This window comes from Poromitra crassiceps (genome assembly GCF_964638095.1).
Source record: "Poromitra crassiceps genome assembly, chromosome: 8".
Lineage (NCBI taxonomy): Eukaryota > Metazoa > Chordata > Actinopteri > Beryciformes > Melamphaidae > Poromitra > Poromitra crassiceps.
The window spans coordinates 29423052-29567230 of NC_139629.1; the positions used below are offsets into that span (position 1 = coordinate 29423052).

Genomic DNA, 144179 nt, shown 5'->3' on the forward strand with positions numbered 1-144179 from the left:
ACCTGTTCGTCACGTGCATAATGAGTCAGTTTCAGACTGAAAACATAGTTTGTCTAAGATGACAGGTTGAGAGGCGGGTCATAGTATCATGTCGATGATTTTATTTGACAATTGTGGGGACTGGATTGGGCTTTGGCCAATCCTGGCGTGTTCCGCCTCCAAATCGAGTGGGATTCAGTGTGTTGTGGCGCTCCCCTTGGGAAGAGCCTTTTGACGGGAGGAGTGGAGCTCAGCGAGCCGCAGGCAGCCAGCTGCCTTCGTGTTGCCGAGCGGAGAGTGCAGCACGTCGGCCTGGAATCTCCGAAGTGCGACCCCTGACAACCAAGCTCTCGGATGCGCGCGCCATTATCGCTGCTGTAACGATACGATATCCCTGGAATGCGCGTTTTAACGAGCCAGTTACATTTCTTTGCATTCTTAGAGATTATAGTTTTTGTTTTTCGTTCATGTTTCTAACAATTGGCCAAGTTAGTAGTTAGTTTATGGGATAGGAATTCTGCCAGATGACAGGCACTATAGGCGCCATTTTTGACATCATTTGGAAGAGAAAATTATCCTGAAATGAAGATTTGATTGACACTGACAGCTGCATTTCGTGATATGATTGGTTGAAATGGGGTAGAAATTTGATAGTACTAGGTGACGTCAGCAAACTGTAAATTACTGTTATCAATGAAATCTTAAAAAATGAAGTTTTGGTGTGAAAAAGTGTGAAAAACTAAAGAAATTAGATTGTTGTGATTTGTTTTGCATACATTATTAAATAGGTGCACTGCATACCCAGGTATTTGAACTCAAACAAAATAAAAGTAATTATTGGGTTCAGCTCGACTTTAAAGAGAGAGAAATAATAATATAATACTGTAGGGACATATTTAAAATTAGTCTAAGTCTAATTTCCATGTCTGTTATTATGATATGATCATATGAATTATTATTATTAATCTTATTATTATAATAGATAGTGCCTGCCTATTTGTCAGTTGCCTGCTCTCATCACGAAAATACTGGACCACCTGACAGATTAAATTGATCATCATCATGATTCACAGACTGTAACAATTAGGGTTGTGCCGATTAATCGTTTTTTAGATGCATCGCGATGAGTCACGTGACGATTAAAATCGATTCACAATGTTCGATTATCGATTTCCAAAAAATTGCATTTTTTTTTTTTTTTGCAATCATTTTTTTGCTTTATTTGCCAAAAATACGGTATTTCGCCCGGAAAGCAGTTCCTTAACTGTAAAACGAGACCAAAACCGAAGTACTGGAAACTGGAATCATTGAAGAAAGCATGCAGGGTGGCTGTAACATGTGATGCGTGGACTTCAGTCGCAACTGAAGATAATGGAGGTACATTTGTTTGTTTACTTTAATTAATGGATACTGACAAATATACCTTGCTTAAAAAAAATCCTGTTTGGTGAAAAAGATGCATCGAAAATCGTGATTAATCGTAATAATCGTTTAATAATCGAATCGTAGCACCCTTAATCGTAATCGAATCGAATCGTGAGGTGCCTAAGGTGGCACACCCCTAGTAACAATGGTCTGTAACGTTAGTTTTGATCTCATCTTACATGGCCGTGAACGCAAACAGAAGAATGTAAACAGCCGAATAGCACTGTTAAGCTGTGTTCACACCGAGATATTTATTTTTCGCTCTGTCGCTTGATTCAACCCTTTGGAATCGCTCTGTCGCTCTGTTTAAATCGCTCATCAACAGGCACACGAATTGACGGACATGTGGGGGATATAACGTTACGCAATGTCATGCTGTTTGTCCACTACGAGCCCCCGTCGTTGTTTACAAGCTTAAGCCTATCAGCGTGCTCCTAATGCGAGCTCCATACCGGTAGTACAGACTTCACTTCATGTCAGCTGTCAGCCTGTCAATGCGGTTTGTTGCCGCACAATAAACCAGCGGTTTGTTCCAAGCCAGTGTGATCCCTGACTCGCTCTCACACGGCAGCCAATCAGTGTTGAACAGCGTGCGACTGATGCCAGCGTAATTTCGCTCGAGTTGGGATATTTCATCTCGGGTGACGAGCGTATTTTCTCCCTATCGCTCTGTCTCTGCCGCTCGGTCGCCCAGCGATTTTTCTCCCGGGCGAATATACGCTCAATCGCTCGTTTGCATTGACTTTGTATGTAAACTCGATGCCAGCGAAAAACTTTAATAGGTCGGTGTGAACGCAGCTTTAGTGTTAAATGATGCACGCACAGTAAATTAACGTGAGCAGCAACAGACTAACAATTGTCTGTAACGTTAATTTAATCAATTTTCTACATGTTAGCCGTGAAAGCAAACGGAAATATGTACGTTAACGTTAAACGGCCGAATAACACCGTTAAATGGTGTAATGTTATGTTCGCTGCGGTGCAGAAATTACTTTCAACATGACGGTGATGGTTTAGAAACTACGCTAAGTCAATGGTAAGTGACTACCACTATCAGAAACACGTTCCATGTTAATGGTAATATATCATGCTTAGACAAACTTCGCGTATGGTTGCTGCCCTAGTTTGTGGATCAGCCAAGACAGTCATGCGTCCACTACTTTCTCCGGCCATCTTTTTTGTTTTGTGACGATTGTGACGCGTCGAGGCACGTAGCGTGCGTCGACGTAATTACGTAGTCGACGTCATCGATTACGTTGACTCGCTGGGACAGCCCTAGAGGGAACCATCAGGTTTCACTGGAACAGAGTGTTAGCGCCATGGATAACAAAAGGTTATGGGACTGCATGAAAAAAATTACCAATATGAATTTGAACAGAAAGTGGATTGTTACTGCGAATGAACTCGACTGTGCAAATTAATTAAATGATTACTTTCTGAGATTTGACAGGGATTCGTCTCAGAAGGTACCTGCGGATTTCAATATTGATTCTATTTCTACTTGCAACTCCACTGATTGTCCTGTAATTTCATCCCAAGAGGTTCAGTCCATTTTTAGCAAGACTTGTACTAAGAAATCACCGGGGCCTGATGGCTTGTCCACCACCTTGCTTAATAAATGCTCCTCCGAATTAGCGACTGCATGGTGTCCCATTTTCCAAAAGTCACTGGACAGCAGTGTTGGGACTAACGCGTTATTAAGTAACGCGTTACAGTAACTAAGTTACTTTTTGCGGTAACGAGTACTGTAACGAATTACTTCATCAGTAACGTAACGTACTTACAATTATTGCAGTTTAAACAGGCTCGTTACTCGTTACTTCACGATTCTGTGCGGGACCTACAGCAGCGAGGGTAGAGAGGAAAATGCGAGTCTGACGGCGGTCTGATGAGGAAGTAGGCTAATCGTGCGGCAATTCTATACTTTCTAATGTTACTGGACCAAATTCGCATAGTGAAACGGGTCATTTTGCGCGAGCTGTGTTGTGTACGGTAGCGGTGTTCACTTCACACCGCTCGGCGAGTCAGCAGCATGGAGCCCTCTCCTCCTGGCTTCTCTCAGGCTGTCTGTCACCAGTGCCCTGCTGCACCAGGCAAGCACAGCACTCGTCTCTCACTCACAGATTCCCCTCGCGTTGGAGGGTGTCCAGGTGTGTTTCGCGTTGTCATGAAATGGGAAAAAAAATGCCTGCAAGTCTGCTGCCTTTTGGAGATGAACTGCTATTAAAGGCAGCCGTGATGAGCGGCTGCTTTGGGGCTCTGCTCTGTCCCTATCTGCAGGCAGCGCTGGGCTCTGCTGCTCACTGTCACTCCGCTGTTACAAATGGTAACCACAGTGTTTATGTTGTTCAGCCAGGATATTATAGACTATTGATACAGTTGTTAATTATACACTGCCAAAAGTGTACTGGCTACTTTTTGAAGGCAATAATAAATATGCCTCAATGCCTAAATGTTGTGTTTTCTTGTTCCACTACTTTTCGTCGTAGTGATAATGGGTACAATGATCAAATTTGACAGTCTTGTCCGACACTGTGCTACAGAAAGCCCAAAATAATGTGTGTGCCTTAACTCATTGAGTGCCATGGACGAACATGTTCGTCATTTCAAATAGTAACGTAGAGTGCCAAGGACGAACATGTTCGTCAATTGCGTTTTTTGACGGGGGGATGTCGATCTAAGCCTCTTACATCGCCTCTTACAATATGGGAGCTATTGAATGTGTCTAACCTATTTTACAGAACCCTTAGGTGGCGACAGTGCTCTCCAGATTACAGAAATGTCAGGAATACAGCCTGAAAAAGCCGTGATCAAAGCGAAACCGCTCATGCTGCAGCCCAGAGCCATGTAGATTGCTCTGGCTGCTGCTTGACGGTGCCTGCCAACAGCAATCAATCCGCGCACACAACTGCTCCTCTGCCTCTGTCTGTCTGTCTGCATATAGTTTCTCCACACGATTACCCACCAGAAAGGCAGCACCCGACCCCGAAGGGCCAAACCTTTACCTGCAGTCCCGTTTGGCATTTCCTTGTCGCGCTGTGAGCTGTCGCAGCGCTGTCGCGCTGTGAGCCGCACCGCCCGCAAAAACGGAGGCTCCGAAAATAGACTGGGTGGGTGTGGGGAGGAGTTTGCAGCTCAGGGGGGGAGAGGGGGGTGGGGCACGCAGGCTCCACAGAACTACACCAGGTCACTACATCAGAAAATATTAGCTAGAGTCAGTGAATGTGCTTGAAATGCTGCATTTCACAAAAGGCGGAATAACTCAGCTTCTAGATAGAAATGCATGTTTTTGCTGTTTTTGACCTATCTTCTCCGGCTGATAACTAAAGAACGGAAAATGGTATCAATAAACTTTTTTTTGCTGATGATACAATAGAGTCTCCTTGTTCTTTTTGCGTGTTCGGTGTTTACATAGTAATATCACACAATATTCTGTGGGCCTCGAGAAATCACTGAAAACGCTCTGAAACTCTGGCACTGGGAGCGTCCGTTCTCCAAAAGTGGCTGGCACTCAATGAGTTAATAAGAGAATTGAGAGTTTAAAAAAAAGTAACTCAAAAGTTACTTTCCTAGTAACTACTAGTTACCTGGAAAGTAACGAGTAACTTAAAGTAACTGAGTTACTTTTCAGAGCAGTAACTAGTAACTGTAACTAAGTTACTAATTTAAAGTAACTTGCCCAACACTGCTGGACAGTCACACTGTCCCTGCACTTTGGAAAAAGACTATTATAACTCTGATCCCTAAAGTATCCTGTCCTGCTACAGATAAGGACTTTAGACCTATCGCTTCATCTAGTGGAGTTATGAAATGTTTTGAAAGAATTATTGTCAATCTTCTTAAAGGTCCCAATTCGTGCAGCTGTAACCTCTTAAAAACGTGTGTCTCTGGTCCATAAAACATGATTCTGGATTAATTTGTCGAAAATATAGCAACCCCGTTTGTTGTGACGGAGTTCTCACTTCCTCATCTCGTCGCTTCCCAAGAATGGTCAGTTTCTATAATATATTCAGAACTAACAGTTCCCATTGGCCGCTGAGGGAGAGCCCGCCCCAGGCTCCCAGCGGCCAATCAGATTAGCGTCTGTGGACCAGCACGCTAGGTTGCGAGTTATCGTTAACTTAACGGTTACTACGCTAAAGAGGACATCCTAGACTTACCGAATGCACCTCTGCAGTTGCTGGATCACGTACAGTTGGCGTCGCTCCAGCTAGAAGTGTTAATTTTGTGGCTATAGACAAAATGGTGCAGGTAGCTTGTGTGAGAGAGACCCGCGCAGTATGCGTGAGGAAGCTTGTGACGTCCCAATTCCCCTCTGGGCAAACGAAGCGTTTGGGGGTGTGGCTTGGAGGAGACTGCAGGGGGAAGCTGGATAGGGACAAATCCAACTGTGGCAGTTCTGAGCTTGTGACCACTCATTACAGGGAGGGCTGACAGCAGTATATATGCATTTACAAGTAAAAACAGCTTTTGCACGGAATGGGACCTTTAAGTCTGAGGTGACAGTGCAGCAGGACCCTCTCCAATTTGCTTACAGAGAAGGGCGCAGCACGGAGGATGCCGCTGTTAGTTTAACTCACTTAATTAGTAAGCATCTAGATCAGGGGTGTCAGACTCATATTAGGTAGAGGGCCGGATTTGTTCAACTGAGACCTCATGGGGGCCGGATTTTTTTTTTACTAAAATCAATTCGACTCATTTACCCATTTACTTCACAAAAGAAATACTGCTCTTTCCATTTCTCTTGAAACTGCCTGCATTCCGTATCAACCTTTCTCTTTTTCGACAGCATCTTGTTGATTCCTTTGTTTTTTGGTAGGTAGCCGAATGCGCGATTCAATTCCAGCGTGGCATCATGGCGGCTTTGTTTACACCTGATGACCTACTGACATACTTCCTTGTAGTGCAGGTTAATTAACTTATGAATGAACTCTTAGCTTGCTTATTAGCCACACGTAGTTCATGATAATGGGGTGCGAATTTAATAATAATAATATATATATATATATATTTTTTTATATTCCAAGACATCTCGCGGGCCAGATCTCTGACATCCCTGGTGTAAACTGTCAATTATTGTTCTTAGAAAGAAAATGGTAAATGGGCCAAAATCAGTATCGGCAAGTCAGACTATTCAAAAATCGGAAATCGGAACCGGCCAAGAACATTGCAATTGGTGCATCCCTAGCACAAAGTCTACAGTATAAGGCTGTAGTATAGCAAAACAATGGCGTGGTGTTGGACCGAAACACACTCCTTTATAGAACTTATAAATTCAGTAGCAAGTGCCCTCAGATGGGCAACAGTAATGCATGTTGAGATCAGCATGTATAATTAGAGGTTGCCAGTAGGGCTGCAACAACTAATCGATTAAATCGATTAAAATCGATTATTAAATTCGTTGGCAACGAATTTGATTATCGATTCGTTGGCTTTTTGGCAATTTTTTTTTTTTTTTTTTCATATTTCATTTGAGTTAAATTCAGATTATTGAAACTGGATTAGCCTGACCAGTTCTACTTGTTTAACAAGCTGAAGCATATGCTCTGCCTGTAATTCAAGAGAAGTCTGCCTTTTAATTTCATATTTAATTTTAGTTCAATTCAGATGATTGAAACTGGATTAGCATGGCCCCAGTTTAATTAAAAGTTATGACCAGTTTAACTAAAAATCATATAGCCTGCCTGTGATTCCTTTTTATTTAATATTAGTTAAATTCAGACTATTGAAACTGGATTAGCATGACCAGGTTAACTTGTTTTATTATTATTATTATTATTATTATTATTATTATTATTATTAACTTGTTTAAAAACATATAGGCATGTAATTCAAGATAAGTCTGCCTTTTATTTCATATTTCATACAGTTCAAATAAGACTTTCTGAGCATGACCAGTTTGACTTAACAGTGCATGAAGGGATTGTGTATTAAATTAATGCGCTATTTTTTGTGCAATTAATTTGAGTGGTTCAAAAAAAAATCCGAAATTTGGGTCGCGACTTCATGACAAGGAAAAAAGTGGGTCCTGAGGCTACACCAGTTGAGAACCACTGCGTTAAAGCACTTTATTTAAGAAGATATGAAGATATCTGGAGGGAGGAGAGGGGAGGTGAAGTGGTGAAGGGCTAAAGGAAGTAGGCAGTGAAGGAGAGAGGAAGTAAAGTGGTGAAGGGCTAAAGGAAGTAGGCAGTGAAAGAGGAGGTGAAGGGCTGAAGGAAGGAGGCAGTGAAGGAGAGGGGAGGTGAAGGAGTTTATCTGTTATCTTCAATTTAACTTTTGTGTTTTAAATTTAACTGTGATTTTGTGATTCCCATTTTTCTTTGCAAGTTTAAAAGAAACCAGTGTGAATACAGTATACTATAAACAAGAGGGGACAAAGAAAAAATATGTACCACACTGATGGACAGTCAATGACAGAAAAAAGAAAAATAGCACTGGTTCAGTTCATGTTCTTGAGTAAATAAAAACAGTTTTCTACAATTTAACTTGGTTGTGGTTTCCCCCTTTTTGTATGCAAGTTTGAAGTGTTCCAATATAAACCACTAATGAATACAGTATAAACAAGAATGTTTTGATGCAGACTTATGTTGCAGGGACTACTAGAATCATCGTAATGTTGGAATTGTATGCATCAAAGGGTTAAATCGAGCATTTCTGAGCGATTTCAATATATCCGATTAATCGATTAATCGACAACTAACCCTACCGATTAATCGATTATCAAAATAATCGTTAGTTGCAGCCCTAGTTGCCAGCTCACCTCGATGTGAATGCCCTCCTTGGGTTTCTTGCGGTAGAACAGGCCTTTGATGTCAAAGTTGGGGCACCGTGTGTCCTTATAAACGGGCGAACGCACCCTCTCTCCTTCACAGGTGATGATCACGTACGGGTCCGAAGCTGTGGGAACAAGGATTTAAATCACTACATTGTGCTGATAATCAGTGTTGGGCAAGTTACTTTCAAAATGTAATATACTACATATCACTAGTTACTTTCACTTGAAAGTAATACGTTCCTTTACAATATTACTGTCTGTGTAGAGTAACTCGTTACTTATTACACTACTTTTGCATTACTTTCACCAAAACAACAGCAGTAGCAGAATGACTTCGCTGCCCCGGAACCATCTAGAAAAATAATTAAAACCGCCTTGAAGTCAGTGTAAACCGTCCAAAATTCTAAATGTTATCCTTTTCCTTTGTTATTGTCATCTATAATGGTTATTTGCATAAAAACACACAATTTGATTAGGAAATGATTGTATCTTTATTCAACATCACACAGCACGTTCACTTCCCTACACACAATAAAGGCCACACTCTAGACCTTGTTTGCTCTACTCCATCCATCACCCCCCAAAATCTCTCCGGCCTAAACCTCCATGTTGCCGATCACCTCGCTGTCCTCTTCTCTGTTCCTCTCCCCACTACCTCTGTCCGCACTCAACGTCCCATCTCGTACAGAAAGACAAAAAACATCTGCACCATGGACCTCCTTCACTCGCTCAGCCGACACACCACCCCTGACCCCCTTATCCACTCCACCGCTGAAATGGTGTCCTCCTACAATCAAATCCTCTCATCCACCCTCGACCATCTTGCTCCCCTCAAAACCCGTACGGTCTCCTTCACCCACACTGCCCCCTGGTACACACCCCAGCTCCGGTCCATGAAGGCAAAAGGTCGCCAACTCGAGAGACTGTCGAGGAGGACAGGTCTCATGGCACACTTTGAGGCCTACAAGGACCACCTCACCACCTACCGAGCTGCCCTCTGCCAAACAAAAACCGACCACTACTCACACCTCATTGCCAACGGCGAAGGAAACCCCAAAGCTCTCTTTTCCACCATAAACCGACTGCTCCAACCCCCCGTCAGTGCCTCCCATTCCTCATCTTCCTCTGATCTCTGTGACAGATTTGTTGCCTTCTTCCAACGCAAGATCGACACAATCTACAAACAGCTCCTACCGCCAAATTCTTTGTCCTCCCCCAAAACTGACCCTGCTACTACCCCAACCCTTCCTGCCTCCTCCCCCACCCCCCAGCCATCCTCTGTCCCTACCTGTCCCTCCCCCCCACTCCATTGCTCATTCCCCGCCTTTATCCCCCTTGATGCAGCCACCATCACCAAGCTCATCTCCGGCGCCAAAGCGTCCACCTGTGCCCTGGACCCGATGCCCACCTCCCTGGTCAAGTCCTGCCTACCCGCCCTCTGCCCCCTAATCACTGCAATTGTCAACTCCTCCCTCACTACCGGCTCCGTTCCCCCTGCCCTCAAAATTGCTGCAGTCACACCAGTTTTGAAAAAACAGGGCCTGGACCCCGACAACCTCAATAACTACCGGCCCATTTCCAACCTCCCCTTCCTCAGTAAGACTCTAGAACGAGCCGTCGCCTCTCAGCTTCAATCTTACATGTCACTCCACAACCTGTCTGATCCACTACAATCCGGTTTCCGGCCTAAACACAGCACAGAGACAGCTTTAATCCGGGTCATAAACGACCTACTCCTGGCTAACGACGCTGGTAACATCACCATCCTTGTCCTCCTCGACCTCTCAGCAGCCTTTGACACCATTTCCCACTCTATCCTCCTCGACCGCCTCGAACACACTCTGGGCATCACTGGAACCCCTCTGGCCTGGTTTCGGTCATATCTAGCCGACAGGCTCCACTACGTGTCCCTCGGCGGGTGCCGATCTGCTTCAGCCCCAGTCAGACAAGGTGTCCCTCAGGGCTCCGTCCTCGGTCCATTCCTCTTCACCACCTACCTCCTTCCCCTCAGCCACATCATCAGGAAACATGGACTCAGCTACCACTGCTACGCCGATGACACCCAGCTATACATCCACACCAAACCTTCTGCCCCCCAGCCCCCCCACTCCCTCATCACCTGCCTCCGTGAAATTAAAAACTGGATGACCACTAACTTCCTCAAACTAAACAGCAATAAAACGGAACTCATAGTAATTGCACCCAAGTCCACACTGCACAAAGTCAGCAACCTCATCCTCTCCATTGACGGCTGCTCCATCTGCCCCTCCTCAGAAGTCCGCAACCTGGGGGTCCTGCTTGACCCGACCCTCTCCTTCCAATCTCACATAAAATCTGTCACTAAATCTGCATTCTTCCACCTCAAAAACATCTCACGCCTCCGTCCCTCTCTCTCTGACACCTCCGCCGAAACCCTGATTCACGCCTTTGTCACCACACGCCTGGACTACTGCAACGGAGTGTTGTTCGGGGTCCCCGCCAAGACCCTTGCCCGGCTGCAGTATGTGCAGAACTCCGCTGCCAGGATCCTCACACGGACCAAACCCTGGAACCACATCACCCCCACCCTGCAGCAACTCCACTGGCTTCCCATAAAACACCGTATCACATTCAAAATTCTCCTCCTCACTTATAAATCCCTGCATGGTCTGGCCCCCTCATACCTATCTGACCTCCTCCACCCATACACCCCTCTACGTAGTCTCCGTTCCTCCGACACTGGACTTCTCACCATCCCCCGCACAAATAGATCCACCATTGGTGACAGAGCTTTTTCTGCTGCTGCACCTAAACTCTGGAACTCCCTCCCACTTCCCATCCGCGACTCCGGTTCTATAACCATTTTCAAAAGACAACTCAAAACCCATCTTTTTCGTCTCGCTTTCCCTGAGCATAGCCTGGGCTCAGCATAGCTCTACTGCTCCCTTTTAGCCCCTTTTTCTTTCTCCTTTTTCTGCCTATTATGTCTCTTTCAGTGTGTTTTGTTCTTATTGTACAGTGTCCTTGAGTCTGAGAAAGGCGCTTTTAAAATTGAATTTATTATTATTATTATTTATTTAAATATTTGCTTTGATAAAAAAAAATCACTCGATTTGTAACTTGTGTTACTTGACAAAGTAACTGGTATAATATTACTGAAATCCTATTGGTAATAAGTTATATTACTGAGTTACTGCTAAAAGTAATATTTTACATGTAGTATGTTACTTTTGTAATGAGTTACCCCCAACACTGATCATAATTGACATACTGGCCCATATTCATAAGACTCGGGGATAACAGCATTGCATAGTGTGAAATCTGTGCCACAGCAATTTGAGGTGATTCATAGTTGCTGTGGCGGTGGCCAGAGCTGCAGAGACACTATTGTCTGCAGTGGCCCATGTGAATATGAAAATCAATATGTAAATGTCCTGTTGCATCATTTATGAAACACTCCCTTGATAATCCACGCCCATGTGCAAGTACAACTCATCGCAGGTGTTTCACACTGTAAAACAATATTAACCACTGTGTCCAAGAAAGTCGCCTTGACAAAAAATAGGTTTTAGAGATATTTTGCTCCCCCCCCCCCCCCCCCCTATTTTTTTTATCCCATTTTTATCCCCCATTAGTGCTAATTTATATTTATCCTGGTACGTGGGAGGATCACGCTATTCCAACCAGTTCCCTTCCCTCTGAACAGGCGCCCCTAACGACCAGAGGAGGCACCACATCAGCGACCAGGATATTGCATGTTTTCGTGAAGGGGTTCCTATATGAAGGAAGCCCCCGGGAGGCACGGGGAGAACATGCAAACTCCACACAGAAAGGCCCTTTTGGACAGATATTTTGCTTTTTAATGAAACTTTGTAACTTAGTGTAGAGAGGATCCAAAGGCTTATGCTCCAGTTTTATTTGTTGATTTGAGTTCTGCCTTTGACACTGTACAACCTCATCTACTTGTCCATAAGTTAATGCACATGGGTGTCTGTCAACCCCTTTATTATCAGGTTTATTCCAGAGAGTTCCCCAAACTTCTGACCAGCCAGATATCTTACCAGAGCAGCCAGTAGTTGTGGCGGGACAATGCCGGCGCCCAACGGGCGGCGCCAATTTTTGGCCCCTTGAAACCAGATTAGAGGACCATTTACATTAAGATTAGACTGTTTTTCAGTCTTAACCATCAATTTGCTGAGTGAGTGGCACTGCTCTTGCCCAGATGTAGCCATATAGGTAAAACACTAATATTTTCTGACTCCCCTCCACATCACCACCACCTGCTGATGTCTATATCATTATTCACTCATTTGCAGTTGATATTTCATTTTACAAATAAGACACAAAATTGCTTTACTTAAATGAACATTTATTTAACTCCGTTGGCTGGAGGACAACACACAGCTTGACAGCGAGGACTCTGAAATAGAGTGTGACTAACAGAGTTAAATAAATGTTCATTTAACTCATTGAGTGCCATGGACGTCCTTCGACGTCCAATTAAATAGTGACGTAGAGTGCCACGGACGTCCTTCGACGTCCAATGCGTTTTTTGACGGTGGGACGTCGATCAAAGCCTTCCGCAGCTCCTGTACAACTATAGTAGCTATTGGAGGTCTATAACCTATTTTACAGAACCCTTAGGTGGCGACAGTGCTCTCCAGATTACAGAAATGTCAGGAATACACAGCCTGAAATAGCCTTGATGAAAGAGAACCCGCTCATGCTGCAGTCCAGAGCCATGTAGATTGTTCTGGCTGCAACTGACGGTGCGTGCGAACAGTCAATCCGCGCACACAACTGAGTCCTTCTGCCTCTGTCTGTCTGTCAGCATAGTTTCTCCACATGATTAGCCGCTAGAAAAGCAGCAGCGCGACACTGAAAAGCCAAACCTTTCACTGCAGTCCGCGTGTGGCTTCTCCATGTTGCGCTGCCTGGGAGGCGGCGCTTCCCAGGCTTCCTAGACGCTTGGTGCGAGGCTGTGTGTTACTAGTGTGGGGAGGAGTTTTCAGCTGAGGGGGGGGAGGGGGGGTGGGGCACGCAGGGCAGGACACAACTACACCACATCACTACATCAGAAAATATTACCGTATCTAGAGTCAGTGAATGTGCTTGAAATGCTGCATTTCACAAAAGGCTGAATATCTCAGCTTATAATTTGAAATGCCTGAAAACGCTGAAAACAACCTATCTTCTCCGGCTCATAACTAAAGAACGGAAAATGGTATCAATAAACTTTTTTTTGCTGATGATACAATAGTCTCCTTGTTCTTTTTGCGTGTTCGGTGTTTACATAGTAATATCACACAATATTCTGTGGGCCTCGAGAAATCACTGAAAACGCTCTGAAAACTCTGGCACTGGGAGCGTCCGTTCTCCAAAAGTGGCTGGCACTCAATGAGTTAAGTAAAGCAATTTTGTGTCTTATTTGTAAAATAAATTATTAAAATAAAATAAAATTAAATTAAATTGTTGGAAAAAAAACCCCAACGCAGCTAAAAATAATAACTGCGACAGTCTCAGTGCACAGCGCACAACTTGGGCTACACACCTTTCTCTCCCACTCACACCTGGCACCTGCGTTAGCTCTCCTGCACTCGTTCTTGGCAGAGCCAGAATGAAACAGTCTCACAAAGCACTTGTGCCAGCTGAGCACCAAAACACACATAACTATTATCTCCTCACATATACTGTATCATACAAGTGTCGGCAACAAGTGCGAGCGATTGATTGATTCATTTATTGATTCGCCCGACGTTAGGCTGTCAATTTACCTCCGCTAAATTGACGACTGTATTTCATTCCAGAGTCACGTTTGGTAGCCTATGCGGGAGAGCTAGAATGAAACAGCCTTAGGAAGCACTCATGTTACCGCACTGAACTAACAAGTTTCAGACTGCTTCCTTGTATATTGTGCGCTGGGATCAGCGATTCCCAGCGTTTGACAGTCGGAAAAAAAGTCGGGGCACGGTGGCTCAGTGGTAGAGCTGTCGCCTCACAGTCAGAAGGTCCTGAGTTCGATTCTCGCCTGGGACACTGTGGGCGCTGTGGTTGTGTTCCCCCCCATATCTTCAGTGCCTACTGCCCAGGTGGGGTATCTCGTCGTAAGGGCCTTTCTCTCTGTGTGGAATTTGCATGTTCTCCCCGTGCCCCCCCAGGGGGTTCCTTCGTATATAACCCCCCCACTAAAAACATGCAGAAGATCAGATCGTCATTGTCATCCGACCAGTGACGACAACATCCGAAGTTGGTCCCCGGGCGCTGTACGAGAAAGCGACCACTGCTCCTGGCCTGCCCCCCGGAGGAAAGGACATGCCTGGATGGGTTAAATGCAGAGGACACTTTTCACCGGCCACCGTCAGCATGAGTGTGTTGTGGCCGCATGCATGTGTTGTGGTGTTCGTGTGACAATAAAAGACGGGGCTTGTCCCGTTACGAGAGTTACGAGAAATACGCTAGGTGGACACAGGCGGCTACACAGTTTTAATATTACATGACGACTATTTTGCGACCCGCCACGTGGCGGACAGATGCCAAACCTAACTCGCCAAAGCTAAAATATGCCCGGGCGGGTGGCGGGCTCTAATTTCGGGCCCTGGATACATGTCAACTCCTCAAAAATCGAATCAATAAATTCCTAGTCGGATCGAGAGAGGCGCCAGACGGTGAAATGTCCAACGACCGGCTCTTGTGGAACTCTCTCTGTTAATTCTCTTCTAACAAACAGGACCATATCTTCAGTGCCTACTGCCCAGGTGGGTTATCTCGTCGTAAGGATTTTCATCAGGTTCATACAATGTGTTCAAATGGACTCCTTTTTAAAGGAGCTGGTTCTCAGTCTCCACCAGGTGCAACCAGTTGGTTTGATTGAGTTGCCTGGATTGGATGATGAGTTAATGAGTTAGTCAAGAGGAACAATACATTGTTCATATTTACAATCAGAGCATATGAAATACCAGGATACATCTTACACATCCTGTATAAGACGTAAAACAACAAATGAACAAATATACAAGTGAAAAAATAAATCAACAGTAGGAGTCCATTTGAACACATTGTATGAACCTGATGAAAATCACTGGCTGATTGAAACGTTGTTCCTTTTACCAAATAAAGTAAAAAAAAAACGGAGTTCTGGTGTGCGGGCCTACTTCCTTCAAATGCTCTACTTTTAACCCAGCACCCGTCGACGATGTGCATATATATATATATATATAAATCTTTATTCAGGAGTTCACAGAGGATCCATAGAAAAACATTACATACTGACATAAAAAAAGAACATAAAAGAGGCCTACATTTAAAAGGATCAATTCACATACAAAAATAGGCTCCTGCGCCAGTGGCGCCGTAGACTGGAGCTGAATCTATTTGGCCGGGTCTGTTAGTTTCATTATGATGTCATTGACAGAAACATTCAGGCGACACATAAAACTGTACATTAGGTTCCTGAGAAGTGCTTTGAAGGTGGGTAACCCCAGACTAACAAATAGCGTGCTGGCACTGTGCCATCTAGGCACACGCAGGAGCAGACGCAGTGCATCATTGTATGCTACATTTAGTCTCTGCATGGACTTGGCCTTATAGCAGTCCCACAGGTGAGCAGTATAGAGTGGAGAGCAGTACGCTCTAAATAGAGAAGCCTTGACAACATCAGAATACATGTAGAATTTCCTCTTAAGCATGTTTGCTTGTGCATAGAGTTTATTGCGTTGTCGGTATATGTCCCTGTCTGATGATGACAGGTCATCAGATATAAAGTGACCCAGGTATTTAGTCTCCTTGCACACATTAAGAGTTTTACCACTCAAGACAAATGTGGGGAAAGCAGACTTTCTATCCTGTCTTGAGCGTACGATCATGATGTTGCTTTTTTCAGCATTATACTTGATGTCACTTAAGGCACCGTATTCAGAGCATATGGACAGTATCTCTTGTAGCCCAGCACTGCATGGGGAGAACGCCACCAGATCGTCCGCGTACATAAGGTGATTGATAACAGTGTCACCTATAATACAACCAGTTTTGCAGTTGTTTAAGCGGTTGGACAAGTCGTCCATGAAGACGTTAAATAAATAGGGAGAGAGGATTCCTCCCTGTCTGACGCCGTTACTGACTGTAAAGCCTGCAGAGACGGAGCTGCCCCATCTAATTTGTACTAGCTGGTTTGCGTACCAGAAAGCTAGTATGCGTACAATGTATTTGGGTACCCCTCTTTGATACAGTTTCTGGAACAGTTTGCTATGATTGATCCGATCAAAAGCCTTGGAAGAATCAATGAAGCAGAGGAACATAGTTGAGTTTAAACTCAGGTACTTGGATAAAAGTTCCTTTAGAGCAAATATGCACATGTCAGTTCCATGTTTACGTTTGAAACCGAACTGATTGTGGTTAGTGGAGAGATATATTTCAATTCTGTTCAGAATGATTGACTCCAAGACTTTAGACAGCATACTGGCCAGGGCAATTGGTCTGTAATTGTCCTTACTATTGATTTTGCCAGTCTTGTCCTTAATGACAGGCACAAGCTGGACAGCTATCATGGATTGAGGAAGAACGCCATGCTTAAAAAATCCGGTGAAACAAAGTGCGAGGAGAGGGATTGTCCTCCGACTGGCATGTTTCAAATGCTCCGGCGTAATAAAATCAGATCCGCAGGCCTTATTGCATTGCAGCTGTAGGATGGCTTGCTCGACCTCACTGGACAGAACGACAGGGTTCTCAGTAGAGTCAACCCTGTCAGGCACATACAGGTCATTTTTAATGCAATTAAACAATTCAAAGTAATGCTGTCTCCATAATTCTGCAATGTTGTCTGAGCCACATACACCTTCGATGTCAGATGGCAGTGGAGCTTTACAATTATTCATGACTTTAATCTCCTTCCAGAAACCACAATAGTTGTGCTTGCTGAGATTATTAGCCAGGGAGTCAGCCCTCATAGTGGCCTCGTTCCAAATCTATATATATATATATGTATAGCCAAACTCTCTAACAATATTTCTAGAAGACAATAAGAGACACTTTAAAGAGCATGGAGCAGGGTAATTCCTTTGCTAAATGTATACTTAACCTTGTCCCTATGTCCATTTGAAAAGTTAATGCATCATTAAAAAAAAAAAAAAAAAAGTTTGAAAAAAAATATGGAGAAAAACACCTTCCTTTTTCAGAAGGAAATAACAGACTTTTAATCTGACAAGAAAAAGCCTGCTACGTCACAGTGGGGAGTGTCTCCCGCGTGCGTGTCTCCCTCTCCCCTCCCACTGTGCTTGTCTGCGCTGTGACACGCTCTATCTCTCTCTCTCTCTCTCGGTGTGTGTGTGTGTGTGTGTGTGTGTGTGTGTGTGTGTGTGTGTGTGTGTGTGTGTGTGTGTGTGTCTCTACGCTGTGTGATACGCTCTCTTCACTCGAGGGAGGGGGAGGCTGCGGCTCCTTCCTCTCCGCACAGCACCGCTGCTCTGCTCTGCTCTGCTCTGCTCTGCGCCGGGCTGTGTGCAGCCTGGGGTCTGCTCTGCTGTGCGGGAGAAAGAAGGAGGAGGAGAAACCGCCACCTCCACAGCCAGCCACCTCACACACCCCAACTGTGCCCGGCTCGCATGCCTCTCGGTCGGCTGGCCGGACAATATGCACCCCGCTGCAGCAGCAGCTTCGGGAGGTTTTCTCACTGTGTTCGGGACTTCGGCTCTAACTCGGCCAGATGGCTGGACACATACGTCACTTTTGCGCGCGCGTGTGTGTGTGTGTGTGACTGTGTGTGTGTGTGTGTGTGTGTGTGCGTGCGTGCGTGTGTGTGTATCGAATTACAGTCCGCACCTCGGCCCGCCTCCGCTCGCCTCGCTTGCTTTCTCAACTCTCTCCGCGGTCCGTTGTTTCGTAGCTGGGCTGTTCCTGCTCTCTTTCACTGTCAAAATTAGGCTGAGGCCATCGTATTCATGTACATAAACATTTGCTACCTCCTCTTCCTCCTGAAAACCGGCGTTAGCATCCATAGTGTGTGACTGACAGCCCTGACCTAAGTGACGACAGACAGAGGGACAGACAGAGGGACAGACAGAGGGACAGACGGTCATGCCTGGCGACTCCCCACTGTGACGTCGGAGTTTTGGGATCCAAGATGTCAAAATAAAAGTTAAAAAAGTAAAACGACCCCAGAAGTCACTGTAGTGTATATGTAAGTGTCTTAATGTGAAAATCGAGTTCCTCCATAATTCACCTACACATTGACTGATTGGGGTCTCTAACCTACCCCATGCTCTTTAAGTTGTCTTCTGGCCTCTCATTCTGCACATCAGCTTCCTGAACATTCAAGATAATTAACAGAGATTACACTCGTAAAATATCTACTTCGTTGGTCACATGACAAAAGCCAGCCTTCGGTGATGGCAAAATGGCGATTAGAAAGTGCATTGAAAACGTCTAAAACAACTTAAATTAATGGTCAAAGCGGTACAAAAACAGTTGGGTAACATAAAAATACTATCAGTTAACAATATGCACCAAAGACTACGAAGTAAATGGCTCATTTTCAACCGAAAATAGTAATATATCACGGCAGCATTTTCACATCAAACTTACCCTCAAAAATGCAGACGGCACTGTGAGGGGGAAGGGGCGGGGCTACGGAAACTCAGGATGTACAGAACGCGATGTGCAAAAGGCAATTTCCACAGCAAACACTACAGATTCAGTAGACAAAAATAACTCCTAAAGATAAAATTCACACAACACTTGACAGGACCATTAAATGATAAATAAAAGAGACATACATAAATTAGAAATAATAAATAATAAAGTGCATTTTTAACTCCGTTACACTCGAACGAAGCACTAGCCAATGCCATCCAAGCTGCAGCTAACGTCACCTAATCATTAGGTGACGTTATGATCCCTCTCCTCACACTAGTGCTACTGGTAGTGCTTTTTCCATGCAAACGTTGCGTGCGCGATGCGACTGCATCGGTTGATTCAATTGACGCAGAACTCGCGATGCATCTTTCCTTGCGTGTTTGCATCGGTAAAATCCATGGTTAGATCGATTTCTTTGATGTATTATTTCCTCCTGTCCTGTTTCTGAGGCGCCCTGAATGCAACACCATTGATGATGTTGTTTTGTTTTGGGAACGGACGGAAGCCGGGAGGCGTCCAGAAGCAGCAGTCCAGCAAACATGGAGGTCGACGCAAACGTAGATGACGGAGAGGAGATATTCAACGCACCGAGAAAGACTCATAAATCAAACGTTTGGCGATACTTTGGGGTTTACAAGAAAGATGGAAAACTTGACAAGACGCACGCAATTTGCAAACAATGCCGTGGCGCTATAAAGTAGGTTAGTTAACTCGCCCTCGGATTCAGATAAGTGGAATTCCTGGCTGACGACAACGCTAGGGACTTGATATTCCTGGATAACAGCGGAGGTGGAGATTATGGTAAGAATACGCGCAGTATTTTGTAGCCAGTGTTTCTGTCTCACTCTCCCAGGAAGAGGCTTTGTGGCTATAAAGGTTCAGGGCAGCAGGCTGCTGCTGGATGATTATTTAAGATGAGGCTCCCTAACTATCATCAGCACCAAAGAGCCTGACTGCTCAATTACAAGATGTAACTGCCCCACACACACACACACACACACACACACACACACACACACACACACACACACACACACACACACACACACACACACACACACACACACACACACACACACACACACACACACACACACACAGGGTATGATTGAGCCATCTCTTCTCTTGTCATGACAAAGTTGTTACAGTTTCAAGAGGCATTAACAGCATTTCATCAACAGCTTATAACTATGGGGTAACCGTAAATCCCCATGTAAACAAAGCCATGAATTGTGTGGCAGTGTCTCCACAGGAGGCGCTATCCTGCAATTAATCAGTGGGCTTTATATCTATCTGTGTGTGTGTATATATATATATATATATATATATATATATATATATATATATATATATATATATATATATATATATATATATATGACTACCTCATATATATGTTTTAATTTACCCCTCCTATCCAACCCCTCCTCTCCTGCCCTTTCAGTTCATCCCACAAATCTCAAATGTTCATTGTGCTAGCTTCAGGGTTTTGATTAAATCCCCCCCATCCTCTTTGGCAGAGAGCAAGTGATGGAGCCACGGAGCTGTCGGACGAGGAGGGGCTGAGGGAACAGCTGGACATGCACTCCATCATCCTCAGCGAGGAGCCGCTCTTCACAGCAGAGCAGGTAAGTGTTCCGCTTCGAGAGAGTTTGTCTCGACTCGCTACCAGTGGTTCTCAAAGTGGGCTCCGGGTTCCGGGTTCCATGGGCTCCCCAACAAAAAGGAGAATCATTTATTTTCACTATAATTCCATCCATAAGTAACCCAATGTATGACTATTTTAGTCATGTGCAGCGTCGCTGCTGGCCACTTGGGTGCCCTAAGCATAAGTGTTTTCATTGTGCCCCCACCCCTCCCAAGAAAAACTCACAAATTATATATATATATATATATGTATGTATATACAGTATATATGTATATGTATATATGTGTGTGTGTGCGTGTGTGTGTGTGTGTGTGCGCGTGAGTGCGTCCGTGCGTGCGTGTGTGTCAGACTGTAAAAACAGATGGACAGAGTGAGACCAATAGTAATTTTGTTATATTTTACTCGAGATGCCTGAATTATTTTGTATCCGCCCTATGCAGAGAAGTAGCTTAACTACAAAAATAATGTGTTGCAAGATGGACTGAAAAGTCCGCTGTTTATCTCCCTTTTTGCTGCAGCATGTTGAAGAAATAAATGTTCAGTTTGAACAACACCCGTTATGGTCATTATAGAGCAAGATGATGGCTTCCACTACACAACACTGTATTTACGTAGGCTACGTAGGCCCTAGGGCGACACTTGGTGCCCTACGCTCAGTGCGTTGTGCGCGTGTAGGGAGCGGCTGGTACACTTTCAGTAGTAAACATCTCAAAGCAAAAATGGGGGACCCTGGGACAATTATGATCAAATGGGGGTCTGTGGTCTAATTTGTGTCCGTTTAAGGGTCGTTGACATGAAAAAGTTTGAGAACCACTGTGCTAAACATTATAAATCCAACATCATGACTCAAATTAAAGACGGTTAAACAAAATAAATGCATTCAATCATAATTTCTGTATTACGGTTACGTGTCATGCATCAAGTAGTGGGCTCCAGTAGAGGAACCTTTAACATTTTATGATATTCACTATTGAGAATATATAGTATAACACTATTTGTAATCTCAGAATGGAGAAAAAAAACTGAAATTCCAATTACTTTCCAATTCTGTTTCCTGTAATTTTCTTCCAATTCCAGTTCCTCAGTTAAATTGGAATTGCTGAGTTAATTCATGAATTGACCCTCAATGTTATACTGTGTGTTGCTGCAGGTTATCGAGGAGATGATGCAGGACTCTCCTGACATGGAGGCGCAGCAGAACCCGTCTCGGTCGGACCTGTCCATGCTCTCACTGGACATCCGGCACTCCAGCACCAGCAACTGCTACGAGGACAGTGAGTGTCCAATGAACAGGGCCGATGGTCTGTGTGTAAGCAATTAGAATGTTTGGGTGTCTGGGTAATGCAGCGGTACATTCCCTGCCTACCAACACGAGGGTCGTGGGTTCGAGCCCCCGCGTTACCTCCGGCTTGGTCGGGCATCCATACAGTCACAATTGGCCTTGTCTGTTGGTGGGAAGCCGGATTAAAGGTATTTATACCATGGTCTGGGTGAATACTCGATTCTGATTGGCTGCAGGGTGTCCATTAATTTGTGATAATGTACACCTAGCTAAGTAGTTCCAGGCAAATGGTCTGTTCACCATTCATATCAATGCGCCATGGTCTCGACAGAGCCATTTGAGCTCTATACCACCGTTATGGCACTTTTATAAGTTTAGAAAAAAATGTAGTCGGTCAAAGTAACTATTTAGATTAGATTGTGTGCTCAGTTTATTAAAATAACGGCTATTTAGAAATCTGTCATTTTCGGAGATGTTGTAATGTCAGCTGACAGAAGCCGGCTCTCAGCTGTCAACTGTCAAACCAGCTCTGTTTATAACTTTGCAGAAAGCCAGCCAGGCACTTTGCGAGAGCGCGCGCTGCCTCTATCACTGATACAAATCAAGTCAAAGAGGAAAAAGACGAGATCAACAAAAAGAAAACAACGAAATGGGCAGTTAACAGCAACACACTGAGAGACGTCCTTGTACAAAACATACCTGGACTCCAACATAGAAAGCTTCAGATGGTTTTCTACTCCGAGCGCGGCACGCGCCACTTACGTCTTATAAGACCCGCAGACGTTAACGTAATTCCCTGGAATGTGAGTTTAACCAGCCAGTTACATGGCTTTGCATTCTTAGACATTGGCAAAATTATTAGTTAGTTTATGGTCTAGAAATTCTGCCAGGTGCAGGCATTAATCGGCCATTTTCTCCAATGATAATCTTGAGCAATCGAGGGGACTATTTTGTCTCGCCGGTTCTCAACTCATATTCAAGGTTATGAAAACTAGATTTTGATATCTTGTTTTGTTTCTTTGGCAAGTGACCATGGTATAAGCGGGTTAATGTACTTCGAGGTGTCCATTATCAGAAATTATTGGACCTCGCGATTGGACCTCGGCTTCGCCTCGGACGGTTCACGCCTCCACGTCGTCCAATCATTTCTGATAATGGACACCTCGTCGTGCATTAACCCTTACGTGTCCTAGATCTTGCACTAGTGCCTCTTCTGGTCGGTCGGGGTGCCTGGTCGCCGGGGAACTGGGGGGAATAGCGTGATCCTCCCACACGCTGTGTCCTGCCGGGGGAACCTCGTCGCTGTCAGGTGAAAAGAAGCGGCTGGCGACTGCACATGTATCGGAGGAAGCACGTGCTAGTCTACAACTCTCCCCAGATCGGCAGAGGAGATGGAGGAGATATATATATATATATATATATATATATATAGAGCAACAACAAAAAAGTAAAAAAAAAAAAAAAAAAATTGCCAACTGTAGTAGGCTAATTTTCTCCTAAGTGGCACAAACAGTTGCACATACATGCTGGTTTGAATGAGTCAAATACAGTGTGTGTGGGCTTTAAGAGGGAAATTGAGTATTGTCTTTAGGGAAGACACAAAACATTCCTGCCTTTGAGATGAAAACAAATGTAGCATAATATACTGTGTATATACTGTATGTATATATATATATACATACATACAATAAAAGAGATTGTATTAAATATGCGTGTGCCAGGGGTGAGGACCATGACTGTGGCAGAGCTGAATGAGCGGCTGGAGGAGACGGAGACGGCGATCCTGAGGTTCTCGGAGGAGCTGGTCCAGCAGCTGGCTCTCAGGGACGAGCTGGAGTTTGAGAAGGAGGTGAGGAACAGCTTCATCTCAGCGCTCATCACCGTGCAGAACAGACAGAAGGAGCAGCGGGAGAAGCTAAAGAGCGTAGCCGCCGGCAGCTCACAGAGCCGCGTGGACAAGACGCTGGATCGGTCAGTACTCTTTAGAGTTTTAAGGATTCTTTAAAATCCTCCTTCTTGATCTACATGTATTTTCATGTCACTGTTGTTTGTTTACTATAATAGATTATTCTGTCTTTTTTCTTTTTTTTTTGCAATATGTATTTATTCATTCAATGAGTTCATTAAAGTACATTTACAAGGATTTTTCTTTTTTTCCCCTTAACCCCATTCCCTCCCCACCCCTGGTCATATATAGATTGGGGCATAGAAAAAACAGTATTAAAGTCAAACTGAACCCGTTCGTCACGTGCATATGAGTCCATTTCAGACTGAAAACATAGTTTGTCTAAGATGACAGGTTGAGAGGCGGGTCATAGTATCATGTCGATGATTTTATTTGACAATTCTGGGGACTGGATTGGGCTTTGGCCAATCCTGGCGTGTTCCGCCTCCAAATCGAGTGGGATTCAGTGTGTTGTGGCGCTCCCCTCGGGAAGAGCCTGGTGACGTGAAGTTAGTGGCTGAGTGGAGCTCAGCGAGCCGCAGGCAGCCAGCTGCCTTCGTGTTGCCGAGCGGAGAGTGCAGCACGTCAGCCTGGAATCTCCAAAGTGCGACCCCTGACAACCAAGCTCTCGGATGCGCGCGCCATTATCGCTGCTGTAAATACGATATCCCTGGAATGCGCGTTTTAACGAGCCAGTTACATTTCTTTGCATTCTTATAGATTTTAGTTTTAGTTTTTTGTTCATGTTTCTAACAATTGGCCAAGTTAGTAGTTAGTTTATGGGATAGGAATTCTGCCAGATGACAGGCACTAGGTGCCATTTTCTACTTCATTCGGAAGAGAAAATTATCCTGAAATGAAGATTTGATTGGCGAACGTCTTCTGAAGTATAAATGCAACACCATGAGCGACACTTTCTTTTTCGTCTGCACTAACCTATTTTAGAGGACATTATTGTTTTAAACATCTGTTTATTGGTATTTTAGAACAGACAGTAAGCAGTGTTATATAAATATGACAAAAACAGTGGAGAATTTGCATACACACACACATAAAAACAAGGCCAGGTCGAAACCTGGCATACGGCCGGTGCAGATCGTCACCCATGTATACCCATACACATTTTAACAATCAACATAACACATATAAGCCGTCATCTGATTTTCCACCTTTTTTCCCTGTTTGTGTTTAGGGATGCAGGATAAAGATTTTTTTTTTTTTTTAATAAATGCTGCAGCTGCACACTTACTGTTTAAACTTTAATTATAATTGTTGTTTTTATTTGTTCTTTGATGTGAATTTATGGCTTTTTGGCACCTATATGTAACCTTTTAAGGTTGAGATAATTGTATTATCATTATATGGTCCAAATATTTCAGTAAAGCACTTGAAACACTTGAAATATTCTTGCTTGGGTGGTAGCATTCTACTTGAAATGATGGTAAAATGTATTATTTTTAGTAAAATAACATGTCACGTGTGCAATGCAATATTTGTAATGGAATCATTATGGGACACGGCTATAGGGCTGTCCCAAACGATTATTTTCTTATCGATTCGACTAAGGATTATTTTTTCGATTAGTCGATTAATCTAACGATTATTATTATTATTTATTTTTTATTATATAACAATAAATTTACCCAAAACAAATAAATAACCAAAAACTTCTCAATTTCTGTATTTTATTTAACCATCTCATTCTCTTTAACAGTCCAACATAAAATCTCTCAAATAAAATTAAAGCAAGAGCTTGTCCTCAAATAAAATGAATATAGTGCAATTCAAAATAAAATAGAATAAATTAAATTCAAGTCACTTTCAGGAGGAATACCAAAAACCTTGTGCAATGTCAACTGAGTTTAGCAGCAGTCCAACATAAAATCATCATCTTACAGTACAATGGTGTGCAATTTTCAGTAACAGTGCTCTTAATTTAGGAGAAAGACAAATGCTCCATGTAAGATGGTCACACATCATCCAGACACAAGGCTGTTAGAAGAGTGTGCTGACGTCAAATGACGCTGCGCTGATGGGTAAGCGCTATGTTAGCGGCTACTGTTACGCCACTGAATGACCAAATTGATTTAACTTTTAACCATTTCGATTTCCACTTTCCATATGGACCCCAGTATTGGTTAGTTGTTTATAACGTGACTATATTTATAACGTTTATAACGTAGGCTACTCCGGTTTCCAGTTTATAACTCGGGTCTACAGCCAGAGTGCGACTTGTAGCTATTGCGCAACACACAGATTCAGCCCGCAAACCGGAGTACGTTATTAACGTTATAAATATAGTCACGACGTTAACAACTAACCAATGCTGGGGGTCCGTATTGAAAGTGGAAATCGAAATGGTTAAAAGTTAAATCAATTTGGTCATCCAGTGGCATTTTACTGCCATGTAAAGTAACGAAAAGTAACAGTTAGCCGCTAAAATTAGCCACACGTGACGGACAGGAAGTCCGAAACAGGACATTCGTCAAATAAAACAAATTTAAAAGTAAAAGCCCATCTTGATGAAAGGGTGCCAGAAATGGTGACTGCAGCGATTGGGACAGACATGCTCCTATAGGCCAGTGCAAGCACCGGCCTAACAATAGGACACACCAAAGGACTGTGTATTTATACAGCATACAGTCTAAACATCATCCAAGGTGAAGGTGTCTTATCAGATGAGGCGCTTGTCTTGAGTTGAAAGCAGCAGCAACATGGATATGGCTGTGTGACTGACGAGTCACTAATGGTCAAAAGTCCTGGCAGCTGGATAAACATTGCATTTCCTTTCATTTCTTCACAATAAAATGCTTTTCACTAGTTTGTCAGTGGAAAGCTTTTTTTTTTGCTTTTACCCCTCAATTTAAAATTTTTAGAACACAGAAAAACAAACAAACTCAGATACAGGAAGAGAAAAGAAATAAAGAAAAAACATACATACACTCACATCTCCTGTGTGGACTACCATGTGTGTCTTCAAGTATCCTTTATGACTAAAACCTTTACCACATTCTGAGCAATTAAATTGTTTACTCTCTTGTGTGGACTATCATGTGTCTCTTCAAGGCTCCTTTATGACCAAAACCTTTACCACAGACTGAGCAATTAAATTGTTTATCTCCCGTGTGGACTATCATGTGTCTCTTCAAGGCTCCTTTATGACCAAAACCTTTACCACAGACTGAGCAATTAAATTGTTTATCTCCCGTGTGGACTAGCATGTGTGTCTTCAAGTGACCTGTCTGACCAAAACCTTTACCACAGAGTGAGCAATTAAATTGTTTATCTCCTGTGTGGACTATCATGTGTGTCTTCAAGTCTATTTTATGACCAAAACCTTTACCACAGATTGAGCAAATACATTGTTTATCTCCTGTGTGGACCACCATGTGTGTCTTCAAGTCTCCTTTACGACCAAAACCTTTACCACAGACTGAGCAATTAAATTGTTTATCTCCTGTGTGGACTACCATGTGTGTCTTCAAGTTTCCTTTACGACCAAAACCTTTACCACAGACTGAGCAATTAAATTGTTTATCTCCTGTGTGGACTATCATGTGTCTCTTCAAGTCTCCTTTCTGACCAAAACCTTTACCACAGAGTGAGCAATTAAATTGTTTATCTCCTGTGTGGACTACCATGTGTGTCTTCAAGGTTCCTTTATGACTAAAACCTTCACCACAGACTGAGCAATTAAATTGTTTATCTCCTGTGTGGATTACCATGTGTCTCTTCAAGTGTGCTTCATTAGCAAATCTTTTACCACAAACTGAGCAGCTGAAGTGTTTCTTCCTTGGAACTTCACTGTTTTTCTGTGAGCCTAAACCTGACTGAAGTTCACTAGTTTCCACCCATTCATCATCATTGTCTTCAGTCTCAGAAGAGTCTGAAGTCTTGTCATCACTAGTTGGTTGTGAATTACTAGCTAGATGTAAGTATATAAAGTTCCTGGCTGCTTCTGATACTCCACAGTCCTCTTCATCAGCTTCTGTTTTCATCTGTTCAGTTGAGCAGGTGGCTACAGGCTCTGCCTCTCTGTTCTCTTCAGTTTGGCTTTGATGAAGCTGTGAGGACTGAGGTTTCTCTTCCTGCTCTTCACTCTTCACAGGGACAACAGAGAATGGGAACATGGTGATATCAGCCTCCTCCAGCCGTTGAAGCTGCTCTCCCTCCCTCCTGATCCAGAGTTCCTCCTGTTCCTCTTTAATGTCTGGGGGCTCTGGGCCCTCCTGAAGCTGCTCTCCCTCCCTCCTGATCCAGAGTTCCTCCTGTTCCTCAGATGGTCTTCGTCTTTTGGTCACACCGAGGGCCTTCGGGTCAATTTGACCCGGCTCATGTTCAACCATTCTAAAGTCGTTATAAACCCCAAAAATCCTACTAATCATAGTTTGTTCTTCATTTTAATAAAGAGCTACTCAAGTTTATTTATTATCTCCGCGAGGAGATTATGAGATTGTCGCTGTCAGTGCGTCTGTCTGTCTGTGCGTGCGTGTGTTCCTGTGCGTGCGTGTGTTCCTTGTGTGTTCCTCCCGGATCTCGAGAACAGTTGGTCGGATCTACTTCAAACTTTGGGAGTGTACTAAGGAGTACGTGATGGAGTACAGTGACCTGTTTTCGTGCAATTCGGTATAGCGCCACCTACTGGCAACACAGTGCGTGTGTTCCTCCCAGATCTCCAGAACCATTGGTCGGATCTACTTCAAACTTTAGGAGTGTACTAAGGAGTACGTGACGGAGAACAGTGACCTGTTTTCGTGCAATTCGGCATAGCGCCACCTACTGGCAACACAACAAGTGGTTTATCTTGAGAACCCCTCGTCCGATCAACTTCAAACTCGGGGAGTGCGCTTAGGGGGACCCAACGGAGTGCACGGAGCTGAATTCCAGGCAATTCGGCATAGCGCCACCTACTGGCAACAAATAAAACTTCTTGCAATTCGCCTTAGCACCACCTACTTGCAACAAAAAATGCTTATCTCAACAACTCTTTCCCGGGGTTTCCACCCACACAGGGTCTATGTGCCGACAGGCCGCAGTGCCGACAGGCCGCAATGCCGATAGCCCACAAGCAGAACCAGCTCATGAGCGAGGCGGCGTGCAGCGTGTCGGTGGACCGGCTGGAGCTAACCTCTCCCAGCCCCCACGCCAAACCTAACCTCCCCCCATGCCTAAACCTAACCTCCTCCAGACCCTAACCCAAAACCTAACCTCTCCCACCCCCCACGCCTAAACCTAACCTCCCCCAGACCCTAACCCAAAACCTAACCTCTCCCACCCCCCACGCCTAAACCTAAGGTCAGCATTGCGGGTGGTCGGCATAGCGGGTGGACACCCCACACAGGTGCAAGAGAGGTGACCTGTAGCTAAAAATAGCAAAAAAGTATCAAAACATACTGTCAACTCTGAGTGAACTTTCATTGTGTGTGTGTGTGTGTGTGTGTGTGTGTTAGGGATGTCAATTTTCGGTTAATTTCACTTTCGATTAACCGACGCTAATAATCGATTAACCTATCGGTTAATTCATAATTTTTTAATATTAATTTTTTTTTTTTTTTTTTTTTTTTTTTTTTTTTTTTTTTTTTGTCTATTTACTCAATGAACTCATGCCCAAACAAGGCGTGTCTATTTAGATGCTGAAATGTTAATGCTTTTTGTGTTAGAATTTCTAACACAAAAAGCATTAACAAGCATTAACAAAAAGCATCAACATTTCAACACAAATTCTTTTTGTGTTAGAATTTCTAACACAAAAAGCATTAACATTTCAGCATCTAAATAGACACGCCTTGTTTGGGCATGAGCTCATTGAGTAAATAGACAAAAAAAAAAAAAAAAAAAAAATTTTTTTTTTTTTTAATATTAACTGATAGACCGACAGCAATAACCGAACAACGACGTTAGCGACGGTTAATCGATTAACGGTTAACCGTTGACATCCCTAGTGTGTGTGTGTGTGTGTGTGTGTGTGTGTGTCAGAATGCAATGTTTACTAGAAAATACCAATATGTCTAACATTTTCAAAGAAAGAAATTGTCTAAATTTCACTTCTGACCCCTTTTAGCCCCCACTTTCAATGGCCGGGTCAAATTGACCCGAAGACCATGGGTGTTATATGTTGATGCAGGGGGGGGTAGCAAATGCATGAAATGTATCATTTTCATATCACATGTTTAGTACAGTAAATGAGCCAAGCAGAAGAAGTTTCATAGAGAAAAAAATATTTTAACATACTTTTCCTTGATGTTGAAATTCTAAAACGGGTCAGATTGACCCGAAGACCATGCGAGGGTTAATGTCTGGGGGCTCTGGGTCCTCCTGAAGCTGCTCTCCCTCCCTCCTGATCCAGAGTTCCTCCTGTTCCTCTTTAATGTCTGGGGGCTCTGGTCCCTCCTGAAGCTGCTCTCCCTCCCTCCTGATCCAGAGTTCCTCCTGTTCCTCTTTAATGTCTGGGGGCTCTGGGTCCTCCTGAAGCTGCTCTCCCTCCTGACTGGTCCGGGGTTCCTCTTTAATGTGTGGGGGCTCTGGGTCCTCCTGGTCGAGACTGGGGCTCCACTCCTGCTGCTCAGCGGGAACTAATAGCTGCTGGAGGTCTGGAGGCAAGGCTTCTCTGTGTAACCGCACAGTGTCCAGCAGTTTATCTTCATCAGCCGCAGTTAGGTGCTGCTTCACCACAGCTCTCAGCTTCTGGACTTTAGACATTTTAATTTTCACACAGTGACAGGAACTTTTCCTCCTGAACTTTACTGACAAACTTCCTTCAAAGCTCCAATAGCTTCACAGCTAACGTTAGCTTCACAGCTAAACCATTCATCTGAGTCCAGTGAGTCTTCTTCCTCTGATCAACGGAGCCCTGGTTCCACTTCATATATTCGTGATAATATCGTCCGCACATACGAGTCTTCTGTTTGTAAATTAAACTTCTTAAAGTGTTATAAACGGGAAATAGGCTAGTATGCTACTGCTAGTGCTAACGTTACTCTTAGTTGGACATAACATACACACACTTCCTGGTTGCTGCTGGGACGTACCATTACAACATGACTAGAGGGGGGTTTAACCCCATAACAGTTGGTGGGTAATTGTTGTACGCCTTTCGTTCCGCCGTTCACAGCGCCGGATAGGGTTCCATTGCCGTTGCCACCCAGTGGCGTGGTTTGTTTACCAAAATGCTGCTCGGCTGATCCCTCGTATAAGTATTTTACGAAATGTCTACGGGAAAATAAATGGCGGATGAAAATCCCTGGTACAGTGCTGAAGCAGGAAGTAGGCAGTCACTTCTTCCTGAAAAAAGAGTGCAAACAAAACTCTATAAAAGAGAGAAACAGCGACCCCCTGTGGAGGATAGAAGAACTTCCTTGGCATCGTCTCAAGTGTCGCACACTCTCGTTTCCAATGGCAGCAGACTCCAAACAAACACTAGGCATGGAAAAACAGAGAGGACAAGAATCACGATTTTAGACAGACCTGTAACTGAATCTTAATTTGCAGTTTTGAGTTTGGTCTTTTTGGTGTATATTTCTTTGGTAAGGCGGCTCTCTCGTGGTGAAATGAGCTCGCCTTTGTCGATGCTGAGAAAAACTCGACGCGCTCCATTCCCAGATCAGCAAGGGTAGATATTCACTGAGAGTTTAATGACACAATGCGAAATGACAACTGCAATGTGCAAAGGGGTTGGGTAACAGCAACATGTCTTTGACCCACAGGGACAGAGGAAGAGTGCCATACAGAGGAAATCTCTTCACAGGTAACCAGTGTTGGGGGTAACTCATTACAAAAGTAACATATTACATGTAATATATTACTTTTAGCAGTAACTCAGTAATATAACTTATTACCAATAGGATTTCAGTAATATTATACCAGTTACTTTGTCAAGTAACTCAAGTTACACATTTAGTTAATTTTAGTTTTTAATCACAGCACATATTTAAATAAAGATACAATAATTTACTAATTTAACTGTCTGCTTTTATGCAAATAACCAATGACAATAACAAAGGAAAAGTATAACATCTAGAATTTTGGATGGTAAACTTTACACTGACTTCAAGACAGTTTAAATTATTTTTCGGCATGGTTCCGGGGCAGCAGATGTTATTCTGCTACTGCAGTTATTTTGGTGAAAGTAATGCAAAAGTAGTGTAATAAGTAATGAGTTACTCAACACAGATAGTAATATTGTAAAGTAACTTATTACTTTCAAATGAAAGTAACTAGTAATATGTAGTATATTACATTTTGAAAGTAACTTGCCAACACTGCAGTTAACATGTAGCAGCCATAGCCTACTCTTGACCAGCAGCAAAACCTGCCAGTGTCTTTGTGACTGCTACAGTAGGCTATTTTCATATTATGTGTGGTATTTTCAGACTATGAGGCCACACAGCTAGAGGGTGAGCCCGCTGATATAAATCATCCCACGGTGTCTCATGCTGATACTGTCTCCACTCCAAAGTCAACAGCCCCACTAAAGAAAGGTATAGGTCTACTTATTACACAGCTATTTGAAAGTTCAGTTCATATTCTTAAATAGGCCTGGAGGGGAAATTTTACCTGTTTCAGACCTGTAGGTCTGAAACAGTTTGTTTATATCAGAAAAATTGTTTTATTTTCCCTTTTCTTTACGCTACTATAGAAACTACACGCGTGTGTGTGTGTGTGTGCGCGTGTGCGTGAGTGCGTGTGTGTGTGTGTGTGCGTGTGATTCTTAAGGTGCTCCACCAAGCGACTTTGAGCTCATGTCTTCCATGATGCAGAGCCTGATCCAGCTGGAGACAACAGTGAAGAGTCAAGCACAGGAGATTGAACGCAAGGTGAGCAAATCCCTTCCTGCTCTCCAAAACAAAATGGCCCAAACACTACAGAGGTCGGCTACAGTATGCACCTTCTCGAAACATACAGTATGTCCAACTCTCAAGTTAATTTTCTCCAATTGAAGGATGAAAAGATTTCTGTCTTGGAGCAGAGACTGAAGCTTGGTCAAAATGCAGGTAATTTCTTACATCATGCTCACAGCTGAACTACACTTCAAACAGGTATGTCTGATCTCAGAAGTGCTTGATAAAATGATTTGCTTTTGGCTAGGGGTGTCACGATACACTCAGTTCACGATACGATACAGGATATTGGGTTCACGATAACGATACGATACGATATTTTAACAATATTTTTTTGCGATCGATTTGTAAATTGAGGGGGCATCCTCCACGCTAATTTGAGTAATTTCACCATTTTCATCCCAAGCAATGAAAAGGAGAGCGAGCATGCAATCAGATGCAGATCAGTGCCACCATGTTCAGCTTCTTTTTCTCGCGATATGAGATTTCATCTCAACGATACATATTGTCACGTTTTGATATCGCGATATATTGTGGGACGATATATTGTGACATCCCTACTTTTGGCTGAACCCTCCCCATGTGTGAGTTTAGAGAGTGCAGGTCTGAGCGACGGAGCTGATCTTGTTGGCACGTGCCACCAGCTGCAGACCCAAGTGCATGAAATGGAGGTAAGTTATTAATATAGTGACTTGGTACTACTAGAGCAAAGTTGACTTGATCACACCTCATTAGACTATACTATATTATTATTATATATTATATTCACCAGTTTTCTTAAGTTGTGCTGATCTCCCTGAAAGCGCTTTCTGGCTGACTATGGCATGATCTGGGTGGGAGATGGAGAGACAAGGTGCCGACCGGAAGGAGAGGACGTTGAGCACCTGCAGACCCAGAGTTCAGAGAGAGGCATGTGGCAGCCAGGTAGGTAGAGGAACAAGTCATTTCCATCCAATGGTCTTCTTCATAAGCTGTACGTATTCCTCAAAACATTCAACTAGACGAGAGCCATAGCTGCGCCAAGCAATGCTAGGATGGATTCTTCTGTATGTTGATTGAAATGATGTATTTCAAACAATTGTTTGTTAAAACAATACATAAAATGAAAAAACCAGTAAACATAACAGTCCAATAGACTTCAGCAAAAGGAAAATACATAAACTCCAACATAAAGAAAAGGCGAACTGTTTGAAAAGGGGCCGGAAGAACCCTAGGCTTATCGAGTCCTGCCCCCAAATCATTCATAAACAAATTTATACATCCATATATATGCATATACCAACTCCCACGCTCCTCCACACACACTCATGTATACACATACATACATACATACATACATACCGGTATATATGTATATATACACATACGTATACAAACTTACCCATACACACACAATATCATAAATCAACCCACATATCCCTATCAATACTTATTCCTAATAATACATTCCAATATTACCCCAATAACCCAATGCTTTGATATTAACTTGTGTTGTACCAATGCATATAAGAATATATACAATGTACACAACAATTCTGTACATAATGTATATTACAATATACATCATGCACACCATATATTATACATTATATACATAATGTATATTACAACATACACCATATACAACACTATAATTCATTACACATACAATAACTTTTATACATATATGTGTATTAATGTACAGAATACACATCAGACCAGGCACACACCCACCACTAACACAGTAATACTCTGCCAGGAAGAAAAAAGGACATTGCCAAAAAACAACAAAAATCTGAGCTACTCAATGTATTTCTTGATTACATATTTTTTTTAATTTGATTTGAAAATGGAGATATTAGCACTTTGTTTGATCCTGTCATCCAGTCTGTTCCAAAGATGTTTGTATAGGAGAACTGAGTATTTTCTTTTTGTCAGGCTCATCTGTGGACAGGAACCTCCACGTGAACTTTGACCTGGTGCTGCAGAACATCAGAGTGCTGAACATCCTAGCAGGAGAGGGAGAGTCCGTTGTGCAGGCCACGGCCACAGGAGCACAGTTAGCCAGACAGGAGCTCGTCCCACTGAGGCTCTACAGGAACGGCATCGTCATGTTTGAAGGGCCCTTCCGCTCCTATCAGGAGAGCAGCACTCAGGTTCGCTGCTGGAAGCCGGACAGAGAAATGAAACGGAGCTGTTTGAGATCTGTAGTTGAGTTGTTTGTCTTGGTCTTTTCAGCAGTGCGTTCAAGATCTGACTGACGGGTATTTTCCTTCAGAGCTTCAGGGAAGATTTCCAGGTGGTGTGCCTTTCGAGGTGTGTATCTCTCTCCCTCTGTGTGTGTGTGTGTGTGTGTGTGTGTGGTGTGTGTGTGTGGTGTGTGTGTGTGTGTGTGTGTGTGTGTGTGTGGTGTGTGGTGTGTGGTGTGTGTGATGCGTGTGTGTGTGTGTGTGTGTGTGTGTGTGTGTGTGTGTGTGAATGCATAAGTCATAAGTGTATGACTTTGACTAACATGGGATTTTGCAAAGATTTTTGTTTAGAATCGTTTTAAGCAATGGAACCAAATTGAAATGTCATCGTTGTGCAGGTTCAGGACAGGCGAGAGGAGGAGTTTATTGTCCGCCAACCGTGGGTGGAGTTCCCTGGCAAAGGACAGGTGGTTGCTGGACCGTGGGTGGAGTTCCCTGGCAAAGGACAGGTGGTTGCTGGACCGTGGGTGGAGTTCCCTGGCAAAGGACAGGTGGTTGCCGGGCCGACAGAAAAGGGGACATCGTCAAATGCTAGATCCTCTCAAACACCTGGTCTGTTCTGCAAACACCACTCTGTTCAGAAGTTCCCAGAATGGACCATGTGGTAGAAGCTCTAAAAGGAACTCATCGTCAGGCTTCTTCTCTCTAATTGTTCACAGGCAAGAAGTTGAGCATGGAGCAGTTCCTCAACAAGTTGCCAAAGGTGGTAGTGAAGGCGGGACAAGTGATTGACATCAGGGACTCGGTGAGGGCTACCCTGCAGGTGAGCAGGGAACATCTACCCTGCAGGTGAGCAGGGAACATCTACCCTGCTCTAGCTGTTTGGCCTATTCCACCTGTCTGTGCTACTTGTTCATACACACACTCACACTTTAGTATGCTCATCATCAGCTAACCAAATACTTTCATCAGGGTTCTTCATCTGGTGCCCAGAACAGCAATGCAGTGACACTGGTAGAAACACCAGCACTGCAGGCGATGAAAGAGAGGTATGTACTATGCAGCGTTCACAATCCACCATGCAGCAACGGATAATGTGATGAATGTTGGATAATAATGTCATAACTTGTCAAGATGACATCATAAACATTTCTCTCTAAATGGGCTGAACATGTTATACGCCCTGTTAAGGTAAGACTTTTTTGCAAGTCACTTTTGGACAAAAGTGTCTGCTATGTAATATTGTCTAATGTAACGTAACAGATAATGAAACATTCAGATTGAACTTGCAATTTAAATCGTTGTAATTCAATGATTGCTGGTTAATATCAGATTGTATTACATTGTTTAGTTATTACATTATGACAAGTTGTTACATTATTCATCGGTTATTGCCTCAGCTTTTTCTTAACAAAAACAGTGATCGTTTTACCGGCACTGGAATCTCATAGACATCCATAGATGTGACCATGTCAGCCTCCTCCACTCCCTCAGGCTGGAGATGTGCCACTCTGATGGGCCGTCATCCGCCCGTGACGTCACCACACTGAGGGTGAAGTCTGAAGATGGGAGCCACAGTTACATACTGAAAATGCGCTTCTCTGAAACAATAGGTGACCTCCGCCAGCATCTGGACCAACTCAGGTGAGACGGCATGCAGCCTCCTGCAAAGGCATCCTCTTCATCCCGAGTCTCTTTAGTAGCAATCATCCATTTCTTCTAACAGACTGGTGCCATGGTCTCCTGTCTTTCTACAGGGGTGAGGGTGTCTCTGGATATGACATCATCAGTGTGTACCCACAGTGCTGCTACAGTGATGGCTGCCAGACCCTCCTGTCATGTGGACTCACACCCAACGCTACTCTGCTGCTGCGGCCCAAGCAAAGCAATTCACTGCCCCATTCATCCAAGTAACACAATAAAAGTTCAATAAAATAACCCTTCCACCCACTTAGGGCTACTAGTCACAATAAATGATGATATCACTGATCACATCATCAGTGTGTGTGTGTGTGTGTGTGTGTCCCTATCAGTGATGTCATAGGGCCTCTGACATCAGTGATCAGTCTTGTCACAATTTGCCTCCTTGTCTGTGTGTGTGTGTGTGTGTGTGTGCGCGTGTGTGTGTGTGTGTGTGTGTGTGTGTGTGTGAGAGAGAGAGAGAGAGAGAGTGAGAGAGTGACCAAATCATGTGCTGTGCGACCAACTGAAAAAGTTGTTTTTCTTTCTTTTATTGAAGAAAGACTATAAAAATACATTACAACCTATTTGTGAGGCATATTGTCACAAAGCACTTTGCAGAAATGATTGTATAATAAAAATTGAGTTTTCACAAATGACTGTGATGATGCCAAAAGAAAAGAATCAGCTGTTAACTGTTTACTTATTGATGCATATTTAAACATGGCCTCCCCTGAAAAGGATAGGGGGGGGGGGGGGGGGGGGGGGTCAAATGCTCCAGAAAAAGTCAAGAAGCCTGTAGGCCTTTGTTCAATGATACTGGTTATCACATGTGTTGATGATAATTATGGTATGGTATTTATTTAAATTATTATCTGTATGAGAATCAAAGCTTATTTTATCATTTTAATGTGTTGAATCAAGGTTGCAAGAGATGTGAGCCAATAAAGCATGAATACAATGAAATGGTTTGGTGTTGGGTGTTCTTGGTGGTTTTGGTTAGGCTATGTTACTGTGGTAGACTGCTGTAACAAAGGAGGAGGTGGTAGGGAAAAAAGTAATTTAATTTATTTTGTCAAAAAATCTGCCTCCTCAGTGCTCCTGAACCCGACTAGAGGCTGTATGAAGCAAGTACAACACACAATAGTAACTCTTAACTTTTGGCATGTTGATAGTATCCTTTAGTTAGGACCTAAAGGATAACCCCTCCCCCCCTTTCCTCTGCTCCACCTGTCTGCATTAGTGCACTCCCCAGCAGAGCCTGTATCAGGCTAGATGAGATTCTGGAGCGTGGGATGTAGGGCTGTCAAAATAGCCCCAAAATCATATTCGAATATTCCCTCTAAACAAAACATATTCATTTGAATATATTAAAATACTAAAATAAAAATAAAATGTGTGCGTGGCAAATCAATACAACCAGAGAGCTTATATAACTACTTGGTATATTTATTTGAACATAAACTTTTTTTTATTTCAACATAAACATTGTTCCCCCCCCCATATTTATTGAGTAAGTAATACAGTAGTAGCCTACACTTTTGTACTGTTTTTAAATACCAGAAATTATTATTATAGACAAATAGACACAGCTTCTCCTTATATTGGTTTTTAGTGCGTTTACTGCATCATAGAGGCTATTGAACTAAAACAGGAATTTTCCACAAAAATATGAATAGAGCTACGTTACGTCAATAGCTACAGAGAATACATTTGCCGTTACTCCTGTGTGGACTATCATGTGTCTCTTCAAGTGTTCTTTCTGACCAAAACTTTTACCACAGAGTGAGCATTTAAATTGGTTATCTCCTGTGTGGACTACCATGTGTTTCTTCAAGTTTCCTTTATGACTAAAACCTTTACCACAGACTGAGCAATTAAATTGTTTATCTCCTGTGTGGACTATCATGTGTGTCTTCAAGTGTCCTTTCTGACTAAAACTTTTACCACAGAGTGAGCAATTAAAATGTTTATCTCCTGTGTGGATTATCATGTGTGTCTTCAAGTGACCTTTACGACCAAAACCTTTACCACAGACTGAGCAATTTAATTGTTTATCTCCTGTGTGGACTATCATGTGTTTCTTCAAGTCTCCTTTATGACCAAAACCTTTACCACAGAATGAGCAATTTAATTGTTTATCTCCTGTGTGGACTACCATGTGTCTCTTCAAGTCTCCTTTCTGACTAAAACTTTTACCACAGAGTGAGCAATTAAATTGTTTATCTCCTGTGTGAACTATCATGTGTGTCTTCAAGTAACCTTTACGACCAAAACCTTTACCACAGACTGAGCAATTAAATTGTTTATCTCCTGTGTGGATTATCATGTGTTTCTTCAAGTCTCCTCTATGACCAAAACCTTTGCCACAGAATGAGCAATTTAATTGTTTATCTCCTGTGTGGATTATCATGTGTGTCTTCAAGTTTCCTTTCTGACCAAAACTTTTACCACAGAGTGAACAATTAAATTGTTTATCTCCTGTGTGGACTATCATGTGTGTCTTCAAGTCACCTTTCTGACCAAAACCTTTACCACAGACTGAGCAATTAAATTGTTTATCTCCTGTGTGGACTATCATGTGTCTCTTCAAGTCTGCTTTACGACCAAAACCTTTACCACAGACTGAGCAATTAAATTGTTTATCTCCGGAAGTCTTGTCATCACTAGTTGGTTGTGAATTACTAGCTTGATGTAAGTATATAAAGTTCCTGGCTGGTTCTGATACTCCACAGTCCTCTCCATCAGCTTCTATTTTCATCTGTTCAGTTGAGCTGCTGGCTAGAGGCTCTGCCTCTCTGCTCTCCTCAGTTTGGCTTTGATGAAGCTGTGAGGACTGACACTGCTCTTCCTCCTCTTCACTCTTCACAGGGACAACAGAGAATGGGAACATGGTGATATCAGCCTCCTCCAGCCGTTGAAGCTGCTCTCCCTCCCTCCTGATCCAGAGTTCCTCCTGTTCCTCTTTAATGTGTGGGGGCTCTGGGTCCTCCTGCTCCTCTTTGATGTGTGGGGGCTCTGGGTCCTCCTGAAGCTGCTCTCCCTCCTGACTGATCCAGAGCTCCTCCTCGTGTTCCTCTTTAATGTGTGTGGGTTCTGGGTCCTCCTGTGTCCTGAGGTCCTGGTCCTTTTTAATGTGTGGGGGCTCTGGTTCCTCCTGGTCCAGACTGGGGCTCCACTCCTGCCGCTCAGCAGGAACCCCCTCCCCAATGACCAACAGCTGCTGGAGGTCTGGAGGCAAGGCTTCTGCGTGTAACTGCACAGCGTCCAGCAGTTTTCGTTGTCGATCGATCTCCTCTTGTGAACGAGTAACTTCCTCTTCAACAGCAGCAGTTAGGCGCTGCTTCACCACCGCTCGCAGCATCTGGACTTTAGACATTTTCATTTTCACACAGTGGCTTAATACTGACAAACGTTACCCTTCAAAGCTCCAATAGCTCCACAGCTAACGTTAGCTTCACAGCTAAACCATTCATCCGAGTCCACGAGGAGCTTCTTCTTCCTCTAAGTTAACGGAGCCCCGGTTGCACTTTATATTCGTGATAATATCACTCGCACATAGGAGTCTTCTGTTTGTAAATGAAACTTATGAAAGTGTATAACCGGAAAATAATATGCTACTGCTAACGAACGGTGTTTCAACCAACACACGTCCCAGCTCACCGACGCCCTACGTCAGCACGCTTCCGGAATAGCTACCGGAAGCCTGAAAGAGTCAGACCCGAGCTGTATGCTAGCTAACTAGACAAATATATACTATAGATGGGTCACCGCAGCGTCCCCCAATTCTAACAAATGGTAGCAGCAAGTCTCCTAAAACTGGGAGCGAAGGATTTCACGGTTGAGTGACGTCACACCCGAGTTGTCGATGTAACGTTCCAAAAAAGTCGGAAATCCAGAAAGGCAAATATAAGAACTTCCTGTATAGTTTTTCAAAATAAAATAACACAAAAGCCAATAAAATGATTAATTTTACACATTTAAACAATAAATTAAGCATTTAAGAAGATATACAATACACATTATGTTTATGTATAACAATAACTGTTTTATTAACGTTATTCTCAGTATATTAACGGATAAATGCTGTTCACTGGAAGTGGCAGCTTGTTAATCACACACACACTATGGAATTAGCAAATTCACACACTTCCGGTCGGGGTTTTTCAAAATAAAAGAACACACAAGCCATTGAAAATTATTAATTTGCACATTAAAAGTATAAATCAAGCATTTAAACGAAGCTATGCATTACTAATTATGTTTCTGTATAACTGTTATAATAACATTGAGGACATTCTTTTCAGTATCAAATGGAATATGCTGTTGACTGGAGTGCATAGTTTTACAAATTGGACACTGTACAAAGTGGCAGCTTGCCAAATATATAGTGATCTGATCTCCTTTTGATAACTAATGTAATAATAACTAATCTAATGTCATATTTTTCACTTTAATTCAATGAGCCTATAGCTCCCTTGAAACTGTTTGGAGCCCCCGCCCGCATCCCACTTTGAAAACCTCTGGCCTAGGCTATTTTGATGTTTCCTCTTTTACTGAGGTGTGCTGTGTGCATACAATGCATTGCTCAAGACAAGTGTACATGATGGATTATATGAAAATGCAATGTCAGCGTTATGCGCCTTATGACTTGTTTAGGACTTGGAACTCAAAGTTTAGGACCTGGGACTTCTCAGGACTTGTCTGTCTTCACTTGGGATTTGAGTGCAAATACTTGATAGTCCATGGGCCAAACCCCAAAATTTCACATATCGGTACCACTCAAGTGGGCAAATTCTAATCATGATTTTTGAACATGTATATATCCATAGATGATATTTGAGTATGATAGCCTTTGCAGAATGGTAGCTTTGTCACAGTTATCAGCTCATGAAGTTAGCCAGCCCCTACAATAAATTGGATTCTAGGTGCTGATGCATATCCTATTCTAGGCTCGTTTTGAGGACCTTTACTCATGTTTTATGAGAACATCTTTGATAGAATTTTAAAGGGTAGCTTCCTAGCGTTCATTTAAGCTCAGTTGTGTGTCTGTCTGACAAATACAGAGGTCACAGGAGCTCCTCAAACTGTCAGTGACATTCGTTTTTCCACCATTTTCGTCTAAACTATAGTTATTTCAGCACTGTGGCATCTAGGAACATCAGAGATACAAACAACAAACACTGGAATACTCACAGGACTATAAGGATTCAGAAAAGGTATAATGTACCCATACTATCCCATCGTGAGGAGTGAATTTGGCCCTTAAGGTAGAAGAATGACTTCTCGAGGGAATGGGACACAGTTCAAAATTGTACATATCGGTACCAGCCAGGTGGGCAAATTCTATCTGTGATTTGATTTTTTAAATTCATATACATCCCTAGATTATGTTTTTATATGATAGACCATGATGACTGGTAGCTTATTAGTGGTTATCCCCTCTTAAATTATGGGCTGCTGTCATTCAAAACCGGAAAAGTGCCTTCCCTGGAATCGTCTTTCTTTCATTATATCCTCTCCCTGGGGTGTGTATGGACTACTGACTGTTAATATTATATGTCTATGATACTATACATACCATACTATACTATACTAGATAGATATACTATACCTAATTGTCTACTAAATTGGCACATTTCTCAGTCAAAAAGAGAGTAAACTGGCATGCTTCTCAGTCAAAAATAGTTTTATTTGTGTTACGGTATATAAACAGCTACATTCAAAATGTTTACAGTAGTGCTGCACGATTTGGGGGAAAGGTGCGATTTTTGATTATGGTGGACAATATTGCGATTTGCGATTGCGATATAATAAACGGTATCTAGGGATGTGCTGTTTTTTTTTAGAGGCGAGGTAACATGCATCTGCAGACTTTATCAAGGGACCATGAAGGCGTCATGTGACTGTGACAGTCTAAACTTTAGACTGTCACTTTAGACTCTAAAGCAGGGGTGCCCAAATTCTTTCCCATGAAGGGCCAAAACTCAATCTGGGTGGAGGGCCGAGGGCCAAAAATAAACATTGTGGAATTACATTAAAATGTATTGTGTTTTATAGAAAATTAACATTCTAAATCTAAAATAACATTTCAATATAATAATCTACTTTTTATCTGTTTGGTAATTGTAATAATTTGCAATTGGTTATATATATATAAAAAAAAAACATCTGCATTTGTGGGGAGCTTAAACATTTAATCAGTAAACACCCAGTTAAAAACAGTTGTATTTTCCACCTTTGTAATCAAGAGAGAAATTTGACTTAATTCACAACTTGAAAAATCCTCAAGGTACTTTGAAAATCAGCTTTATTGTCCATCTTTTGTAAACAATTTGCCATGACAATTTGCAGGGATGCAATCTCAGGAGTGAACACAGTATATATCCGCAGCCACATTCAGACACTGTTTCACAAAGTCACCACATGAAAAAGCTCGTCCACCCTTTGCAATCAGTGCAGATATCTGATAACTTGCCCGAGTTGCATTCTGGATGGGGGGGGGGGGGCAAGTTTGGCCCGCGGGCCCCAAATTGGTCAGCACTGGTGTAGATGGAACACCAGATTATGATGAAAATCAAACACTTTTCAAGGAGAATATTCAAATTCAAGCATATTCGGTTAAAATCAAGCATTTTCCAAACTTCCAAGACTTTGTACAAACCCTGTACATAAACACAAGAGCACAACAAAGCACAAAAACATCCACATAGATACATAACACTCAAATCCCCCCTCCAACAGATGGCAGTAGAGCTGGGGCAACTAAGTCACGTCTGGGCGAGCAACGCAAGGCATTGTGGGTAAATACGATCCGCTTCTGTACACTCTGTTCCACTCGCCATTAACTTCAATGTCAAATAGTGGTACAAAAAATAAATTGATATATATATATTTTTTCATTGATAAATTCCCCAAATACACCATGACATGACGATATAGCCAATGACAACTTTCCCGGCCATAGACTGCTACTGCAAATACATGGAAAATAGTAATTTGATCCATTTTCAGTAATGTCACTCGTGCCTTCTGTGACCTAGTTAGAGCCTGACTGCTGTCCGCCTGGCATTTGGAATAAGGGCTTGGAATTGGAAACTACGCAATATTAGGTTATACTGATTATGTGAAACATCAGAGAACATTGTGCTGTTTTATTGGGATTGCTAACGTGTAAACTTAGCGTACGTTTAGCGGAGCCTGCAACTCCGTAAAGGGGGGCTCCTTCCAGACTCAGAATGAAGAATGAACCAGTCTCGCGTCGAGGCTTTCGAAGTTGGCGGCTTACTGTTTAAACATACAAGTTGAGACTGTTTATGGAAAGATGAACATTTTATGAATATTTGGAAGCATGTCTCTAATTTGGCATACACAATCATATGCCAATAAGAAGCACACATTCCAAATATATTAAAATGTTTTGCCGGTGATTCCCACAGTGCTCTACCTGCAAAACACACAGTGGAGGGCGGTAGTACAGCAGCAGAGCGAACCAGTAGTATATATAGTAGCATGCATTTGACTGTCGGGGGAGGGGGAAGAAGCAATATGAAGCAAGCTAATATTATGCATTGATTTACAAAACTACTAGCCTAGCCGTCATGTCAATACTGGACCACAATGCATTGCACTGGCAAGCACAGCTCACCCACGGTTACGTCACGTGCCCCAGCCCTATTAACAGACTTCCCACACATTTTCATGGATACAATTTCAAAACTTTTCCATGACTTTCAGGAATCGATAATAGAATTTCCATGTAATGTGAGGCGGTGCCTCTGAATCAATACCACAACTTATTACCTAGGACAATTAGGACACAGCTGCTATGGGGTTTTAGTGTTTTAGTGTCACTGCATCATATAAGCTAATGCTATTGAACTAAAACAGGAAAATCATATACAAAATCATAAAAAATACAATAAGCACTACAGTTGACACATATTAGAGTTACCTTATGTCAACAGCTACAGAGAATACATTTGCTGTTGTTACATTATATGGAAGATTACTCTAACAATTGCATTACACACAACAAAATGTCATGACTTTTCCTAAACCTTCATGGATTTTACTCATTCCATGAGTTTTCCAGGTTTTCCATGGTCGTGGGAACCCTGAATTAAATGTTTACTCGCCTGTGTGGATTTCCATATGTCTCTTCAAGTTTGATTTATGACCAAAACCTTTACCACAGACTGAGCAAATAAATTGTTTATCTCCTGTGTGGACTATCATGTGTTTCTTCATGTCTCCTTTCTGACCAAAACCTTTACCACAGACTGAGCAAATAAATTGTTTATCTCCTGTGTGGCCTATCATGTGTAACTTCAAGGTTCCTTTATGACCAAAACCTTTACCACAGACTGAGCAATTAAATTGTTTATCTCCTGTGTGGACTATCATGTGTTTCTTCAAGTCTCCTTTCTGACCAAAACCTTTACCACAGACTGAGCAAATAAATTGTTTATCTCCTGTGTGGACTATCATGTGTGTTTTCAAGTGTCCTTTATAACCAAAACCTTTACCACAGACTGAGCAAATAAATTGTTTATCTCCTGTGTGGACTATCATGTGTGTTTTCAAGTGTCCTTTATAACCAAAACCTTTACCACAGACTGAGCAAATAAATTGTTTATCTCCTGTGTGGACTATCATGTGTTTCTTCAAGTCTCCTTTCTGACCAAAACCTTTACCACAGACTGAGCAATTAAATTGTTTCTCACCTGTGTGGACTATCATGTGTTTCTTCAAGTCTCCTTTCTGACCAAAACCTTTACCACAGACTGAGCAAATAAATTGTTTATCTCCTGTGTGGACTATCATGTGTGTTTTCAAGTGTCCTTTATAACCAAAACCTTTACCACAGACTGAGCAATTAAATTGTTTATCTCCTGTGTGGACTATCATGTGTCTCTTCAAGTTTCCTGCCTGACAAAAACCTTTACCACAGACTGAGCAATTAAACTGTTTATCTCCTGTGTGGACTATCATGTGTGTCTTCAAGTTTCCTTTATAACCAAAACCTTTACCACAGACTGAGCAATTAAATTGTTTATCTCCTGTGTGGACTCTCATGTGTGTCTTCAAGTTTCCTGCCTGACAAAAACCTTTACCACAGACTGAGCAATTAAACTGTTTATCTCCTGTGTGGACTATCATGTGTGTCTTCAAGTTTACTTTACGACCAAAACCTTTACCACAGACTGAGGAAAGACATTGTTTCTCTCCTGAGTGGACTATCATGTGTTCCTTCAGGTTTTCTTTACGAGTAAAATCTTTACCACAGACTGAGCAAATAAATTGTTTATCTCCTGAGTGGACTATCATGTGTGTCTTCAAGTTTCCTTTTTGACCAAAACCTTTACCACAGACTGAGCAATTAAATTGTTTATCTCCTGTGTGGACTATCATGTGTGTCTTCAAGTGTCCTGCCTGACAAAAACCTTTACCACAGACTGAGCAATTAAATTGTTTATCTCCTGTGTGGACTATCATGTGTGTCTTCAAGTTTCCTTTTTGACCAAAACCTTTACCACAGACTGAGCAATTAAATTGTTTATCTCCTGTGTGGCCTATCATGTGTAACTTCAAGGTTCCTTTACGACCAAAACCTTTACCACAGACTGAGCAATTAAATTGTTTATCTCCTGTGTGCACTATCATGTGTTTCTTCAAGTTTCCTTTGTGAGCAAAATCTTTACCACAGAGAGAGCAATTAAATTGTTGATCTCCTGTGTGGACTATCATATGTGACTTCAAGTGTGCTTTTTGACCAAAACCTTTACCACAGACTGAGCAATTAAATTGTTTATCTCCTGTGTGGACAATCATGTGTCTCTTCAATGTTCTTTTTTGACGAAAACCTTTACCACAGACTGAACAATTAAATTGTTTATCTCCTGTGTGGACTATCATGTGTGTCTTCAAGTGTGCTTCATTACCAAAACCTTTACCACAGACTGAGCAGTTGAAGTGTTTCTTCCCAAGAACTTCATTTTTTTTCTGTGAGTATAAACCTGACTGAGGTTCACTAGTTTCCATCCATTCGTCATCATTGTCTTCAGTCTCACAAGAGTCTGAATTCTTGTCATCACTAGTTGGTTGTGAATTACTAGCTGGATATATAAGATCTAAGTTCCTGGCTGGTTCTGATACTCCACAGGCCTCTCCATCAGCTTCTGTTTTCATCTGTTCAGTTGAGCAGCTGGCTAGAGGCTCTGCCTCTGTGTTCTCCTCAGTTTGGCTTTGATGAAGCTGTGAGGACTGAGGTTTCTCTTCCTCATCTTCACTCTTCACAGGGACAGAAGTAAATGGCAATTTGGTGATATGGGCCTCCTCCAGCCCTTGAAGCTGCTCTGCCTCCTGACTGATCCAGAGTTCCTCCTGTTCCCCTTTTATGTTACTGATCCAGAGTTCATCCTGTTCCTCTTTAATGTGCGGGGGCTCTGGGTCCTCCTGTTCCTCTTTAATATCATGTGGGGGCTCTGGGTCCTCCTGTTCCTCTTTAATATGATGTGGGGGCTCTGGGTCCTCCTGGTGCAGACTGGGGCTCCACTCCTGCTTCTCAGCGGGAACCTCTTCTTTAACCAACAGCTGCTGGAGGTCTGGAGTCAAGGCCTCTCTGTGTAACGGCCACTGCACCCGACACAGCTTCACCACAGCTCTCAGCTTCTGGACTTTAGACATTTTAATGTTCACACAGTGACAGGAACATTTCCTCGTGAACTGTGACAAACTTTATCCTTCAAAGCTCAAATAAATAGCTTCACAGCTAACGTTAGCTTCACAGCTAAACCATTCATCTGAGTCCATTGAGTCTTCTTCTTCCTCCGAGTTAACGGCGCCCCGCTTCCACTTTATATATTCGTAATAATATCATCCGCACATACGAGTCTTCTGTTTGTAAATTAAACTTCTGAAAGTATAACCAGAAAATAATACGCTAACTGCTTGCCCCTTTCGGAACTGCTAACATAGCTTACGCTACTACGCAGTCCCTTATTAGTACACCGCCGATGTAGCCTAAACAGGTCGCTCCGTCTGCAAAATTGTTCTAACTACTCGATAAAGTTTCGCAAATGAAATTTCAAATGTACTTACGGGTACTTAAGGGTTGTGTGAACCTCCGCGGATGATGTAGAAACACTAGCGCCACTAATAAACATGTTTAATCCCTCACTGAACCCCAGGTCTAATTTCTTCAAAATGAATCAGCTAGAAACACTCGTCTTCTTCTGCGCTGCTGTCATGGGTGGTGCGCAAAGCAACCATAGCGCTCGCTATCACTTCCGGCCACTGGCGGCCGGAAGTGGCACTTTTGTAGTCTTTTGTAGTTTTTTGTAAGGTATCGGACTAGTGCCATGGCACCGGAAAATAGGGGAAGCTATTAACAGAATTACTGTAATAATCACATGGCTGGCTGTATGTTACTTTTTTTTTATAGCTAAATTATCGCTGGAAGATAAACAATGGAAAATAGGGGAAGCTATTAACAAAATTACTGTAATAATCACATGGCTGGCTGTATGTTCCTTTTTTTTTAATAGCTGAATTGGAGACATGTACTACCGGCCCCACAATATTTTTAAAATACATTAATAGAAACACATGACATTAAAAACATTGGCAAAGTCATGACAGATTGTAGAGTTTAGTTACTTTACAACAATATTATTCAAGTAGTACTTCAAAGTAATCATCAGTAGGGAAATAGTAGTAAAAATCAGGCTTATTACCTTGTCCATTAAATTTCCAAAAAGACCAAAGCAGGCACTTTTCCCATATCCAGTTGGCAGGACAGCAAATACATTTTTGCGGTATACCAATGCTTTTAAAATTGCCTTTTGTTCCACTTTTAATGGAAAAGGTGACACCTCTTCAATTAACCTGTCGACATCCATTCTCACGTGGTGAGGGCTTCTGACTTCATGTGTAATGTGATTGATATAGCGGTTCCGACCGCCAGGGGCCGGAAGTGATAGCGACCGCTATGTTTTTTTTTTTTTTTTTTTTTTTTTAACCATTGACTTTTAATTTACAACTGTAAGGCAATCATCACAAGTGTATACAACTTCGACAAGCATGAACAGACACAAGGCAGCACATTCACACATAATACAGGACAGACGGGGAGAAACACGAAAAAAAACAAAAAATAAAAACAATTTAAAATAAATAAAACATAAGATGGCTAGAGACTTGTTAAAGATAAATAGAGGTCTTTGGTAAAATTCGATTTAATAAATTTCAGGGACTTCATGTAGAGTTGGGTTTCATTAAAGTAGCAGGTAAAGATGGGTGGAGTTTTGATATATTTGCCCTTATGAATAAAGAATTTAGCTAAGATTAGTAACACATTGATCATTAGGTCCAATTTTTTGTCTTCTAATATTACACCAAAAACAATACTATTATAATCAAGAACAGGCATTACTGTGTTTTTTCCATGTAACCAATCGATGAATTATTTCCAGAACAGTTGGGTGTGAGAACATGAAACAAAAAGATGCTCAGTTGTTTCAATATCACCTTTACAGAATATACACTCATTGCTCTCAAATCCAAATCTTAATCTTCAAAATTCACTGGAAGGGTAGAAGTCATTCATTATTTTGTAGTGAATTTCTTTTGTTTTGGGTGGAACTGGATATTTGAAGAATTTTGTTCTCAATCTACATACTGCTGGTTTGTCAAAAATATTCAAAATATTATTTCTACAAGAACGGGCAGTGTATAAATCATTTGTTAGAATAGACCTTGTGAATTGGTTTGAGCACCTTTTATCAAGAAAATGTATTCCATTGATAAAAAGAGTGCTGAGATGAGAACACAACAGAATCTAGCTGTGGCCGGACTGGATAATGATTTAAGCGATGTTCTGTTGAATCCTTTCGTTTTTATTTTAATTTGTTCTTTGCAATTGCTGCATGTATGCTCCGACATCGCGAACACGAAGCCTGCCTGCGCTTCCAAAACTCTTCTGCGCGCATCTTACAAAAAACTACAAAAGACTACAAAAGTGCCACTTCCGGCCGCCAGGGGCCGGAAGTGATAGCGAGCGCTATGGTTGCTTTGCGCACCACCCATGACAGCAGCGCAGAAGAAGACGAGTGTTTCTAGCTGATTCATTTTGAAGAAATTAGACCTGGGGTTCAGTGAGGGATTAAACATGTTTATTAGTGGCGCTAGTGTTTCTACATCATCCGCGGAGGTTCACACAACCCTTAAGTACCCGTAAGTACATTTGAAATTTCATTTGCGAAACTTTATCGAGTAGTTAGAACAATTTTGCAGACGGAGCGACCTGTTTAGGCTACATCGGCGGTGTACTAATAAGGGACTGCGTAGTAGCGTAAGCTATGTTAGCAGTTCCGAAAGGGGCAAGCTAACTGCTAACGTTACTCTCGTGCATGGGAGCTTCAACACACGTCACCACCACAATATCCAGAATGCATTGCGGCCGAGCGCAGGGTTGAGCGCAGGGCGCGATGGGCGCGATATTTTTTTCCCATGATGGCGAAGGCATGGCCCGCCCCTCTCTGCCTCTGATTGGCTGACTGTAGTCATAGGGAAGTCATCTTGAGCGTTTTCATGGTGTTCTGAATGGGAGCGGGCATGCTCACTTGACACTGTACATACATGTCCAAAACACAAAAATTGACACCCATCCAGCCTCAAGATGACTTCCCTATGATAGATGGACTATGCCTCTACATGGATCAAGTGAGTTTGCCCTGGAACAATTGACTTTAGATTTTTAATCTTTATTTGAAATCGGAGCGTTTTCATGGTGTTCTGAATGGGAGCGGGCAGCTATAAAATTCCTGCTCACTTGACACTGTACATACATGTCCAAAACACAAAAATTGACACCCATCCAGCCTCAAGATGACTTCCCTATGATAGATGGACTATGCCTCTACATGGATCAAGTGAGTTTGACCTGGAACAATTGACTTTAGATTTTTAATCTTTATTTGAAATCGGAGCGTTTTCATGGTGTTCTGACTGATTGGAGCAAGCTTAATATAATAATGTGGCGGAATGAGGCGCACACCGAGGCAGATCCTTTGGCTTATCAAACTCTTTATTAACGAGCGGACAGACACACATAAAGGCAGGCACGCCAACACCTCGCTAGCTTCTCCTACCTAGCATAGCTCTCCCCAGCACGTCTGCTCTCTTCCAGCTCCACACAGCTCTCCCGACCATTCCCACTTCCTCCCCTAGTCTCCACCCACTGGCCCTATGCTCCCTTCACTTGCCACTCCAAAACCCCAAACCCCACATGCACAGAACATCATAACAGACAGATACAGTTAGACATACACCCTACTAGCTATCCCATAATACTCCACCTTTCCCCGCGCTACACTAATATAGAAGTAGTTAGTACTACAATACCAAAGGATATATAGATCTAAATAGAATATAACCTTTTCCATGTTTATTTTTATTCAATTTGTGTGATATAACTTTAATTTGTGTATTTTATCGAGTTTGAATGATCGCTTTTATTCTGAAAAATCCTGACCGGAAGTAAGAAATTCCTGCTCAGAAATTCCTGCTCATTTGACACTGGCGAAGATCCGGATGGACGCACGTCGTTTAACCAGTCAATTTATGTCTGTTTATTTAGACAATTATATGTCAATAGCACAGTAAACATTACAGACTCCACGTTTGTCCCCTGCCACTAGTCATTTTTGTCTGTTTGTGATGTCGCTCGTAACGAAACGAGATAAGCTAGCTAACTGCTACAGCTAGCCAGCAGCTTCTTCTTCCGCGGGAGCTTCCAAAACAGGAAATAACACAAAAAATCACGTGCTTCCTCTGACTAGTCCGGGTGGGGTTCACACCAGAAATGGGCCGCTCCAGAGTTCGCTTGAGAGCGGACCTATGGAGCGGACCGAGAGTGTTTCATTCTGGTCCGTCTTGTATCAATGACCCTACAGAATGGACGGTTAAAGCATTGACTCTTGCTTACTTTAAAACGTTTATTGTAACAGACATATATAACATAAACATAACGTTTGCTCTAGTCTAGCTGGTCAGCCTAGCTGCTGTACTCATCAGTATCCGACTGGTGTCCCACTGTTATTGTTCCCCCGAACAACATGCACTAAGAACTAACAATCCTATTGTTACATCTTTTCTTTTTTAATTTTGAAGTCCCTTATTCTGAACCATGCTCTGAACAATGTCAACATTAAGCAATAAATGAATGGCCTATGACACATGGCGAAAATAGCGATAGGATAGGTCTACTACTGCTAATAATATGGTTATCTTTAATAGTAGCTATATAGGTTTTTGCCATTATGTCCAAAATGAAGCTCATCAACGAAACTACATTGGAATGATCAATTCTCGCGTTATTACATCCAAGTATATAAGGCTTTAATTACAGCAAAGATGCGGGTTGAAGAAGGGGATCACCCACTTAAAAAGAGCAGGTTATAGTTACAGGGCGATGCTTGTGTTTATTACAGGATAGGCTGTGTGGATGTCAGGAGGGCTGGATATAGATGCTGGATGGATATGAGCTGCATCTGGCTGCTGACTGGGAGGAGCGCTCCCTCATAGTCGGGCGCTATACAGTCGCGTTATGTAGCAGTGCAGCCTGAACACGGATCAAACAAGGAGCAACAGCAGGAGCTGCAACTACAGGAGGAGATCGCCTACCAGGAGGCCCGAGGAAGGCAGGTAGGATGCTGTAACCTGTGTATTGATCAAGAGATAAGGAGACAGAGCGAGAGAGAGAGAGGGAGAGAGAGAGAGAGAGCATCCTCACTGACACTATAATGGTTGTATCATTATGTGAACTGTAATAGGCCTATACTGTAGCCCTTTGATTTTGTGATTTTGTGATCAGTCCGAAATAGCCTAGGTTACTCTTTGTATCTGGATTCTAGATAACATGCATCAGGGTTTCTGTTTCCACAGGCAATGCTGTTTTCTGTTAGGCCTATATGATATCAAATGTTTCCCCCAAAAACCATAGGTACAGAAAGTTTTGTAATGTTAAGTCTCATTTCAGACAGGCCAGGACTCAGGAGGAAATGATTAGTATGGGGCACTATATGTTGGTATGATGATCTTTCCAACACAGTGTTTCCAATAAAACGGGTTCTTTATCATCAGCATCATAAAGGTGACAGAGAGATAGACTAAGGCATTTCAACACAGCACAGCTGGTGCATGTAGCCCACTACCGCAAGTAAACTCTAAAAACTTCTAATGCAAAGTGTAGATTATTTCTCAATTATGCACTACAGTAGGCCATAGAGACTGAACATGCTAGTGATGCTGATGGATGCCCCTTAATGGTTCCTTAAATCTTAATTATTCCATTATACAGTAGTAATCCAGTTGTCAGTTTCTTATTGCAATACAGTAGCTTTGACTGCAGAGGGGTTTATTACAGGACTCCCGGGCCATTAACCTGTTGCCCCACCCAGTAGCCTCATATGGAACATGGTGTTTAGCACTGTTAGGGCTTTCACACCGGCAGGGCTCCGTGCCGGTTCCGGTTCCAGAACCCTAATCTGAACTGGCCGGCGCGTTCAGACCGAAAACATAATTGGTTCGGAACCTGAAAAGTTGGTTCTCAGCGGAACCAAAAAATAGTTGGTTTTCCTTGGGAACCGTGACATCATCAGTGGGCGTGTCTCATTCTAGGCTGTGAAAACGAGCAGGAAGGAGAAGAAGGCAGTGACAACATGGAGAAAAATAATTTGCAGTGGTCTCCTGAGGAAACCAAATGTTTAGTGGCGATTTGGGCATCTACTGAATCTCAAGAAAAGCTAGAAAGCAGTACAAGAAAGAGCAAGTCATATGCCGAACTTGCAGAAGAGAGGGCCAAGGCTGGGTTCAATCGAATGCCAGACCAAATAATTAATAAACTTAAAAAAATAAAAAATAAACTGAAGAAGGACTACCGAATAATGTCCTCCCACTTTGGTTCCGCTTAAACTGGTGTGAACGCGGGCTGGTTCGCCAGAAAGCACCAAGGTTCTGAGACTCCAGAACGGAGCCAGAGCCAGAACCAGAACCGTGTCTGTCTGAAAGCGCTATGTGTGGGGCTATGCTGCTCCCCAAACGCCTCAACTTGGAAGCCGGCCACACCACACAGTACACTTCATGTGGTGAGGCTGCCGCTCTCGAATATTGGAGGCTTGGGAGTCTCCCAGTCCTGAACCTGACATTACTGCCAGGATCCACCCCATGTGGTTAAGGCACCCACAAGAGTGTAGCGGGGTGGCTCCATACTGACCAGCATGGCCTACTAGTAGGCTACAGACTGTGTAATCATTACAGTCTTACACTGTAATGCAATGTAACGTGTCTCTTTTCAGGAATGCAACAACATTTGATGTTCAGTCAGCAAAGCTGGTCTTTGTTTATTCTGATGACCAGTACTAGGGTATCGATCGGCCCCGGCTCACCCGCGCTGCTGCGCAGTCTCGCCCGCAGCTCGGCTGCTGCGTGGCCTCGTCTGCCCTATTGGCATGCGGAGTGCACAATCGCCTGCTCACAATGCCTATGACATCACTGATGATGTCACAATGCCTATGATTGTGGCTGCACACTGCTCCTAGGTTCTAGGTACAGGCTGAGGTAGGTACCTTGTATATGATGGGTCAAATGCAGAGGATAAATTTCCCCATGGGGATAATAAAAATATATATACAAAAATACAAAGGGAATACATGAGGATAATGATGATAACTAATATGCTACTGCTGCTTAGGGGTGGGACAAAATATCGATACTCGAATTTAATATATCTTGATACTTCTTCTTGCGATACGTTATCGATACACTGGCGCCAAATATCAATATTTCTTATTAAAATATGCAGGCACTGAAATGTGTCCAGCTTTACATAAAACAAGTTGGTTATGCTTGTTAAGCACTGAAATGTGCATTCTTTGCATTTTTTTTGTTGCCTGTATTCTGTAAACTTGCTGAGGCATAGTTGTATCCTTCCTTTAAGCATTTTAACTCCAAAACTATTCTGCTTCCTGGCAAGTCTGCATTTTGCCAGTTTATGTCTATTTTACAGTGGAATGATGGCACATGTGGACAAGTAGTTGTTGCGGTGTGTGTGTGTGTGTGTGTGTGTGTGTGTGTGTGTGTGTAGGTGTGTGTGTGTGTGTGTGTGTGTGTGTGTGTGTGCGTGCGCACACTCGCGCACGCGTGTGTGTGTGCGTGTAATCTAAGACTATGCACTGTGTTGTACAAGGTATATTGTTTCATCTCAGTTGTCAAATTCTGTGAAACTGACACCACAATACAGTGGATAAATACACAATTCTTGCTTTTTGCCTTTTTAGGGGTATTTTTTTTCTTCAGTTACACACATTTCGTGATGAATCGTAGATGAATTGTCTTGCAATGTACTGTATCGCAGAACTGCTGTATCGTGCTACCATCGTTATCGCAACATATTATGATAAATATTGTATTGTGATTTACTCACATTCCCACCCCTACTGCTGCTACAACAACTACTATATGACGACTACTACTACTACTACTACTACTACTACAATAATATTAATGTTATTAATAATAATAATAATAATAATAATAATAATAATAATAACATTAATAATATTAATAATAATAATAATGATGATGATGATGATGATAATAATAATAATACTAATACATTAATAATAATAATAATAATAATAATATCCGTCCTCATCATGGATCTTTCAAAACTTTAGCAAAGAGTCCTTTGTTAAACATCTCAATCAAATCTTTCTTAGTAAAACTTTTTGACTATATTTTGAGCATCTGTAACCTGTAGAAATGTAAAGGAATCAAACAATCAACAATCAAACATTTTACTCCAAGTGCAATTTTCCCCTTAATTGGCTCTAAATTAAAGGTAGGCTCTTTAGATATGCTTGAGATAACCGACTGTACAAATAAATGAACTTGAAAACTAAAGTCGGAACTAAATCTAGGACACTGTAAAAAAAAAAAGTATAATAATAAAGCAAAAAAACAACAACACACACACACACACACACTGACAAGTTATTCAACCCAAATTGAATTAGAAAGTGGAACTGAAACTTATTCATTGGATGACGATACCACTTCCTGGTTGATATCCCAACAGCCGATGTAGCGCTACACGCATGAAGGAACTGGAACGAAATTAGGAATAGAAACTAAATAAAATAAAAGATATCGTCCCAATCCAGGACTTTTTCTATTGAGCACATCCACAATGCGTATGCACTGAACCATGGAAAACAGCACTGAACCAAATGATATGTTTTTTCACAAGTGCATGTGCAGCTCTATTTTAGTCCAATACAAATGTAGACAAAATGTATTATGGTTTTCAAAGTTTTATTCATCGACCGGTTCATCAGCATGACTTGGATGTTATCATTCCCATTCAGAGACGGATGACAGTACATGTTGTTTGAACACAGCATAACTCTCTGTGATGGCCCCTGTTCCTACAGGGCTGAGCCACTTCTGGTCGGACTTCTTTTTAACCTTTCTTTTACTTCTAAAGTATAAGCTCCTCAGCTTCGACAATTATAGAAAATTTAAAATTGCTTGTATGATTTATAAGGTTCTTCATGGGCTAGCACCACCTCCTTTAGAATGCTTTATCAAACGGAGAGCTACCCAGAACATCACGCGAAGCTCGTCGAGAGGCGACTGTGAACTACCTCTGAGACGGTCCTCTATCGGACAAAATGTTTTGTCCTATGGGGGCAGCAAACTATGGAATAGCCTACCAATGTCAGTCAGAGAGAGTAGCAGCTTTCACACCTTTAAGGGGCTGTTAAAGTCATGGCTCAGATCAAATCAAACCTGCGATCACATTTAAACCTTTTTGTTTTATGTGTTGTTTTTGTATGTCCTTGAAAGTCCTGTGTCCACCTTGGTTAATATCCCTAATGTTCCCTATTTTTGTTTCATTTGTGTTGTGTTGTTTGTGTTTACCCTATGTGTATGTATGTGTCATTTACATTGCTGTATGTGTATGAATGCCCTACGTATGCACTAATTTTCTTATTTCTTCTTTTAAACTTTTCTGTACCTCACCTGTCGAGGGACTGCGGATGGAAATTAGCTAAGGCTATAATCCGGCACATTTACATGAAAATGTTCATTAATGTTGCACTGTCCCTGAAATAAAAATAAATAAAAAATAAATAAATAAACCCTGCCTTTGATGACGGCGATCCACTCAGTGCAAAAAGAAAAAGAAAATGAGTGGACAGCGATGGAAACATGTTATTATCAAGGTCCCAAAAAGGGAGTCAGTGTCCTGGTTCCCCTCGAGTAAAATACAGCCTTCATGGCAACTGGGTGGCTTCTCTGCAAATAGCTTTGGGTGAGCAAAGACGGCCAAGCCATCCATTACTGTCTGTGACCATGTGGAATAGGTTTTACTGCCAGTTTTCCATCACCACCCATCCCTGTAGACTGTAGAGCACTGGTTGCACTGGGTGGCGGGAAAATAGAGTGTACTATACACTAGAGAGAAGACCAGTGGAAAACTAGCCTAATGGAGACACTTTGTTGACCTCCCCTGTGCAGAATACACTTAGCGCAGTCTCACGGTGAACACTGTAAAAGAAACGGCTTGCATCTCCTGTCTACTGTAGATTAATGTCACACTGATTTATCACAGTACAGTGTATGCACAAATATAATCAAGAGGACCTTAATAAAATATGGGCAATACAAAATAAGAAATTCTGGTAACACTTTATAATAACCATCATTAATAAATGGTAAATTGATAGTTAATTAAACTTTACTTAATAGTTATTTTACTGTTAAACAACGGAATTATAATTAATAATGTTTGCACTATACCAGCCCCAATGAATCCTGATGACAACTGTGATTCATATTCGGCTAGATACCAGGGTTTGCACAGTATTTATTAACCATTTACAAAGTATTATAAACATCAGTTGCAATTTTATAATAGCCATACAAATAATGTTTATAGATCTGTCCCCCTCTGTTCCCTTCTGTCCTCCTGTGCCCCCTCTGTCCTCCTGTGTCCCCTCTGTCCCCTCTACCCCCCTGTGTCCCCTCTGTACTCCTCTGTCCATTTATTAATTACTAGGAATCTTGCGCACGATTCCTGCTAGGGTGGAGACTCTGGAAATGATGCGCCATGGCTGCAGTTATGGAAATCGTCCCAAAATCGTGACTGACAGACAGACAGACACCGCCCCACCCATCATCGTGCAACTGTGCGCCATCACAATTGCTCAAGTGACATCAGTGATGACATCACTTCGTCAACAAATCGTAACTGATGCTTTGTTCAATTGGGCTCGTGTTTACCATGAATACGAGACTGGAAGTTGTGTACACGATATGCTTGGCATTCAAGTGCTCACGTCATGAACGCAGGTGACTAGAAGTCACCGAGGCTAACAATGTAGCAACCACTAGCTAGTGAGGTTAATGCAGGAAATGCAAATGCATAATGACAGAGGAAAACAAGATGAGACTGTTGAGAATATCAACATGTTCCTCAGACATATTATAAAATGACTATGAAAAGCTCTATACAGCTAAAATGTCAATATATTTAATTGTCCAATGCTTCCGCCATTTTGTGAAATGTCACAGGCACGTCACAAGTCGTGAGCTCGAAGCTTTCAGAAAGATTCCACATACCAAGTCGTGAATACCACATGAGGGGGCCGTTCATGTGGATTTATGTCGTATTCACGGTAAACACGACCTCAATTGAAGGCAGCATGACACCACCACAGAGCCCACTTAGACTATTTGAACTAAGAGATGGTTATAAAGTGTGTTACCGAAATCCTCTCATAATTAAACTACAGGATTCCAAACCCAAAAAGTACGATTCTATTGATAGAATATGTTCACAAGCTCTCACAGCACTGATGTAATTTCCGTCCCATTCCAGCAATAGAGTGACTTGCCCTTTAGATGTCCGTGAAATGGGTAGAATCACAACATGGGGTATGACTGACCACAGAGTTGGAGAGGGAGAAGTAACATAATCTCACTAACAACATAGAAGACATAATATTGGAATAGACTAATACCATTTGTCTGCTCTCTCAGATCTTATTTGCCATCTTGGTTAGTATTAATATACATAATAGAGCTTTGACCTGCCTAAAGTCTGTCAGACGTTGTGGTCTGTAGCCATCCATCAGTTACATAAACACAATGTGAATCTGCTCTGAGTTAGTCAGAGGGCATTCGACCATGAGCCTGCTGACTCCAATGCAATAATGTTTTCCTCAAAAATTGATTCGGAGGAAATTGATACTTTCAGCGTCCCTTGTATGCACAGAGACTCTATTTCTATCCCCTGCTTTTCTCTTGTGCCGAGTTTGTCTCAAAGTAAACATAGCATTCTGTATGTATCCCACATGGCATTTATTGTGATGCATTGTGGGGCCAATGGGATACCCTCAAATCCACTAATAGACCTGTTATAGGGGCTGGAAGCCTTTCAGACACAATGGAATTGGCCATATTGCTGCAGAGCTCTCTCATGTCAAATGGTAAGAGGCTCAAAAACCCAAAGCTAAACTACATTAGAATTGCCCATTGTCAACTTTGCTCATGTTCTACTAAGCATTACCTCTGGCTTCCAACAATGCTTAGTTTAGTTTAGTTTAGTTTAGTTTAGTTTAGTTTAGTTTAGTTTAGTTTAGTTTAGGCCGCAATGTACCAAACCCACAGAACACATTGTTTGTTCACTCCAACAACCTGAAACCCAAACAGGCATGAAGAACATTCAGAGGTCTGGAAAAGTCCACAACGATTGAGGACAGAATCAGAAAAAGCAGAGAAGGCCTGGTCAAGACCCAAAATAAGAATCTGGTTCAACTTTCAAACAGGAAAACTGTCCCAATGAATCTGGCAAATGTCCAGAGAAAGGAAAATGTAAACACACAAAGCTCAACTCATACAACCACATCTAGAAGATCTCTCTGCTATAAACTCAAAGAGAGCTATCCAAAATAGATGATTCAGCCAATAGAAAAGCTATATATAGCCCCATTTCTCTTTGCTAATCCCCAGGATGAGGTGGAGTGGGAAAAAAGGTAAACATGAGAAGTTCATCTCCTCTCTGTTTCTCATCATTGTGATTTGACGTCCTGGATGCAACCACCAAGCAGCAGAGTCGCTGTTCTCTTATCTACTTTTCTTCAACAACTAACCCTAACCCATCTGTTGATCTAGCCCTAGGGAGGGACTGACGGAGTAGTCCTTCACTTCCCTAACTTCAACCTGTTGTTTCCTCTTGTGGCAGTCTAGACCCAGAGGAGCAGACTTCTGGGTGGACAGAGCAGGCAGCCATGGCATCACCGGAGCTTGTGGATGGGAGAGACTCGGCCGCAGATAATCTCAACCCTGGAATGGAGGGTGGTGCTCTGTCCAGCGCCGGTAAAAGCTGTCCCGTTCACACCCCCGACCCAGAGGACGCCAAGCGGGGCTTCCGGAAAGGCATAGGGAGGCACAACGATTACATCAAGATCTCCGTGCCTGAGCCCAAAAGCAGTCGTCTGCCCATGGAGTGGTGGAAAACGGCCATTGCATTCTTTTACGCCACCTTCAACTTGGTCCTGACGACGGTTGTCATCACAGTGGTCCATGAGAGGGTCCCGCCCAAAGAAAACAGCCCGCCTCTTCCTGACAAGTTTTTTGACTATATTGACAGGGTCAAGTGGGCATTTACAGTGACAGAGATCAATGGCATGGTCCTGCTGGCCATCTGGCTCGTCCAGTTGTTCTTCTTCAGATACAAGTAAGAATCTGTTCGTACTACCAGTTAATGTGATGTCAAAGTCACAAAATATTCAGTGCATTTCCATAAAACAGTCTTCTAAGAATCATCTGAACATTCAAATAACTTTTTTTCAATCAAAGTATTATATACAATACTTCCTTTAACTGCTTTAAAGGCTAAAATCCACTGTGGATTATTATTACCCTCCTATATCATCAGTATGCAACACATTCCAGGAGTTAATTTGTGATTAATTTGTGTTGCAATTTACTTTTTTGGTGTGTGATGACTTTCGTCAACTTCTGCTTCAGTTAATGACTTCTGAAGTTTCCCAGAACTGGCACCAAAATCTGATGTATGCCGTTGATGTTCTAGATAGCTGAAAATGTTTCTCCAAATTATCTGACAGAATAAGAAAAATATACCACCAACAAAACAAACTGTGTCCAGAAATGCAGGCACTAATATTTATATATATATACTAATATTTGAGTAGATGTTGGCCACTCCCTAAGAAGTTCTGCATGAAGCAAGATGTCCATGCACTTACTCCACTGGATGTCCATGCACTTGTCCCTGCAATGTCCATGCACTTAGTCCACTGGATGTCCATGCACTTGTCCCTGCAATGTCCATGCACTTACTCCACTGGATGTCCATGCACTTGTCCCTGCAATGTCCATGCACTTACTCCACTGGATGTCCATGCACTTGTCCCTGCAATGTCCATGCACTTACTCCACTGGATGTCCATGCACTTGTCCCTGCAATGTCCATGCACTTAGTCCACTGGGCTTCTCCCATTGTCCATTTTGCAGGTCAATAGCAAGCAGGCGGTTCTTCTTCCTGATTGGCACCCTGTACTTGTATCGCTGTGTTACTATGTACTATCACCACCCTGCCTGTACTTGTATCGCTGTGTTACTATGTACTATCACCACCCTGCCTGTACTTGTATCGCTGTGTTACTATGTACTATCACCACCCTGCCTGTACTTGTATCGCTGTGTTACTATGTACTATCACCACCCTGCCTGTACTTGTATCGCTGTGTTACTATGTACTATCACCACCCTGCCTGTACTTGTATCGCTGTGTTACTATGTACTATCACCACCCTGCCTGTACTTGTATCGCTGTGTTACTATGTACTATCACCACCCTGCCTGTACTTGTATCGCTGTGTTACTATGTACTATCACCACCCTGCCTGTACCTGGCATGCTGTGTTACTATGTACTATCACCACCCTGCCTGTACTTGTATCGCTGTGTTACTATGTACTATCACCACCCTGCCTGTACTTGTATCGCTGTGTTACTATGTACTATCACCACCCTGCCTGTACCTGGCATGCTGTGTTACTATGTACTATCACCACCCTGCCTGTACTTGTATCGCTGTGTTACTATGTACTATCACCACCCTGCCTGTACTTGTATCGCTGTGTTACTATGTACTATCACCACCCTGCCTGTACCTGGCATGCTGTGTTACTATGTACTATCACCACCCTGCCTGTACCTGGCATGCTGTGTTACTATGTACTATCACCACCCTGCCTGTACTTGTATCGCTGTGTTACTATGTACTATCACCACCCTGCCTGTACTTGTATCGCTGTGTTACTATGTACTATCACCACCCTGCCTGTACCTGGCATGCTGTGTTACTATGTACTATCACCACCCTGCCTGTACTTGTATCGCTGTGTTACTATGTACTATCACCACCCTGCCTGTACCTGGCATGCTGTGTTACTATGTACTATCACCACCCTGCCTGTACCTGGCATGCTGTGTTACTATGTACTATCACCACCCTGCCTGTACCTGGCATGCTGTGTTACTATGTACTATCACCACCCTGCCTGTACCTGGCATGCTGTGTTACTATGTACTATCACCACCCTGCCTGTACCTGGCATGCTGTGTTACTATGTACTATCACCACCCTGCCTGTACCTGGCATGCTGTGTTACTATGTACTATCACCACCCTGCCTGTACCTGGCATGCTGTGTTACTATGTACTATCACCACCCTGCCTGTACCTGGCATGCTGTGTTACTATGTACTATCACCACCCTGCCTGTACCTGGCATGCTGTGTTACTATGTACTATCACCACCCTGCCTGTACCTGGCATGCTGTGTTACTATGTACTATCACCACCCTGCCTGTACCTGGCATGCTGTGTTACTATGTACTATCACCACCCTGCCTGTACCTGGCATGCTGTGTTACTATGTACTATCACCACCCTGCCTGTACCTGGCATGCTGTGTTACTATGTACTATCACCACCCTGCCGGTACCTGGCATGCTGTGTTACTATGTACTATCACCACCCTGCCTGTACCTGGCATGCTGTGTTACTATGTACTATCACCACCCTGCCTGTACCTGGCATGCTGTGTTACTATGTACTATCACCACCCTGCCTGTACCTGGCATGCTGTGTTACTATGTACTATCACCACCCTGCCTGTACCTGGCATGCTGTGTTACTATGTACTATCACCACCCTGCCTGTACTTGTATCGCTGTGTTACTATGTACTATCACCACCCTGCCTGTACTTGTATCGCTGTGTTACTATGTACTATCACCACCCTGCCTGTACCTGGCATGCTGTGTTACTATGTACTATCACCACCCTGCCTGTACCTGGCATGCTGTGTTACTATGTACTATCACCACCCTGCCTGTACCTGGCATGCTGTGTTACTATGTACTATCACCACCCTGCCTGTACCTGGCATGCTGTGTTACTATGTACTATCACCACCCTGCCGGTACCTGGCATGCTGTGTTACTATGTACTATCACCACCCTGCCTGTACCTGGCATGCTGTGTTACTATGTACTATCACCACCCTGCCTGTACCTGGCATGCTGTGTTACTATGTACTATCACCACCCTGCCTGTACCTGGCATGCTGTGTTACTATGTACTATCACCACCCTGCCTGTACCTGGCATGCTGTGTTACTATGTACTATCACCACCCTGCCTGTACCTGGCATGCTGTGTTACTATGTACTATCACCACCCTGCCTGTACCTGGCATGCTGTGTTACTATGTACTATCACCACCCTGCCTGTACCTGGCATGCTGTGTTACTATGTACTATCACCACCCTGCCTGTACCTGGCATGCTGTGTTACTATGTACTATCACCACCCTGCCTGTACCTGGCATGCTGTGTTACTATGTACTATCACCACCCTGCCTGTACCTGGCATGCTGTGTTACTATGTACTATCACCACCCTGCCTGTACCTGGCATGCTGTGTTACTATGTACTATCACCACCCTGCCTGTACCTGGCATGCTGTGTTACTATGTACTATCACCACCCTGCCTGTACCTGGCATGCTGTGTTACTATGTACTATCACCACCCTGCCTGTACCTGGCATGCTGTGTTACTATGTACTATCACCACCCTGCCTGTACCTGGCATGCTGTGTTACTATGTACTATCACCACCCTGCCTGTACCTGGCATGCTGTGTTACTATGTACTATCACCACCCTGCCTGTACCTGGCATGCTGTGTTACTATGTACTATCACCACCCTGCCTGTACCTGGCATGCTGTGTTACTATGTACTATCACCACCCTGCCTGTACCTGGCATGCTGTGTTACTATGTACTATCACCACCCTGCCTGTACCTGGCATGCTGTGTTACTATGTACTATCACCACCCTGCCTGTACCTGGCATGCTGTGTTACTATGTACTATCACCACCCTGCCTGTACCTGGCATGCTGTGTTACTATGTACTATCACCACCCTGCCTGTACCTGGCATGCTGTGTTACTATGTACTATCACCACCCTGCCTGTACCTGGCATGCTGTGTTACTATGTACTATCACCACCCTGCCTGTACCTGGCATGCTGTGTTACTATGTACTATCACCACCCTGCCTGTACCTGGCATGCATATGACTTGTGCACCTAAGGTGCAAACATCACAGTAGGCATCAGCTGTGGTTGCTCAACCGCATGTGCTCTTGTGTAGCCTCTGGGACTCATTTTGCACAGCCACGCAAGAGAGGCAGCTAAAAAGGAAAAAAATAAGCTATTTTGTCCTTTACAGCCTCAGGACACCAACAATATTGAGGCGCATCAGGAGTTTGATCAAAAATATGTGCTCCTGGCATGTTGTTTTCTGGGTTGTGCAGTGCAGACAGATCAGATGCTGGCCGTTTTACAGTAGTTGTTTTGTTCCCAAGAATCTAAAATGCCTCATACAGTGTATGAAATTGTTTATTTACCTGGAAATAATAAGTTATCTTCAGTAAGTTAAGCACCAGGTACAAGAGCAAGATTGGTTCATGTCCAGTTGATGATCCCTGTTGTTATGTTTGTTTTACTTCCTCGCATCACTCCTCTCTCTTTTCAACCACATCTTTCCCTGATTCATGTCCCTATCTCTCACCATTTCATATTGTGTTACCACTGATCCAATCTGTAACCATTTCCCCCTCTTTCCCTCCAATACTACTTTGGTTTCAGTTGCATGGAGACTCGCAGGCAAAAATACAGCGTGTCCTGACATTGATCTCAGGTGGAGGCCTGTCCATAACTGGCTCGCATCTCATGTGTGGAGACTTCCTCTACAGTGGACACACTGTCATGCTCACCCTCACCTAACTATTCATCAAGGAGTGTGAGTAGTAAAATCAATGTTTGTATTACTTGATGTTAATTGATGTGACATTTCCATTAATTATATTAAATTGTAATATTTTGATAGAGTCTAGATTAGTGTGACCCCTCCTATGTGTGATTCATTCCCCACCCCCATGCCCACATGACCATATCATATATATACACATGGACCATTCAGATACTTGCAGGATACAACTGGCAAGCATTGCCATCATTCTCACTTGTATGTCTTTTAGCGTGCTAGTAATATCATAGTGCACAGCAGAGATGACCAAATATGATGACAGAAACAAAATCCTGGCTGGCTAAAAATAATAATAATAAAAAACAGATTTTAAGACTTTTTTTGTTCACTGTAAATTTAACAATATGTAAATTTCGAGGTTGGAGTGTGTCAAGTAACGTTAACACTTTTTTCGCCATATCTGTGGGTTTCAGGGAATTCTCTTATGCTTGCCTCAGTGCCATTTGGCTGACAGTGGAGATATGGACATGAACGTCATGAATAATCACCGCTGTCTTCCTTTTCCTTCCTTGTGCCAAGACTCTCCGCGGTCGTTCTGGTGGCTGCTGAGTGCCACGGGCGTGGTCTGCATCTTGGTGGCTCACGAGCACTACAGTGTGGATGTGGTTGTGGCCTATTTCATCACCTCCCGCCTCTTCTGGTGGTACCACACCATGGCAAACTTACAGGTCTGAACACACAGCCGCACTACTTTTGTGTACTAGTATGTGTTTGTATAGGTGGGTGGGGGGCCCTGTGTGTGTGCATATACATATATATACTGTATATGTAGAAGGCTTTTTGGGTGAGTAATTCATTCATTCAGTCAGTCAGTCAGGAACAGATAGCGGATAGGATTTCATCAGTGATGATGTTGTCAGTGATGTCAGTGATGTCATGCCAAATATTTTGGTGGCTTCATCCTTGTCAGGTATTTTGACTCTTGACTGTAAGAGGGTCGTCTTCATTAAGAAGGTCCTCATGTTTTTCTCTGAAACTGATTCTGTTGAGAAGTTCTGCATATGTTCTGTCGTTGCCTTGGCGATGGTTCTGTTCCAGTTACACAGCTGAACATCTGCCAGAGATTGAAGCTGTCGAAAACATCTTTAAACCTGCCAAACTTGGGCTGTTGAAAGATTTAGTTTCCTCGAATAGGCTTGAGTTGCATGAGGTCACCTGATTGCTACATGACGCACGTGGTCCTGGGCCGAATTTGCCCTTGTTTTTTTCTTTTTCCAGTCATTTTTCTATATATTTTTTTTTTATTGTTTTCTTTCTGATTTTCCCCACGTTTTTCGTTGCTCCACCCCCTCTGCCGATCTGGGGAAAGTTGTAGGCTAGCACATGCCTTCTCCAACACGTGCAGTCACCAGCCGCTTCTTTTCACCTGGGAGGATCACACTATTCCCCCCAGTTTCCCTCCCCCCGAACAGGTGCCCTGACCGACCAGAGGAGGCACTAGTGCAGCGACCAGGACACATACCCTTAATCCGGCTTCCCACCCGCAGACACAGCCAATTGTGCCACAGGTAACACAGGAGCTCGAACCTGCGACCCTCGTGTTGGTAGGCAGAGAATCTACTGCTGCACTACCCAGACGCCCTAGAGCGGGCATAATTGTGTTGTAAACAAAGCTGAAGGCTCCACTCCCTGAACACAGTGTATACTCATGTAACACAGTGTATACTCATGTAACACAGTGTATACTCATGTAACACAGTGTATACTCATGTAACACAGTGTTTACTCATGTAACACAGTGTATACTCATGTAACACAGTGTATACTCATGTAACACAGTGTTTACTCATGTAACACAGTGTATACTCATGTAACACAGTGTATACTCATGTAACACAGTGTATACTCATGTAACACAGTGTATACTCATGTAACACAGTGTATACTCATGTAACACAGTGTATACTCATGTAACACAGTGTATACTCATGTAACACAGTGTTTACTCATGTAACACAGTGTATACTCATGTAACACAGTGTTTACTCATGTAACACAGTGTATACTCATGTAACACAGTGTTTACTCATGTAACACAGTGTATACTCATGTAACACAGTGTATACTCATGTAACACAGTGTATACTCATGTAACACTGTATACTCATGTAACACAGTGTATACTCATGTAACACAGTGTTTACTCATGTAACACAGTGTATACTCATGTAACACAGTGTTTACTCATGTAACACAGTGTATACTCATGTAACACAGTGTATACTCATGTAACACAGTGTATACTCATGTAACACAGTGTTTACTCATGTAACACAGTGTATACTCATGTAACACAGTGTATACTCATGTAACACAGTGTATACTCATGTAACACAGTGTATACTCATGTAACACAGTGTTTACTCATGTAACACAGTGTATACTCATGTAACACAGTGTATACTCATGTAACACAGTGTATACTCATGTAACACAGTGTATACTCATGTAACACAGTGTATACTCATGTAACACAGTGTATACTCATGTAACACAGTGTATACTCATGTAACACAGTGTTTACTCATGTAACACAGTGTTTACTCATGTAACACAGTGTATACTCATGTAACACAGTGTATACTCATGTAACACAGTGTATACTCATGTAACACAGTGTTTACTCATGTAACACAGTGTATACTCATGTAACACAGTGTATACTCATGTAACACAGTGTATACTCATGTAACACAGTGTTTACTCATGTAACACAGTGTATACTCATGTAACACAGTGTTTACTCATGTAACACAGTGTTTACTCATGTAACACAGTGTATACTCATGTAACACAGTGTTTACTCATGTAACACAGTGTATACTCATGTAACACAGTGTATACTCATGTAACACAGTGTTTACTCATGTAACACAGTGTATACTCATGTAACACAGTGTTTACTCATGTAACACAGTGTTTACTCATGTAACACAGTGTATACTCATGTAACACAGTGTATACTCATGTAACACAGTGTATACTCATGTAACACAGTGTTTACTCATGTAACACAGTGTATACTCATGTAACACAGTGTATACTCATGTAACACAGTGTATACTCATGTAACACAGTGTTTACTCATGTAACACAGTGTATACTCATGTAACACAGTGTTTACTCATGTAACACAGTGTATACTCATGTAACACAGTGTATACTCATGTAACACAGTGTATACTCATGTAACACAGTGTATACTCATGTAACACAGTGTATACTCATGTAACACAGTGTATACTCATGTAACACAGTGTTTACTCATGTAACACAGTGTATACTCATGTAACACAGTGTATACTCATGTAACACAGTGTATACTCATGTAACACAGTGTATACTCATGTAACACAGTGTATACTCATGTAACACAGTGTATACTCATGTAACACAGTGTATACTCATGTAACACAGTGTATACTCATGTAACACAGTGTATACTCATGTAACACAGTGTTTACTCATGTAACACAGTGTTTACATGAGTCATAGTATACTAGGGCTCACCCATTCTTTACTGTCTGCCTAGTGATACATGATGGTTGTCTTGTGCTCAGGGGATTTGCCTCAAAGTGCAGCTAAAATAATTACATGTCAACACAAGTATTCATTGCATTTTATGTTTAAAGTAATTGTTTTTTACTGTATACTTTTACAGTAAGTGCAGATATATTTAGACTGTGTGTCAAAATCCTCTGCTTGTTATTTCCAGGAACAGTCAGCATCACTTTTCAGAATGGTTATCCACCCCCTCTATTGGCCAAATGGTTGAAAGACACCTGAATGGCAGCAGTTGAGTCTGGATCTGGAATTATCATTCAAATTATATTGGATCTGTGATCATCAGTCATGTGATGAATATGTTTGGCATATTCCTCACAATTTCACAATTAAGGTGGCCAGCCTTGTACAAAGGTAGTGCTGTGTGTTGTGGGAGAATGAAAATCTAAGTTTGAGACATCAGATTATGCCAGATTATGTTACTGTAGTTAAATATCAGAATGGCTATACACTCTTCAAGATTTAGGCCTATACTGTCCCCACTACCAAGTAGAGCCCCACCTAATTTTCAAAATGGCAGTCGATGATAAATCACACTCTCACACTCACACAATCACACTCTCGGTTTCTCTGGGGAATGTCTTCATTTAAGGAAGCTGATTCGATGTTCTTTTCTAACCCACCCAGCTGCACTCCTACACCAATACTCAGGACGCCCACCCAGCTGCACTCCTACACCAATACTTAGGACGGCCCCAAAAGTCATCAGTCTTAATGATAATTGACAATATCAATCAATCTTATATCAATCAATCTTGAAGCAGTTTCCCCTGGCCAGATGCCAATATTATCAAAGCTGGGCATGACAACTCTGAAATTCACAGTGTTTGCTGGTCTCACCACTGTCTGGCAGATTGATTTTTGCAAAGCAGGCCACTGAACCAGTGATAAGAAACTGGAGGTCCACATACTTCATCCTTAGTTTAGGAATCTTAGAAATCGTCTGGTACCAAATTAGGTTCAGGAATAGTTGCAGGATGAGGTTAAGTGTGATTCCACCCAAGCAGCCCAGTAGACTGGTCCGGTGCTCTCAGGGGAGGGCAATCTTCAGGAGAGACTTCAGATATCTTGTCCAAAGTATGGCACGAGCACACGGATCAAGTGTATAGACTTGTATTAAAGGACTAACGTTTCGACGCCAAGTGCGTCTTCATCAGAGTACTTTAATAAAAGCCTACTATACACTAGGTTCAGGAATCCTTTGATGTGTAGTATATGCATGCTGCATTAGCTACAGAGATGGCAAGTAACTAAGTACAAATACTTTGTTACTGTACTTAAGTAGGATTTATCTGTACTTTACTGAGTATTTATTTTTCAGACTTTTTACTTTTACTCCCACTGTTGTGGCTGGTAATTACATAATTAAACCCTATATTGAACATGTGTACATATATATATATGTATGTGATCGGTGCTCTTAAAGTGACTGTCTTCTATCTGTCTAGTCTTCTCTAGAGACGTACATGATGGCCAAATACCTGCTGGAGGTGACCTTGCTGGACTATGACATGGTGCAGTACTGGCCCTCTGAGCTGGCCGCTGCCTCCCTCTGCCTCTCCCAGCTGCTGGTTGAAGAGTTCTCATGGGTGAGTTTACTCACTGAAGTCTGAAGGTGACTTACAGGACTTAAACAATAGAACCCCTTTCATGGGGACCATTTTGTGTCGATAGAAAGGCAGGGTAAACACAGGTGCAAGAAAAACCGTCATGTTTCCAACCTAAACTCGTGGAAGTTGGAAACCCTCATTAGTGTTTTTGGCTTGCACCTGCGTTTACCGTGCCTTTCCGACGCAAAATGCCCCCCGTAAAAAGGGCCCATCAACCAACACTCGACTGAATGTATCTCTCCTCCCTTGTGTTGCAGTCTCCTAAACAGCAGGCCGACACCACGTATAGACCAGAACAGCACATCCGGGTAATTTGCAAAACTTGAAGGCCGCGCCCCTTTTTAGGGGATAACACAAGCCACTCGCGTTGACTTCAATGTAAAATAGCAGTACCCAAAACATCTATAGAAAAATAACAGAATTAATTTCCTTTATAAATGACCCAAAGACACCATGACATGACAATATATTTCAACTCGGCCGGCCATAGAATGCGCAAGATACATCGACACGAGGTACTTGCCTTATATGAACGCTGTATCCAGTTTCCACCAGGTTACATGCATCGTCCACATTGACGGTGTCACGCCTACCCTATCGCAGACCAGTTTTTTGTTTTTTTTTATTGTTACGGTAGTTAAACTATAACAACACAGCAACTCTTCGGCATATCTCTATCAAATTAAATTAAAAGTTTCACATTTTTATGTTTATATTGATGCCCGAAACACTATATTAAAAATCCCAGAAAATCCCATTAGTGGAAATATGTTAAAATTACATTTTTTCAAAATGGCTGCCATTATTAAAATGTTGGCCATATCTTGACTCCAACTAGACCTAAAATTACAAATTTGGTGTCTATTTCCACATTTTTGGGGGCAAGGAATCCACAGAAATGGTTGTTGAGCCTCTAAGTAGAACAGATTTTTATTTTCTCATGTAAGTATGTAGTCGTAATACAACATGTCATTTCTCACAATGTTAGCTACAACTTCGTATTTGATAATCATACACATTTTGGGTGATACCCACTACCCTTGAGCATATTGAAGTGCTTGCCATTGAAAAAAAAAGTTTGTTGTTTCATATTTCCAATTAAAAATGTGTTACGGTAATGAATTTATTCCCTCACAGTGTCTCTAAAAGTGTCTGGAAATACATCAAAAATGAGCACATCTATCTATCTAAGGGAGCTAGGGCTCTGTTTGTTTGTCTGTTTGTCTGTCCGTCCCACTGATGACATCATCTCGAGCAATTGTGATGCCATCAGTGATGTCACTCGAGCAATTGTGATGTCATCAGTGATGTCATAAATCCTTCCTGGCTCACCCTATATAAGTGGAAGCAGTGTGTCTTTTTACACGCAAGCATCCATTCCCATAAAACACCACCAGCAAGCATCCAGTCTGTCCATAAGAGGAAAAAGCAGCTCCTGCTGGTATATCAGTTGTGTGACCCCACAGACCTGCAGCGTAGGACCGAAGAGATACAAACTCCCCAGGTGGCTATTAATCGCTCAGCCTCCCTCTCCATCTAACATCAACTCCGCCAGTACCTCATCCACACTACAACAGTGAGGCAAGTAACTACTACTTTTGTTTGTGAATTTACTGATTCCTACTTGTATTGTTGTGAGATGCCTCGCAACAAAAAACGGAATCAGATGATGAAAAAGCTACATGCTGCAAAGAAACCTGAACCTGCTTTGAATCACTTAGTTTTAGCTATGCAATGTTCTAAGCAGACTGGATGGCATGCAGCAGAAGCAGATGATAGAACGCTCATCCATAAGAGACTTGAGACTTGACTTGGACTTGTGACCAAAGACGTGAGACTTGACTTGGAGTATAGCTAAAATACTTCAGCCTTGACTTGGGGACTCTAGCTCAAAGCCTTGAGACTTGCCCGGCCACGACCCATTGCTGCGCAGCAGCTATAATTGTTTATTTATGTTTGTTTATTGTTTATTTGCACAAAGAAAATGAATAACAACAGATAGTACCTTAGAAAGTATCTTAATTAGCTATTATTAAGCTATACCTATTAGTAAGCTATTAGCTAACTAGTAAGTGCTTATTAAGCTAGCCTACTTTGAATGGTAACACACAAAGACTGTCATTAACAGACGATAAATGGCGGTCAACTTATCCATAACCTTCGAATATGGAGAGTACTTAGCCTACCTGTCCACTCGTCTGCATGTTTGAGCTACAACTTGCGCTGTGCCTTGCTGAAATCAAATTGCCTCCAATGCGAAGCAGCTGCTTATGCGAGCTGCAGGGCTAGCTCAGCGAGCTGCAAGGCAGGCGAACTCGCGTAGGGTGCAAGATGCCTAGTGGATTATAATTTCAATTTGAATGGTGAAATTAGATCCTACTTGATATCTTTGAGTTTTGCTATGAGTTGTACCATGTTCATGAGAATCACACACCTGTGGCATTCTCAATCCTCCCATAGGACATGGATGAAAGGCCAGGGGGTCTCTGATTTCGGATATTGATGTGTCCAACTGCTGCTATGTCACAGCTATCAGAGGTACTGGTTTGGCTCTCTGGTGTAACTCCAGCTATAATGCCCATAACATGGAATGTGTTGTGGCCATCAATGGTTCTGATGTTATGGTCCAATAAGTGGGCGGGCGGTGTGTGTGCCACGATAGACCCCTTTCACAGCCACCATTTTGTGTCTAAAAGGCAGGAAGTTTCACAGGTGCACCAAAACCTTAATTAGGGTGTCCAACTTCCAGTCCATTTAGGTGTTCCAGTGCTGGGGCGCTAATTAGTGAGTTGGTTGCACCTGCGTTTCCCCTGCCTTTTAGACACAAAATGGCAGCTGTGAAAAGGGCTAATTGTGATGTCACGATTGTCATGTATCAGTGATGTCATCAGTGATGTCACTTGAGCAATTGTGATGTCATCAGTGATGTCACTTGAGCAATTGTGATGTCATCAGTGATGTCACTCGAGCAGTGATGTCACAAGCAATTGTGATGTCATCAGTGATGTCACTTGAGCAATTGTGATGTCATCAGTGATGTCACTCGAGCAATTGTGATGTCATCAGTGATGTAATAAATCCTTCTGTGGTGTTTTATGGCAGTTGGCATCCTTTATGTTGCATTACCGCCTGGCTGAGGCTTTATAAGTGATTGGAGTATAAGTAGGGAGAAGAGCACAAGTGGTAGGCTACATCATCTCCAGAGTAAGTGTTTATTGTTTATTTATGTTTGTTTATTGTTTATTTGCACAAAGAAAATGAATAACAGATAGTACAAGTATCTTAATAAGCTATTATTAAGCTATACCTATTATAGCTAACTAGTAAGTGCTTACATTACATTACATTACGTCATTTGGCAGACGCTTTTATCCAAAGCGACTTACAATAACACATTTTTTGTCAGCAATAGAGCAATCAACTATGGAGCACAGTCTATGACAACTACAACTTCTGAAGGAACAGTGGTACAAGTTTAGGTTAGTGGTACAAGGTTGGTTAGTTTTTTTTTTTTTTTTTTTCTTTTTTTGAAAGAGAGAGAACGAAGTTAGATCAAGAAGGGCCCAGATGGAGCCTGAAAAGGTGTGTCTTTAGTCTTTTCCGAAAGATCGGCAGTGATTCAGCTGTCCTGACCGAAGGTGGAAGCTCGTTCCACCATTGAGGTGCCAGGGACGAGAAGAGTCGAGATCAGGATGAGCGACTTTTGAGCCCCCGTAGCGAAGGAGGGGCGAGGCGACCTGCACTGGTGGAGGAGCGAAGGGAGCGCTGAGAGGTTTGGAACCTGACCATCGATTGCAGGTAGCGGGGAGCTGACTGGTGTACTGCCCTGTAGGCCAGTACCAGTGTCTTGAATTTGATGCGGGCCGGGATGGGAAGCCAGTGGAGCTCCTGGAAGAGGGGAGTGACGTGAGAGAATTTGGGTTTATTAAGCTAGCCTACTTTGAATGGTAACAGACAATGACTGTCATTGGTAACAGACAATAAATGGCGGTCAACTTACCCATAACCTTCGGATATGGAGACTTAGCCTACCTGTCCACTCGTCTGCATGTTTGAGCTACAACTTGCGCTGTGCCTTGCCGAAATCAAATTGCCTCCAATGCGAGACTGGTGAATGACATGACTATGAAGTTATGGTTTGCGATGGCTGTCTGAGGGAACAAGATGTGCATGAAAACTCACCCTTTTCCACTAACTAACATTAGAACATATTAGCCACACTTACATTTTTTATGTTTTGTTTTGTTATGTTACAGTATGTTTGGTAGGGCTTTTCCCTAGCCCCACCCCTTTCCTGACCACACCCCCTCCCACCTCCCACATACACCCCCCCCCGATACACCTGTCCATGCCCCCTACCCACCTCTCGAATCCAGACTCTCTACGACCTTCCTATCCCTATCAACGGACTCTTTTCCCTAGCCCCGCCCCCTCCATTGAGCCGACCGGGATCGAATCCGCCCCAAAATGTAATGGGTTCTTCCTTGGCCCACGCTACACCCTTCCACCAAGTTTCATGAAAATCGGCCCAGTAGTTTTGCCGTAATCCTCCTGCTAACAGACAAATGGTCAGACAAACGGCACCGAAAACACAACCTCCTTTGTGGAGACAATGCCAATTTTGACAATGTTCCACTACTGGGATTTTCTGGGATTTTTAGTATGTTAAATTGGAAGGTTTCAAGAGCTGAATACAACAAAAATCATTTCTGTTGCAATTAGTTTAAGGTTGGGTCATTTTTTCTCACAGATTCCCTAGACTAATGCCCCTCCACTACTACCAGCTGCTAGTGGGCTACACTAGCAGGCTAGCCCGAGAGCTAACTTACTTAGCTTTACTGCTGTACGTTTAAAGGTCGCTTCTTCTCTTAGCTTAGCTCTCCTCACAAGCTGCTGCAGCTGCCAGCATTTGGCAGCGGCTGCTGCTTCATTAACGTTACCGTTAGCTAGCGTTTCTGCATGATCTGAAAAATGGTGCAGGCTAACTTAATGTAATTGCAGCTGTGATAACATTGCATTTGCTGGCTCCATCATCAGTGTCTGCGAAATATGCAAACTATGTATCAGCTTTTTATCAGTTTATCAGCCTTCTGAACAAACAACTTGGTAAATTGATCATGTTTGATGTTTGGTGTGAACCCCTGGCTATTATTTAGATCCCTCTTGTAGGGTGACCAGATGTCATCTGGTCATCTGTGTGGCTCTAGTTTTCAAAAGGCCAAACCACTGAGAGAGAGAGCAAGCGAGAGAATAATTAAACTCTTGTTCTGGCTTTCTGATGTCTAATTTATTATGGATATAAAAGACAGCAAAATCCAAGGGATGTACATGTATAAAAGTGCGGACACTTATTTCCAACATGGTCCCTGAGATGGGCGACAATACATCATAAAGTATTTTGATACAAATTACAAATACTTGCTCAAAAAATGTATCACAATACAAATACAAAATACTGGTCTGAAAAATGTATTTGAAATACAAATACGTATTTTGTATTTTGAAAATACATAAAAATACATTTTATAAAAACTGATAAAGAGCTGCAACAATTAGTCAATTGATCGATTTATTGCCAAATATTACATTAATGTCTTATTTTGATGATCTATTAATCATTTTGAGATTTGAGATGATTTTTTTAAGGAAAAATGTCCTAATTCTCTGATTCCAGCTTCTCAAATGTGAAATTTTCTGGTTTCTTTAGATCGTAAATCGTCTCTTTAGTCCTCTGTGACAGTATTCTCCTTTGTGTACTCTAACACACTACAGTTCTTCAATTTCAGTTTTAGCTGTTTTTCAGCACAGCTAATTTTTCCCTCACTTCAGCTGTTAATCACCTTCTGTGAGGGCTTTTGACTTATAGGCAGCATTTTCTACATGTTAACCTCAAGTTTTGGAACTTTGACCATGTTTAGCAATAGATATCTGACATCATAACAGTATCCCTGGAGATGATGCGCCATGGCTGCAGTTATGGAAATCGCCGGTTTCACCACACACACTGCCACCACACACACCGCCACACACTTAGCCAATTTTAATTAAAGAAGATAATTAGTTGTGTCTCTCTAATATGATACACTGGTTCGAATATGCAGTAAACCATTTCATTTGCAGATAGGCCAGTGCATGCAATATCTAAATTAACAATTTATATTCATAATTTATCTCTGGGGGAATTTCCACCAATACAAGGCGTCATACTAGTTTAGACGAAGAAGTGATGTGAAGTCTGACTCAAGACCCACCGTTCTCTGACTCTGATTTGTGGTTGAGTTTGTTCTGAGGTAAGACAATCAGAAGCAGAGTAGATGTGACATGTCACATTGCGTTTTTTTTCTCCACAGTTTAAACCGGTGTCAATGTAAAAAAATGTGTCAATTTGAGAATAAAATCACATTCACAAAATCACATAAAATACACAAAATACAAGGTCTGAAAGTATTTTGATACAAATTACAACTTATTTTTCTCAGTCCAGCCAAATACAAATGACAAAATACTAGGGGTGTCACGATACACTCAGTTCACGATACGATACGTATCACGATACTGGGTTCACGATAACGATACGATACGATACGATTTTAACAATATTTTTTTTAACTTGAATAATGACAATATATGACTGGAAAAGTAGTATTTTATTTGAAATGCACAAATACAAAACATGCTGTTGTGGGAAATTGTTATTACAATAACAACTAGAAAAAACATGAGATTGGAGATAAGGCTTATCTTGAAATAGAATGAGTTACACCGTCACTTAGATTTACTTTGAACTAAAAGGTTTCTCAGCAGTATAAATTCTCATTATGCATCTTCAGTTTTTCTTCAAACTCAAACAACAAGACTTTTCTTAGTCTATTTTTTATGCATCTTCAGTTTTTCCTGTCAAGTAAACAGTTTTGCCAGAAACTCAATTGAATGGTTTCTCTCCTGTATAACTTCTCATGTGTCTCTTCAGAGACTTGTTCAACTGAACTACTTTCCACACATTGAACTTCAACAAACAAAGACGTTTCTTTGTCTACTTTTGAAAAAAAAAAAAAAAAAATGTTTTTTTTTTTTTTTTTTTTTTTCACGATATGAGATTTCATCTCAACGATACATATCGTGACGTTTTACTATCGCGAAATTTCGTGGGACGATATATTGTGACACCCCTACAAAATACACAAATGTATTTGAAATACGTATTTTAAATACATGTATTTAAAATACTGCCCATCTCTAGTCCCTGGTCGTAAAAACGGGGCATACAGTAAAATAAACAATTACAGATCAATCAAGAATAAAGGAAAACGAACTTGATGTTGACTTGTCTGAAATTATATGGGACAAGAGTGTATCTATAGTCCAGCTCTGCTCAGTTAACAGCAGACACCAACTGATCCAATTGATGAGTGTCCTGAACAAACTGAAAATACTTAGTAAAGTAATGTGGACAAAGGACATGCAATATTTTATAGACCATGATGAGTTTTAACTGTTGATCTCTACTTTCAACGGGGAGCCAATTCAACTCTGAATGAATTGGGCTTATATGCGTTCTTGGATTGAGGTTGAAGACCCTGGAAACCCAAAATAAATATGCATTTTGAGTTCTTCACACCACAGGAACATATGTAACTTAATAAGCCACCAGCCAAATTTGAACTATGATGAATGTTGCAAATTATATAAATTTAGGTTTGAAAGTCATGGAGAACTGAGGCAGAATTATCCCTTCATGCTCCCTGGCGGAATGTCTGGGCGTGTCGCATTGAACCAGCTCTCAAATCGCGGGGGGAGGGGGAGAGGTGGGGTGGAGTGGAGTTGTCCTTGCTGGCATTGGCTACTGGGAATACGCATACGAATGGGCCCCATTCAGACTGAGGGGCACTTTACACGAGTAAAGTTTACATTCTCACCCAACCCGACAAATATTAAAACTTTAAAACAGTTTGGGTTTTTTTTTTAAACAGTTTGGGGGTTTTTTTAGCTTGAAAAAAGCTTTTTGGCAAGTCGAAATGACTGCGGAAAGCATACTCTACTTCCGTGTTTAAAACCGGAAAGACGATTACGAAATTACGTCATGCAGCGAGGACCCGGAGCGCTGAGTTTGCTATCTGTCAAACCCTACTGTAGGCTACTGGCAGTGAGAAAACTCTGTCGACGTGCTTTTGTAACTAATGTTAAATGCCGACCGGGTACAGCTATCGGCTCCTCGCAGCAGTAACGTTCTGAACATGTAACTGAAGTTGGCCGCAGTGTAGCTTAATTCTGAATGTTGCCAAACTTAATTCATACTGACGTTTTATTTGGTTGCCAACTCGCGCACGGCTATGGCGTAATCGCGTGTGTTGCCTGTGCAGGCACGTCAGAGTTTCTGAAATGTGCCGTTCCAAAGCGATTACATCCCTCAGCGGGAAGCGTATCAAACAATTCCACTCTGGAGGGTGGTTTCAAAATGTGTCGTTTCCTAAGCGCGAATTCGACGTCGCCGTCTAAAAGGGAGGCACTAACGATAAAATAATTCCCTGTTTCCATAGGAAACCGTCGTCGTGTAAAGTGCCCCAGAGTCCCAGCGGGCTGTGGGGGCACGAAGGTTTTGTTGAATGGACAACTGCAAGCTACGTCACTGATTGGCTCCTCCTAGTGATGTCACAAAGAGGGGAATTTGAAGCAGTTCAGCACCGCCCAATTCAAAGCTGCCTCACGAAAAAAAATGAATATTGAAATGGCGATATTTAGGATTTGGGTTGAAACTAATGTCTCAAACTTTTTGAGGCTTATAATTACTCACACAAGACCCTAAATTACATAGTTAGAAGGTTTTTGTGGATTTCAGTTTCCAGGGTCTTTAAGAATAACCCTCATTAGTTTGTTTTGAGCTTTTTGAAGCCTGTCTTTTAATCTTTAGTTAAACCACTGTACCAGGATATACAGGTGTAGTGACATTGAATTAAAGAAGTAGCTAAAAGCCTCATGGTAAGTAATCATAATTTATTTCGGTCCATTTGTCAGTTCCACATAGATGCACTGCAGTAATAATGTACGTTATACATAAAGGGACCGAAAAGGTGTAGGCTGAAGCCGTAGCTTATGTATACCTACCCTTTCATGGTCTTCGTGTCCAGGAATTTAGATATTCTTATCAAATACTTTGTCCTTCAGTGGATTTTCCCAATGACAGAGAGGGCCATAGCCTCACTCGACATACACTGGTCCAATAGACTACTTGCACAACTCCACTACTTCCTGAAATGAGTAGGGCATCTTGGTTTCCACACTATTGGATGAACTGATTAATGTCAGGTGTGCCTGATCACTGTTGTTGTGAGTTGTGACTCTAGCAGTCAGGCACACCTGACATTAATCAGTTCATCCAATAGTGTAGGACAGGAAACCAAGATGCCCTACTCATTTCAGGAAGTAGTGGAGTTGTGCAAGTAGTCTATTAACATCCCAGATACGTTACACAACAGCTTTCCTGTAGCTTAGTACTTTCATTCCACTGAAAAACTGGGTTACTATCTTTGGGTTGTGGACTGTAGAGTTTGAGGATGTCATCTTGGGCTTTGAGGGAAAATGACTGCCATTTTTCACCATTTGGTGACATTTTTTAGACCAAACGATTAATCGATTAGTTTAAAAGAATTGACAGATTAATCGATAATGAAAATAATCGTTAGCAGCCCTACTCGGCATTGCTAACGTGTCCCACATTGCCCCAATGCAAGTATACTCTTTGTCCCACATTTGCTTTGCTGGGATGTGGTATCTGGTCACCCTAACTGTACAACAAATAAATGCCATTGCTATGTAAAATTCTATATTCTACAACAGCATGAGTGAATACTGGATTCTGATTGGCTAGCAACAGTGGTAAATAGGCCAACAATCTACAGTTCGGCTCCAACCGCAGTATCACTCCGCTCCCTGATGAATGAAGAACACCTGTGCTGACTCCGCCCACTGTTAGCCTGTCAGTCTACAAATCTCTAACAAGGAAATGTCCGATTTCGTAGTAACGTTTGATTTACTGGGTGGATTGAGTTTTGAGCAGTGGTTAGATGAAGATGAAGGTGAAGTGAACAAAGAACGACATGGTGAAATTGGGGAGAGAGAACTGGCTGAGCTTGAGTTGTCACGGAGTGAACCTGGGACTGTCAAACAAACAAATTGGGCAATGCAATGTTTCCAGACTGTTTAAATAACTGTACTTTTACAGGCAATGTATCAATAACTGTGAATCCCGTTAAGGAATAGGTTAGTTGTTTTTTGGCTCAAAGGCAACTAAATGTTTAGTGCAATCATTGATCTTGTGTATGGAACTATATTCTGTGGCGGAAGGATAAATGTATTCTGAAACCAGTAATGATTGTAAATAAATGAATTGAATGTTACAATTGTGTATTTTTTATATTATGTGGTAGCTATTGTAGAAAAGAAATTTACCACGAGAGGAAGGGGGTTGTGGCCACATTTACCACTGGTACAGGGTTTATGGCACCCGGCTTCGCCTCGTGCCACAACCCTGTACCAGTGGTAAATGTGGCCACAACCCCCTTCCTCTCGTGGTAAATTTCTTACACAAAGTATATGTCTCATTTCAGGGAATGCAACGAGCAACTAATGTGACCTACCAAGCCCACCACGTCAGCCGGAACAAGCGTGGCCAGGTTGTGGGGCCGAGAGGCGGCTTCAGAGGATGCACCGTCTGGCTCAGTGGTACGTTGGTGCACAATGTCAGCTCCCATTAAAAGAACACATTTGAAGGTGTCCTTATCACAGCTTGTGTGATGTCATTTCATGGTCTTGTTATCCCCCCCCCCCCCCCCCTTCCTTCTGACATGAAGGCTTGTCGGGGGCAGGGAAGACCACAGTGAGCATGGCTCTGGAGGAGTACCTGGTGTGTCACGGGATCCCCTGCTACACCCTGGACGGGGACAACATCCGCCAGGGGCTGAACAAGAACCTGGGCTTCAGCCCACAGGACCGTGAAGAGAACATTAGACGCATTGCTGAGGTGGCCCGGCTATTTGCTGATGCTGGACTTGTCTGCATTGCCAGCTTCATCTCTCCCTACAGCAGGGTGAGTGGTCTCTGGGAAGGAGAGGCAGAAATGAATCTGAACAGGCCGACATGGTTCTGCCACTATTGCATCAGGAATAGGGGGTGAGATTTTTTTTTAGCACTATTGCAGCACTATTTTGGCTTCTGTAATGTTGTCTTCATTTGATCACATTCAAATCAATTCTGGCTCTTTGAGGACAGTGTTCTTCTATGCTGGAAATAAATGATAAGCCACAGGCTTGTGCAGGCTATAAGGCTTTTTTTTTTTTTTCCTTTCCATTTTCAAGTGAGGCTATTGATGATGTTAACAATCATTATCATCCTGCTGAAAATTATTATGCCAATGATTTACTTTAATTGTCCCCTTATGGAAATTTCTTTTGGACTCCATGTTGTAGTTCCATAGTACAAATGCAAAATAGCAACACTTACATCATCGTCATACTGACACCACCAAATTCCATACCTCATATTACACAACCCCTATGGCCAACAACCTGTCCTTCCTGTTGGTGTTGGAAGACCTTAAAGACAGAAGTGGTGATGGGAACAGATTAACATGTAAAGACCTTATAGACAGAAGTGGTGATGGGAATTGGGAACAGACTAACTTGTAAAGACCTTATAGACAGAAGTGGTGATGGGAACAGATTAACTTGTAAAGACCTTATAGACAGAAGTGGTGATGGGAATTGGGAACAGACTAACTTGTAAAGACCTTATAGACAGAAGTGGTGATGGGAACAGACTAACTTGTAAAGACGTTATAGACAGAAGTGATGATGGGAGCAGATTAACTTGTAAAGACCTTATAGACAGAAGTGGTGATGGGAACAGACTAACTTGTAAAGACCTTATAGACAAGTGGTGATGGGAATTGGGAACAGACTAACTTGTAAAGACCGTATAGACAGAAGTGGTGATGGGAACAGACTAACTTGTAAAGACCTTATAGACAGAAGTGGTGATGGGAACAGACTAACTTGTAAAGACCTTATAGACAGAAGTGGTGATGGGAATTGGGAACAGACTAACTTGTAAAGACCTTATAGACAGAAGTGGTGATGGGAACAGATTAACTTGTAAAGACCTTATAGACAGAAGTGGTGATGGGAATTGGGAACAGACTAACTTGTAAAGACCTTATAGACAGAAGTGGTGATGGGAACAGACTAACTTGTAAAGACCTTATAGACAGAAGTGGTGATGGGAATTGGGAACAGACTAACTTGTAAAGACCTTATAGACAGAAGTGGTGATGGGAACAGATTAACTTGTAAAGACCTTATAGACAGAAGTGGTGATGGGAACAGATTAACATGTAAAGACCTTATAGACAGAAGTGGTGATGGGAATTGGGAACAGACTAACTTGTAAAGACCTTATAGACAGAAGTGGTGATGGGAACAGATTAACTTGTAAAGACCTTATAGACAGAAGTGGTGATGGGAACAGACTAACTTGTAAAGACCTTATAGACAGAAGTGGTGATGGGAATTGGGAACAGACTAACTTGTAAAGACCTTTATAGACAGAAGTGGTGATGGGAACAGATTAACATGTAAAGACCTTATAGACAGAAGTGGTGATGGGAACAGACTAACTTGTAAAGACCTTATAGACAGAAGTGGTGATGGGAATTGGGAACAGACTAACTTGTAAAGACCGTATAGACAGAAGTGGTGATGGGAACAGACTAACTTGTAAAGACCTTATAGACAGAAGTGGTGATGGGAACAGATTAACTTGTAAAGACCTTATAGACAGAAGTGGTGATGGGAACAGACTAACTTGTAAAGACCTTATAGACAGAAGTGGCGATGGGAACAGATTAACTTGTAAATACCTTATAGACAGAAGTGGTGATGGGAACAGACTAACTTGTAAAGACCTTATAGACAGAAGTGGTGATGGGAACAGATTAACTTGTAAAGACCTTATAGACAGAAGTGGTGATGGGAATTGGGAACAGACTAACTTGTAAAGACCTTATAGACAGAAGTGGTGATGGGAACAGACTAACTTGTAAAGACCTTATAGACAGAAGTGGTGATGGGAACAGATTAACTTGTAAATACCTTATAGACAGAAGTGGTGATGGGAACAGACTAACTTGTAAAGACCTTATAGACAGAAGTGGTGATGGGAACAGACTAACTTGTAAAGACCTTATAGACAGAAGTGGTGATGGGAACAGACTAACTTGTAAAGACCTTATAGACAAGTGGTGATGGGAATTGGGAACAGACTAACTTGTAAATACCGTATAGACAGAAGTGGTGATGGGAACAGACTAACTTGTAAAGACTGTATAGACAGAAGTGGTGATGGGAACAGACTAACTTGTAAAGACCTTATAGACAGAAGTGGTGATGGGAACAGATTAACTTGTAAAGACCTTATAGACAGAAGTGGTGATGGGAACAGACTAACTTGTAAAGACCTTATAGACAGAAGTGGTGATGGGAACAGATTAACTTGTAAAAACCTTATAGACAGAAGTGGTGATGGGAACAGACTAACTTGTAAAGACCTTATAGACAGAAGTGGTGATGGGAACATATTAACTTGTAAATACCTTATAGACAGAAGTGGTGATGGGAACAGACTAACTTGTAAATACCTTATAGACAGAAGTGGTGATGGGAACAGACTAACTTGTAAATACCTTATAGACAGAAGTGGTGATGGGAACAGACTAACCTGTAAAGACCGTATAGACAGAAGTGGTGATGGGAACAGATTAACTTGTAAAGACCTTATAGACAGAAGTGGTGATGGGAACAGACTAACTTGTAAAGACCTTATAGACAGAAGTGGTGATGGGAACAGACTAACTTGTAAAGACCTTATAGACAGAAGTGGTGATGGGAACAGACTAACTTGTAAAGACCTTATAGACAGAAGTGGTGATGGGAACAGACTAACCTGTAAAGACCTTATAGACAGAAGTGGTGATGGGAACAGACTAACCTGTAAAGACCTTATAGACAGAAGTGGTGATGGGAACAGATTAACTTGTAAAGACCTTATAGACAGAAGTGGTGATGGGAACAGATTAACTTGTAAAGACCTTATAGACAGAAGTGGTGATGGGAACAGACTAACCTGTAAAGACCTTATAGACAGAAGTGGTGATGGGAACAGACTAACCTGTAAAGACCTTATAGACAGAAGTGGTGATGGGAACAGACTAACTTGTAAAGACCTTATAGACAGAAGTGGTGATGGGAACAGACTAACTTGTAAAGACCTTATAGACAGAAGTGGTGATGGGAACAGACTAACTTGTAAAGACCTTATAGACAGAAGTGGTGATGGGAACAGACTAACTTGTAAAGACCTTATAGACAGAAGTGGTGATGGGAACAGATTAACTTGTAAAGACCTTATAGACAGAAGTGGTGATGGGAACAGATTAACTTGTAAAGACCTTATAGACAGAAGTGGTGATGGGAACAGACTAACTTGTAAAGACCTTATAGACAGAAGTGGTGATGGGAACAGACTAACCTGTAAAGACCTTATAGACAGAAGTGGTGATGGGAACAGACTAACTTGTAAATACCTTATAGACAGAAGTGGTGATGGGAACAGACTAACTTGTAAAGACCTTATAGACAGAAGTGGTGATGGGAACAGACTAACTTGTAAAGACCTTATAGACAGAAGTGGTGATGGGAACAGATTAACTTGTAAAGACCTTATAGACAGAAGTGGTGATGGGAACAGACTAACTTGTAAAGACCTTATAGACAGAAGTGGTGATGGGAACAGACTAACTTGTAAAGACCTTATAGACAGAAGTGGTGATGGGAACAGATTAACTTGTAAAGACCTTATAGACAGAAGTGGTGATGGGAACAGATTAACTTGTAAAGACCTTATAGACAGAAGTGGTGATGGGAACAGACTAACTTGTAAAGACCTTATAGACAGAAGTGGTGATGGGAATTGGGAACAGACTAACTTGTAAAGACCTTATAGACAGAAGTGGTGATGGGAGCCGATTAACTTGTAAAGACCTTATAGACAGAAGTGGTGATGGGAACAGACTAACTTGTAAAGACCTTATAGACAGAAGTGGTGATGGGAACAGACTAACTTGTAAAGACCTTATAGACAGAAGTGGTGATGGGAGCAGATTAACTTGTAAAGACCTTATAGACAGAAGTGGTGATGGGAACAGACTAACTTGTAAAGACCTTATAGACAGAAGTGGTGATGGGAACAGATTAACTTGTAAAGACCTTATAGACAGAAGTGGTGATGGGAACAGATTAACTTGTAAAGACCTTATAGACAGAAGTGGTGATGGGAACAGACTAACTTGTAAAGACCTTATAGACAGAAGTGGTGATGGGAACAGACTAACTTGTAAAGACCTTATAGACAGAAGTGGTGATGGGAACAGACTAACTTGTAAAGACCTTATAGACAGAAGTGGTGATTGGAACAAACTAACTAAGGCCCAAGGCTCTGCCTGCTGAGACCTTTGGCTCAAGGCACGCTTCGGGAGACGTTTTTGAGGCTAAAACCATGTGTGTAGTCTGTGTACCTCACTATATTTGATTATTGTCATGTGTGTACCTCACTATATTTGATCATTGTCATGTGTGTACCTCACTGTATTTGATTATTGTCATGTGTGTACCTCACTATATTTGATCATTGTCATGTGTGTACCTCACTGTATTTGATTATTGTCATGTGTCTACCTCACTATATTTGATTAGATCATGCGTGTACCTCACTGTATTTGATTATTGTCATGTGTCTACCTCACTGTATTTGATTAGATCATGCGTGTACCTCACTGTATTTGATTATTGTCTCTCAGGATCGCCTCAACGCCAGGAAGGTCCTTGAGGCTGCAGGCCTGCCTTTCTTCGAGGTGTTTGTGGACGCACCGCTGGATGTGTGTGAGCAGAGGGACGTCAAGGGACTGTACAAGAGAGCCAGAGCAGGGGAGATACGAGGTAGAGTAAGGTTTAGTATTGTTCATGTACAGTGCATCACTAGATCTACACTATATTCTTCTTGAGTGTAAGTGTATCTATCTGCCATGCGATCAAAACATTCAGGGTTGATAGTTGGGCTGAGCTGTATTGACGTCTGTTGTGCAGTACGGAGTCCTTGTCACTTTGGCACTGAAGAGATGGGGTCAAAATATATGTTATGGATGGATGTTCACTTAGTGCTGTCAGCCTCGCGAATCCTATCTGGTTAGCTTTCCACCAGTCCAGTGGATTCCTATCAAGTGGTGGAAAAAACGGATGCATCAGTGTTTCAGTGTTTTGAAGGAACTCTTATCTCTTTTATTATCACACTGTGGTGTAACCGTTTATATTGTGCCAGAGTGAGATCTGGTCTCATCTCATCTCATTTCTGTAGAGCAGGTCGCCAGTCTTAAAGCATCTCTGCTGTCTGAGGAGGTCAAGACATCATCTGTTAGTTAGGGTCCATATGTCAGTTTTTTTTATTTTATTTTATGAAATGGAATCCAGATTTTAGCCCAGTGATGCTCAACTTGCGGCCCGGGGGCCAGATGCGGCCCGCGATAGGGTGCAGAGTGCCCCCCCCCCGGACCATTTTCTAATTCACAATGAAAACGAATGTGAAATCAAGTTTGACTGAGCTCCAGCTAAATTGTCCAATACAGCCGTCTGCTCGCCACTGAGGCACTTATATGTACTTAACTAACTTAACCTAACTAACTATCCTGTGTGCACAAAATTGTCAGACTAAACTCCGGCTGACACCCCAAAAACCTACAATCTGATACTGTACAGAAAAAAATATATTAATGTTTGTTTGTTAACTGGCCCCTGGCCACCTATGATTATACAAAAGTGTCCCCCGGACAAACAAAGCAAGTTGAGTATCCCTGCTTTAGCCTGTCCCCTCCGCCCACTGCTAATCTTTTGAATGATACTTTAATCACTCTAATTAATGGCTATATTACCGGTATTATTTCCCTGCTGAACCCACTAATGTATTGATTCATTTATGGATAAAGCAGCTATTGGTGATTGCTCTGTCCATTTAGTAATTAAAGCTGAACTTATGGAAGGAAAAATCAAAGCTGATTTATTCTGAACAGTGAACATAATTGCCTGCAATATCCCAAAACAATAGAATTATCTTGAATTACACCATATTGATCTGTATCTCACTGACATGACCAATGTTTGTTCTGTGATGACTAAATGAAAAACAAAACTTTCATTTAAAAGAGAAAAAGAAAAGAAAGAAGAGAAGAAAAAAGGAAATGAGCTTGAATTTGTCATAGTGTTGTGGTCACACTTATTCCATATAGTGTTACATTCAGATCAGTGGGGGGGGGGGGGGGGGGTGATGATTGGCCAAAATCCTCTTGAAAAAATACAGTTGGTTAGTTGTACTTAGCATACAGAATAGGGCTCAACCTTGCACTACGGTAATTTCTTTCTTTCTTTCTTTCTTTCTTTCTTTCTTTCTTTCTTTCTTTCTTTCTTTCTTTCTTTCTTTCTTTCTTTAAATCAGGTTTCACTGGGATTGACTGTGAGTATGAGAAGCCTGAGGCTCCAGAGCTGGTGCTGAAGACGGACTCCTGCAGCGTCAATGAGTGCATCCAGCAGCTCATTGCCCTGCTTCAGGAGAGGGTGAGGGGGAAACATGTCACGTTCATTTAAAGGATCATTTCGTTTTTTTTTCCAACCTGGACCCTATTTTCCACACTGTATGTGTCTAAAGCCGCTTTCACACCGGCCTTGAAAGCTGTAAAATGCACGGAAAATGGGATCCGCGCCTCCGATGTGAAAGTTGTGAAAGCGGGTTGGTGGGTAATTGTGTTACGCCTTTCGTTATGCCAGTGGACCTAGTCACAGCGCCGGATTACCCTCCAACTGAAAGCGTAGGAGCGGCAACACGGAACGGTGCGAATGGTCAGCTCATTCATAAAAAAAATACAGGGGAAACCACCTCATGCAGCAAGAAAGGCATAAGTGAAAGTTAAAAAAAAGTAGCATATACAATCATGACTGCGCCAGGAGGAATGCTCCGTGCCTAGTAAGTAGGTTAGGCTTTATGCTCAAATGATGTTGACATTAGTAGGTAAACTTAGGTCCATTTTATTCTCTTCTTTTATTCTTTTATTTTCCTGTCAACCATTTTATGTGAAGCACTTTGAATTGCCTCTGTGTATGAAATGTGCTATACAAATAAACTTGACTTGACTTGACTAAAATTAACGGATATAATAATAAGCTGAAAGAAGATAATATAAGAGAGGGCTACGACGCTCTGGATCAAAGTTGAATTTTTTTTAAAAAGAAGGTGCTCTTTGGAACTCAAAAGGGGAAAGTCCATATAAAAGTTGAAAAAAGTCCAAGGCAACTCTTCTTATGAATAAAAAGCCTTTATTCTATCTTGGCTAGTTCAAACTAGCCTTTATTCTATCTTGGCTAGTTTGAACTAGCCAAGATAGAATAAAGGCTTTTTATTCATAAGAAGAGTTGCCTTGGACTTTTTTCAACTTTTATATAATAATAAGCCTCAGAGGAGTGGCGAGTTGGTCTGAGGATATTCCCTCTGGAAACCAGCTCCAGAACTGCAATCTGTCTAGCTAGCCAGTTGTGCATTCCCTTACAAAAACTACTAACGTTATAGTAGTCATGTGCATTTATAGCCTATACTATTCCCCCGAAGAACGTTATGCAGACTGCAGCTGTTTGATATGCGTCTTTCAGAACGGACGCTAATTAGGCTAACCTTGCTTGGTCATCCAATCACCTGCCAAGTAGCTTGGAAAAAGTGCCCGCCTCCGTCAGCGTGTCTGGTTAGTGCATTCCCAGATCGACTGGTTTAGTGAAACTATGTGGAGCTATACCGTCCATCTGGCAGCGTCAGGTTATAATTAGGCTGCCGTACATCGGCAATGTTTGGTTGTTGAATGAATTCGTTCATCATACAGTAGCCTAGGCTACACTAACCTATGAGAATATTCATTGGGGGCTAGGAGGAGCTGGGTCGAAATGCCTCCGCTCGCCTCTCAATCCGGCAGGGGTGGATGTCACTTGAAAGCACACCCCAGCACGGGAATGTGGCGGTGCTGCTTGGCTCTGTGTGAAAGCAATTTCTGTGGCGAGGCTGCCGGCTTTGCGGGCCTTCTGAACTGCAATATTGTGCAATCTGTGTGTGAAAGCGGCTTAAAGGAGAATTTCGTTTTTTTTTAACCTGGACCCCTCTCCTCACATTAATTATTATCTGACAACTCACCCAGTGTTCTCCGCAGTGTTTTTGTCCGTCTTAGGCGTTGTTTTGAGAGTTTTATTCCCGTTTTTGATGCAACTCTCGTTAAGTCAGTCCACAGGCCAGCGGCAGGAAAGTCCCGCGAGACTTTCCTGCCGCTGGCCTGTGGACTGACTTGACGAAATTTGGTCTCACTGACCCGACAGGAGGAAATGGGATCCGAGAAGATATGGGTCGAAAACGGGAATAAAACTGTCTATTTACATGGATGAAAAGCACGCTGCCACGTGGCCCCCACGGAGCTCCGTTCTAGGACTGGCTTGCACACTATTGATCTCAAAACAACGCCTAAGACGGACAAAAATGCTGCGGAGAACACTGGGTGAGTCGTCAGATAATGATTAATCATTATCTGACATCATTGACATGATAATGATATTCATGTATAGAGTCGTTTCCATGTTGCCAGACACTATAATGACAGTTTGAGTCTCCTAGCGGCAAAACAAGCCGTTTTAGCGAACCTGGAGTGACGGTGCACAATTGCCCGACTGGGTTACACTGGTAGTTGTTTGACGATATTGCTCGAGCTGTAAACAAGGCTATCTCGTGAGTACTCAACCATACAGTGTGGAAAATAGGGTCCAGGTTGAAAAAAAAGAAATCATCCTTTAAGGATCATTAGACCATGTTTAGGATTAGCTACTGATTGCTCGCTTTGTCCACTTCCAAGAGAGTTTGTGATAAGATTAGAGAGATGGTTGCGAGCTTGATGGATGATGCATAAAACTGTGTTGTCATTCTTCTTTTTACCACTAGAGGGAAGTGGCCCTTCATATTTGCATGGGAATTCATGTCAGGGTGTCCATGCTCACTGTCCCATATAAATTCATGAATTAATATTCCCTTAGTGACAAGTATAAACAGTTACCAGAAGTTATTACTATTCCCTTAGTGACGAGTATAAACAGTTACCAGAAGTTATTAATATTCCCTTAGTGATGATGAGTATAAAGTTTAAACAGTTACCAGAAGTAACGATTATGTAGGATTACTAGGTTATTCCCAGCGATGTGATATTCATGTTCATTAATTAGATATTGTGTTGTTTTCTGCAGGAAATAGTTCCTGTTGATGCCTCTTATGAAGTGAAGGAGCTGTATGCTCAGGAAAACAGGCTGGACTTGGCTAAGGCTGATGCAGAGACTCTACCCGCCGTGCAGATTGGGAAGGTAGGGGAGGTCCGGGACGAATGAAGCACTTTTTGTTTTTTTTGTCATTGTGTAAAGATTGTTTCAGCTGGAGTTATAGGGCCCTATTCTCCCACAGGCCTTCGGCGCTAAAACGGGCCTTAAACGCAAAAAAACGTGCCTTGCGCCTGTTTTGGGACGATATCAATATGGCTTTAGGCTGCCAAATGCGCTTTAGGCCGAATGGGCGTGGCGCAGTCCCAGAATGGGCCAAAGTGGGCGTGTCGGCGCTAAATACCAGCGTACTCCTATCTTCCGACCTGCCGTTAATTTAGCGCCTTGCGCCTTTGAAAAGCAGGCCTATTCAATGGGCCAGTCCCTCCCCTCTCTCCTCTGTCACCCTTCTCTGTGTCACTCTCTCCCTCTCTCCTACTGACAGGAGCAGGCATTGGTGTGCGTTTACCAGTTTATTGTGAAATAAATCCTTCCGCGTTGAGTTACTGTCACAAGCCTGTGTGACAACGCTTCCAGCCTGGGTAAAACAACTCCGTCCGTACCGCTTTGAGGCTGCAGGCAGTCTGACAGGCACAATACGACTGTCTCTCTCTGACTGCCTGTGAATGCCCCAGCATGCAATTGGGTACTAAATTTCGCTACTAAATAGCAACCAAATGAGGCGAAATAGATATAAAAGGTCGATCTAAAATAATGTGTAATGGTAACACAGCCTGCAATTGTAGAACATTTCAATATTGGACCAAATAAATCATCGAAATTAAAACACCACCCTAAGTGAAACATATATATCCTTTGTCGATTTAACGTCATTTAGATAAGTGTCAGCGGAACGCGCTTCAGAACGCGCATGTGCTATACTGTGATGTCCGCTCCAATAACTTGGCCCAACTTCACATTTAGTTTTACAATAAAAACACATTTATGCAATGACTTTACATAATGTAGGGTATATTTATGTGCATCATTCTACCTGCAGCAGGGGAGAGAAAACGATATCGTTCTGAACAAACTTTCACCAATATAAAATTAATCTCATCATATAGGGATAGGCTATATTTTTGTAGCTGATGCCTTTAGAACATTATTTTCACTTTGATCTTGCTATAGTGTAGCGTATTTACATGCTTGCAGTATTGAAACTGCAGTTAGATTGGTTTGAGAAGCATAATAATATGGAATAATAATAGCCTATAATGCAGACAGACAGACTGGATGAAGGGAGGGGGGGGGGGCAGAGCGTTTGGCTTTCGTCTGGTTTTGCGGGATCACTGGAATTGGAGCTAAAAAGGCAAGCGTGCAATTCGTTTATTGCAGTTATCCAATGAGCATGACGGTGCATAATTTTACGCTTAAAAGGCGTGGTTGTAATGGTTGAGGCTGCGTCTAGCGCCAGCACGACGATATCAAGTGCGCTTGTCCACGCCCACTGATTTGAGCTGCGCCAGGCGTTCGGCCTAGAAACAGCGCCGATGCAACGATAGGGACCATAATATTTTCATGTAAGCAACCTACACATGTCCTCTGGCAATACCAACCGTAGTTTCGTTCCATGGGTCAATACATCAGACGTCATCAGATGGCAACCAGAAGCTGCGCAATGCTTAATTTGTCCCACAGTGAAGGGACAAATAAAGCACAGGCGGGGGACTAATGTAGCGGTTGTGAAAAAGGCACAAAAACAGCCAGGTAACAATTTTTTTCTGGCATTAATTCCTTCATCTTTTGGTCATCTAAGAAACTAAGTATTATGAAATACATTTTAATATGTTATATGTTGCAAATTAATATAATTATAACGTCTATCTATATATTTTGCTGATGTGATGTGATCAATATTTTACCTCCCTTAAATGGCTTATCCAAAGAAATATTTGAATGTGTGCATTTTTTTGCCCTCTGTCCGTGGTCCTCTTCCTTATGCGAGGCATTGTCCTGCAAGCACAGATAAATGCATAGCCTATTCAAGGCAATTGGAGCAAAGTGCTTTATTTGTCCCCCGTGCGTTTCCCTGGATGAAAGCTAAGCTAGCACAAAGGATATGCTAACATTACACACAAAACAATCATTGAGCTGTAGTCTACCGATAGGTCTAACAGATGAATAGCGTTAGCAGCATTAAATAAATAAATTCCAACACGCTAATAGAAAAATACACAGTTTGCAATATTTTACTCGCGTTTGAAAATAAGACGAAAAGGCAACGTTTTTGCGGATATCTCCGCCATCCACTGACTGGCCGAGCTGAAACTTCACAGGAAGTGAGGTACCAGGAAGTGTAACATGGGGGGAAAGAATCGTCTTCCTGGGTTTTGTCAAAGATAGTATATGAGGACAAGCTAATTCCGTCCCCCTGCTTAATTCGTCCCGGACCTCCCCTACTTCTGAATATTTGATTCTGATTGAGGTGTTAAATTAGACTATTAGACCCATTGATGTAAAGCAGTCATGATTCTTCCCAGTGTAGGAAATGTAAAAGATATTTTGTCTAAAAACTGGGGGCATTTACAAAATGTTGGGGGCACTTTAAAAAAAAAATTAGTGCATGAAGTTGCTGAACAGCAGCACTGTTTGTGTGTGTTCTTCATCGTTGTCTTCTGGCACCCAGCATGCAGTTGGTGAGTGTGTGTTAGAGATGGAAATTAAATGAATTGAATGAAAATAAAATTATCAAAACATTTGGGGCAATTTTTGCTCCTGGATCATGCTTTTTAGGGGCATTCTGAGGTTTCTTAGGGGCATTTTTGCCCTTTCCCCCTGGCTAAATTCCTACTTTCTTTCCCCTGTCCATTGACATCTTTCCTGTATCGTTTTTCAATTGATGTAAATATATGACGGGTGGTTGATTAAAGTGTAACCTGTGTGTGTGTGTGTGTGTGTGTGTGTGTGTGTGTGTGTGTGTGTGTGTGTGTGTGCGCACGCGCGTGTGTGTGTGTGTGTGTGTGTGTGTGCGCGCGCGCGCGTGTGCGTGCGTGCGTGCGTGCGTGCGTGCGTGCGTGCGTGTGTTATCCCCAGGTGGACATGCAGTGGGTGCAGGTGCTGGCTGAGGGCTGGGCCACTCCTCTGAATGGTTTCATGAGAGAAAGAGAGTACCTGCAGTGTCTTCATTTTGACTGTCTATTGGACGGTAAGATGCCATTTAAGCAAATGGAAAAATGACTGGGGGAAAATAGTATCCTAAAATTGAGTGTTGCTGTACTTGAAAAAAGACACTAGATGGAGATGAGTGCTCACAGAATGGGTCACCCATATATAGCTGACACCTTTCTGCTTGGACGCCTTTGCTTTTGTCTCACTCCAGTCCCTTGATGCTAATGTCGGGGTATAGCCTACTCATCGCCTCATGACACTGTGATCACTGCAATGTTCCCCAAATAAAGTGGAAAGAGCGAGCGCTGTCCAATTCCTATTTAAACGTTATGAGCAGCACTCTGGCTGAGGTGTTTACAGGGGTCATGCTACTTGCCAGCTTAGCGGGCTGGCAAGTTCTATGCCATTAACTTACAATGTAAATAACTTTTTCTGCCCACTAGAGGGTGACACGGGAGTGGATTTTCACTCCTGTCCCATGTACTCCCACAAAAATACTCCTGTTCCGTTCCAGTTTTTTTTAAGCAGTGCAGCCGCTTCTATAAGTGATATGTGTGTCCATGCATCCATTTTCGCAGAGATTTGAGCAGCACACCCAGAGGTGAGCACGAGATTTAGCTTAGGCCCCTCCCCCCGGCCTCTACAAGGAAGCACAGTGGAGACAGAAAGCGCAGCGGCTCGGTGAAACACGCACGCACGCACACACACACACACACACACACATGCACGCAGTGCGGCGAGGGGGAGAAGTATAGGGTTTCGACCTGCGCAAAACTGCACCGCTTACTTTAACACCTGGGTGTGCTGTGCTTTTTTCCACTGTTCCTGACCCTTAGGAACCTTTTTTTAAACTTCAGAATAGCCCGAAAGCTCTGTCAGTGTGATATATGCATCATTGTCCTTTGCGCTGCGTCTGCGCTCCAACGCTGTCTTCCCAGATTCTGACGTCTCTGACTCCATTGCCGTTTGAATTTTAGTGTCTGCACAGTGCGTCATCGTCGTCATCCCACTCACTGGTCAGATGGCTGCCTGCCTGCAACCAATCAGCAACCAGAGCAGACAGGAGAGAGCGAGAGAGAGAAAAAGACAACTACATGACTACCGTTATGTGCAAAATGAAGAAAATAGCATTTATTCATATTAGAACCCAAATATAGCTGACAGCTATATATAAAAACTGAGCTATTGTTATGATTCCCATCCCCCGTTGACTTTTCCTGTCCCGTCCCAATCACTGATGAAATTGACTCCTATCCCGTGGGAATCTGACAGGAATCGCAAGACCGACCAAATGTCAGCCTCTACTGCAGGGGTGTCAAACATATGGCCCGGGGACCAGAACTTGCCCACCAAAGGGTCCAATTGGGCCCACAGGATGACTTGCAAAGTGTGAAAATTGCAATGACAAGTCCTTCAATCCAATTTTTTCAAGCTCATTATTTGACACCTAATATTGATGCACTTGTAACTTGTTCCTGAACCCTGGTACTTCTTAGCCTTCACGTATTCATCATTAAATTGTAAACTATTTTCATTACCCTTGAATACAGAGAATAATTGCACAGTTGCTGTCAGTTACAGACAGTAGATTTGATATGATATGATATGAGATAACCCAATGTGAAACTGTGTTCTTAAAATGTATACATGTAGGCCTAATTCTTTACACTAAAAGAAAGTGGAACATTTGGAGGCGTTGTTATTTATAGGTTATTATGCATTGATTTTCTTTGTCTCGCCCACTCAAGACTAAATTTGGTCCCATGTGGCCCATGAACTAAAATGAGTTTGACACCCCTGTTGCCCACAAGTCACCGCTTCCTTTTATAATTCACATGCTCGTCAAAATGCTCGTTCATATAAACTGTCTGTAATTTGACACCTTATCTCACTTTCTCTTTAAATCTGTTGTTTCCGCCAGCTGAAGCCCTTTGTAATTCCCTCTGATATTCTTCACTTTATCCCAATGAAATTGGAGTTCTCTCTTCAAAATAATGGAGCACCAGTCTGGATGTATAAATGCCTCCTCCCAGTATGAAAGCTGCCTGGTATTTGCTGCACTGTTGGATGGGCTGGCAGGAGTGAGAGGTGTTTTCCAGACGGCTGACATGCTTTATGAAGTGCCATAGCCTACATGCTAGTCAAGGTGGCAGAATGACATGAATATAATCAGAAGTGAAGTCGATTCTAATAGAGGTTCTCAAGAATAATCTTTGCCGTGCATAGTGTTGGTGAAGTAATGAGAACATTTTTTACCCAAGGCTCAGGAATCCTTACTTTTTTGGGGGCATTTGTGAAACAAATGAAATGGTATTTGGGTGTACAGTGCCTTTGTGTAATTACAGCAATTTCCCACGTATTGTTTGAAATTCCAAGAAAGAGTCAATTTACTTTTATTGCCCATATAACCACTGACCTCTCCGCTGTGTTGTGGTGCCAAACATTTTGACACATACACACGCTTACACACACAGTAAGGCAGAAGGCATGAAAAAATCATTTGAAATGTAACTATAGTCTGTATTTCATTAACAGAATTCAACAACTCTTCTCGCCGAAGGGTAAAACTATCAAATTCTTTTAAAACTTGGGACCAAAATCTGGGTTGATTTAGTCTTGACTCTTGGGCCAGTCTCCTGTGCCCAGAAGGGTAGCTACTAGCTAGCTAGCTAGATAATGTCGTCTGGGCTGGACAGAGGCAGAGATATGTTGATGTCAAAACTCCGTACTCCAGTTTCCTCTGTTTGTCCTGGGGGAAGGGACTCAAAGGAAGCTTCCATATTGATTGACACCACAAACCATTGTTTGCCCGTTCTCACTTCCTTCTAGGAATCTCACAATGAAAATATGATCTCACAGTGAAAGGACCGATCTGCCACATTCAAACTGTGGCCGGGAAGCAGGAACACTTGCATGTTTCACCAATCAAATAGGCTACAAAAATAAACAGATTCAAATGTAAGCTTGTGTCTCCCTCCCCAGGTCTGTGTGGACATTAGGCGATATTTGTGTGCGTGTGTCGTCTTTTATTAGAAGCAGCTGTAAATGCTGCTCTGTGACAGAGGGGACCGGCGGGGGCGGAGGGGGTCGGAGTCGGGAGCGGTGTGGGGGTTGTGGGTAGCCAGCATCCCGTCTACCTCGCTGGCATTTGATCTGATGTGATGTGAAAAGCGTGCCGGTCACAACGTTCTCATCAAAGGGACGGCAAAATGAATCTGCCAACCAGAAGTCAAATGCTCCACAGCTCCAGTCATCAAACGAGACTTGTCTCAGAGTCTCAGGAGCCAGCTGAGCTGAGCTGAGCTGAGCTGAGCTGAGCTGAGCTGAGCTTGCCGGAGCTGATTCTTTCTGCTCGTACCTCCAAGACTCGCACTATGTTGCGGTGTAGCTACATTACACATTTAGGCAAAAAAGGTATGGAATGGCAAGGTTGCCAGACTGAGTGAGCTGTCAAATCAGGGGGCCAATCAGGACGAGGTTAACTTACTGGGTGAAGTTGAGATTGCCCGTTGAAATGAGTATGACGCAAATCCTTGTATTCTGCAATACATGTGACATTTTACCCATCTGAAAAATGTTGTTGATTGCTCCCAGACTTGGTCACTGGTATCTGACCTCTCTGTCACCCCCGTGTTGTCCCAGGTGGAGTGATCAACCTGTCGGTGCCTGTGGTGCTGCCCGTGTCCAGTGCAGATAAAGAGCGTTTGGATGGCGTGACGGCCGTGGCCCTGGTCTTTGAGGGCAGGCGAGTGGCCATCCTCCGCAACCCCGAGTTCTACGAACACCGCAAAGAGGAGCGCTGCGCTCGCCAGTGGGGCACGACCTGCAAGGACCACCCCTACATCAAGGTCAGTTACTGAGATGTAGAACTGCAAAGATTAATCGATTAGTTGTCAACTATCAAATTAATCACAAAAACAGAATTAAGGAAAAAAAGTCAAAATTGTCTGATTCCAGCTTCTTAACTCATTGAGTGCCAATGACGTCGATCGACGTCAAAGTAAATAGTAACGTTGAGTGCCAATGACGTCGATCGACGTCAAATGCGTTTTTTGACGGTGGGACGTGGATCAAAGCCTCCTGCATCTCCTGTACAAATATTGTAGCTATTGAAGGTGTACAGTAAGTATAACCTATTTTACGGACTCATTAGGTGGTGACAGTGCTCTCCAGATTAGAGAAAGGTCAGGAAAACAACAGGAAAAATCCCCGTGATGAAAGAGAAACCGCTCATGCTGCAGCCAGAGCCATATAGATGGCTCTGACTGGAGCTGACGTTGGCTGCGAACAGCAGTCAATCCGCGCCCACAACTGAGCCCCTCTGCCTCTGTCTGTCTGTCTGCATAGTTTCTCCACACGATTAGCCGCCAGAAAAGCAGCACCCGACGCCGAAGGGCCAAACCATTCTCAGCAGTCCGGTTTGGCTTTTCCGTGTCGCGCTGGGAGCCGGCGCACAAAAACGGAGCACTCCGAAAATAGACGCTGGGTGCGTGAGGCTGTGTGTTAGTGTGGGGAGGAGTTTGCAGCTGAGGGGGGGAGAGGGGGGTGGGGCACGCAGGGCACCACACAACTACACCACGTCACTACATCAGAAAATATTAGCTTCAGACTCAGTGAATGTGCTTGAAATGCTTCATTTCACAAAAGGTGGAATAACTCAGCTTCTAATTTGAAAAGCCTGTTTTTGCTCAAAACAACCTATCTTCTCCGGCTCATAACTAAAGAACGGAAAATGGTATCAATAAACTTTTTTTTGCTGATGATACAGTAGAGTCTCCTTGTTCTTTGTGCGTGTTCGGTGTTTACATAGTAATATCACACAATATTCTGTGGGCCTCGAGAAATCACTGAAAACGCTCTGAAACTCTGGCACTGGGAGCGTCCGTTCTCCAAAAGTGGCTGGCACTCAATGAGTTAAATGTGAATATTTTCTGATTTCTTTACTATCAGAGTAAACTGAATATCTTTGGGTTGTGGTCAAAGCAAGACATTTGAGGATGTCATCTTGGGGTTTGGGAAACACTGATCGACATCCATTTTCTGACATTTTATAGACCGAACAACTAATCTGTTAATCGAGAAAATAATATACCGATGAATCACCAATGAAAACAATCGTTAGTTGCAGCGCTACTGAGATACCACCGACACGTCCAGGGTCGTTAAGCTGGCGGGCGAGCTTGCCATTCTCTGAAAACGGAATTTACCACACGGGCTAATATTTTGGAAACGTTACCAAGCACTCGCATCTGAAGAAATGATGCTGATGTGCGTTTTGAATTGAAACTCAACCCAGGTGCAAATATGAAACTCTGGAAGGTCTGTTTGATAAACACTCCGCATGTCAAAGCAAACTGCCTCTCTGCGTTTCTGCGCTGATGCAAGACAGATCCTAGGTGGCTTTCTCACAGTGCTCACGGAAAGACTGAGTCGGTGGAGGAGTGGAGCCTTTCTGTCGCTCTGTCAGGGCGCCCGGTGTAACCACTCCACCCTCACTTTGCAGGTGTTCTATCTGGATGCCACCAAATGCGTTTGAGATTGTACCGCCCAACCCCCTCTCCAAATATACACGCAGGAATGGTTTCCATCTGCCTCTTATCGACTGCGCTGGGGCTCAGGTAGACTGGATGGTGAGATAACGTCCTGAAATGATCCGGGCGGCAGCAAGTGGCAGGAAAACGCAGCAGCTCTCCCTTTACACCCCCGGCGGAACTGTCTGGCCACGCAAACCCAAGCAGGACACTCGTCAGATTTCCTTTTGAAAGCCCATCTGCATGGACTGACAATGACGGGGTTACTTTTTAAAAGTTGCCCGTCTGGCTAATTTTAAATCTCATTGTTATTCAGCATTAGTGCAGTTGGCTGCCCGGGTCAGATGCTGGCGGAGTTGCAAGACCAAAGTGATGAAAGCTTCATGGTATCGTAGTGATTTAACACCCTGGGCTCAGACTTTTAAAGCCCTTTGCTGCTAACAATGCGTTGGCTGGGTGAGAGATGAATTTGAACACTAGATGTGTGCCAGCTGTCTGGATATTTCACAGCAATTGGCATTCATCTGTAATTTTAGCAGTGATCTGCCCGGTCTCACCTCCTTTGTGATCAAATCTGCGGCTGGCATCAAGTCTTAGATGCTGCCAGTTTCATATAATAGTACTCTATAATTATAGTCCTGTTAGAGGTGAAACCCACTGCCTAGGATGGCACCTGCTTTGATGAAGTAAAGAAGAAAACGGCATGAAGCAATGTTCAGGTTTCAAAGCACTTTGATTTACCGAGGATTTCCTTAAGCAAACAGGCAACAGTTCCATAAACCAGAAATGAAACCAAACTGAGAAAAATAAACAAGACCCGAATGGACAAACCAAGATGTTAGGGGTTCCCCTACCCCCAGCCACATTATTATCACCATTGTTTTCAACATCTAATCACGGACATAAGCAAACTCATTCCAAACCCCCCCCCCCCCCCCCCCCCCAATAAAGAAATAAATAATAAATCAGTCCACTTGGTATAGACCAGACCAGCACATCCGGGTCATTTGCAAAACATGAAGGCTGCGCCCCTTTTTAGGGGATAACACAAGCCACTCGCGTTGACTTCAATGTAAAATAGCAGTACCCAAAACATCTATAGAAAAATAACAGAATTTATTTCGTTTATAAATGACCCAAAGACACCATGACATGACAATATATTTCAACTCGGCCGGCCATAGAATGCGCAAGATACATCGACACGAGGTACTTGCCTTATATGAACGCTGTATCCAGTTTCCACCAGGGTACATGCATCGTCCACATTGACGGTGTCACCCCTACTCTATCACAGACCAGTTTTTTGTTTTTTTTATTGTTAGTGAAACTATAACAACACAGCAACTCTTCGGCACATCTCTACCAAATTAAACCGTTTTAAATAGTTTGTTTGAAGTGGTTTCGGCTTCTTGTACCGTCGTTTACTATGGTGGGTTTCCCCTAAAAAGGGGCGTGGCCTTGGAGCTGGACGCTTGAAGACGCGACGCCGTTCTGGTCTATAGTCCAATTAGGTTAATCAGCAGAAGCATAATCACATTGCGAGCGAGGTTGATTATACCAAAGAGGCTTGAAGGTACCTTTGGTAGGTTCTTCGATTATACTGCCACTCATCTGGGCCTCAACCAGGAAGTGTACCACAAATGAGAACAAGGTTAGAAACAACCCACAACCATGCACAGGAAACAGTCCAATGAACCTACATGACAAAATAAAATGGATTGCTCAACTGAAACGGGCCCCTTCCAGTAGAGAAACACTTAAAGAATAGCAAGTCAAGCCACAATTATTCAACTACAAACACTGTACAAACAAAGCGTGCTCAATGAACGTGTGAGGGCTGTTCACCTGACAGTTGAGGGAGCAGATTCTTCGCGTTCTCCCTCACTTAGCAATACTGAGCTGTGTCTAGACCTGATGCTTCAGTGCTGGCTTTTAGGGCTGCACAATATGCAAAATAGTCATAATAATAACATATGAGTCACGATTTTTTTGTTGGAATGCAAATTTTTGCATTTCATTTTCACAGAAAATTTAATAAAACTTATGATGTGATTTTGACTGGGCTCTATACCAAACAAGCATGTTCCCTCCTTACGTCGCCTCATCACCATTTGTAGGCCAGGGCATCTTTGTAGCACCAGGATGCTTCCATTTTAATGGTATGTTGTGACACATTTACCTTCATCAAATTGCAGCTGCTCCTGCGATAGGGATATTGCACTTGACCATATTGCGATAGTGATATCGGTTCGATTAATAGTTTAGCCCTACTGGCTTTCAATGCATGCTGACTGGTCTCTATTTCCACAACTGTCACTCTTACTCTCTCCTCTCTAACATGTCACCGCCGGGCGAGCGTGTGTGTGTGTGTGTGTGTGCGCAGCTTGTTGTGATTAAGACGTCACTCATTAAAGAGTGTGTATGTATACGTTGGTGTGTGTTTAAGTCCCCACGCCGGAGCCAGTCTGTCAACACACTCCGCTACAGCTTTTTATCCTCCCTCTCGCCGACCAGAAAGGACCCGCTCCACATTACACGCGGTTAATCCACTTTTTCCTGTTTACCTGTCCGACGGGAGCCCCCTTCATCGGAAACTATGGTGTAGTGGCTGTTTATTTAGCCAGGGCCTTCTCATACATAAAGTCACAGGGCACATGCAAATGGTTAAATGCAACACATGTGTATGTGTAGGCCTGCTGTTTTTCTTTGGGTTCGTCCATGCACATGCTATATTTTCCATTCACTTCTGTCAGGGGGGGAAAAAAATCCCACTTGTCTGTGCTGTTGATCTCTCCTCGTGAGCATCTTTCATGACTGATCAGAGGCCAGCAGTAGACAAGTTGGATTAATTGGAATGTGGAAAAGGTTTCACACCATGATACTGAAACTTTAACTATCTACAGCAGCCAAGGGGGCTTTTGGTCACATCAAGTAGACAAAAACTTCCCGTCCATCACTGACAACATTCTGATTACCAAGGATAGTTAGCCAAATAAAACCCCACTCCATCTGTTCTTAATGTATAGACATCCTAGGAGTTTGATTATATTAGCGATCCAATCCAAGACTATTTACACAATAAATTACCAAACGAAATGAGAGCACAGGCAGATATTTCTCTTCTCTCAGCTTCCAAATCAGCTTTTTTTTTTATACACTTCAATCTGTGGTCTTTTTTTTGGATTCTCTCCATCTCAATACTCGTGCTGTGCTCAATTTATTGCCTGCCCTGTCGAGAATTGTCATTCTGTATCACATTAACATAGCACAGGCCAGTGTTTCAGTAACTCTAGCTAAGGTCTCGTAAATGCCACAAGAGGCAGGCAAAAGTTATCGCCTGAGACAATAGCGGCCTTTGCCTCGGATCCTGAGCACTTTGGGGACATTAGAATAATCTTGTAGGGGGGAAATTCTCTCCAATGTGGTCATGAGCTCATCACTGGGCTTTGTTGTGGAATACAATCATATTTTGTTTCTGCTCTATTGTTGAAAGAAACGAAGTAGATGTGGTCAAATGCAAAAAGGGATTCTCACTGGATTCCAATTAGTAGGCGTGTCCGCATTTCTTTTGACTGTTTAAAGACTTTTGAGTGACTGGGTTTTGCTGGTTCATCCCTGTTCCAACTGTCAATAACTGGGGTTAGACTTCACTATTATTGAGTTTCAGTGTGACATTCAGAGTGAGCATATGAGTTTTACGGGCCGCAAAAAAAAGTATACATTGTGTTTGCCGATTGTCAAGATCATTGTGACTCTATTTCAGATGGTGTTGGAGAGCGGAGACTGGCTGGTTGGTGGAGACCTGCAGGTTCTGGACAAGATCTGCTGGAATGATGGCCTTGACCAGTACCGACTAACCCCCACCGAGCTCAAACAGAAGTTCAAAGAAATGAATGCAGGTATGGGACCAACGCCAAGTCTTCATTTATCTCGATGTTTTCCTTTTCCATCAGAAAAAACCTAAAGCAATTATTAGTATTTATTATCAGTATTTTTAGACTTTGGGAAATAATGTGCTTTGCTTATCTCATGATAACACCTTACTGTAGCTGTTGTAAATCTCTATTCTAGACTGAGCAGATGCCCTCCTCTCTCACCACAAGAGGAGTGTAATCTTACCACGGAGTCATTACGCCAAAATTAGTCGCCATGCTAGTACCCACAGACGCAGCAACACAGAGATACTGTTTGATGCAGTAATACTGTGATGCGGTCACAGGTGTTTGTTGTATTTTATAATGGCTTTGAACGCAGCTCAGCAGCTCAAGGACCGGAACTATCGGTTTTATATTAAAAAACGTCATCAAAGTGTAAATCATATAACTTAGACTGAGAACTTGTGACATTGTGATTATTACAGCAGTGCTGCAGCAATGGTGCTAATGTTGCAATTTCTTCCCACGATATGTATTGTCACAATTGCAATATATTGAATATTGATATACCATCAAGACAGAGTAGGGAAAACACCAGGCATTTGTCGCGTACAAAATTTGTTCCAATTTTTTTTTTCTCACTAACCATATTTTTCCTCCGTCTGACCGATTCCCCCTCCCCTCTCTCTCTCTCTGTCCAGATGCTGTATTTGCCTTCCAGCTACGTAACCCCATCCACAACGGCCATGCGCTCCTGATGCAGGACACCCACAAGCGTCTGCTTGAGCGAGGCTACCGCCGGCCCGTGCTGCTGCTCCACCCGCTGGGAGGCTGGACCAAGGACGACGACGTGCCTCTGAGCTGGCGGATGAGGCAGCACGCCGCCGTGCTGGAGGAGGGGGTCCTCAATCCACAGTCTACCATCGTCGCCATCTTCCCCTCACCCATGATGTACGCCGGACCAACGGAGGTAATGGAGAATGTTATACATGCAGTTATATGCTTGATGTTTTAAAACAAAGATATTTCCCTCAAAACTGGCAGCAAACTTGTTCTGAAAACTGAAAATAAAATATTGGGGGGGGGAACTAACAAACAAACGGACAGCAAACTGACACCCTTGACGTCTCATTATACATTTCCACTGTGAGATTTTTTAGGTGATATGTCGAAATATACTTGAAGTGAAAAGATGGCATATCACTGGAAAGGAGTTGGTCGTGTGATGGGGAACTCTGGTTAGTGTTTCACCATACGCCAGCCTCTCCCCTCTGATTGAGCGTAGCTGGGAATACTGTGTCTTTTAATCATTCTCTCATGATTATGGGAAGGTTACGGTGAGAGTATTGAGAGCAGATTGAACGCTGGTGGATGTTTTACGCAGGAAACTCATATCAGTCTGTTAAGACAGCTTGACTTATCCCTGGCCTTAACTTCATTCTCCATCCACCTGGCGTTAAAGTAACTCCACGCGGGGCAGCCGCTGTCCGTCCTTCCTCAAGTGTCCTTGGGCAAGACACTAAATGCCTAAGGCAGCGATGCTCAACTGGCGGCCCGCGGGCCACATGCGGCCCGCGGGCGCCCCCTGTGTGGCCCGCGATGGAATTGCAACAAAAAAAAGAAAAGAAAAAAAAAAAGATTTTTACACAGTGCACCTGAACACAACATGCAAGATACCCGCCGAATAAGTGTCCAAATGTTCATGTCATTCTGGTCAATACTCCACTTCTGTTATAGCATTTCAGTCTGGAATATGGAATATCTTTCAATAATCTATGATTTAGCTGCTAAATTGTCAAATACCACCGTCTGCTTGCTACCCAGGCACTTATGTATGTACTAACTTAACCTAACTAACTATCCGGTGTGCACAACATTGTCAGACTAAACTCTGGCTGACACCCCAAAAACCTACAATCCGCTACGGAAAAATGTATATTGTTTGTTTATTAACTGGCCCCTGGCCTTCTATCATTTCACAAAAGTGGCCCCCGGGCAAAGCAAGTTGAGTATCCCTGGCCTAAGGGCTTCTGCACAGACGACCCCTAAACATCCTACAGCTAATGTAAACACTGGTGAGAACCCTTATTCTAATAGCAATAGTATTAGTAATTTTCAAGTAAGTTTTAGCAATTATTGATAATGAGAAACAGAAAAAGAGCCTGTATGCTGCTCGTGGTGAAGGGAGATTCCCGAGGGGAGCAGCTGTTGGAGATTGGCTGTTCATGAACTCATATGGAAATAGCCCAGGCGTGCTGAAGAGTGAATATGTTAAAGTTGCTTTAAGAGCTTTCTGGACTGACTTTTATTAAAGACTTCGGCCGGCCGATATATCTCAAACTAATGGACAAGCTTCCGCATCTGTCTTCTGTGTGAGTCCACATGAAAGGGGAGAGCAAACACTGTCCCGGAAGCCTCTATTCACTTTATGTTGCCACGCCCACTTTTTCTCTTCCGTGTAAGACGCAATTTTATTTGTTCTTCCGGTTCAGCGTTAGCCGGCCGGTAAACATCGATAAACTGTAAACTGTGAATGAAGTTTGGCAACATTCAGCAGCTACACTGCGGCCAACTTCAGTTACACGCTCATATCGTTACTGCTGTGAGGAGCCGATGGCTGTACCCGGTCGGCATGTTAGTTACAAAAGCACGTTGACAGTGTTTTCTCACTGCCAGTACAGTAGGGGGGTTGACAGATAGCCTACTACAGGGATACTCAACTTGCTTTGCCCGGGGGCCACTTTTGTGAAATGATAGAAGGCCAGGGTTCAGTTAATAAACAAACAATATACATTTTTCTGTAGCGGATTGTAGGTTTTTGGGGTGTCAGCAGGAGTTTAGTCTGACAATGTTGTGCACACCGGATAGTTAGTTAGGTTAAGTACATACATAAGTGCCTGGGTAGCAAGCAGACGGCGGTATTTGACAATTTAGCAGCTAAATCATAGATTATTGAAAGATATTCCATATTCCAGACTGAAATGCTATAACAGAAGTGGAGTATTGGCCAGAATGACATGAACATTTGGACACTTATTCCGCGGGTATCTTGCATGTTGCATATAGGTGCACTGTAAATAAACAAAAACATATATATTTATATATATATATATATATATATATATATATATATATAGCAATTCCATCGCGGGCCACACAGGGCCGCATGTGGCCCGCGGGCCACAAGTTGAGTATCACTGGCCTACTAGCTAGCGTTAGTCCGACCGGTCACACAGCCAGTGCGTTCCTCGCTGCTCGTTAAAAATGTCCAAATAGGTGTTATTCTGATAAACTGGTCACATATATGGAATGTTGTCTCATCCGAAAAAATATTAAAACTTTATAACGTTTTTTGTTGTTGCTTGAAAACAGCTTTTTGGCAAAGTCTAAAAATGATTAAGGTAGAGGAGTACCGTAATCTACTTCTGGGTCTAAAATGGAAGAAAGATTACAAAATGACGTACTGCAGAAGCGTCCTTATATGGGCAAATAATAAGGTGAATAAGGACATCCGTGTCACGTCACTAACTTAGCTTCGCCCACTTTTGATTGACAGCCAGGAATAACCAATCCGCGAGCGCGTGACCATGACATAACCGTGGCAGGCATGAAAGTTGCAAAACATTAATCTCATCGTCAATAAGAACTACTCTTAGAAACCTTGTGTCAATATTTTGGTACTAAAAATAAGAGAATAAGCGTTAAACACAAAAAGCTGGATTCCCCACACCAGAGAAGGTATTGGGATTAATGTGATGAGGGGATCCAATTAAATTTAGCCTGTTCATTTCCTTTGAACAGTCCTTTCAGCACACAATTCTTGGAATATTTGTGGTAAAATGTCACTTCACCACTGCACTTCCCTTGTAGCCTTATTGTAGCAACTGACTGTTTATTGGCAAGAAACGTGCTTTGTAACATAGTTTGAGGAATTCAGTCAGCCAACAGCCAATAGAGCCTCTCACAGTATTGTTTAAGCACATTTTGTTTGCACATGTTTGCAAATCAGTTAAGATTTCCCCCTTTTTCTGACTGCAGTATGACTCCAAAGCCCCTTTATTTCAAATGTGTTTAATTTCTTCCCTCTCCATTGTCCACAGGTGCAGTGGCATTGCAGATCTCGAATGGTGGCCGGTGCCAACTTCTACATTGTGGGCCGAGACCCAGCGGGCATGCCCCACCCCGACACGGGAAAGGACCTGTACGAGCCCACCCACGGCGCCAAAGTTCTCACCATGGCACCCGGCCTTATCACCTTGGAGATTGTGCCCTTCAAGGTTGCTGCCTACAACAAGGTGAAAAGGGCAATGGACTTCTATGAACCCAAGAAGTAAGTGCTTGATATTGTTATTTGGTTTCTTTAGTCTCTGGTCCTTCTGTCTCTGATTGACCAGGGTTTCTTAAATGTGTGTAATCCTATGCTTTATGACCTCTCCTTTGTCTCCCTAAGCCCCTTTTAGATTGGCCCAAAAACCCACTAATATTCACTACTGGCTTTTTCTTCTGTCTAAAAGTTACCAGGGGCAGTTCACTAAAGGTTCAAATTACTCTGCAAGACTTTGTATTAGATCCACTCAGATCGGCAAGCGATATTTAGCTGAATCACTTGGATTGTCCAACTAAAACTATTTTTTCTTTTTAAAAAAAATCTGATTTCCCCCCCATTTTCTCCCCAATTGCACTTGGCCAAATTTCCCCCCACTGCTCCATCCTCTGCCAAGCTAGGGAGAGTCGTAGACTAGCACCATGCTCCAACACATGCGCAGTTGCCATCCGCTTCTTTTCACCTGACAGCGGGGAGCTTCACCGGCAGGACATAGCACGTGGGAGGATCACGCTATTACCACCAGTTCCCTTCCACCCCGAACAGGCGCCCCGACCGACCAGAGGAGGCGCTAGTGCAGCGACCAGGACACATACCCCTTATCCGGCTTCCCACCCGCAGACACAGCCAATCGTGCCTGTATGGACGCCCGACCAAGCCGGAGGTAACACGGGGGCGCGAACCTGCGACCCTCGTGTTGGTAGGCAGGCAATCTACTGCTACACTACCCGGACGCCCGTCCAGCTAAAACTCTAAAGGATTTTAAGAAAAGTCGATGGGGAAATCAGTGGAGAATTCGCTTCCTCAGGTCCCATGGGCAGTCTGGCGATGGCGAGACTTAGGCACTCCATAATATTCTTATCTCTAGTAAAATGCCAAGCCAAGAATAACAGGAACAGTTTTGTTTTCTTATAACGTTAAAAGGTTTTGTGGCTTTCTGTGAGCTTTGAAGTTGTTCAAAAATGACAGAGCACTGCCATTAATTAAACTCTGTATATGGACGCAGCACAAAAATCATGCCAACTCACTGCCTTTCCAGATCTGACGCTGCTTCCTCCATCAGGTTAGGAGAGACTGTAGCTGTGTTGGACTAGGAATGTCTTGACTAAATATGGCCGGACTAATCAAAAAGATTTGTTTTGTTTTCCATCATGCACATTTTTTTGATATTGAGTCAAAAGCAAGTTCAAGAAACAGTTCAGTGTTTCTGTGAAAAGGAAACACTACTGCTAAAGGCAGGATGTGTTCAAATATTACCCGCACATAGTTGAGCTTCACCTGGCCATGGGATCATGAAATGAGGCAAAACGTTATTTCCTCCGCTGTGTTTGAAACCCAGCAGTGGGAGAAACTCCCCGTTAAGCACACTGTTTATATATCACCTTTGTCCGTGGTATTTATCATGTGTTTCAAAGGAGGAGGGCTGATCAAGAATTGTTACAGAACTGTTTCAATAACCGTTAATCTAATCATAACCACATTATATATACACCATAGAATAAATCTCAATGATAGACACCAACATGTTCTCCCACAAAGGAATTGTCCATTTTTGGAACATAATGGCGTGACACTATAGCATTACATTACAGTCCCTTAAGTAAAAATGACACTATATCATTTTTAATATTGTATTAAATGTGACTCTGTGACCTCCTCAACAAGGGAAGCCGTGGCTAATGCTAGGGAGAGAAAGCAGAGGGTTAAAAGGCTCTGGTTGGCACTTTGTGAGATTTATGGCATTCCATGTCTCTGGCCGCTCCTGCGGTGCACACTGCACACTGACAGGGCCTTGCCAGATTTCAAAAAGAATATGGATGCTTGGCCTAATCACCAGCGATACCGCTCGGAGTCTCTTTCTGAAGCGCAATGGCTCCAATCACAGCGAGCCGTTTCTAATTTGACCCTGTATAAAACGGTTCTGTGTAGAATTTGCCTCGTGCTCCTTTACATCTTCCTTTCGTCTTCTTCTCCTTCAAGTTTCCGAAGGTTTGAGAAGCACAAGAAGATGTGCTCGACATCTTTTGACAGCGATTCAAAATTCACCCCCATAATCAGCATGACTCTTAAGACTCTTGACACACCCCAAGTGTAAGATCGCTGGAGAATGGGCTTAAAGTGTAAATCTCTGGCAAATAAGACGTCTAAAACGATCCGAGTATTCCAAAACCCTGACAGTAGTTTATGGAGGGGAGCTGGTGAAGACGGCATTAGCTCGGGAGGTAGAGCAGGTCGGCCAATGACTCAAGGGTTGGCGGTTCGAATCCCGCTCCCTCCCAGCTGTTGTCGTTGTGTCCTTGGGCAAGACACTTAACCCTCATTGCCTCGTATGAATGGGTATGAATGTCTATGAATGTTGGTGGTGGTCGGAGGGGCCGTAGGCGCGAAATGGCTGCCACGCTTCCGTCAGTCTTCCCCAGGGCAGCTGTGGCTACATCACCCGTAGCTTACCACCACTGGTACGAATGGTGTGAATGAATAATGATTCCTGTGAAGCGCTTTGGGTGTCTAGAAAAGCGCTATATAAATCCAATCATTATTATTATTATTATAAGATGTTTATGAACTGGTGCCAATATTCTGCTCAGCATTGGTCAGAGATGGAGACCATCCCATTCCTTCACGCAGAGTGGGCAGACGGCTTGTTTTGGGGAGGCGTCGCCGTGCGTGAGACAGGAGGCGACTGGCTGACACCCCTATAGGCCTAGGGTGTAAATCTGGTCTGGACTGGGGGTCCTTTCAGTTCATTCAACCAGCAGTTGCAATTTTTTTTTTATTATGCAATATACATTCGTTTTTGTTTGGTTAGTGATGTACTATAATCAGATGTTGGTGGCATTTGGTATCAATGGGTTAGTATAGTATACTATAGTGCAAGTCAGACTGAAAAAAATCATAAATAAAAGTAAAATAAATAAGTATAATAATAATAAATTGTTTGCAGTGTGCTGCTGTTATTCAATCACCTGGAGTCTAGACAAATGGCTGTTGTTAGCCCCATTGCAATCCACTAGCATTACTAACAAATTCTGCCTTAAATATCTCAAAAACCAAAACACAAGCAAGGGCTTTTTGAAAGAGCGTTTTTTCTTTTCTTTTCTTTTATGAATGTAGTCACTTGAATGGGGGGTTTGCCTTCTTTGTGTGTGTGTGTGTGTGTGTGTGTGTGTGTGTGTGTGTGTGTGTGTGTGTGTGTGTGTGTGTGTGTGTGTGTGTGTGTGTGTGTGTGTGTCTAAGGACCCAATGATAAGCTTTAAATTGGCCCGTACAAATCTGCTCGAACCAACTCCACTTGTACTGATCACCCACATGATGGCAAACCACAGACAAATAAAACCACGCTTGACTTGTTTTATTGTAATGGTGGTAACACATTTGTTGCCTCAAAGTTGCATTTTCTAACAAACATTTGTTTTACTCTGTTTCTACATATTGCTGCAGAGGGACCAAGGGAAATCAAATTATTTAGACAGTCTTTACCAGACGTTTTGCTTTTTGGTTTGAAACGACCAGTCTTGATTCAATATTGTGCCAGACATGGACCCATGGTTTAAACTGGCGACAAGGAGTTTGAATTTCTTGCTACCCTCCATTTCTTATTTGCTTCATCATGTGTAAGTACTTCAGTGTAGACATCATCAGAGGAGCTTGCATGCTGGGAAAGTCATGTACAATTGAACAATATACATTGAGCAGAATTCAATTTAATGCAGTTGAGATTTCTAACTGTTGAAAAAGTTAACTACTACTACTGGCCTCACACTTCAGCCCTCCGTTTGAGGGTGTGCCGGTGCTTAGTGGTTTTTCACAGCAACTCTCCAGTCCAGGAGGGATTTCTGCTGGACTTTCTCAGTGCTGAAAATTGCTAGCTTTGTCAAGCCAAGTGGTGCTTTGGAAGCGACAGGTATTCATGACGACCTTCACTTTTCCTGGCTCAGCAATGCGACTACTAATAAAGCAACTGGCAGAAACGGTCAACACATGAAATGTAGTGTTCGCTAAGATAAATGTTCCCACACTGTTATTAGATCTTTGCTTTGTTTTGCAGACTGTGCAGCCTGCCTGTGGAAATGCCAACTGATCTGTTCATACCTCTTGATGCAACAGGCTCTAAAGCAGCAGCTGTCCCATTTTTAATGCTTGGCATCGGCCGTGCTGTCAATAATCAGCTTTTGATATTTTGTTTTTTAATGCCTGTCAATCAAAATTGTTTTCTTTTATCTTTTAGCCATCAAGACTATGATTTCATCTCAGGCACACGTATGCGCAAGATGGCTCGTGAGGGAGTGAACCCCCCGGAGGGCTTCATGGCGTCCAAGGCCTGGTCTGTTCTTAAGGAGTACTATAAGTCACTGGAGAAGGCCTAAGTTAAGTTACATCTTAAGGAGTACTGTAAGTCAATGGAGAAGGCTTAAGTTAAGTTACAACTTAAAGTCGAGCTGAAATGAAAAATGACTTTTTTTTGTATTTTAGATCACAACACTGGTTATTCAGTGCACCTATTTAAGGTATGCCAAAAAAAATCAAATTTGTTTAGTATTTGACATTTTTTCACATCATTTTTCAATAGTTTATTCATAACTTTCATCTACAGTTTGCTGACATCAGGTAGTCCTCATTTCAACGAATCATATCACGACATGACAGCTGTCAATCAGTCTTCATTGCAAGGAGAAAATTCTGAGCAGGCAAGATGGCTGCCTAGTGCCTACATAGGCAGACTTTTCTAGCCCATAAATGTTAATATATTTGGTCAATAAGTATGTAACATACAAAATAAAACTCACAGTAATGTCTTCATTTAATGTAGAATGCAAAGGACACTGGCTTGTTAAACTCGCATTCCAAGAATATCGTTATTTACCGCGGCTCTTACCCAGCCACACAGCCTCGGCTTTGAAACGGTAGTCCGCACAGAGGCAGCCAGCTGCCTGGTTCTCTGCGGATCCCACTCACAATGGGGGCAGAAGGCGCTGAATCCCAGATCCCAGAACGTGGCATACAAGCTCGAGGATTGACCAACGTCAAACTCCAGTCCCCAGAAAGGTCAAATCAAATCATCCACACGCTATGCCCCGCCTCTTTACCCTGTTTCAGTCAGAGCAATGTTTGTTTCCAGTCGGATACGTCATCACAGACCCTGAGATGTCATTTCAGCTCGTCTTTAAGGAGTACTATAAGTCACTGGAGAAGGCCTAAGTTTGAGCCTTGGATGAAAAACAAACGGTTAAAATGATGAATGTGGGGATCTAAAGCCATGCTCTGGCTTGTCTCCGTGATGTCACTTTGAAATGTACACTCACAATAATACTGTCAGTTGTTTTTTAGTCTTACTACACTCACTGCTGTCTTTTAACTGTATCTACTTTATTTAACAAATTTTATTTAGTTGTGTGAAATTTTTAACAAGGTCCGAGAGGTCATTATACCAGAGGTGTTGGTTCTTTAACAGAAGAAACAAGTTACTTCTAAGTAGATGTTTGTGTTTCAACTAAAACAGACTGTATAACTTATATTTGGATGAGTGGTTACAATGGTGGTGTGTAAGAATTTAATATAGTGAAATCCTCAGTTAGCTGCTGGCAAACTCAAAGTACTGTTGACCGGTACTTGGGAGGGAATGAATGTTTGTTTTCCCCTTGTCCCTGTCAAAAAAGGCAGTGAGTGCACCTACAGTATTAGAGATCACTGAACCCCAAACAAACAATCGTTTGGCAGTGGCTGTTAACCTTGCAAGCAAGCTGGATTCTCTCGCGTTTGGTTTGTGAAAACAATACCGCCCCCATCTGGCAATGTCAGGTTAAGTGGCTGTGGTCGATGCCCGAAATTTGGTTTACGCCAGTAGTTGATGTCAAAGTGGAGCCTTGGTCTTTCTCAAGTGACTGTCTTCAGAAAGACAACTCACGTGCCCTCTTGTTTGAATTAGAACGCACATCTGCTTCTTGTCCCACTTGTCTCTTTGTTACATTGAAACGGTCCAGTAGTTAAAGAAGTGGTCTGCAAAACAGATCAGCATTGAAAAGGAGCTGCAGAGATGTTTTCATTGCGATATGCAACCCTAACCTTCCTAAACCTTTAGGAAAACAACATGAGCTTTCTTCTCGGATGATCTATTTATTCTGTCCTTTTCTCTTTTAACTGTATCTCGCATGTAGTTTGAGCCTTTGATGCCTGTTTCGCTCTAAATTCTTAATTGTTGTTTTTTTGTCGGTTTATTCCTCCTGATCTTTTTCTTTTTGTAATGCGTTGCTGATATTTTCCACTTGGTTATTCCTTTTTGTCAGAATTTGGTCTGTATAAACAGCTTGGTGGTTACCAGCAAAGGAACTGATTTGTACTTTCCCTTGTCCAATAAACCATTTTTAGCAAAAGGAACCATTTTTGTTTACTCTTTGTTTCTCTAATCTCTGGCTTTGTTACTTGCAGTGCATGTTTCTTCTTTCTTTTGCAACACACCAAAGAGTTCTAAATTCATAACACATTTTCAAAGAATGTAACTTAATTTAAAATGACACAGCACTTAATTTCGTGTATTTCACAAACTAAATTTACAATGATGAGCTTTCATCGACTTTTAGCTGCCTGTGATCTCAGCAGTAATGCAATTTATATTCTGACATCTCCCAATTGCTCTGAATTTCCCTGGTGTCTTTGTGACAAACTTGCTTCAGACACATTTTGTCATCTGCCTGCACATCATTTTCTGTCCAAAATGTCACTTCGCAGATTCCTTTGGTCGTGCTTATTGGAGCATTTGTGCCCTTGCACCATACAGGTCAATCGCTCAATCAGTTGTATATTGAATGAGACAGGCCCTTTAGTGACCCCAATCAGACAGACAGACAGACAAGCGCACACACACACACACACACACACACACACACACACTGTATACATACAGCTGGCTCCCAGATGCAGTGGTGCAAAGTGAAACACAGAGGGTTAATCCCAGACCTGAAAGAGTGGCTCTGTCTGAAATACCCTGGATACTTCCAAGGGTATCCAAGTCCAAGATGTAATGAAGAGACCTGCCAGCAGCAATTTTTCTACCTTTCGCCAGAACTTGTTCAATTCTCCAATGGTAATCAAGCTTGACCTTCACCGCCACTTCAAAAGAAGCACTTGTTTTTTTGCACAGAAAATGATGGAATTATTTATTTATTTATTTAACTGGCTCGGGGAGATCGGTATTCCGAGGGTAATTCAGGTGTCCCGAGCTACGCTTATCCCTAACCTCTTCGTGGTTGTATCACGCATGTTGTATTTTAGTTTGGGGTCCATTTTCAGATCGCTCGCCCCTTAATCAGATCTTGCTTTGAATGTTTGCTCTCTCTGAGGGTTTTGTTACAGTGTGGCACACTGCCAGAGGAAAGGCTGCAGTGTGCCAGAAGTATTGTAATACTGTGACTACTGTTGACATGACTTGTGCCTATACTCCACTCACCTGTTCCACCTCCTTTGATTGGCTCAAAATATTGTTGCACACAATTTGGTCATTAAATACATTGGTCATGGCCATTTAAATTGAGGGCCATTTTAGTGCCCTGCAGGCAATTGCTAGAGGCCAAACCTAATTGGTATCCAGAATGGCCAGCTCTGTTTACATCGCAAGTAGAGTTGAATGTTATTAACTATGTGAACATTCTAAAAGTAGTGATGAATGTCATACTATATGTAAATGAGCTGAAAGCCAATATGGCATGTCCCTCCACTATAAGAGAAGCCACTTTGAGATGGACATTAGGTTATTATGTCCCTGCATTCTCCTTCATGCCGATGCACTGTGACCCGCACATGGCACACACGACATACGCAGTGATGACATCATCCCCCTCTCGTCCCATACCACCTAAAGGTTCTGCTCTTACACGGACTCCAGCTGCATTTATCTCCAATTTCCCTCCATCTGGTTTGAGTTCCATTCAAAGCCCGTCACGATAAAAACAGGCTTTTCTTTGCAAAATGCAATCCGATGATACAGGCATGGTCGAATTAACTCATTCACCGCCAGTTTAGGACTGCCAATATTTAGCACAGGCCAAAGATTTTCATAATTGTTGGTCATCTTTCAAGACCCACAGTAAATTATCTATTAGCACCAGAGTGATTTGCAATACCTCAAAATGAAGATGTACGTCTCTGGGTTCACCAGGAAAAAAAAAGTGAGCTTTTAGCATGTTCTGTACTCTACTTATAGCCATTTATATACACCCTGTTTTCCCCCAAAATGTCTCTCTGAGAAAAGAAATTGCAGAAAATGGCATTTATGTATTTATGCACACAATCTCATGCAGAACTCGCTCTCAATTCTTTTATTTTGAACTGTATTGACATCAGACATGTAAATATTATTCGTTAGGACACAAATGACCAAAAAAAAAAAATATATATATATATATATACACATGAAGTGCTTTTTTTTTACATTCAACAATACAGTTTACTCGGTGTGAGTGAGTGTGCAGACAGACAGACAGACAGACAGACAGACAGACAGACAGACACACCGACAGACAGACAGACAGACAGACAGACAGACAGACACACACACACACACACACACACACACACACACACACACACACACACACACACACACACACGATCCCCCTTTTAGATTTCTAACCCCACATAGGATAAGCAATAACCACGCCCTGTGGCGCTGGGATTGGCCAGGAGCAACACTGGAGGGCACGCAGCCCAGCGATTACATGAACCAACTGAATAGCTCTTGAGAAAGGACAGCGGGCTGCTCTGACTCCCGCTTCTGCCTTGTGCCTTGCTGTTGTGTGTTTATTTTGCACCCGTCCTCGTCCATGTCTCCCTGTCATCTGATCGTTCCCGTTTTCCCCTCGGCTATTCAACACGTCCTCACCGCCCTCGCAAACTGATCGATCATTTCCTCATTCCTCCGATGATCAAACACATCTCTTGATTACTTTCCCCCGGCTGGCACAGAGGAAGGCGACTCCAGCTCGTGCAGCGCGCCGAGGCGCGTTTCAATGGCGTTTCTCCTGTCTGCACAAGGAAGCGTTACCAGTTTTCTGCTTTTCCTCCTGCTCAATTTCAAAACAACAGCTGCGGTATGTGTTTGTTCACGTGTTGTCTTAGATGATAGGGACCTGATACCATGTGACAGGCTGGGGAAGTGTTTAAACTACGCCCTGCAGTAATAAAAACAAAAACACGTCAAACACGTCATTGGCGGGGAGGGCTATTTCTGATAACACGTCAAAGACGTCATTGGCGGTGAATGAGTTAAAGGAAAACACGGTGTTAAAACCTTCCTCAGCGGTGTCTTAATGCTGGTGTTAAAACCTTCCTCAGCGGCGGCTCAGAGGTGTCTTAATGCTGGTGTTAAAACCTTCCTCAGCGGCGGCTCAGAGGTGTCTTAATGCTGGGGCAGAGTGCTTTCTCTTCACCCATCTCCTACTGGGCAAAGTCAAAGCTCATTGGTACCGGTGACTTTGAGTGATCATCTGGGCCTTCCATCTTCATTATGGCCGTGGAAAAAGCTGTCTCAGATACTCTTTCATAAGCTCCAGTAATAGCTCACTTGGGGTTTGATTATTGAGAAGGTTTTGACATATGGCTAACATCACCGCTACGCTCTTCATTGGGTTACCATTTGCACTACGTCAACAGGGGCACTTTGATCCTGGAATACACTGTTCCCATAAAACAGTGCATCAGGGGATAAACTCGGAGTCATTATCTGAGTATGTTAGCAGTGATTGGAATTTGTCAAATTTGCCCAGTCCACTTATGGAAAATTTGAATCAATCTGATTTTCTAAGGCCAACCCATCTACCAAATTCATCCTACTCTGCAGCACAGACCCAGCAGAGCATTTCACTTTGCAAGGTCTTGATGTAGGTGTAGGTGTTTCCTTGATGTTGTCCAGGATATCTGGACAGAAGAACCAAAGACATGATGGACTATAAAATAACCAGACAGTAGCCACTTTCTCTTTCTGTTGCTAATTCAAGTCCATACTGTCTTTGCTCTCTGGAACCATCAAATCCAGTTACTGAGTAGAGTTAATAGTTCATCATTAAAATAGGCTACATTAATTTCTTGACATATCCTAGCATAAATGTGCAAAAGTAATGGCTTGCTAATAACTCTCATACAGTGCCGTGAATTTGTGATATGGTTATACCCATCTGATAACAATATAATTGGCTGCCGATGATGTCACAAACAAGGAGTGCAGAGACATACTACAGACAAATGAATCTATTGCATACATTTAATGGGCCCCATGATCTATAAATCTATGGGCACACTACATGATGGTGGCCAAAGAATTGCCACAAATCATTAGCCGTACATGGTGTACCGGTTCTTCCTCACACGCATGCTATTGATATAGGATACAGAAGACAGTCATTACTACAAGATTACTCTACCCTGATAAATCCTTCTGCTTTATGATTCCCTTGTCAACACACCATATCAGAATGTGGCTAGACAGCCTGGGGAACATTACCTCAGGAGCCAGAGGCTCAATATAAAGAGATCATACAGTGGGATGGAGATCATACATCAAATAAAGATCCCTGAGCACATGGAGTTAGGTTTTACATATATATTATTGAATTAATAATTCAGCTCTGGGAAGACTATATATTAGCTATTTATTTTCCTCTTGACACATCGTTACTCTCTTTGCATCTGATTTTTACTTTTATTTTATTTTAATTTGTTTTTGTTATATATTTCTGATGTGGTGTTTTGTGCTATGTGTTTGCATGTAATTGTTTTGTGTGTATGTATTGTATGTGTTTGGACTCCAGGAAGAATAGCCTATGCTAGTATGCTGGTGCTAATGGGGATCCTAAATAAACAAACAAACAAACAAAACATCAAAGGAACGCATCTGTTTCACGACAGTGGAGGACCCAGGCAAGGAGGAATTCCAGCCTCCTATACCACACATAAACTGTCAGGCTTCCACAGCTTGGCCCTCCTCACTGATGGTCCCACCTGCAGGATGGAGCAGTGCCCGTCACCGGAGAGGAAAGATCATTTAGATTATAGATATTTACAATGTCCAGATTCACTTTCCCCAAAAAAACTATAAATAAAGAAAAGACTCAATAGTCCTGACAGGCTGGTGGCTTACCTGAGTTGTTGGGGTGCGTAATGGAGTGAAAGGACTGTGGTTCATTATATCCAGATTCTAAATCCATTATGGAGAATTGTTACAATATGGCTGTCTATCATTGGAAAGATGCCCGCTTCTTTAGACTGTTCTCGTCAACTATCACCTCACCTGCTTTCTCGGCTTTTGTGACATGTATATAGGCTAATGACAAGTCACTTTATTTGTATACCACTGTTTAAAACAGCGTTAGAAAGTGCTTTAACAATCAAATTGAAGCAGACCATCACACGATGAATTAGTAGAAACAAGAAGACATCAAAAAATAGGGTAAAAACAATATGAGTAAAAATCAATATACATCACACATCTGATTGTTTGTCTAAGCCAGTGATTCCCAAACTGTGGGCCGTGGAGGTACTGCAGGTGGGCCGCGAGTGGTCTGCCAACACCTCAGATTTTTGCGGGCAATCAAATGGCTGTACTAGAAGGGTTGTTTTTAAAGCTACAGTGTTATCAGAAGAAACTAGAAGACCTAAGGTAGTGTAGCGATCCTGGGTCTGGGTGGATAAAGCAAGCACGTTGGTCCTTGGCCAAAGGGATTGTCTCTTTGGTCGGATGGTTAACGTGTTGGGCTTGTAAGTTGGAGACCTTGGGTTCGAAACCAGCCTCACCTGTGCTGTTACATTGGTGTCAGAATTGGGATGTTGGGATAGCCGCGCAGTCATCGGAGGCGTAGCCACTGGAGCGTGAGGGAGCGCGGAGATGTTAAAGCGGCAGGGCTGCGCTTCCCACAGGTGGAGGTAGTGTAGCGATCCTGGGTCTGGGTGGATAAAGCGAGCACGTTGGTCCTTAGCCAAAGGGATTGTCCCTTTAAACCAGCCTCGCCTGTGCCGTTACAGTATCAAGCATAATATGCTAGCTTGTGGGGAAGGGGGTTAAATAACGCTCCAAACATAGGTAAAATTTTGGCGAGGGAAAACAATTTCAAAGGGGTCCCTTGACCTCTCAGCTCAATTTATCTGAATGTACCCACATGTCTCCCCTTTACAGATAAGGTAGCATTTTTCAAAGCCTAGCATTAATAACTTGTTGCTCATCACATTTTGTCTCAACAAATGTGTTATGCATGCAAATACTTCTGATGATTAAGGGGGGGGGGGAGAACATGTTGGCAATCTGCTTTTGGGTATTTTGCCTAAATGTTTTTGTATGTGGATGGATTATTAATTTCCCTTATGCCCCAATTCACATACTCTGTTAATGAAATAAAAAAGATGAATAAATAATATGTAATATAAATAATATGAAAAAAAACATGTAGGGAAATACATCATCTTAGTCTCGTGTGTTCGTCAGAGTTGAGAGTTGTGAGTTGTGAGGGTTGGGTGGGCCCCGGAAGATTTTCAGATTTCAAAGTGGGCCGCGGCATTCTTAAGTTTGGGAACCCCTGGTCTAAGCTTCTTATGCAGGCTGTGCCAAAAATCATGCTCACCTCAATCTGGTTTTAAGGCTAGACTTTGGAATGGGCCTGAGCATCTGAGGTGGCATATTGGCTCATTATGGGTTAAAAGGTCTACAATATATCTTGGGGCCAGACATAGCCATGCTCTCAAAGTGGTCAGTAAAGTAAACCTAAACGGTAATTAGGTAGGCAGTGAAGAGAAAGCCAGAACTGGAGTCATGTGATTTTGTACTTTTGTAGAAGTTAAAATTCTGGCTGCTGCACTTTGAACAAGCTGGAGACACGAGAGAGAGACTTCTAGTTGGTGCCAGAATGGAGTAACAGTAGTGAGTAATCATGAATGGCTTCCTTCAGGTTACTAAATGATATACGAGGGATCAGTGTTGGTAAACAAATGGCAGATTATAATGGGACCCTATGCCTCACGCTAGCAGGCTGTCCTTACTAAATTCATTTTATTTTAAACGACAGTTTAAACTTCAACACGACATACATATTATACATCAGACCCTTGAGCTACTTCTGCTCTCACTCAGAATGTCAAAATATATAATCGATGTGATTTATAGTTTTTGAGATATTAACGTTTGGCACAACTCATACTATTTTTTATTCTTTCTGATTTTTCCCAATTTTCTTCCCAATTAATACTTGGTCGCTGCTCCACCCTTTGCCGATCTGGGGAGGGCAGAGACTAGCACCATGCTTCCTCCGACACATGCGCAGTAGCCAGCCGCTTCTCTTCCCCCCGATTTTGTTATCTCATTTTTATCCCCCATTAGTGCTCATTTTTAATTTATTTATCCTGGTTGCTGCTCCACCCTCTGCCGATCTGGGGAGAGCCAAAACTGGCTCCATGCTTCCTCCGAGACATGGGCAGTAGCCAGCTGCTTCTTTTCACCTGACAGGGGAAGCTTCACCGGTAGGACATAGCACGTGGGAGGATCACGCTATTCCAACGAGTTCCCCTCCCTCCGAACAGGCGCCCCTAACGGACAGAGGAGGCACCACTTCAGTGACCAGGATATTGCATATTTTGGTATGGGGTTCCTATATGAAGGAAACCCCCAGGGGGCACGGGGAGAACATGCAAACTCCACACAGAAAGGCCCTTTTGACGACCCCACCTGGGCGGTGGGCACTTGAGGACATGCGGACGGGCACGCACTCCTTCAGCGCTCACAGCGTCCCAGGTGGGATTCGAACCCAGGACCTTCTAGCTGTGAGGCGACAGCGCTTACCACTGCGCCACCGTGCCCCCCACCAGCCGCTTCTTTTCACCTGACGGGGAGCTTCACCGGCAGGACGTAGCATGTGGGAGGATCACGCTATTGGGGCGAATTTTCCACTGGGGACAGGGGGGACATGTCCCCCCCACTTTTCAAAACTTTGATTCTGTCCCCCCCACTTTTTAAACTGAAAAAATCGTGGGTAAACTGAAAAAAACATGCTTTAATACGCTACTGTTTGACCAGCCATCATATTATGGCTGAGAATGTTAATTGAGTTGCTAATTATAAGCAGGGTTGGGGAGTAACGGATTACATGTAACGCCGTTACGTAATCTGATTACAAAAAAACGGTAACTGTAATCTGTCACAGTACATTTTAAGATGTGTAATCTAGATTACAGTAACGGGGGTATAGTAACGGAGTTACAGGTGGGATTACATTCGCCCTTGCCTCTTCATTAATTTTACAAAATAACAACCAAAAACGGTGTAGCCGTGACTGACTGTGACGAGGACGAGCGAGGCTGAGCAACAGCATCAGCTGCAGGCAGCATTCATGATGACAGAGGCACCCGCGTCTGTTGTGCCTCCTCCCACGAGTGCATTCATGGAAATATAACAAGCATTTCACTTTTACGTTCGCTCAGTGTTTCGACAGATCAAGCGTCTTCCACATGGATTCTACTGAAAATTATATTTTCAGTAGAATCCATGTGGAAGGCACTTGTGTGTCAGCTGAACGTTACGAGCTGCCAGGCAGTGGAAAATCTGCATTGAATTTCTCCGCGCAGACACCCGCGCTGACAAACGCTGCTCTAATCTGCATGGGGCGAGAGGTTTTTACTTTCACTATCTCCTTCAGATCACCTCAGCCTCAGCTCGCCGCGTGTCGACTCGTGTGTGGGTGTCGCTCTCTCTCTCAATCCATACTCTCCCTCTCTCTGTCCCCCTATCTCTCTTTCTCTGTCCTGCCCTGTGGTCCAGTAAGAGGAGGTGCAAGCAAGGTTAGTGTTTCACGTCGTGTTTCAAGATTAAAGCAACAAGCTGCGTATTCCACTCCACATCATGAAAAATACCCATAACGTAAATTAAAGTGGTCTTAAAAATAACTCTTGTTGTATTCTCCTTAACTTCATGTTGGTAGGCTATAAACATTCTTATCTGGTTATCAATGTTAAAACATGCTTCATCTGGTTAAATAAGGGTTTTAGCCAGGACTCTTGACCAGGACTCCCTGGAAGAAGAGATCTTGTATTCCAATGGGACATTCCTGGATAAAAAAAAAAAAAGCAATCCAAAAGTAACTGAAAGAAATCCCTACTGTATGGACGCCCGACCAAGTCGGAGGATTGGAAGAGTCCCTATTCGTGGGGGCTTTTGGGCCTTCCTCGTTGAAGAGGCGGATGGCAGTTGGGAAGAAGCTGTGAGACGAGAGGTTCTGGTCTTGACAGACCTCAGTCTCCTGCCAAGGGGGAGTGTCTCACAGAGTTTGTGGCTGAGGTGGGATGGGTCCGCCATGATTTTCCGAGCCCGCTTCAGCTTCCTGGTGGTGTGTAGGTCCTGGAGGGATGGCAGCCTGCATCTGATCACGTTTTCAGCACAGAGGATGATACGCTGCAGTCTGCAGATGTCCTTGAGGGTAGCAGCAGCGTACCAGACAGTGATGGAGGAGGTGTGGATGGACTCAGGGAAGAGGTGGAGGTGAAGAAGAGCACCATTGTTGCTTTTGGCACTTTGAATTTCTTCAGCTGCGGCAGGAAGTAAATCTGCTGTTGTAACTTCTTGGTGAGAGCTCTGATGTTCATCTCCCATTTCAGTTCCCAGCTATGGACCCCAAGAAGCAGGAGACAGTAGCTATTTTCACACATGAACTCCGGATCAGGTGAGGGTTGCTCCCCACTGAGCCTGCCCCAGATGATATGTGAAGTGTACCCTTTCACACATGAGGCATGTTGCATTCACACATGAGTAGCACCTCCGCAGAGTTTGTAAAGTAGAGAGGGGGCGGGCGGCGGGGGTGGGCGAATTTGGGCATGACCACACAGTTGTGAAAACTAAAAAATACATAATGGGCGATAACTGCCTAACGTTCACGGCATATAATCGTTTGCGCATAACGTTAGTAAGTAATAATTAAACAACCCTACAACTCACGCCCAGATGCATCGATTTCCTCGAGTCGCAAGCAGTACAAACAAAACAGGTCTTTCTATGTTCAGTCCTAAAATGCCTCAAACCTACTAGAATTATACAGAATACAGGAAGCTAGACATTTTTACCTTCAAAATAAAATAAATGTTGTATTACTTAGTAACAAAAAATCAGAATGTCGACTCACTACGGGTTAAAATTGACTTTTCGAAGGGAGCAGATATTCTTCCAGTTTATCTCTGTTCTGTATCTTTCGAAACACACACAAAAAAACATTACACGTGCATTTACTTTATTTAATTGCCATTATTGCGAAGGTTATACCCGGAAGTTTTCGTTTTATACTGCCTGACTTGACGCTACTTGGAATTTGCGGTTCTGCACGTGAATCGTCACAAACGCTGTGTAAACGTTAAATCAAAGACATGAACGCAACCAGATCCAGATACCCTACCTAGCGATGTCCAATACTGGGAAGCGGGACGACCCTCGCGTCCAAAAATGCTTATTAAATGTGTGTGCTGTGCGAAGCAGACATGAAATCAGATCAGAGCCATGAGCCTTTCAATCCAGCATTAGCAGCAACATGTTGGCTGTCGCACACGGAGCAGGTTTGAGCTGATGTGTTTTTTGCTCGCTCATTCACATCGACTATTTATATAATAATAATCTGTCACGATATCTCTGTCCTCATGCACTCACGAGCTGACTACACTTCACGGAGCTCTGGAGGGGGGGGGGGACAATCCGCCCCTGCGTGTACCCTGACGGCTTGACTTCCCTCCGGCTAGGAAGAGGCTCCGCGGGAGCGCGCATGACCCACATGCAAACATTCACACATGACAGCCATCCGGATAGCCTCTAGATAACTCCTGAATTCCAGGCATGTGTGAAAGCAGCTAGTGTTAACTGGGAGTCACCCAGGGGTAAAGTAAAGTGCCAGTGATTGTCACACACCTGAGTGTGCGAAATTTGTTCTCCACATTTGACCCATCCCCTGGGGAAACGGCAGCAGTGCCGCGCTCGGGAATCATATGGTGATCTAACCCCCCCAATTCCAACCCTTTGATGCTGAGTGCCAAGCAGGGAGGCAAATGGGTCCAATTTTCTATAGTCTTTGGTATGACTCGGCCGGGGATCGAACTCACAACCTCCCAGTCTCAGGGCAGACACTCAAACCCCAAGGCCACTGAGCTGGGTGATGGGGGAGGGTGGGGCTGCATTCCTCCTGTAATCCACAACCATCTCCACAGTCTTTTGAGCATTGAGCTCCAGGTTGTTTTGACTGCACCAAGTCACCAGATAGTGTGTGTCCTATGCATATCTTGACAACCATTCGTCTGATCGCCTTCACACTTGGCGAGTGTGTTGCTGGGAGCCTAAGGAACTGCAGTGTCGAACTTAGTGCAATTTGGACATGCGCATAGTCATAGCGCCACCTTCTGGCAACACCAAAAGTGGTTTGTAACTCGACTGTACAGAGTCCCAGCCTGAAGACATCTACATACCAATATTCTGTTATGGTCATATACTCCTCCTAGCGGGTTGACCAGAAATGTTCATAGTGTGGTCTACTCTTGATATACTGGAACATGAGGCATAGTGGGTGTTCTCTAGCACCACATAAAGCAAGGAATCTGTGTGTGTGTGTGTGTGTGTGTGTGTGTGTGTGTGTGTGTGTGTGTGTGCGTGTGCGTGCGTATGTGCGTGCGTGTATGTGCGTCTGCGTGTGTATGTGCGTGCGTGTGTGTGTGTGTGCGCGTGTGTGTGTCCTTCGCATATCTCGAGAACCGTTCGTCCGATCTACTGTACTTCACACTTGGCGGGTGTACTGCTGGGGAAGCAAGGATGTGCAGTGTTGGATTTGGTGAAATTTGGACAAAATTGTGAGGTGACTAGCCGCTGCTGTACGGCAGCAGCTGGGTCATAAGAGATATAGAAAATGTAGACATTCCAGATTGAGGCAAACTTGGCGCTATGGGTACGTGCAGATCTATCTATCATCATTCTGACAAATATGTTTTACTACAATGTTCCGATCTGTCCATTGCATCTGACCAGGCTGCCAGTTTACACTGAGGGGTTACAGATGCGTTGGACCTCTGCTGTGCTTTATGGCCAATGAAGGTTAGGTTCACTCTGAGGACATTGTGATAATACGGGAATCAATAGTTTGTGTGATTACATGGATATGGACACTCAAATGTCGGTGGAGCAGTTCCAGGTTTTGTCTTTGTTAGTCTGGTTTCTATCTTTGGGACAGAGATATAAATAGTTACAAATATTGAATTTGAATTAGAATTTTATACTGGAATAACATTTGTGAATGCTGCTGTATTAGCTTTCACTTTGGTCACTATACCCTTTAAAATTGTATTTCATTTGAGAATTCATGCTGATTTTGAATTATAATTGGAGGGGGGGGGGGAATGAGAGTTTATATCAATAGTGTCTATGCCAGAATTAGCCAATAGAGTTCTTTTTCATCTGTTGTCTGTTTGTATAAAGAATGTCTAGAGTGTGTCCACAGGTGCAACTCAATGGAAGAATGACAGCACTGCTGGCTTGACCAGCAGACCAGATCCTGCAGTCCAGGATCATTTTCCTGCAAGGATCTAAGCAGCAGAGCATCCCTCAGTTTGAGACTGCAAAGTCCTCACATCTTGCCAGATAATGTAACCCTGATCACTGCCAGTGGTTTAAGATAACGGAGCCAAGCCAGAGGTTTCACAGATATCACGCCTGTCCAAAGCCAACTTAAGGAGAGAGGAGAAGTTCCTGTGGGATAGGAGAGAAGCAGCGTCTGTAAAGTCTCAAACTGAAAGAAGATTGGGAAAGACAGTTCAAATGGGTCATATTCAAAATGAAAATAAATTATGCTGCTATAGGCCATGTTAATTGTTAATTTTGTGTTCCCCACTCTTTATTATTTTTATTCTATACAGTTTTTTGACCTATATACTCCTTCATACTTTGAGCTAGAAACTCCATTTAAACGTTAACATTTTCAGCTTGTTTAGAAGGTGCCTTTTAGCTGGGAGTCTATGGGCGGAATGTTCAAATCATGCCCTATTTCACACATGGGCCCCAGGGCCGGCCCCGGCCCCTGGACCAACAAAACAACCCACGAAAAGTCAATAAAAGTCAGCATTAATACGTTAATAAATCTCATCCGCTACAGCCATTTGATTTGTATCACTATGATATCAGGAGATTAACAGGAGAAATTACCAATCACAATGGGAGAGAGGGTTAAAAATAGAGAGACCCCCACGGAAATCAGGAGTGTTGGCAGTTATCAGTCCAATGTGTGGCCTTTCGCTTACTTTATGTAAGTCAGTATGGCCCTCTGGAAAAAGAAATTGCCCACCCCTGCCCTATTTGAACTCTAACTACTCTTTCATACTTTAAGATAGGAACGAGAGGAGCTTGGAGTGAAGGAGAGGAGAAGGAGCAGGGTCGGGGGCGTATTTTCAAGATATTCAAATGTGATTCACAATAGCAGAGTTTAATCGAACATGGCAACATCTGGAGATATTGGAGATTTATAATATTCCGTCCAGCTTTCACTATGGCAATGGAAGTAATCATTAGAACATCAGCCTGGGAGGTGTGGAAAGGCTGTAGGAGCTGCTGAACCTCCCTCCCATCAGGACACATATTGACGATGTAACTACTATGATAACTCCAGCACCTTGGACAAAAAGGTTGCTGAACAAAATGCTAACCTAAATTGGGCTTGGATGAAACATACGAGTACGTCGACCAGCATCTCCATTGTTCAGGGGAAACTGGCAAAATCTATGGAAGATGGTATGAAGTGACCCCAAAGAGGCAGGAAGGACTCTGCCAGACGGCGGTGGTATTTTGCGATTTGTGAAAACAATACCGCCCCCATCTGGCAGTGTCAGGTTAATCCACATTAGCCAACACATGCAGGCAGACAATAGTCTGGGCACCCAGAGTCTATCAGTCTGACAAATAACAAGACTCTGGGACAGATAGCCGGTATTTCCGTATTTCTGGTGTAGAGCGGATGTCCGCGCCAAGATTCTCACTTCCGGGAGCTGCGGTCTTTGTTTGCAGTCCGATTGACGCCAGAATGGAGTTCGACTGTTGGAGTTGTTCTAGGTTAGGACTGTTGGAGTTGTTCTAGGTTAGGACTGTTGGAGTTGTTCTAGGTTAGGACTGTTGGAGTTGTTCGACTGTTGGAGTTGTTCGATCGATACTTTTTGTAGGCGTTTTAGGTCCAGAAGACATTTTGGCTCATCTCTATAAAGAAATAACTGCATGAAACATAAACAACGACGGAAGCGGACGTCTTCGCATGGACATCCACTGTAGAGCAAGAGGGATGGATGTTCATCCCGAAGAGAACAGTTCTGTAGATGTTGATTGCGGGCGGCTTATTTCCCTTAGTGTGGTGGTGAAGAGGCTGTCAAGTTAGGCCAAGGATTATCAGGCAAATTTACACCAGATTTGTTCGTCTTGACAAAGGGGGGGGGGGGATCTCGATAGAAGCTTGGTGAGAGGGGAAATTTGATTATCCATTGATGCCAAAAAGCTGGGATGGAACCGTGGCAGGCAGCTAACTCGCTGTGTCTCTGGTGGTTGGGCAAATATGAGCGAAGGAGAAGAGCCGCTGGTCAGGGCGTATTTTCAAGATATTCAAATGTGATTCGCAATAGCAGAGTTTAATCAAGCATGGCAGCATCTTGAGATATTGGAGATTTATAATATTTCATCCAGATTTCACTATGGCAATGGAAGTAATCATTAGAACTTCAGCCTGGGAGGTGTGGAAAGGCTGTAGGAGCTGCTGAACCTCCCTCCCATTAGGACACATATGGACAATGTAACTACTATGATACAGTAACTCCAGCACCTTGGACAAAAAGGTCACTGAACACAACGAATGCTAACATAAATTGGGCTTGGATGAAACATACGAGTAAGTCGACCAGCATCTCCATTGTTCAGGGGAAACTGGCAAACCAACAGTTCTATATCAATGAAGAAGCAATTCCAACAATTTGAGAGAAACTGCCAGAAGCTAAGGAAGGTGGTATGATGGAAATGACTCGAGGCAGGAAGGCAAGGAAACACCCTGGACAGGTTGCCAATCCATCACAGTAGCCAACAGAGACAGGCAATTAGTCACTTTCATTCATGAGCAATTTAGAGACTCACTCAGGTCTATCTGACTTGGATGATTGTGTTTGAACTGAGGGGGGGGGGGACCCAATGTAAACACAGGACAACATCTCGCCTTTGCCACCGCCAGTCTTCCTGGTGTCCACACTCAATTGACTTCCAATGGCAACAGCCCTGGAAATGGTTTAGGTTTCACACTAAAACTATTTATAAAGTTAAAACTGATAGCCCAAGGTTTGGCGTTGGCCCCATCAAATCAGAAAATATATATTCGTTGGGGATCAAATACATATTGGCCTTGGTCAGCCTATACACAATGCATGAAAGCGTTTATCTAGCCTACCGTTTTAAAAATGCGGTGTCAGATAGCTTTTCCTGGCAAAGAGGAAGTGATGAGTTTTATGTTTCTGGCAGCAGCAACAGCGGTTTGTTTGGAATAAATAATAGAAGAAGAACTGGGTAGTTAGCATGAACAGCGGCAGCCGGCACAGCTGAACAGACAAAGAAAGGAGCGGCACCTACAGAAACTCAAACCACATCAGCAGAAACGCCAAGGAAAAAGACATCACGTCTTCTGGTTTCTTCTTCTTCTATTCTTGGAAGTTTGTTCTTTAACTATGACGGGCCCAAGGTATTTAACTTTAGCTTTAACAGGGATTCCTGAGATGTCTGAGTCATTGCAGATCTTAATTTGATTGATTGATTGATTGATATCTTTATTGATTCAATAAAAGTAGAATTGTGCAAGACAATACAACAAAACAATATTGATCAAAAGGAATAAAACACAATAAAGCCCGAGGGCTTGTTTCCATTGTGGTCCTTATGTGTGGGACAAGTGGAGAGAATGTATGTGTTGCAGGTGTGAGCGCGTGTGTGCGCGGGCAACATAAACAAACAAAAAAACATTAAACAACACAGTCATACAGTCTGTCATTAACATGGTTATTTAAACAACAACAAAGTGCACCAATCAATAAATAAAAAGAGAGAACCAGCTCATATAATAAATCAAAGACCTACCATGGGTTTAAAAACTGCGAGCATACTGGAGACAGAAGAAAATAAAAAAGGTTAGGAACCCATTTGGGAACCAGCCAGCCATTTTTTCAAGGCGAGCTTAAAAGAAAACCTGGAATTAAGTGTCTTTATACTCTCAGGGAGTTTGTTCCATAAAATAGCTGCTGTGTAAGAGAAAGTACATTTACCCTTTAAAGATTTAAACTTGGGCGGAACAATGTTGGTAGTGCTACCTCTCCCCTAATGGGGAGCAGGTCACATTTGGATAGGGTGAGTTTGAGGGTTAGGGTTAGGCTTAGGGTGCAGAGGCTGCAGAAAACCTATCCAATAGCTTAACTGCAATATCAATTTGAGATGTGTCCTGTAAAAAGAGAGTGAGATGTGTCCTGTAAAAAGAGAGTGAGATGTGTCCTGTAAAAAGAGAGTGAGATGTGTCCTGTAAAAAGACAGTTGTATCGTCTGCAGTGCTAGCTGACTCAAAGAAACAACCTTTCCTGCTATTGGAATAGATCAAAGAAAGTAAAAATCTTGTGCAATTCAAAAAAAAGTATAGAAACAGTATTCTGGAGAAGTATAGACGTGATGGTACATAATCAGGACTTATGGGTCACTTGTATTTCCTGTAGAATGTTTGGTATTAGCTATGTATGTGTAATTATATGTATATGTGGTAGGTAGCCTATGTGTGTATGGGCTTGTATAAAAAAATTAGGAGCATGTGCTATTTGTGTGTGTAAATCAATGCATGTATGTATCCATGTGTATGCATATGTACTGCATATGTTTACATATAACGTAAAGGAATAAGGGTAAGGGCATTTAATAAGCTAGCTAGCTTCAGCCCTAAAACCCTTTCGGTCAGCCTTATGTATCTTTTGTTTTTTTTCTGTGTTTTTTTCTATTCTGTGATTATTCTTTTCTTTCTGATCGAAATAAACTAAACTAACTAACTAACTAACTAACCTTTTAACCCTAGAACACTAACGTGATTTAAAGTCACACCATCACTAATGTCGGGTGTTTTTCACCCGGTGCAATATACCCCATAAAACATACTTCTCATCAAAATATCTTAAAGTACAACAATACATGGCAAATTGAGGTACTCTTCTTTTGTTTTTAAATGTGAAATATCACAAAAAACACAAGAAAGTTTATTATGGGGGACACTATAAAAAATATGTCAAATTCGGGAAAAATGAGGTAATCGTTATAAAAAAAATCCCCCCCCCAAAAAACAGGAGCTCCCAACTTCTCCTTCGGTCCACCCATTCATGGGACTTGTGTGGTGAAAAAAAAAAAAAAGTCACCACAATACCATTGTAACTAACCCGAAGATATTTTACCCTCTATCACTAACGTCGGGTGAAAATCACCCGAACACGTAGCCGGTAGAAAAAACCATGAATGGGAGGAGGGAAACAAACCTACATTCAATGATGTCAGTGAGCATCCTGAAGGTACCTAAGGACCCGCCCACCTCAGACAGCAGCAAGACAATGAAAATCACGTGAATTCATTTGTCCGGGTGAAAATCACCCGACGTTAGTGTTCTAGGGTATGACCTTCTTTTAATGACGCTTAGCGAAAATTCTTTAAGAGAGACCTGTAGTGTCATTCATTCACTCTCTTTTCATTCATTCACTCTCCTAGGAGAAACCCTCTAGTTGTCATACCCACTCCTTAATCACCCCGCATTTTCCTGCTTCTAGGAGAAACCCTTTGCAATGTACTTTTCCGTTTTATTCCAAATGTCTTCGTAGCTCCATATGTGGCAATTTAATCAAACTATTCCCAGAAGCATATAGGGTGCGTATTAATTTCGACCACGAGAGACCAGAGACCAGTTGGTAAGATTTAACAAGCAGCTTTATTCAACAAATTCATCAAATGGCATGGCATGACATGGCAGCTACTTTGGCGTATGACTCCATTGTAAGATGACACCCCTCTTGAGGTGGGAGGGGAGCATCTGATTAGCTATAGGATAGAGAATTCCCCCATGCTGAGAGTGGGGAACGCTGATTGATCCACGGATAGCAAAGCCGGATCGATCCACAGATGGAAGATGATAGTATAGAGAGGCAAAGTGGAACGTCACTTCCTGCTTCAGCACTGTACCAGAGATTTTTTATCCACCATTTATTTTCCCATAGACATTTCGTAAAATGCTTATAAAATAGTTGTACTTCGTCGAACCAAACGGTTCAGCTAACGCTATAATCGGGAGAGGCCATAGAACATTTCACTCGGACCAACAAAAAAAAAAAAACATCGAAAAAATATTTTCTTTAAACCCGCATTTTCTTAACGTTTTGGTCCCAGTGAAATGTTATGCGATCTCTCCTGTTTCTAACTATATCTGTACCGTTTAATTTGAACCAGTAAAACTCTTTTTATAAGCATTTTACGAAATGTGTATGGGAAAATAAATGGCTGAAAATCTCTGGTACAGTGCTGAAGCAGGAAGTAGGCGATCACTTTGCCTCTCTATAGATGATAAGGCAAGTGGCGAAACGAGAGCTCAGTGTGGACAAACAGCCAAGATACCAGCTGCTGCTGTAACCAAAGTGAATCATATATATATATATATATATATATATATATATATATATATATATATATATATATATAGATATATATATATATATAGATTGTATATAATGTATATATATATATATATATATATATATATATATATAGAAAAATTAAAGGAACCACCGCAACACTGAGAATGACTTACTGATATATATATATATATATATATATATATATATATATAGATATTATATATATTTTTTTTTACAGTGCTTCCGAACGCAACATGCAAGATACCCGCTGAATAAGTGTACAAATGTTCATGTAATTCTGGCCAATATATAATAAATCAAAATTATAGCATTTCAGTCTGGAATATGGAATATCTTTCAATAATCTATGATTTAGCTGCTAAATTGTCAAATACTGATGTCTGCTCACTACCCAGGCACTTATGTATGTACTTAACCTAACTAACTTAACCTAACTAACTATCCGGTGTGCACAACATTGTCAGACTAAACTCCAGCTGACACCCCAAAAACCTACAATCCGCTACAGAAAAACTTATGTTTGTTTATTAACTGGCCCTTGGCCTTCTATTATTTCACGAAAGTGGCCCCCGGGCAAAGCAAGTTGAGTATCCCTGATGTACTGTATGATGTATGTAGTGTGTTTGTGCCGTAAGTATGTACTGTATATGATGTATGTGTGTAGTATGTACTGTATATGATGTATGTAGCCTACCCTATGTTGTATGTATGCATGTAGATTGTGTTGTCTACTGCAATGATGCTATGATTGAAAAGCACTATAAACATAACTGAACTGCCATCTTGGATTTTGAGGTTGGCACTGGAGAGCCTCCCCCGAGTTCAGAGCAGGAAATCCCAGTTCAGGTGACGTCAACTGGTACATTCCTAGTTTCCAGTGCAACTGGAACGCGGCAGTGCCAGCAGCCCCCTACTCTCCGCCTGCTTTAGCCAGCTGTTGCTCCAGCAGGACAGTGTTGACTCTGTGCCACATCAGGAACTGGCCGTTCAGGTGGAAGACGGGGATGTGGTGCTTGTATCTGTCGTACCAAACTCTGTTCTCTGACAGCGTGATGTCCACCTCCTGAAAGATGTACTGAGGAGAGAGGAGAGCAAGCCCTTAATAAAATGCTACTTGCCATATACGGCCATGTGTTCAACCCAATTGCCAGAATAAAATGTCAGCATTTTATGTTTCTGCAATCCAAAGATACACACAAACTAAACGTCAAATTGAAACAAAAGGACCTTTAGACCACTAAAACGTGGCATTTTCCATTGCTGCAAACCTACAATCTCAAAGTAAATTAGAAACAAAACAAAACAAAACAAAAACGACGGTTAATTAGAAAACCTTGCTGCCTTTCCAAAGTTCACAAATAAGTTTCACAAATAAAACAATTCCCCCCCCCCCCGATTTTTTAGCCCATTTTATCCCCCATTAGTGCTCATTTGAATTCTCAATCCTGGTTGCTACTCCATCCTCTGCCGATCTGGGGAGAGCCGAGACTGGCTGCATGCTTCCTCCGAGACATGGGCAGTAAGTCAGCCGCTTCTTTTCACCTGACAGAGGAAGCTTCACCGGTAGGACATAGCACATGGGAGGTTCACGCTATTCCAACCAGTTCCCCTCCCTCTGAACAGGCGCCCTTAACGACCAGAGGAGGAACCACACTAGCAACCAGGATATTGCATGTTTTTGTGAAGGGGGTTCCTTTATGAAGGAAAACCCCGGGAGGCACGGGGAGAACATGCAAACTCCACACAGAAAGGCCCTTTTGCCGACCCCACCCGGGCGGTGGGCACTCGAGGACATGCGGACGGGCACGCATTCTTTCAGCGTTCACCTCGTCCCCAGGTGGGAATCGAACCTCACGACCTTCGAGCTGTGAGGCGATAGTGCTTACCACTGCACCACCGTACCTCCCACAAATAAAACAACTTTAACAACTTTGGTTAGGTTTCCTACACAAGTTTCCTCCATCCCACACGGTCGTGGGAAAGTTCAGTCACTTGAGATTCTGAAAGGAGCCCTTCGTTGTCCGCAAGCAGCTGTTGTACATACTGTATCTCAGGAAGCATGTCTGGTTATCTCAAGACATGGTGCAACCCAAGACAAACCTGCGCACCATGGGCGACCGGGCTTTCTGCTCCACCGCCCCACGTTTGTGGAATGCTCTCCCTGACCATCTGAGAGCCCTATTGACGCTTTTAACACTGGACTCAAGACTCACCTTTTTAGCAAAGCTTTACCTTAAAACTGTAACTTTTAATGTTCTTTTAATGTTCTTTTAATCTTTTAATTTTTATTATCTTATTTTCCCTTTTAATTTTCATTCTTTTAGTAATTTTTATTCTTTTTACTACTGTAGCACTTTGAGATTTTACCCAAAATGAAAAGTGCAAGACAAGTTCAATTTATTATTATTATTATTATTATTATCTCTTCCCATGTTTTGGTGTGTAGATAGTGTATTGTTTTGCGGGTTCTTCATCTGAGGGCTGTACCACGAATGTTGTATAAGAAGATCCAGGATCTGTCCCTTGATCTGGTTTGGCTAAACCAGATCATTGCCATCTAGCTGGATTCTAGTTAAGTGATACCATGAATGTAGTTCTCAACTCGTTAAGTGGATCCAGGTTTTTCTAATCAAGCTGAGAGCGCGTGCACATGAAAATGCCCGTGCACAGGAGCTCATGCCCGCATGAAGCGTGGTTTTTAACAACTAGCCAATCACAATGCAATATGGACTGCTCCAGCTTCTACAACACAGTTGCAGCTGCAAAATGCAGGAGTAGCCTAGATATGAATAATCTGTGTGCAGGCGATCCCATATTAAATTGCTTAGATAGTAGTAGGCTATTCTGGCATGTATGACCATGTCCAACCCAACGTCAGCCTCAGCTCCGTTGTGCACACGGCACTGTGCGCTTTGGAGACGTTTATGTAACCTTTTTATGCCGGTTTAGTGATATTTCTCCACTCACCATTCAGCTGCAATCGATCGGCGGGGTCAAACAACGTATCTAGCCTACTTGAGAGCACAAAAATGAATATATAAAAACATATTCCAAAGTGGTAAGTAGGGCTTAATTTAAATGTAGCCTGCAACAAGTGCAAGGCAGTCCTCAATGAATTCAACAGGAGCCATGTTTTTTTTTTTTTTCATTTTTCTTTTGAATGCAATGTATTTTTCATATGGGGACCATATGAATGGCGACTCACTGTTTCCAGAGAGCTGATTGGTAAGCAGGTGGGTCTTTCATGGGTTTTGATCTTATCCTCTGAACTTAACCTGCTACAAAGCAGATTAGCCGTAGAGCATAAGTTGCTATGGTGATCTATCTCGGTAAAGGTGCGTTTACACCGACCTATTAAAGGTCGGTGTAGGACAGAGCGTTAGGGCGAAAATTCGCTCGTCCCCCGAGATGAAATATCCCAACTCGAGCGAAATTACGCTGGCATCAGTCGCTCGCTATTCAACGCTGATTGGCTGCCGTGTGAGAGTGAGTCAAGGATGACACTGGCTTGGAACAAACCGCTGGTTTATTGTGTAGGGTTATTGTGTAGGGTATAGAGCTCGCATTAGGAGCACGCTGATAGGCTTAGCTTGTAAACAACTACGGTGGCTCGTAGTGGACAACCATCATGACATTGCGTAACGTTATAGCCCCCAGATGTCCGTCAATTCTTGTGCCTGTTGACGAGCGATTTAAACAGAGCGACAGAGCGATTCCAAAGGGTTGAATCGAGCGACAGAGAGAAAAATAAATATCTCGGTGTGAACACAGCTTAAGAAGTTAACTAGCGTCGTGGTACGGCAAACCTAGGGTTAAACCTGAAGTTACCTCGCTAAGCCACTAATCTTGCTTCGTGGTACACCCCTCTGGTAGTCTCAGGGTGTATCCCAGGAACTTAAATTGGCGGTTTCTCACGCTGTTGATGAGGGGTTTTGAGATTACCCTGGTGTAGTAGACTTCTGCATTTGATATTTTGTCCATGCGTTTAATGCCAAGCATTATTCTATAATATGATGTTGGGTTAGGCTTAAATAACAAAAATGTTAAATGTGAGTCACAGTTGGGGGGCACGGTGGCGCAGTGGTACTGCTGTCGCATCACAGCAAGAAGGTCTGTTTGATTCCCGCCTGGGACGCTGTGGGCGTTGAGGGTGTGTCCCCATCCCCATGTCCTCAGTGCCTGCGGCCCAGGGGCCAGTTGCACCAACTGGTCTTACACTGGTCTTAAGCTAAGTTGGTCGTAACTTTACGACCTAACAGCTACGCCGGTTGCACCAAGACGGCTTAAGCCTTCTTTTCACTACGCCCAGGCGTAACTCCTACGCCTGGTCAGGAGGAGGCGTAGCGCCTGCCTGTAACAGAGATCTCCGTGTCTTATCAGCGGAGACCGTTTTGAGTCCTTACCCTCATCGTCGTAACACAGCCAGTTCTCCGTCTTTTGAAGCATGATGTTAGATTACAACGAACTAGTTGTGTGGCTTAGCCTTCCAAAATGTTGCCGTTAATTTTTTAGAATTTAATACATAGAATTGGGAACGTTACATTCAATTTCATTCAGACAGTCTGTCTGGCTCAATCGCCGCCATTTTTCCCCCGGAGCGAGGGAGGGTGGGAGGAGGGAGGGTGTAGTGATGCACTTACAGTAGTGGCTGATAGAGCGTAGTGGTACAGTGCGCTCCAAGCAGGTCGCGAGGCACACATCATCCAATCAGGGTGCATTCCCTGGCAATTCACATGAACGCGCATTGCTACGACCCGCGTATTTAAGACCAGACCTAAGCCGTGTTGGTGCAACAGGCGTAAATCCACTCTAAAGACTGGTCTTAACTAAGACCGACGTAGGAGTTACGACCAGGCATAGTTAAGACCACTTGGTGCAACCGGCCCCAGGTGCGCTCGTCAAAAGGGCCTTTCTGTGTGGAGTTTGCATGTTCTCCCCGTGCCCCCTGGGGTTTCCTCCAGATAGGAACCCCCGCTAAAAAAACATGCTTATCTAGAAACATGATATTCTACATATCTGTGGATTGCAGAAATGTACAATGCTGACATGTTATTCTGGGGACCAGGCTGGCAGGCTGCATATGCTTCATTTTTAAAAATAGTAAAAATATTCTCACCCTGTGTTTATACGCTTCCAGGACTTCTTTGGCTTCATCGCACAACGGACATGGGTCCTTCATAAAATGACAAAGATACATATTCAATGGTTTTATTTATATAAAAAATAAATAAATGTTTTAAATAAAAAATATAGCCATTTTGGGAAAATAATCCCTGGACCCCACAGGGACTTTATTATTACCCACCTTTGGGGGCTGGAAACCCTATTGCATTTGCTATGTTTTTTATTCTTATTATTCTTATTTTCCTTCCGTAAAACCGTGTATATCTCAGAAACTATAAGGCCCACAGTAACCAAAATTTGCACCTAGGCTAGAAAACTCACCCACTACTCAGAAACAAAAAATTATAACAATCTACCAAATTCTGGCGATACAACCAACAGCTCATTTCCTGTTTTTCTAACCATCCATACCACTGGGCCAATCCCTGAAATTTGGCCCAATGACAGATTTGACAGAAATTCAAGCCCCTTCGCGGGCAATAGGCTTGAACCCCTGGTATTACCACTTGCGGCTATATTTCTTCTTATTGTTGTTGTTATTGTTATTATTATTAGCCTATGTATGAGAATGCATTTCTTCATAGAATGATACCGTAATTTAATTTGTAATCAATTATTTGTTAGTTAGCCTGTTACAAGCCTAGGTTGTTAGTTTCTGATTTAGGTGGTGCTGATGGACAGCTCCTTTTATCGTTAAAATAAAAGGTGCTCTGAGAACGCATTATTTGGCATCTGTCTACCGTCATTGTTGCATCCCTAATGCATGCATGTCAACTGTCAGAGACTCTGACAGCGCGAGATGGGTACCTTTGTGTCAGAGACTCTGACAGCGGGAGATGGGTACTAGGGCTGTGGCGATTCACTTATCTCCCGATTCGATACTATCACGATTCTTGGGTGCCGATTCGATTTATATTGCGATTCTACGATTATTGCGATTCGATATTACGATTTATTGTGATTTTTGTTTATTTTTTTATTTTCTTTTTTCAGTTTGTTTGCTTTTGTACACTAGATTAGAACATGGGAAAAGTTTAATCATACACTAGAGACTGTATATTATATATCATGAGTAGGGCTGGGCGATATAGTTAAAAACAGGGGCGGACTGGGATCATAATTCAGGCCGGGCATTAGATACCAAGCAGGCCAGGCCGATATGGGCCGACGCGCGTGAAATTTGGGCCGTTTGAAGCCCAATTTGGGCCGTTTGAAGCCAGATTTGTGCCGTTTGAAGTCCAATTTTACAATGAGATGCACCCACTTTAACCCTGAAGTGTAATTATTACTTCAGACTAACTAATAAAGTAATAAAACCACTAGTAAACCAGTAGGCGGCACCTGGCCTGCTGTTCAGTGAGTGGCCTGACTGCAAGCACCAAATATATATATATATATATTTTTTTTTTGCGATTATCGATTCTGGAATAAAAGATCGATTCAAAAAATCGTGACATTAAAAATCGCGATACTTAGGTGAATCGATTTTTTCCCCCACCCCTAATGGGTACCTTTGTGTCAGAGACTCTGACAGCGGGAGATGGGTACCTTTGTGTCAGAGACTCTGACAGCGGGAGATGGGTACCTTTGTGTCAGAGACTCGTACAGCGGGAGATGGGTACCTTTGTGTCAGAGACTCTGACAGCGGGAGATGGGTACCTTTGTGTCAGAGACTCTGACAGCGGGAGATGGGTACCTTTGTGTCAGAGACTCTGACAGCGGGAGATGGGTACCTTTGTATACAGGGTTAAAGTTGGTAGTGGCTTCTGGGAGAAGAGTCTCTGAAGCAGAAGAGCTGGGCTCTTTGTCTGAGGAAAGCTTCTCACTATCAGGCCATGCATTCTCTGTTGACTAAGAAGAGAGAAAGAGAGAGGGGGGGGAGAGAGATTGAGTGAGTGAGAGAGGAGAGAGAGGGGGAGAGAGAGAGAAACCATAATGACAGTGTCACTTCATAATACCATAATACTCCCACTTCGTATTCATTGTGTGTGTGTGTGTGTGTGTGTGTGCGTGCGTGCGTGTGTGTGCGTGTATGCATGTGTGTGAGTGTGTATGTATGTGTGTGAGAGTGTATGTTTGTGTCCTTCTCAAATCTCGAGAACCGTTCGTCCGATCGACTTCACACTTGGCGAGTGTCTTGCTGGGGACCTGAGGAAGTGCAATGTTGGATTTGCTGCAATTCGGAGACGCAACACGTTCAATATGAATAAACGTACAGCAACACGTTCAATATGAATATACTTAGAGCAGTGGGGTGAGCAGGTACTGCTGCACTAGTAATAATCAATTATTCGTTAGTTATATGAAGTAAAAATATCAAATGCTAACATTTGCTGCTTTTCTCTGGTCCATATTAAATGAATATTTTGGGGGTTTATGCCTACTGCCTACTGGTCAGACTAAGTAAACATGTCTGACCAGTAGGCTCATGTGGGTAGAATCACCCCTGTGTGGCCCGCGATGGAATTGCAAAAAAAAAAAAAAATGTACAGTGCACCTGAACACAACATGTAAGATACCCGCTGAATAAGTGTCCAAATGTTCATGTCATTCTGGCCAATACTCCACTTCTGTGATAGCATTTCAGTCTGGAATATGGAATATCTTTCAATAATCTATGATTTAGCTGCTAAATTGTCAAATACCGCTGTCTGCTCGCTACCCAAGCACTTATGTATGTACTTAACCTAACTAACTATCCGGTGTGCACAACATTGTCAGACTAAACTTCGGCTGACACCCCAAAAACCTACAATGCGCTACAGAAAAATGTATATTGATTGTTTATTAACTGGCCCCTGGCCTTCTATCATTTCACGAAAGTGGCCCCCGGGCAAAGCAAGTTGAGTATCCCTGATTTAGTGGATAGGAAGAATGTCACTGTGGTTATCTGAAATGTTCTTGAGTGGCTAATGTTCTTGTTGTGATGTTTGCCTCTCTTATATGTATTGCGTGGGTGTGTGTGTGTGTGTGTGTGTGTGTGTGTGTGTGTGTGTGTTTTTATTGTATTTGACCTTGTGTCTGTCGATAAAGTGATAGAGGCAGTCGGCATGTCTGGGAACGCCCATACAGGCTCTAGGAACGCCCACAATAGACGCTGGGTTAGCTGGCTCAGCCTGGCTGGGGGCGTGGGCAGGGTGGGGTAAATCCTCCCGTTCTATCCATTCAGCAAAGTTAGAATTTAGCTGATAGCCCAGCCCAGGCAGACACGATCGGGGAGTAAACGCACATCTGAGCAGACGTCTTGTGTTCTGCTCTAGAACCCCCAAACCTGTAGTTTAGAGCCGCAGCACCGTCTTTTGGTGAGTCAGCCCATGAGATATATGGGCGGTTTTACCCCACTCGCGCGCCAGCCGTTTAACATTTTGTGGGCGTTCCCACACATGCCGACTGTATCTATGATGATGATGATGATGATGATGATGACTGACCAGTCCAACGATACGATACGTATCACGATACTTGGGTCACGATACGATTGTATCACAATATATTGCGATGCGATACATATTGCGATATTCTACAGAATTTACTCAAAATTAAATAATAGAGCTAAAGATACAACACACTGTGTACCACCCAGGTAGTGTAATAATATGTACATCACTTTATACTGATAAGTTAGTGGACAAATTTTGTCAAAACTACTGAGTGTTAAGTGTTACTGAATGCATCGATATGGGAAATATCGATACAGTATCGATTAGGGGTGGGAATCACCAGATGCAGGCGTCCAAGTATCGATACAGTATCGGGAAATAAAATATTGCGATATATTGCCGTATCGATTATATGACAAGCTGGAGAGACAGTTGACGGTCGGAGAGACGGCACCCGGTACGGGATGGGTTTAGCACCCCAGCCTGGCTCTCTCGTGAGGGAGAAATCCACAAACGCTACGGATCAGCCTCCTGAAAATCTGCGTAAACATCGGCGCGGCCTGGGGTCCTTATTCAGGTGCTAGGCGCAGGCGAATGACGTGCAGCGCACAGGCCTCCCTGAGGCATCCTCCCTGCCCATGGTACGGCATGGTAGGATTGCCTTTTTCCGCGGGAGGTTCTGGTGAGACGAAGGAGGTGCCCGGCCTGGAATCACCCCACAGGGCCTTAGAGCCTCCATGCACCGAAGGTCTCTCAATACTGCGGTGTAGCACTAACTCTATTGCAGCGGATTGGGGCGTGATCAACCCTTCCGCGGGCAACGTTGCAGACAGAGTAGGAAGGCTGATCCGTGAGCGGCTGCTTCTGGGACGCGGGTCGGAGTCGTAATCGGCCTCGGCTGGGTCTACTGGGCGAGGGTGTATGAGGTTGTCAGACCCGAAACACCCCACGACCCCAGATAACATCACTGATGACGCGTCCCAGCGCATGCTGTAGCATGTATTCTGAACCTACATATTGCCCAGCCCTAACACACACACACACACACACGCACGCACGCATGCACACACACACACACACACACACACACACACACACACACACACACACAAACACAAGCGCAGTTAAATTAAAATTCAGAAAGTGTCATATTTATGAAAGACTGTAGCCATCACAATTATATCCAAAACTGACTTAGCCTATACGAGGGATCAGTCAAGCAACATTTTGGTAAACAAACCGCGTCACTGGGTTAACGTTTGATATTAACGTTTGTTTGGCACAACTCATACTATTAACTGCCACAGGGTTCCGCATTTCTGGGTGGCAAGTGACGTCACGCTGATTCGTCCTATAGGCTATTCAATGGAAAGTAAAGAGTCAATCTTTATACATTCTTTATACATCTATAGCCTATATATTTATATATCATTCTTTATATAGCCTATCTTTATAGGCTACATAGGAGACCCATAACCAAAATAGTCACATTATGTCATTGTGTTACTAAATGATTCTCATTTTTGCTTGGGACCACGTGGGACCCCTTCAAGGACCCCTGGGGGTCCCTGGACCCCACTTTGAGACCCACTGGGCTAGGCTGTGCCGAAAAAAACTCAATTGTGTAAGGAGGCCAGAGGGCAACAGAATCTCACCACAAAGTAGGCTACTTTGCAGCTCAATGTAAGCAAATGTAGATATATGGCCTAATGTATGCCTGTAGAACTGCTTAAGTAGGCTAATAATCAAACAACAGATGATTAGTATGTCATCTCCACTCACCGCGTCTGGTCTGGATCATAACCTACACGTTATCTCAACCCGGAACAAAAACACAGGCGAGAGAGAGAGAGAGAGAGAGAGAGAGGAGGGGGGAGGGATTTCAAAATAAAGGCTGCATCTTGAGTTGGTGTGTTGACTGAACATTAGGAACATACTGAACCAGTAGCTCTGCCTTAAAAATGTAGGCTATCCTCCTATCTTACATGTTCATTAAGTTACATATCACGCCATTACTCATGCAAATTAGGAGAATGTTGGTATTTTTCAACCTGGACCCTATTTTCATATCTTTATGTAGGCTAACCCTCAACCTTGCAAAAGGCATGGCAAATCCTTACACGTGTCTCTGCATCAACACTACATCAACACTAACAAATCCATTATAAACACTAACCTTACAGCAATGTTATTTTTGATGGATAGCCTAAAATGAATGTTAATGTAATGGATTAAATTAAGGACATTTCGGGAGAGAGGGGGGGAAACAACATTTCACTCTTAAATGATCCAACACAAGTAAAACGATTAAAAAACAAAAACAAACTTTTTCTATGAACAATTGGGAAAATGAGAACGCTTCACGATTTTGCGTGTCATACTTGCACAGTGAGCCATGCTAATCTTCTCTGTATCGTCCCTCATTTAGTATATGCGTTACCGAAGTATCACAATATCAACACGAAAACCACCGGCTATATATAGCCTTAAATTTGAATACCGAAACAAGGAGGGTGCGAGGTCAGTGGAAGGTAGTGAAGAGCTCGGGTGTGGACGACACACACAGAAGGCGTATGAAGGCTTGCTCTGATGAAGAGGACTGACCGGGTTTCACCTGATGATCTGAACCGGGTCAGGTTCGGTGCGCTCCGGTAGGTGCCGAAAGGAATCCTGGGACTTTCATGCAAAGCAACCATGACGTCGGGTGGCAACGATTGGCTGTCGGTCGGCGTGGAAACCTGGACCAATCAAATCGGAGGATACTGCAGTCAAGCCAGCCCTCACCACGGAAAGCACTGTCATTCTAGCCCCCACTTGTTTTGTGGTGCGTGTAGGCATTACGGTAAAAGCGTGCGCGAACTGATTTCAAGATAAAAGCGCACTCCCACAACAAATCTATACTAATTAAATTAATGTTCTAATTTTTACATATTATAATTACAATTGAAATTGTACATCAACTCTCATAGCGTGCAATTGTAATTATTATGTAAAAATTAGAACATTTAATTAGTATAGATTTGTTCTGGGAGTGCGCTTTTATTTCGCTTTTACCGTAATGCCTAGTATATACACGCACGACAAAACAAGTGGGGGCTAGAATGACAGTGCTTTCCGAGGTGAGGGCTGGCTTGACTGCAGTCGGAGGATCGGGTTTCATTTAGTAGATGAACTTCGTGGATTCCTCTTGATAGCGGACAATGAAATAAATCACATACGTTTTGATGTTTAGGCTTGAACCTAGGGTTACCAGATGTCCCACTTTGTGTGGGACTGCACAGCATTTTCATGCTTATTATTCTCAAATACACTACTGCCGCATGCGCTGGGACGCGTCATCAGTGATGTTATCTGGGGTCGTAAGGTGTTTCGGGTCTGTCGACATCATACACCCTCGCCCAGTAGACCCAGCCGAGGCCAATTAAGACCCCGACTCGCATCCCAGAAGCCGCTCACGGATCAGCCTTACTACTCTGTCTGCAACGGATTATTCCATATCCCACATATTGAGATGACACACACACACACGCACACACACACACACACACACACACACACACACACACACACACACACACACACACACACACACACACACGCACGCACGCA

The 144179-nt window shown here is 42.8% G+C and overlaps 3 protein-coding genes and 1 pseudogene across 4 annotated transcripts; 3 read left to right on the forward strand and 1 right to left on the reverse strand.

Annotated features, from left to right (window-relative positions):
- Positions 1-19340: 19340 nt before the first annotated feature.
- Positions 19341-36581, forward strand: LOC310780628 (UBX domain-containing protein 11-like; the record flags this gene model as incomplete). The annotated part of the gene is made up of 15 exons (XM_083641154.1): positions 19341-19588; positions 20308-20415; positions 21586-21709; positions 23439-23688; positions 27771-27958; positions 32375-32475; positions 32601-32652; positions 33094-33170; positions 33303-33423; positions 34417-34634; positions 34717-34794; positions 35066-35279; positions 35387-35516; positions 36162-36311; positions 36425-36581. The coding sequence occupies exons 1-15, from the start codon at positions 19586-19588 to the stop codon at positions 36579-36581; spliced, it is 1971 nt and encodes a 656-aa protein (XP_083497280.1). The 5' UTR covers positions 19341-19585.
- Positions 36582-59707: 23126 nt separating this feature from the next.
- Positions 59708-74781, forward strand: LOC310780630 (phosphatidylcholine:ceramide cholinephosphotransferase 2-like; annotated as a pseudogene). Its single transcript has 8 exons — positions 59708-60156; positions 60957-61022; positions 64060-64111; positions 64668-64821; positions 65368-65516; positions 69861-70001; positions 70280-70330; positions 74773-74781. The product of its transcript is annotated as a phosphatidylcholine:ceramide cholinephosphotransferase 2-like (transcript).
- A 5848-nt stretch (positions 74782-80629) lies between these two features.
- Positions 80630-112159, forward strand: LOC310781686 (bifunctional 3'-phosphoadenosine 5'-phosphosulfate synthase 1; the record flags this gene model as incomplete). Its single annotated transcript, XM_083642276.1, has 11 exons — positions 80630-80741; positions 80870-81105; positions 85927-86065; positions 87612-87730; positions 90437-90550; positions 93539-93650; positions 97256-97461; positions 102911-103046; positions 103724-103992; positions 107123-107352; positions 111575-112159. 11 exons carry the CDS (start codon positions 80630-80632, stop codon positions 111711-111713), a joined length of 1812 nt encoding a protein of 603 aa, XP_083498402.1. The 3' UTR covers positions 111714-112159.
- Positions 112160-132286: 20127 nt separating this feature from the next.
- cUnh5orf63 (chromosome Un C5orf63 homolog) lies at positions 132287-142374 on the reverse strand. Its single transcript, XM_083642277.1, has 4 exons — positions 142353-142374; positions 138924-139041; positions 137183-137239; positions 132287-133141 (listed from the first exon to the last, which is right to left on the reverse strand). The coding sequence occupies exons 2-4, from the start codon at positions 139029-139031 to the stop codon at positions 132977-132979; spliced, it is 330 nt and encodes a 109-aa protein (XP_083498403.1). The 5' UTR covers positions 139032-139041; positions 142353-142374; the 3' UTR covers positions 132287-132976.
- Between the last annotated feature and the right edge of the window lie 1805 nt (positions 142375-144179).

Bases quoted from the DNA above. Each gene is read 5' to 3' on its own strand.
- cUnh5orf63 (XM_083642277.1), bottom strand. From the start codon at position 139,031: ATGCATGGCCTGATAGTGAGAAGCTTTCCTCAGACAAAGAGCCCAGCT. The intron at 137,240-138,923 runs GTACCCATCTCC...CATTTTATGAAG, and splicing joins CTTTAACCCTGTATACAAAG to GACCCATGTCCGTTGTGCGA. The intron at 133,142-137,182 runs GTGAGAATATTT...CTCTCTCCTCAG, and splicing joins TGGAAGCGTATAAACACAGG to TACATCTTTCAGGAGGTGGA.